This window comes from Hypanus sabinus, chromosome 17 (genome assembly GCF_030144855.1).
Source record: "Hypanus sabinus isolate sHypSab1 chromosome 17, sHypSab1.hap1, whole genome shotgun sequence".
Lineage (NCBI taxonomy): Eukaryota > Metazoa > Chordata > Chondrichthyes > Myliobatiformes > Dasyatidae > Hypanus > Hypanus sabinus.
The window spans coordinates 2,587,214-2,731,392 of NC_082722.1; the positions used below are offsets into that span (position 1 = coordinate 2,587,214).

At 50.7% G+C, this 144,179-nt stretch overlaps 2 protein-coding genes across 2 annotated transcripts in view; one reads left to right on the forward strand and one right to left on the reverse strand.

Moving 5' to 3' along the window:
- The first annotated feature begins 6,567 nt into the window (after window positions 1-6,567).
- Window positions 6,568-111,341, forward strand: slc38a8a (solute carrier family 38 member 8a). The gene is made up of 10 exons (XM_059993406.1): window positions 6,568-6,759; window positions 15,029-15,227; window positions 45,460-45,616; window positions 49,040-49,138; window positions 57,392-57,449; window positions 60,089-60,203; window positions 61,941-62,088; window positions 91,492-91,688; window positions 93,201-93,252; window positions 111,245-111,341. The coding sequence occupies exons 1-10, from the start codon at window positions 6,568-6,570 to the stop codon at window positions 111,339-111,341; spliced, it is 1,314 nt and encodes a 437-aa protein (XP_059849389.1).
- A 22,434-nt stretch (window positions 111,342-133,775) lies between these two features.
- Window positions 133,776-144,179, reverse strand: part of necab2 (N-terminal EF-hand calcium binding protein 2) — a 426,101-nt gene continuing 415,697 nt past the window's right edge. The window contains 1 exon segment of the mRNA XM_059992473.1: window positions 133,776-135,851. Coding sequence (XP_059848456.1) covers window positions 135,823-135,851 — 29 coding nt within the window. The 3' untranslated portion in view covers window positions 133,776-135,822.

Here is a 144,179-nt window from a genome sequence, read left to right on the forward strand (position 1 = left end):
ACAGGTCAAGTCTATCAGGTGGTCGAATCTGTCGCTGCGATCTACGTAGCACCGGCTGTGATTGCACAGACGCCGGCGGCATTGGTGATTGCACCGGAGACGGAGGTTGTGCTGGTTCCAGCTCATGCATGTGCGAGGCACCTGGTATATAAGTGTCGTGAGGAGTCCATGTAGGGCCTGGTGAGCGCGGTGTCACCTCGGGTACAGGGTTCATAGTTACCGGAGAGTGTTCAGGGTAGTGGTCTGCTGCACCTGCGGGTGCCAGGTCGCGGATGGAGACCGTGTCCTCCCGCCCATCAGGTAAGACCACGTAAGCATACTGGGGGTTCGCATGCAGAAGGTGAACCCTCTCCACCAGCGGGGAGTATTTATTGCTCCTCACATGTTTCCGGAGCAGCACTGGCCCCGGGGACATCAGCCAAACTGGTAGAGCGGTCCCAGTGACAGACTTCCTGGGAAAAGAGAATAGGAGTTCGTGAGGGGGGGGTGGGGCCACCATCTGACCACCTGGGCCCTCCAAGGGCTTGAGCTTGGCTCAATGATCCCCTCCCTGAGCAACCACTGCACCGGTTTACAGTCGGGGTCAGGTTGGCGAACAGCGGCGGGGGAGGGACCTCGAGAGTGGAGAGACTGCAAGTGGTGTTGGTAGCGCAGCTGTCGTGTTGGATGGGATGTGTGTGTCGCTGTGTGTGTGTGATCAGTAGTGATGAAGGCCCACAAAACTGAGGATTCCGGACAGTGAGTGGTGGGAGGGGCCCGTCGTATACCATAGTCACACTTTCGAGGTGGCTCTGGAAGTCCAGCCCCAATAGCACTGCTGCGCACAGATTAGGCATGACCAGCAGCTCAAAGTCCCGATATTCTGTGCCTTGCACCACCAATGTCGCTACACAACCCGCCCGGATGTCTGTGGACTGCGACCCAGAAACCAAATGGATCGTCTGACTTACTGGCCGTGTTGCGAGTCCGCAGCGTTGCACTGTGTCCGGGTGAATGAAACTCCCAGTGCTGCCCATGTCAAACAGGCATCTAGTCCTGTGCCCCTCCACCCGGATGTCCATCATGGACCTTGCAAGCTGGTGTGGGGCGCTTTGGTCGAGGGTTACAGTGGCCAGAATTGAATCGCCGTCGGGGTACCCGGTAAGCATCCGAGGGTCGGGGGTAGGGCGTGCTGACGACGACAAAGATGGCCGCTCACATCCGGGGTACCCAGTAAGCATCGGAGGGTCGGGGGCGGGGCGTGCTGACGTCGACAAAGATGGCCGCCCACATCCGGGGTATCCGGTCAGCATCCGAGGGTCGGGGGCGGGGCGTGCTGACGCTGACAAAGATGGCCGCCCACATCCGGGGTATCCGGTCAGCATCCGAGGGTCGGGGGCGGGGCGTGCTGACGTCGACAAAGATGGCCGCCCACATCCGGGCATGCAAGATGGCGGCCCCCACGTTTTATCCGCAGCGCTGCACTCCGCTCGCAGTTTAGACTTACAGACCTTGGCGAAATGGCCCTGCTTTCCGCAGCTGGAGCAGGTTGCTTCTCACGCTGGACAGCGTTTTCGAGAGTGTTTTTTATGGCCACAGAAATAACAAAGCACAGGCTTCTGACGGGCTGCCGCTGTGGTCGGGTTCAGGGAGCTCGTGGAATCGCGACTGGCAGCGGCGATTTCGCTCGCGGGAGCCGGTGGTGGGGTCTGAGGCGTCCACGGAACCGCGCGACTGGACAGCGTCGGCGTAGTGCAGCGCAGCTTCCAGAGCGTTGGCCGTCTCGATCGCCGAGCGTAAGGTAAAATCTGAGTGTTCCAGCAGTCGCTGGCGCACGTACACTGACCTCAGTCCTGTCACAAAGGCGTCTCGCACTAGCAGCTCCGCATGCTGTTCTGCCATGAGCGTCTTGCAATCACAAGCTCGGACGAGTGTCTGTAGTGCTCGGAGAAACTCGGCGCACGATTCTCCAGGCCGCTGTCGCCGGGTAGCTAAACGATGTCTTGCGTAGACGGTGTTCACCGGCCGCAGGTACTGTCTTTTGAGGGTGTCCAGTGCCCCTTCGTAGGTCGGCAGGTCCCGGATAATGGAATAAACTTTTGGGGTGACCCTCGAGAGGAGAATTCTGTACATAACGGCAGGGTCAGTCGCACGAAGCTCCGCCAAGTACGATTGGAAGCATGCAAGCCAGTGTTCAAAAGCGAGAGCTGCGTCAGGGTCTTGAGGGTCCAAATCCAACCTTTCCGGACGTAAAACGGTTTCCATGTTTTAAAACTTTCAGTCAATAAAATTGATGCACCATCAATAACTCACACTGAGACGTAGGCGAGATATCAGCTTTTATTGACTGGAAGAAGGAACCAGCAGTGAGTGACCATCATACTACATCCTGGAGATTGAGGCAGAGGATTAGACCTGAATCGCCTTTATACAGGGGCCTGTGGGAGGAGCCACAGGAGCAGTCAGAAGGGGGCGTGTCCAGACAGGCACATAGTTCACCACAATGATATAGTTGGGATCACAGAGACATGGCTCCAGGGTTACCAAGGATGGGAGCTCAACATCCAGGGATATTCAATATTCAGGAGGGATAGACAGGAAAGAAAAGGAGGTGGGGTAGCATTGCTGGTTAGGGAAGAGATTAGTGCAATAGAAAGGAAGGACATTAGCCTGGAGGATGTGGAATCGATATGGGTAGAGCTGCATAACACTAAAGGGCAGAAAATGCTGGTGGGAGTTGTGTACAGGCCACCTAACAGTAGTAGTGAGGTTGGGGATGGCATTAAACAAGAAATTAGAAATGTGTGCAATAAAGGAACAGTAGTTATAATGGGTGACTTCAATCTACATATAGATTGGGTGAACCAAATTGGTAAGGATGCTGAGGAAGAGGATTTCTTGGAATGTATGCGGGATGATTTTCTGAACCAACATGTTGAGGAACCAACTAGAGAGCAGGCCATTCTAGATTGGGTATTGAGCAATGAGGAAGGGTTAGTTAGCAATCTTGTCGTGCGAGGCCCCTTGGGTAAGAGTGACCATAATATGGTGGAATCCTTCATTAAGATGGACAGTGACATAGTTAATTCAGAAACAAAGGTTCTGAACTTAAAGAAGGGTAACTTTCTTTGAGTTGGTATTGGGGGTATGTTATTGATGTGGATAGAGAATTGGTTGGTAGACAGGAAGCAAAGAGTGGGAATAAATGGGACCTTTTCAGAATGGCAGGCAGTGACTAGTAGGGTACTGCAAGGCTTAGTGCTGGGACCCCAGTTGTTTACAATATATATTAATGATTTAGACGAGGGAATTAAATACAGCATCTCCAAGTTTGCGGATGACACGAAGCTGGGCAGCAGTGTTAGCTGTGAGGAGGATGCAGGGTGACTTGGATAGGTTAGGTGAGTGGGCAAATTCATGGCAGATGCAATTTAATGTGGATAAATGTGAGGTTATCCACTTTGGTTGCAAGAACAGGAAAACAGATTATTATCTGAACGGTGGCCGATTAGGAAAAGGGGAGATGCAACGAGACCTGGGTGTCATTGTACACCAGTCATTGAAGGTGGGCATGCAGGTACAGCAGGCGGTGAAAAAGGCAAATGGTATGTTGGCATTCATAGCACAAGGATTTGAGTACAGGAGCAGGGAGGTTCTACTGCAGTTGTACAAGGCCTTGGTGAGACCACAGCTGGAATACTGTGTGCAGTTTTGGTCCCCTAATCTGAGAAAAGACATTCTTGCCACAGAGGGAGTACAGAGAAGGTTCACCAGATTGATTCCTGGGATGGCAGGACTTTCATATGAAGAAAGACTGGATCGACTAGGCTTATACTAGCTGGAATTTAGAAGATTGAGGGGGGGATCTTATTGAAACGTATAAAATTCTAAAGGGATTGGACAGGCTAGATGCAGAAAGATTGTTCCCGATGTTGGGGTAAGTCCAGAATGAGGGGTCACAGTTTAAGGATAAAGGGGAAGCCTTTTAGGACTGAGATGAGGAAAACTTCTTCACACTGAGAGTGGTGAATCTGTGGAATTCTCTGCCACAGGAAACAGTTGAGGCCGGTTCATTGGCTATATTTAAGAGGAAGTTAGATATGGCTCTTGTGGCTAAAGGGATCAGGGGGTATGGAGAGAAAGCAGGTACAGGGTTCTGAGTTGGATGATCAGCCATGATCATACTGAATGGTGGTGCAGGCTCGAAGGGCAGAATGGCCTACTTCTGCACCTATTTTCTATGTTTCTATCTTTTATGGTCCGGTCCGGCGACCGCTTTCCGGGTCTTGATCTGGTCCGCAGACTCCAGACTCCGGGTCTTGTAGCCATCCCTCCTTTCGCCCTTGAGCCCAATTAGTCACACCTGTGGATCATCGTGGCTTGTTGGGGCTCAAGGAGGCGACCCTGATGCCCATCGGCTGGCGGTGTGTATAGGGGGCTCTGGGACTGAGTGGAGTTGGGGTCCCATTTTGTCCTGTTGCCCTATTTATCCTGTCCTTACCTGTTCATCATGTTTGCCCTGGGTTGGGGTACCCACTGTTAATCAACTAGTTCTGTGAGTCAGTCTCGGAGTCACCCTGGACTGAGATCCCTTCTTATCCTTTGCCTCTGTTGGGTAAGCAGGCCGGACTGATGTTGCCCGGTGGGGGACTCTGCCCTTTCCTACCCCTCGCTTCTGATAGGTTGTGCCCTGCAACCTGCCCAGACCCCTGTGTTCCTGCCTGGGAGGCTGGGCCCTGCCCAGGAGTTATGTGGCCTGCCCAGGGGGCTATCCTCCCAGCATTCCTTGTCCCATATACCCATCCTCTAGCCTAGCCCTAGCTATCTCTGAACCCCAGGATCACCTTGAATGCCACGTCCCTCAAGCATGCCATGGTCTCCCCATCTTGTTCTATCCTTTAGTTGTTCCTGTCCTGCCCCTCAGTACTTCAGTGCCTGTGTCCTGCCCTTGGGTCCAGCCTCCTGTCCCCTTGTGACACGATGTTTTCAGGCTGATTGAGAAATCTAGCACTATGCTGTCTCCAAGGGTGTTCAGTGAGTTTTTGATCAAATCATACAGCCTAGGGGACAAAAAACCCGGGGACAGTGTGATTGACCCCATTTCTAGACAATCCACCAGTTAAAGCAGAGAGGAATATTGAAATTGTCAAGGCCTGAACGAAAATAAGTGGCTGTTCAGCTGCTTCCAACAGCCCCTCACTCAATGTTGCCAGAGGTAATCTGTGTTTGACGTGTCCCCCCCCCCCCCCCCTCTCTCCTTCCTTCAGTCTCTCTGTCTCTGTCTCTCTCATCATGGGTCCTGGGAAGGTGTAAACGTGAACTTTGTGGGTCGGACTCTGTAGTTCACATTACGATGTGCTTTGGTTTCCAGTAGCTTCTTTTGCTATTTTGAGTGATTTTCATCGGCGCAGCCTACGCATAATGAATGACACGCTGCTAGACTGAACTGAAATGAATATGCCTGGACTCTTCTGATTTTGTGTTTTATATTCTGTGTTTTTCACATTTTATTTCTCTTTTTTGCCATTCATACAGTTTGTTTTTTACAGATATAGAGGGGATTGATGTTTTTCTTTCAGTGGTTTCCAGGTTCTTTGTTTCGTGGATGTCGGTGAGAGGACGAATCTCAGGATTGTTTACTGTAAACATACTGTGATAATACATGTACTTTGAATCTTGGATCTTTGAACCTTAAATGTACTTTGAATCTGTGAATCATGAATCGCAATAAGTTAGGGAGCAGGTTCCACAAGACGTGAAGATACTGTGTTTACCAGCACTTCTCTGTGATAAAAGGAACAGCCCATTGGAAAGAAGACCATCTTAACCACAAGTGATTTTGAATCCAGTGTGACTAAGATACATAATCCATGGGGAAAAGCGAAAGATTGTTTTCAATGAACACAATACTTCAGTTGATTGCCAAGCAGCTGGGAGCTGTCAGCCCTCTGCAGACTATAGTCAAAGAGCTATGTGCTCTGGACGGGAGTTGACAGAAGTGTAGGCCTCAATACCTCAGAGAGATGTCCTAATGAAGAGTGAGATTGAGCAATGAAATTCCATCAAACCCAAGTTCCCAGAGGCTGGAATTTCACAGATCAGTGCCTAATCTTTAATCCAGCAGTTTCTCTCACTGCGGAATTAATTGCACAATGCAACCTCAGAGAGAAAGCTGGACATAATTATCACACCATCACTTCATGTCCACAGTTGTAAATTTAAACTGACAGAATTGGGTATCAGTAATACTAACTAATTATCCCCATAAATCCGATTACATTTTCAGCTAGAGATCTGAGCAAATTTTCACAGGGATATAAGATGCTTTTGAAATTCTTCAGGTGAATGTGACACCTCCAGCCTGGGTCCCGTTGACATTATGGGACTTAACACAGATCACGCACCTCCTGTGACAAGCTCTGGATGGTGAGAACGAATGTGTGTAGGGGTTATTTGGCCAGGGACCCACCCATTCATAGAAAAAAGAGCTTTTTAACAGAGGAGGTCATCAAGAACTAGGCAGCCCAAAGTTTCATGACCATCCTGGAGAATGTCCAGGAATTCTGCAATATAGTGGTATCAGGACAAATGGGGGAGCTGGCCAGAGAGAGCATCAACCTGTTGAGCAAAGTGGACAGCCTGGACAGAAAGGATCTGCTCCTGTCCTCTCCTGGAGCAGTGTTCATCCTGTTAAAGTCAGCCTTGGGTGCTGGGCTCCTCAACTTCCCCTGGGCCTTCAGCAGAGCCGGGGGATTACACACTGCCCTTACTCTGGAAGTGGTAAGTCTCACCCCATATTCTGTTGGCATCCAACAAATTATTTTTTCTGTTTCTCTCAGAGGAAGTTCTCATTTGAGGATGTTATTGCTAGTTGCTGGAGAACTTTCTTTTGCAAAGCTTCCAGTGCGCCCATCCAGCTGTTGTTGAGAATTACAATGTGGATCGCACACTGGGCAAAACTTCCCTCTGTTCTCTCTCCAGATAGAGTAGCTGGGGGGCGGGGGGTCAATGAAAAATGGTACTGGAGCAGGGTGTCTTGTTGCAAGCTGTTCCCTGCAGATCCATTCATTACTCACTTTATAATTACTCTGCTCTTTTAAAGCTATATTCCCTGTCATAATCTCTATTCTGCATTGTTACTGCATTTCCTTATGCACTGCATAACGGTTCCATGTGTATGGATAGTAACATGCAAGACAATTTTTTCTCTGTATCACTGTGATTGACTGGTTGTCCATCATCTCTGGGTTTAAGATGGCAATAATGAAACTCAGCGAGTACTTATCAACAATAAACAAACTGAAGAAAACAACTAAATACATTATTAATGACACTTTTTCTGGTAAACATTCATTGCAAACAATAGCCTGGAACTTCCCTTTTGGAGTTGAGCTTTTGAACCACCTGTATGACCTGGCATCTCTGTCGTGTGAACTGAAGGCTTGAAGGTGTCGAGCTGTTACGACACTGCAGTCTGAATCGAGGCGGCGGGATTGGGCTGGAGGGTGGGGAATGAGTAATGTATGGTCGTTGCTAGTGCGGACTTGGAGGCAATTTGATGTGCTGAACCAAGGCGAGGCAGAACCTAGCCTGGACCCGAAAGTAAGGAACGAGGAAGGACCTGCGTTTTCATTGACTTAGGCACCAGGCAGAATTGACATGGGCCCTGGCCAAAGAGCATATCAAAGTGGCAGGGCCCGGGACCTGATATCTGGGTGATTTCGGCACTGGGCCAGATTGAAAAGGTCAGGGTGTCAGGGAATGAAGGTGAAGAATGAACCGGTTCAGTTCACTGCTCTTGACGTTTTACTCAGCTTTGCGACCTGCTCCTGAATCTGCTGCAGTGATTCCCGTGTGCCGACAGACTCACTTTCAGAAACTTCAGTTCTGAATTCTATCTGCTGGTTTTTCTCTCTGCACGTTGGGTGTTTGATGGCTGTCTTTAAGGATAGAACTCTCAAGGTTGTATAGAGTGTACATACTTCGATAATAAATGTACTTAGAAATGTACATTTTCTTCGGCAGTTTGAACAAGGCACGACTGCGCAAGCGCGTGAAGGTTGGTCTTTGAGACAGCGGGAGAGTTTAAAAAGCGAGCAGATTGAGAGGGGGAGGGTAATTTCTTCGGCAGTTTGAACGGAGCATGACTGCACAAGCACATAGAAGTTGGCCTGTGAGACAGCGGGAGAGTTTAAAAAGCGAGCAGATTAACAGAGCAGGCGACGGAGTAGGGGAGACAGAGTAGGAAGATTTTGGCTCGAGAGGCTTTGGCAAGCAGAGGCTGAGGACGAGCTTTCTCCCAGTGAGGTAAGGCTGGGTAAGTTCCTTCAATTAATTTAATTAACAGGAGTAGGTAATGGAGGCAGCCGTTTAGGCAGTCGGGTGCTCCGTTTGCAGTTTGTGGGAAGTCAGGGTGAGCACAATTGTCCCTGATGACTACACCTGTAAAAGGTGCGTCCAGCTGCAGCTCCTGACAAACTGAGTTAGGGAACTGGAGCTGGAGCTGGATGAACTTCAGATCATTCATGAGGCAGAGGCAGAAATAGACAGGAGTTTCAGGGAGATAGTCACCCCTAAAAGTCAGGAGGCAGGTAGCTGGGTGACTCAGGAGAGGAAAGGGGAATAGACAGGAAGAGCAGAGCACCCCTGTGGCCGTTCCCATCAACAATAAGTATACTGTTTTGGATACTGTTGGTGGGGATGACCTACCAGCGACAAGTTGCAGTGGTTGCGTCTCTGCCACCGAGACTGGACCCTCAGCTCAGAAGGGAAGGAGGGAAAAGAGGAGAGCAGTAGTGATAGGGGATTCGATAGCTAGGGGGACAGACAGGAGGTTCTGTGGAAGAGATCGAGAACCCTGAATGGTCTGTTGCCTCCCTGGTGCCAGAGTCTGTGATAACTCGGATCGAATTCTCAGTATTCTCAAGAGGGAGGGTGATCAGCCAGATGTTGTGGTCCATGTAGGGACCAATGATGTGGATAGGAAGAAGGAAGAGGTCCTGCAAAGAGAATTTAGGGAGTTAGGTGCAAAGTTGAAGGACAGGATCTCCAGGGTTACAATCTCAGGATTGCTACCCATGCCACATGCTAGTGAGGCTAGAAATAGGAAGATAATGCAGCTAAATATGTGGCTAATGAGATGGTGCAAGAGGGAGGGCTTCATGTTTCTGGACAATTGGGCCTTGTTGTAGGGAAGGTGGGACCTGTTCCGACGGGACGGGTTGCACCTGAACTGGAGGGGGACTAACATCCTTGCGGGAAGGTTTGCTAGTGCTGCTCTGGGGGGGGGGGGCGGGGGGTTGTTAAAAATTTGCATGAGGAGGGAAACCAGAGTGTTAGAGCAGATAGTGAGGTGGAGGAGGATAAAGGTCATGTGAGAGCTGCAAGTATAGTGCATGGAGTAAAGCCAGATCTAACATATAGAGAGGCTTTGAGGAAAGAGAAACAGAATAAAGGGTGTAAAGGTAGTAAGGTAGAAGGGCTAAAGTGTGTGTACTTCAATGCAAGAAGCATCAGGAACCAAGGTGATGAACTGAGAGCTTGGATACATACATGGAATTATGATGTAGTGGCCATTACAGAGACTGGGCAGGAATGGATTCTCAATATTCCTGGATTTCAGTTTTTTAAAAGGGATAGAGAGGGGGGAAAAGGGGAGGAGAGGTGAAATTACTGGTCAGGGATACTATTACAGCTACAGAAAGGGTGGGTAATGTAGCAGGATCCTCTTTTGAGTCAGTATGAACATAGAACATAGAATAGTACAGCACATTACAGGCCCTTCGGCCCACAATGTTGTGCTGACCCTCAAACTCTGCCTCCCATATAAGTTTGCAGATGACACAAAGGTTGGTGGTGTTGTAGATAGTGTAGAGGATTGTCGAAGATTGCAGAGAGACATTGATAGGATGCAGAAGTGGGCTGAGAAGTGGCAGATGGAGTTCAACCCGGAGAAGTGTGAGGTGGTACACTTTGGAAGGACAAACTCCAAGGCAGAGTACAAAGTAAATGGCAGGATGCCTGGAAGTGTGGAGGAGCAGAGGGATCTGGGGTACATGTCCACAGATCCCTGAAAGTTGCCTCACAGGTAGATAGGGTAGTTAAGAAAGCTTATGGGGTGTTAGCTTTCATAAGTCGAGGGATAGAGTTTAAGAGACGCGATGTAATGATGCAGCTCTATAAAACTCTGGTTAGGCCACTCTTGGAGTACTGTGTCCAGTTCTGGTCGCCTCACTATAGGAAGGATGTGGAAGCATTGGAAGGGGTACAGAGGAGATTTACTAGGATGCTGCCTTGTTTAGAGAGCATGGATTATGATCAGAGATTAAGGGAGCAAGGGCTTTACTCTTTGGAGAGAAGGAGGATGAGAGGAGACATGATAGAGGTGTACAAGATATTAAGAGGAATAGACAGAGTGGACAGCCAGTGCCTCTTCCCCAGGGCACCACTGCTCAGTACAAGAGGACATGGCTTTAAGGTAAGGGGAAGGAAGTTCAAGGGGGATATTCGAGGAAGGTTTTTCACTCAGAGCGTGGTTGGTGTGTGGAATGCACTGCCTGAGTCAGTGGTGGAGGCAGATACACTAGTGAAGTTTAAGAGACTACTAGACAGGAACATGGAGGAACTTAAGGTGGGGGGATATATGGGAGGCAGGGTTTAAGGGCCAGCACAACACTGTGGGCCGAAGGGCCTGTACTGTGCTGTACTATTCTATGAAATTTGAATTTTGAGCTCTTGGCCTCAGAAGTCCGGCTCCAGTGGTATATATAGTCACCACAACGGGGGTCTTCCTTGTGTGCAGTAATAATCGTGATTCCTCTGCCTCGTCACATCCTTCCCTTTGCACAAAGGGCTGCAGAACCACCTTCCTGGCCATGGAACCTCATCGCACAGTGCACCAGAGCTGACTCTGCATGCTCGGAGAGGCATGGCCCACCAATTGCCCTCACCTGGTTTAACCTGTCTGTTAGTATTTCAGTACATGTGACAATAATAAACTAAATCCAGTTTCTCTCAGAACAGGGATGGATGCGGAGTGAAGGCCTGTCAGCACTGTTCCAGCCAACACTCCCCGGCAGGATGGCTGTGATCAGCTAGGGGCTTGCTGCTGAAGGAGGGCTCGTAACAACAGTTAAGAAAAACATTGGCAAGCACTCATACCATCCACGGCTAAGAAGTTTGCAAAGCAAGTGCTGTAAATGTTAGTTATTTAGAGGGCTGGAGGACCTGTTTCTGGGCTGCATTTTTCTGAGTGAATGAGGAAGTGGAGGGATGAGATAGTAAATTTGCTGATAACACAAAGGTTGGGGGTGTTGTGGATAGTGTGGAGGGCTGTCAGAGGTTACAGCGGGACATTGATAGCATGCAAAACTGGGCTGAGAAGTGGCAGATGGAGTTCAACCCAGATAAGTGTGAAGTGTTTCAATTTGGTAGGTCAAATATGATGGCAGAATATAGTATAAATAGTAATCCACTTGGCAGTGTGGAGGATCTGAGGGATCCTGGGGTCTGAGTCCATAGGACACTCAAAGCAGCTACGCAGGTTGACACTGCGGTTAAGAAGGCGTATGGTTTATTGGCCTTTATTAATCATGGAATTGAATTTAGGAGCCGAGAGGTAATGCTGTAGCTATATAGGATCCTGGTCAGACCCCACTTGGAGTACTGTGCTCATTTCTGGTTGCCTCACTACAGGAAGGATGTGGAACTATAGAAAGGGTGCAGAGGAGATTTACAAGGATGTTGCCTGAATTGGGGAGCATGCCTTATGAGAATAGGTTGAGTGAACTAGTCCTTTCTCCTTGGACCGAAAGAGGATGACAGGTGACCTAATAGAGGTGTGTAAGATGATGGGAGGCATTGATCGTGTGGATAGTCAGAGGCTTCTTCCCAGGGCTGAGATGGTTGCCACAAGAGGACACAGGTTTAAGGTGCTGGGGAGTAGGTACAGAGGAGATGTCAGGGGTAAGTTTTTTACGCAGAGAGTGGTGAGCGCATGAAATGGGCTGCTGGCAACGGTGGTGGAGGCGGATATGATAGGGTCTTTTAAGAGACTTTTAGATAAGTTGATGGAGCTTAGAAAAATAGAGGGCTATGGGGAAGTCTAGTAATTTCTAAGGTAAGGACATGTTTGGCACAACTTTGTGGGCCGAAGGACCTGCATTGTGCTGTAGGTTTTCTATGATTAGATAATGTTCAGAAACCCTAACTGGTACAACATTGTGTGTACAGCACTAGCAGTATCCTGGCCACTGTTGTCTCATGAAGTTTGCCATGGTTTCCAGCAGGATTCTGGCCAGGTTGAACACTGGTCTTTCCTTAAAGGTAGTTTATTCACGTATCTACAAAGTTCTTGATTTGTATTAAATGTATTTATATTAAAATAGGAGCAGCCTCAATCTTGACCCTGTGGTCCCACTTCTCCCAAAGGCCTCTGGCATTCCCGAGGACACTGTTTGCTCCTGGTCCAGGGACAGTCAGGCGTGGACATAACACACAAAATTCTAGAGAAACTCAGCAGGTCAGGCAGCATGCACGTAAACGAATAAAGAGCTAACTTTTCAGGCTGAGACCCTTGACTCAAGACATCAACTGCTGACCTGCGGCCTTGCCTGCTGAGTTTGTGAAGCATTTTTATTTATGTCTATTTATATAGCACTACAGCATTGAGCCACTCCACCCCAGCTACCCTGACAAGCTGATTAAAACCTTTCCTAATCATGGAGGAATTCACAATAACCAATTCATCTAACCGTTACATCTTAGGACTGTAGGAGAAATGCGGAGGACCCAGAGAAAACTGACAGATTCCACGAGGAGGATGGACAGAGAATTCTGACAGAACGGCACCAGATTTGAATTCTGAACTCCGGAACATTCTGGCTGTAACACTGCGGTGCTAACTGCCACACAACTGTGTGTCTTACTCTGTATTTCCAGCGTCTGCAGAATCTCCTGTCCTTATCTTATTTGCAGAAGGGTGGCAGGCAGCCTTGCTGGCTGGAATCCCTGACCTAGCTAGACCTGTGAATGGCCCCCTTGGCCAGGCCCAGTAGTCTGACAAGTAGCTTCTCCTGCCCCTCCATACCAGGCACCCCACCATCAGAAGTGTAAATAGAATGGGAGGGGGAGCCTCTTCAAATACTCAAACACTCTGATGTAGGCGGTACGTGGACTTCTTCTGACATCCATTCTGCAAGTCCATGAACCACGAGCACAGCTGGAGGAGTTCGGGCATTGTGTGGCTGGGCAGTGGGGCATCAGATATGGCAGGTCGTGGCATGAGAGTGACCACACTCAGAACTCTCCCCCATGGCATACCTCGGCCCACGTGTGTGTGTGTGGTTGTGCGTGAGTGTGTGTGTGTGTGTGTGTGCGCGCGCGCATGTGTGATTGTGTGTGTGAGAGAGACTAAAGAAGATATGACTGAGAGGAATTTGAACAACGTGTGTCACAGATACAGGATTAACGTACAGAGCCACTGCTCCTGGTTCACAACACTGACCCGTCAGCAAGTGCAGGCTCCTGTCGTAGTGCGCCACTGCCCCCTGCTGTCCCGTGCTGCCCCTGCACTCTCCTCGGTGACCTCACTGAGTCCAGATGCCTGCCGGCAGTTTCCCAGACTCTTGAAAGTGGCCAAGACTGTAGTATCCTGGAATATCTCCAGGATACTTGATGTAGGACAATGGGAATACATTTTATTTTCCTGGGTGAACTATCTCCCAATCTCACCTATGTGGATCCACATCCTGTAACTCGTGTGCCACAGTTATGCTGATGCTGGCTTACTCCAGAAACATTAAACCTATCCCACCAGGGCCGTCACTGTAACACGATTCTGATATATTCTTCAAATTCCCTCATCAGCCCTAAAGACTATTGCCCCTAGCTTACAATTCCACCTCCTCATCCTTATCCCTTACCCCGACCTCTACTAACTGCCCCTGGTATCCTCCAAGGGTACCCCACCCCCTCTGTTTTACCTTGCCGTACCCCAAACCATCAAACCACATTTCCTAATCCCACCTCCTGAAAACTCTCAGTACACCTACCCAGTTCCTTGGCGTAATTCCCAAGAACCAGCAGAGGCGCAGCAGGTGAGTTGCCTCCTTCTGTGAAATATTGAGACATAACTCATTGCTCATCTGCTCTCTGCATCATTTACTTCAACTGTTGAAGCATGGCAGTGAACAACATGGCCAATGGTGATGTGCTGTAGACAGAAACAAAACCACTTCGTTTATTTCTTTCGAATGTGGTTCTACCACGAAGCTGCTTGCGATTAGATGGTGTGTTTTTGGGCCGATTGAGCAACTGGGCACTCGGCAGCCTCCGAGGGAGTTTGCTGAGTCTGGGAGCAGTGGTGACCTGGGGGCCTGAAGCCTGGACACAATGGTCGATTCCATTGCATCTCCCTGAACTGGATGAAGACGGGAGAGGAGTGTGGGCTGGTTTTTGGCGCTGTCTGCCTGTGTTTGGCTGGCCTTCCTCTCTCTCTGACTAGCTGCCGTTGGAGGCAAATGCAGGGGTTGTGTACCACGTCGCAGGGATTGACCAGTGAGGCTCCTGGCTGTGGAATCATTTTGGGGGATCATGTTGCATGTATTTCTGTACTCTAGTTGCTCAGTTTGATCAGGGCAATCGCTGTGAATTGAGACACCGCGGCAAAGACCGGCTCCGCGACCTGCTGTTGGTTAGCGGTGCAGAGTTGAACGGAACTAATGAAAGCTCTCGGACTCCTGGCTTGATGGTTGATATTGTTGGTGTTCACTCACTTTCTGCTGTTTGTGCTGTTTCCTATCTCCAGGGTTTGATGTTTTCTTTGAATGAGTTCCATGATGTATCTTTGTTTAATGGCTGCCTGTGGAAGGAGAAATCTCAGAACTGGATTCTGTATACATACTTTGAATCATCACCCACTATCCACCTAAAGCAACAATCCTTGCCACCCACTCTTGGTCTTACCGTCCCTGCACTGCTCCCACCCCCCGTTCAGCTCTTCCTGCTCCGCTGATCTGGCCGTATTAACCGTCATGGTTCTGTCCTGCAGGTGTCCCTTGTCTTTCTGATCAGTGGGATGGTGACCCTAGGCTACTGCTCTTCCATCAGCCAGTGCTCGACCTATCAGGGAGTGGTCAAGGCTATCTGTGGCCCCACCGTTGGGAGGCTCTGCGCAGTCTGCTTTCTCTTCAATGTCTTCATGATTTGCGTCGCGTTCCTCACTGTGGTGGAAGACCAGCTCAGTAAATGTAAGTGCAAGCTGGTAGTCTTGTCTTTCACTAACTGTGCCAATCAGTAATTGTGTTTGTCAGTTGCTGTATTAATCAGTCAGCATCCTGTCAGCAACACGAGCCGGGGTGGCTGGGGTCATGGATGATGCTGACTGCGGGAAGTGTGGACACAGTCCGTAGAGGGGAGGTTGGAATGACTCTTCTCCCTCTAACACATTCAGGCAGACCTCCAGGCTCAAGCATTTTCCTTCTCATTGTTATAAGTCAGCTGCAGAGTCCCCCAGTTTGATCAGATGAACTTGGAGCCACACACTCTCCCACGTTATGGCGCTGTTCCTTGCTCGCACTCTGTAACCATTAGCGCTCTGCGCGTGGGCTTCCTCCTGTTACTGAGGTGATTAAAAATAATCGATGTGGGTGCTGTGTTTTCCACTGCACCTTAGCCCATGTGATAAATTCATCAATGTACTCACCTCAGGCAGTCCCTGTAGATGACTCTGACAGTAACTTTCCAACAAACACCACCCTCCATCCATCCAATAATCCATTTGCCCCAAAATATCTGCACTCTTCGCAGGAGGGATTACGGCTCTCCTGCTGTCGTGTGTAAGCAAAGCGGCTCAGATTCCTCCCAGTGCCCCCTCTCATTCATTGCCCAACCCACTCCACCTGCCCATCGCCCACACACTCACCCCACCTCCTTCCTCTCCTCCCAGCCCTTTTTCACTTCCAGCTCTCACCTCCCAGCATCTGACATCATCCTCACATGGAGCCACCTCTCACCTGTCAGTTCTTTCTCCACCTCTTTACACTGGCTTTTACAATGGCCGTCTTCTCTTTATCTTCTAGTCCAAATGAAGGGCTTGGTCCAAAACATTGACTGTCCATTTCCTCCACTGATGCTGCCTGACCCACTGAGTTCTAGTATCTGTGCTCTTGTCTTTCGGAAGCGTTTTCTGAGTTCACCTTGTGCTCTCAGATCAGAGGATCCAGTTGCCACCAGCACCGCACTGTGCCACATGTCAGTGATAATAAACCCGATTCTGGCACCGGGCAGTTCCGGATGCAATATCATGACCAAGCCTCAGAGTGCCCATTACCCACCGTTCTTGACTTGCCTTTTACTGATACGTGACCCTCCACTGTCCTGGGATCATGAACGCTGTCCTCTCCAGAACATGAGAAAACAAATCCAACGCTCCACTCCACACTTCCAGTCTCCGTCAGAACAGTGTCGGAGGCCCTGTGCTCGCTGTTTAACTCTCGAACCATGGGTCCTACTGCAAGGTTGGTCATGCCGATACGTACATCCAGGACTGAATGGGTCATGCTAGGTGCCCCTTTGGGTGGAAAACGGGCGCCTGCTTGACCAGGGGCATACCCCACATCTGCTCCCATTGCTGAGTGGCAATGCTCAGTGCGCTGTGGATGTACCTTTGCTGTGAGAGTGAACAAGGTCACCAGACAGAGACTCAGCAAAATCACGCAGCAGGTGTCATTTTTCAGACACGCTTGGAAAAAGAGGCCTTCCTGACCCAATATTACATGACATTAGATTTAGAAACATAGAAAACAGGCCCTTCGGCCCACAAATCTGTGCCAAACATGTCCGTATCTCAGGACTACCTAGGCTTACCCATAGCTCTCTATTTTTCTAAGCTCCATGTAGCCATGCAGGAGTCCCTTAAAAGACCCTATCGTATCCTCCTCCAACACTGCCGCCGGCTGAAGATCAAAGGTGACAGCAGGACAATCGTGTAGTTACAACGTTCTGCAATGCTGCATTTGGATTACCTTGTGGTCGCTGATACGTGACACACTGAGTCGAGCAGGGTCTGGTTGAACTGTTTACTCGCTTAAGTGCCCGCTCCCAGCACCCCCGACTCTCTGCGGGGCGGAAGTGACGTCGGCTTCCGGGCCGACATCTGCCCTGCATTCAGAGCCCTCTCGGTTGCCGCTGACTGCAGACTCGCCTGCGACTGCTGCAGCTGGTTCGCTTTTTTAATTGTTTTTTTAATGCATTTTCTACAACACTACAGATAAGAAAAAACTCCAAACCAAAATAAAAAAATTAATACAGTGCGAAAATAAACATACAATAATAATATAATGCAAAAAAGATAATTGAGAAAGCACCCAAATTGAAGTCATGTTGGTTCGCTTGCCGCGTGGGCGAGCGGCCCCCGCAGAACCGGCACTAGGAGGTGCAGAGTCCACAGCCTGCACACTGTCAGTTCTTTTAGTGGCAGGCCTCGTCGTCATGGGGGTGGCATCGCAACCAGGCATTCAAGGTCTAGATGCGCCGGTTTGAGACGGTCAGTGGTAAAAGTCTCTTCACAAGTGCCGATGTCGGGAACGCAGGTCGTCCCATTATGATGCACCACCTTGTAGGGTCCTTCGTATGGTCGCTGCAGGGGTGGTCTGTGCGTGCCTAGGCGTACAAAAACATACTTGCTCTGTTGTAGGTCCTTGGGCACGAAAGAGGGTGTTGTTCCGTGATGGGACGTCGGGACTGGGGCAAGTGTTCCGAGCCGCTCCCGGAGTTTAGCTAGGACCGCCGAAGGTGTGTCCTCCTGGCCACGGGGTGCTGGCACAAACTATGAGTTGGGCACTGTAAACAAGTTTGGCCGATGATGCAGCCAGGTCCTCCTTGGGTGCCGTGCGGATGCCAAGCAGCACCCAGGGGACTTGGTCGATCCAGTCTGGCCCTCGGAGGTGTGCCATCAGGGCTGACCCCAAGTGCCTGTGGAAACGTTCCACCAGGCCGTTAAACTGCGGGTGGTAAGCAGTCGTTCGGTGAAGCTGGTTTCCGAGGAGTTGTGCCAGTGCAGACAAAAGAACTCCGCACCCCTGTCTGAAGTGACGTGGGCTGGAAGTCCGAACCGTGCTACCCACGTGGCGATCAGGGCTCTGGCACATGTCTCCGTGGCCGTGTCAGCGAGTGGGATAGCTTCCGGCCACCTCGTGAACCATGGTGAACAGGTATCTCGCTCCTCTCGAAACCGGCAGTGGGCCGACGATGTTCACGTGGACATGTCCGAACCTCCTATGTGTCGGTTGGAATGGTTGCAGTGGGCCCTTCACGTGCCTCTGGATTTCTGGAGGTTTGACAGTGTGTGCATGTCCTGGCCCAGTGCCCGACCTGCTTGCGCAGGCCGTGCCACACAAACCTGTCTGCGATCAGCCGGATGGTCGCCCGGATGGAAGGGTGGGCTAAACCGTGCAAGGCGTCAAAAACACGGCGCCTCCAAGCGGTCGGGACAATGGGCCGGGGTTGCCCAGTGGACACATCGCAAAGGAGCTCAGTATCTTTGGGCCCCATGGGTATGTCTTTGAGGCGGAGTCCTGAGACTGCGGTTCGGTACGCCGGCATCTCGCTGTCCAGTCGTTGTGCCTTAGCTAACGCTGCATAATCCACCCCCGGAGACAGAGAGTACAGTGATTGGATGGAGGTGCGTGACAGCACATTGGCTATCACACTGTTCTTCCCGGAGATGTGCTTGATCGTGGTGGTAAAGTCCGAGATGTACGACAGGCGGCATTACTGGCAGCCCGACCATGGGTCCGACACTTTGGTAAACGTGAAAGTGAGGGGCTTGTGGTCCATGAAGACCGTGAACTCCCTCCCTTCTAGGAAATACCTGAAGCGGCAGATGGCAAGGTACAGGGCCAGCAGCTCCCTGTCAAAAGCGCTGTACTTAAGTTCCGGGGGTCATAGGTGCCGACTGAAAAAGCGAGACTGGCCTTCGATGAGCTGCTCGAGCACACTGCCAACTGCCGTGTCGGAGGCATCCACAGTGAGGGCAGTGGGGATGTCGACCCGGGGGTGGATGAGGAGCGTGGCGTTTGCTAGTATGTTCTTGGCTTGTTCAAAAGCCGCCGTCGCCTCCTCTGTCCAGGTGACCTCTTTGACCTTGCCGGACATCAAGCCGAAAAGGGGCCGCATGATCCGGGCCGCTGAGGGCTGGAAACGGTGGTAAAAGTTAACCATCCCAACAAATTCCTGCAGGCTTTTAACAGTACTGGGACTGGCAAATTGGCGGATGGCTTCAACTTTTGCTGGCAGGGGTACAGCTCCTTGGCGGTTGATCTGGTGTCCCAAGAAATCGATGGCGAGTAGGCCGAACTGGCACTTGACAGGGTTGATTGCCTGACCATAGTCGCTTAGGAGGCGGCAGAGCAGGCGTAAATGTGCTAGATGTTCCTGGCTGGAGCGGCTGGCAATAAGTATGTCATCCAGGTAGATGAACAGAAAGTCCAAATCTCACCCTACTGCATCCATTAGGCGCTGGAACGTCTGCACTGCATTTTTGAGCCCGAACGGCGCCCTGAGGAACTTGAACAGGCCAAAGGGGATAATGAGGGCCGTCTTGGGTACATCGTCTGGGTGGACTGGGATCTGATGATGCCTCCGGACCAGGTCAATCTTCGAAAAGATGTGTGTCCCATGCAGGTTGGCCACAAAGTCCTAAATGTGTGGTACCGGATAGCGAGCAGACGTGGTGGCGTTGTTCGGCCTCCTATTGTTGCTGCACGGTCTCCACCCTCCCGCAGACTTAGGCACCATATGGAGTGGGGAGGCCCATGGGCTGTTGGAACGCCACACAATCCCCATCTCCTCCACCTTCTTGAATTCCTCTTTTGCGAGGCGGAGCTTGTTGGGCGGTAGCCTGCGGGCCCGGGCATGAAGGGGATGTCCCTGTGTGGGGATGTGGTGCATCACGCCGTGCTTGGGGTCTGTTGAGGAAAACTGCAGTGTGATGATAGATGGGAACTCCGATAACATTCTGGCGAACTGGTCGGAGTAAGTGACAGGATCCAGGTGTGGGGCCGGTAACCTGGCCTCACCGAGGGAGAAAGTCAGGAACGTCTTCACATCAACCAATCATCATCCCTTCAATTCCACGAGCAGGCAGTGCGCGCAGAGGAAGTCCGCACTCAGGAATGGCTGTGCTACTGCAGCCAGCGTAAATGTCCATGTAAAGCAGCTGGAACTGAACTGCAAGGGGATGGTTCTTGTGCCGTAGGTGTGGGTGGTGCTGCTGTTGGCTGCTGTAAGTTCCGGTCCTGTTCTTCTAGTTCATGGCTCGAGGGGAGGGGGGCGGGTAGGACACTGATTTCTGCCCCCGTGTCCACCAGGAATCTATGCCCGGAGTGCTTGTCCCAAACGTAGAGGAGACTATCACGATGACCAGCCGCTGTAGCCATCGGCAACGGCTGGTCCTGGCGTTTCCCTGGAACGTGCATGGCGGTCAGCAGCAGCAGGCCCCGGAACCCCATCTTTGATGATAAAAACACCAAGACTCAGAAGTGGTGCCGTCCCCTGGTGTGGGTGTTACGTGCGCCGCTGCTGGGGTGTGGGAGGGCTGGGCTTTCGGCCGTGCCTCAGCAGTAATTTCGTTGGTGGTTTCGCCATTTTGTTTGGCGCGCCAAAGCACGTCCGCGCGGGCAGCCACCCTGCGCAGGTCTCCGAAGTCTTCATCTGCTAGCAGGAGGCGGATATCTTCTGGCATTTGCTCCAAGAAGAACTGTTTGAAAAGGAGGCAAAGCTTATGGCCGTCTGCCAGTGCTGGCTTGTCACTCATCAGGGCTGATGGCGTGCAGTCGCCCAGGCTGTCCATATGCAGTAACCGCATATGTAACCGCGCAGTTCATGGCAGGAGAGGCCAAATGTGCAGATTAACAGGGCCTTGAGTGCCTCGTACCTGTCTGTTGCTGGGGACTGATGCAGAAAGTCGATAACACGGCCTGGTGTCTCTTGGTCGAGGGTGCCCACCACGTAGTAATACCTGGTGGTGTCTGAGACAATTTGCCTGACCTGGAACTGGGCCTCTGCTTGCTCAAACCAGACCAGGGGTTGAGTGGTCCAGAAGGTTGGCAGTTTAAGGGAAATTGCATTTTGCAGAGCCGAGCCGTTCATGCTGGGTCCAAATGCTGTTGGACCGTCGGGGTCACCAATGTGGTCACGCTGATACACAACGAGTGAAAGCATCACACTGAGTTGAGCAGGGTCTGGTTGAACAGTTTACTGAACTAGCATTCCCCACTCTCCGTGGGGCGGAAGTGACGTCGGCTTCCGGGCCGAGGTCTGCCCCGCACTCAGAGCCCTCTCGGTTGCCACTGGCTGCGGATTTGCCCACGACTGCTGGAGCCGGTTCGCTTGCCACGTGGGCGAGCCGCCACAACCTATAATTTTCAAACACTTCCAACACTCTGGACACCCAAAATGAATGTTAATCCCGATTGTCTCTCTCCTGTTGCATTCACGCATATGCAGACAACGTAGGTGATCACTCGCAGTCTGCAGCTCCTGGAAGACCATTGCTGAGCTGCATTGAATTTAAATTCAATCTGCAATCCACATTCCGGTATGAAGACTACTTGCTGCTGAAATTAAGATATATATACACCCCAACTCCAAAATATGCCCTAAGACTCTTGTTAGTGGTTCCCTGTTGGTCACATTCATATGATTCACTCTATATTCTGAAGACTAGTTGCTGCTGAAATTAATATTTGCTACATACCCCAACTCCACAATATACCCTAACAGCCCCTCCTCTTGGCCCTCCTGGACAAAAATAACTTTGTTCCAGGAAAGGCCGAGCGTTAAGGAGCATCTAATCAAATCAGACAGTACAAATGCCCTTTGTCCCAATTACCTGTATCTCTATATGCATCTACATCTACAGTATACTATCATCCCTAATGGCTACCCACTAGACTCTAAGTACAGATTGTTCCAGAAACTTGACCAACAGTCTTTAAAATGCAACTTTGTCGTTCATGTGCCCGTTGCCTCCTTCTCTGGTGCGATCGCAGTTGGATCACATTAGTTATCTTCACTCCTTCATTCTCTGCTGGGTGAACAGTGGCTTTCAGCTGTTACTGCCCGGTCAGAGACACCAGCAGAACAGGTTCACACCCCATGACTTGACAAAAAGTCTTCTCTCTCACACCCTCTCTCTGATGTACAGGAGAGGTTGGGCTAGGCTCCATTTGAGTGACTGCAAGCATCTCTCCCCAGCGGCACCCCATTCCGGACTGTCCAGTTGATCACTGGCCCAGGTATTGGAAGGGCCCAGCTCATTTGTATTAACTCCCATTCAGGCTGTGATGACTGCCTTCAGACACTGTTTAATCCTTATCTTTCTCAGTCTGCCATGCCATGGAAGATCCCTTCCCATCTATTTTCCCCAATATTTTTTCTATTCTGACCTATACCACTAATCATCTACCTTCAGCACCCAGCCTTCATTGCAGAGTACAGGTACGGTTCTACGATTCATTGCTGGTTGTCACAATGTTTCAGTGTTCTCTGCTGTTGCTTTTGCTTGAAATTACTTCCATCAGGGGTAGTCAGAACTGTTGCTGCAGGCTGATATTCAGCACCAAAGTTCTGTTACCGGGTATGCTTCATCTCTCACTCTGACTGTAGAGGTAACAAGAAGGTGTGTTGTAAAACTTAAACCTGAGTGCAGTGTTTTGCCATGACTGTACCCCAACACATGGATCATTCATTCAGAGCACCACCTGTGGTTCTATCCACCTGGGAGTGAAACCTGTCTTTTCAGCCAGCTCCCTCACCATGACTGGGTCACCTGGCTGAGAGAGGACTCTCTCCTCTCCCTCTGGCTCTCTCTGATCCACAATATGTTGCTGCTGCTTTCCTTGATCCCTTAAAGCGTCCCCATGATTACAGAGGACCTTCACACCTCCCTATAATCTTACTAACTTGGCATTTGTAGTTCCATCCTGTAAACGTGTCAGTTCTGTTGCTTCTTCTTCATCCATTGCCCTCCTCATACTGTCCACTCATTCTCCTAACCATCCCTTTTCTGGTGAGCCTTTACTTTAATCACTGCTGCTCCTCAACAGTGGCACAGCTTCTAACAGCTCCTGCCTCTGCTTAGCCGAAACTCTTGGACTTCCTGACGTGATTTCCACATATCGCACTGTCTCTCCTCCCTGATTGGGGCCGCTGTCTCTCTGGGATATGTTAGCTGCTCTGTGGGTCACAATAGTTCACTGTATCTAGGATTGGACTGTCATTGTGTCTATCCCTAGCACAGAACCTTCACTGTGTCTATCCCCAGGATAGTACCTTCACTGTGTCTATCCCCAGTACAGTATCTTCACTGCGTCTATCCCCAGTACAGAACCTTCACTGTGTCTATCCCCAGTACAGTATCTTCACTGCGTCTATCCCCAGTACAGAACCTTCACTGTGTCTATCCCCAGTACAGAACCTTCACTGTGTCTATCCCCAGTACAGAACCTTCACTGCGTCTATCCCCAGTACAGAACCTTCACTGTGTCTATCCCCAGTACAGTATCTTCACTGTGTCTATCCCCAGTACAGTATCTTCACTGTGTCTATCCCCAGTACAGAACCTTCACTGTGTCTATCCCCAGTACAGTATCTTCATTGTGTCTATCCCCAGTACAGTATCTTCACTGTGTCTATCCCCAGTACAGAACCTTCACTGTGTCTATCCCCAGTACAGTATCTTCACTGTGTCTATCCCCAGTACAGTATCTTCACTGTGTCTATCCCCAGTACAGAACCTTCACTGTGTCTATCCCCAGTACAGACCTTCACTGTGTCTATCCCCAGTACAGTATCTTCACTGCGTCTATCCCCAGTACAGTATCTTCACTGCGTCTATCCCCAGTACAGTATCTTCACTGCGTCTATCCCCAGTACAGTATCTTCACTGCGTCTATCCCCAGTACAGTATCTTCACTGTGTCTATCCCCAGTACAGTATCTTCACTGTGTCTATCCCCAGTACAGTATCTTCACTGCGTCTATCCCCAGTACAGAACCTTCACTGTGTCTATCCCCAGTACAGTATCTTCACTGTGTCTATCCCCAGTACAGTATCTTCACTGTGTCTATCCCCAGTACAGAACCTTCACTGTGTCTATCTTCAGTACAGAACCTTCATTGTGTCTATCCCCAGTACAGAACCTTCACTGTGTCTATCCATAGTACAGAACCTTCACTGTGTCTATCCCCAGTACAGAACCTTCACTGCGTCTATCCCCAGTACAGAACCTTCACTGTGTCTATCCCCAGTACAGAACCTTCACTGCGTCTATCCCCAGTACAGAACCTTCACAGCGTCTATCCCCAGTACAGTATCTTCATTGTGTCTATCCCCAGTACAGTATCTTCACTGCGTCTATCCCCAGTACAGTAACTTCACTGTGTCTATCCCCAGTACAGACCTTCACTGTGTCTATCCCCAGTACAGTATCTTCACTGCGTCTATCACCAGTACAGAACCTTCATTGTGTCTATCCCCAGTACAGACCTTCACTGTGTCTATCCCCAGTACAGTATCTTCACTGCGTCTATCCCCAGTACAGTATCTTCACTGTGTCTATCCCCAGTACAGTATCTTCACTGCGTCTATCCCCAGTACAGTATCTTCACTGTGTCTATCCCCAGTACAGAACCTTCACTGTGTCTATCCCCAGTACAGTATCTTCACTGCGTCTATCCCCAGTACAGAACCTTCACTGTGTCTATCCCCAGTCCAGAACCTTCACTGTGTCTGTCCCCAGTACAGAACCTTCATTGTGTCTATCCCCAGTACAGAACCTTCACTGTGTCTATCCCCAGTACAGAACCTTCACTGTGTCTATCCCCAGTACAGTATCTTCATTGTGTCTATCCCCAGTACAGTATCTTCACTGCGTCTATCCCCAGTACAGAACCTTCATTGTGTCTATCCCCAGTGCAGACCTTCACTGTGTCTATCCCCAGTACAGACCTTCACTGTGTCTATCCCCAGTACAGTATCTGCACTGCGTCTATCCCCAGTACAGTAACTTCACTGTGTCTATCCCCAGTACAGTATCTTCACTGTGTCTATCCCCAGTACAGTATCTTCACTGCGTCTATCCCCAGTACAGAACCTTCACTGTGTCTATCCCCAGTACAGTATCTTCACTGCGTCTATCCCCAGTACAGTATCTTCACTGTGTCTATCCCCAGTACAGAACCTTCACTGTGTCTATCCCCAGTACAGAACCTTCACTGCGTCTATCCCCAGTACAGAAACTTCACTGTGTCTATCCCCAGTACAGTATCTTCACTGCGTCTATCCCCAGTACAGAACCTTCACTGTGTCTATCCCCAGTACAGTATCTTCACTGTGTCTATCCCCAGTACAGTATCTTCACTGCGTCTATCCCCAGTACAGAACCTTCACTGTGTCTATCCCCAGTACAGTATCTTCACTGCGTCTATCCCCAGTACAGTATCTTCACTGTGTCTATCCCCAGTACAGAACCTTCACTGTGTCTATCCCCAGTACAGAACCTTCACTGTGTCTATCCCCAGTACAGAACCTTCACTGCGTCTATCCCCAGTACAGAAACTTCACTGTGTCTATCCCCAGTACAGTATCTTCACTGCGTCTATCCCCAGTACAGAACCTTCACTGTGTCTATCCCCAGTACAGTATCTTCACTGCGTCTATCCCCAGTACAGTATCTTCACTGTGTCTATCCCCAGTACAGTATCTTCACTGCGTCTATCCCCAGTACAGAACCTTCACTGCGTCTATCCCCAGTACAGAACCTTCACTGCGTCTATCCCCAGTACAGTATCTTCACTGCGTCTATCCCCAGTACAGTATCTTCACTGTGTCTGTCCCCAGTACAGTATCTTCACTGTGTCTATCCCCAGTACAGAACCTTCACTGCGTCGATCCCCAATACAGAACCTTCACTGCGTCTATCCCCAGTACAGTATCTTCACTGTGTCTATCCCCAGTACAGAACCTTCACTGCGTCTATCCCCAGTACAGAACCTTCACTGCGTCTATCCCCAGTACAGAAACTTCACTGTGTCTATCCCCAGTACAGTATCTTCACTGCGTCTATCCCCAGTACAGTATCTTCACTGCGTCTATCCCCAGTACAGTATCTTCACTGTGTCTATCCCCAGTACAGAACCTTCACTGTGTCTATCCCCAGTACAGTATCTTCACTGTGTCTATCCCCAGTACAGTATCTTCACTGCGTCTATCCCCAGTACAGAACCTTCACTGTGTCTATCCCCAGTACAGTATCTTCACTGCGTCTATCCCCAGTACAGTATCTTCACTGTGTCTATCCCCAGTACAGAACCTTCACTGTGTCTATCCCCAGTACAGAACCTTCACTGTGTCTATCCCCAGTACAGAACCTTCACTGCGTCTATCCCCAGTACAGAAACTTCACTGTGTCTATCCCCAGTACAGTATCTTCACTGCGTCTATCCCCAGTACAGAACCTTCACTGTGTCTATCCCCAGTACAGTATCTTCACTGCGTCTATCCCCAGTACAGTATCTTCACTGTGTCTATCCCCAGTACAGTATCTTCACTGCGTCTATCCCCAGTACAGAACCTTCACTGCATCTATCCCCAGTACAGAACCTTCACTGCGTCTATCCCCAGTACAGTATCTTCACTGCGTCTATCCCCAGTACAGTATCTTCACTGTGTCTGTCCCCAGTACAGTATCTTCACTGTGTCTATCCCCAGTACAGAACCTTCACTGCGTCGATCCCCAATACAGAACCTTCACTGCGTCTATCCCCAGTACAGTATCTTCACTGTGTCTATCCCCAGTACAGAACCTTCACTGCGTCTATCCCCAGTACAGAACCTTCACTGCGTCTATCCCCAGTACAGAAACTTCACTGTGTCTATCCCCAGTACAGTATCTTCACTGCGTCTATCCCCAGTACAGTATCTTCACTGCGTCTATCCCCAGTACAGTATCTTCACTGTGTCTATCCCCAGTACAGTATCTTCACTGTGTCTATACCCAGTACAGTATCTTCACTGCGTCTATCCCCAGTACAGAACCTTCACTGTGTCTGTCCCCAGTACAGTATCTTCACTGTGTCTATACCCAGTACAGTATCTTCACTGTGTCTATCCCCAGTACAGTATCTTCACCGCGTCTATCCCCAGTACAGAACCTTCACTGCGTCTATCCCCAGTACAGAACCTTCACTGCGTCTATCCCCAGTACAGAACCTTCACTGCGTCTATCCCCAGTACAGAACCTTCACTGCGTCTATCCCCAGTACAGTATCTTCACTGCGTCTATCCCCAGTACAGTATCTTCACTGTGTCTATCCCCAGTACAGTATCTTCACTGCATCTATCCCCAGTACAGAACCTTCACTGCGTCTATCCCCAGTACAGAACCTTCACTGTGTCTGTCCCCAGTACAGTATCTTCACTGTGTCTATGCCCAGTACAGTATCTTCACTGTGTCTATCCCCAGTACAGTATCTTCACTGTGTCTATCCCCAGTACAGAACCTTCACTGCGTCTATCCCCAGTACAGAACCTTCACTGCGTCTATCCCCAGTACAGAACCTTCACTGCGTCTATCCCCAGTACAGAACCTTCACTGCGTCTATCCCCAGTACAGAACCTTCACTGCGTCTATCCCCAGTACAGTATCTTCACTGCGTCTATCCCCAGTACAGTATCTTCACTGTGTCTGTCCCCAGTACAGTATCTTCACTGTGTCTATCCCCAGTACAGAACCTTCACTGCGTCTATCCCCAGTACAGTATCTTCACTGTGTCTATCCCCAGTACAGAACCTTCACTGCGTCTATCCCCAGTACAGAACCTTCACTGCGTCTATCCCCAGTACAGAACCTTCACTGCGTCTATCCCCAGTACAGAACCTTCACTGCGTCTATCCCCAGTACAGAACCTTCACTGTGTCTATCCCCAGTACAGTATCTTCACTGCGTCTATCCCCAGTACAGTATCTTCACTGTGTCTATCCCCAGTACAGAACCTTCACTGTGTCTATCCCCAGTACAGAACCTTCACTGTGTCTATCCCCAGTACAGAACCTTCACTGCGTCTATCCCCAGTACAGAAACTTCACTGTGTCTATCCCCAGTACAGTATCTTCACTGCGTCTATCCCCAGTACAGAACCTTCACTGTGTCTATCCCCAGTACAGTATCTTCACTGCGTCTATCCCCAGTACAGTATCTTCACTGTGTCTATCCCCAGTACAGTATCTTCACTGCGTCTATCCCCAGTACAGAACCTTCACTGCGTCTATCCCCAGTACAGAACCTTCACTGCGTCTATCCCCAGTACAGTATCTTCACTGCGTCTATCCCCAGTACAGTATCTTCACTGTGTCTGTCCCCAGTACAGTATCTTCACTGTGTCTATCCCCAGTACAGAACCTTCACTGCGTCGATCCCCAATACAGAACCTTCACTGCGTCTATCCCCAGTACAGAAACTTCACTGTGTCTATCCCCAGTACAGTATCTTCACTGCGTCTATCCCCAGTACAGTATCTTCACTGCGTCTATCCCCAGTACAGTATCTTCACTGTGTCTATCCCCAGTACAGTATCTTCACTGTGTCTATACCCAGTACAGTATCTTCACTGCGTCTATCCCCAGTACAGAACCTTCACTGTGTCTGTCCCCAGTACAGTATCTTCACTGTGTCTATACCCAGTACAGTATCTTCACTGTGTCTATCCCCAGTACAGTATCTTCACTGCGTCTATCCCCAGTACAGAACCTTCACTGCGTCTATCCCCAGTACAGAACCTTCACTGCGTCTATCCCCAGTACAGAACCTTCACTGCGTCTATCCCCAGTACAGAACCTTCACTGCGTCTATCCCCAGTACAGTATCTTCACTGCGTCTATCCCCAGTACAGTATCTTCACTGTGTCTATCCCCAGTACAGTATCTTCACTGCATCTATCCCCAGTACAGAACCTTCACTGCGTCTATCCCCAGTACAGAACCTTCACTGTGTCTGTCCCCAGTACAGTATCTTCACTGTGTCTATACCCAGTACAGTATCTTCACTGTGTCTATCCCCAGTACAGTATCTTCACTGTGTCTATCCCCAGTACAGAACCTTCACTGCGTCTATCCCCAGTACAGAACCTTCACTGCGTCTATCCCCAGTACAGAACCTTCACTGCGTCTATCCCCAGTACAGAACCTTCACTGCGTCTATCCCCAGTACAGAACCTTCACTGCGTCTATCCCCAGTACAGTATCTTCACTGCGTCTATCCCCAGTACAGAACCTTCACTGCGTCTATCCCCAGTACAGAACCTTCACTGCGTCTATCCCCAGTACAGAACCTTCACTGCGTCTATCCCCAGTACAGAACCTTCACTGCGTCTATCCCCAGTACAGTATCTTCACTGCGTCTATCCCCAGTACAGTATCTTCACTGCGTCTATCCCCAGTACAGAACCTTCACTGTGTCTATCCCCAGTACAGTATCTTCACTGCGTCTATCCCCAGTACAGTATCTTCACTGTGTCTATCCCCAGTACAGTATCTTCACTGCGTCTATCCCCAGTACAGAACCTTCACTGCGTCTATCCCCAGTACAGAACCTTCACTGCGTCTATCCCCAGTACAGTATCTTCACTGCGTCTATCCCCAGTACAGTATCTTCACTGTGTCTGTCCCCAGTACAGTATCTTCACTGTGTCTATCCCCAGTACAGAACCTTCACTGCGTCGATCCCCAATACAGAACCTTCACTGCGTCTATCCCCAGTACAGTATCTTCACTGTGTCTATCCCCAGTACAGAACCTTCACTGCGTCTATCCCCAGTACAGAACCTTCACTGCGTCTATCCCCAGTACAGAAACTTCACTGTGTCTATCCCCAGTACAGTATCTTCACTGCGTCTATCCCCAGTACAGTATCTTCACTGCGTCTATCCCCAGTACAGTATCTTCACTGTGTCTATCCCCAGTACAGTATCTTCACTGTGTCTATACCCAGTACAGTATCTTCACTGCGTCTATCCCCAGTACAGAACCTTCACTGTGTCTGTCCCCAGTACAGTATCTTCACTGTGTCTATACCCAGTACAGTATCTTCACTGTGTCTATCCCCAGTACAGTATCTTCACCGCGTCTATCCCCAGTACAGAACCTTCACTGCGTCTATCCCCAGTACAGAACCTTCACTGCGTCTATCCCCAGTACAGAACCTTCACTGCGTCTATCCCCAGTACAGAACCTTCACTGCGTCTATCCCCAGTACAGAACCTTCACTGCGTCTATCCCCAGTACAGTATCTTCACTGCGTCTATCCCCAGTACAGTATCTTCACTGTGTCTGTCCCCAGTACAGTATCTTCACTGTGTCTATCCCCAGTACAGAACCTTCACTGCGTCTATCCCCAGTACAGTATCTTCACTGTGTCTATCCCCAGTACAGAACCTTCACTGCGTCTATCCCCAGTACAGAACCTTCACTGCGTCTATCCCCAGTACAGAACCTTCACTGCGTCTATCCCCAGTACAGAACCTTCACTGCGTCTATCCCCAGTACAGAACCTTCACTGTGTCTATCCCCAGTACAGTATCTTCACTGCGTCTATCCCCAGTACAGTATCTTCACTGTGTCTATCCCCAGTACAGAACCTTCACTGTGTCTATCCCCAGTACAGAACCTTCACTGTGTCTATCCCCAGTACAGAACCTTCACTGCGTCTATCCCCAGTACAGAAACTTCACTGTGTCTATCCCCAGTACAGTATCTTCACTGCGTCTATCCCCAGTACAGAACCTTCACTGTGTCTATCCCCAGTACAGTATCTTCACTGCGTCTATCCCCAGTACAGTATCTTCACTGTGTCTATCCCCAGTACAGTATCTTCACTGCGTCTATCCCCAGTACAGAACCTTCACTGCGTCTATCCCCAGTACAGAACCTTCACTGCGTCTATCCCCAGTACAGTATCTTCACTGCGTCTATCCCCAGTACAGTATCTTCACTGTGTCTGTCCCCAGTACAGTATCTTCACTGTGTCTATCCCCAGTACAGAACCTTCACTGCGTCGATCCCCAATACAGAACCTTCACTGCGTCTATCCCCAGTACAGTATCTTCACTGTGTCTATCCCCAGTACAGAACCTTCACTGTGTCTATCCCCAGTACAGAACCTTCACTGCGTCTATCCCCAGTACAGAAACTTCACTGTGTCTATCCCCAGTACAGTATCTTCACTGCGTCTATCCCCAGTACAGTATCTTCACTGCGTCTATCCCCAGTACAGTATCTTCACTGTGTCTATCCCCAGTACAGTATCTTCACTGTGTCTATACCCAGTACAGTATCTTCACTGCGTCTATCCCCAGTACAGAACCTTCACTGTGTCTGTCCCCAGTACAGTATCTTCACTGTGTCTATACCCAGTACAGTATCTTCACTGTGTCTATCCCCAGTACAGTATCTTCACTGCGTCTATCCCCAGTACAGAACCTTCACTGCGTCTATCCCCAGTACAGAACCTTCACTGCGTCTATCCCCAGTACAGAACCTTCACTGCGTCTATCCCCAGTACAGAACCTTCACTGCGTCTATCCCCAGTACAGTATCTTCACTGCGTCTATCCCCAGTACAGTATCTTCACTGTGTCTATCCCCAGTACAGTATCTTCACTGCATCTATCCCCAGTACAGAACCTTCACTGCGTCTATCCCCAGTACAGAACCTTCACTGTGTCTGTCCCCAGTACAGTATCTTCACTGTGTCTATACCCAGTACAGTATCTTCACTGTGTCTATCCCCAGTACAGTATCTTCACTGTGTCTATCCCCAGTACAGAACCTTCACTGCGTCTATCCCCAGTACAGAACCTTCACTGCGTCTATCCCCAGTACAGAACCTTCACTGCGTCTATCCCCAGTACAGAACCTTCACTGCGTCTATCCCCAGTACAGAACCTTCACTGCGTCTATCCCCAGTACAGTATCTTCACTGCGTCTATCCCCAGTACAGTATCTTCACTGTGTCTGTCCCCAGTACAGTATCTTCACTGTGTCTATCCCCAGTACAGAACCTTCACTGCGTCTATCCCCAGTACAGTATCTTCACTGTGTCTATCCCCAGTACAGAACCTTCACTGCGTCTATCCCCAGTACAGAACCTTCACTGCGTCTATCCCCAGTACAGAACCTTCACTGCGTCTATCCCCAGTACAGAACCTTCACTGCGTCTATCCCCAGTACAGAACCTTCACTGCGTCTATCCCCAGTACAGAACCTTCACTGCGTCTATCCCCAGTACAGAACCTTCACTGCGTCTATCCCCAGTACAGTATCTTCACTGCGTCTATCCCCAGTACAGTATCTTCACTGTGTCTGTCCCCAGTACAGTATCTTCACTGTGTCTGTCCCCAGTACAGAACCTTCACTGCGTCTATCCCCAGTACAGTATCTTCACTGTGTCTATCCCCAGTACAGAACCTTCACTGTGTCTATCCCCAGTACAGAACCTTCACTGCGTCTATCCCCAGTACAGAACCTTCACTGCGTCTATCCCCAGTACAGTATCTTCACTGCGTCTATCCCCAGTACAGTATCTTCACTGTGTCTATCCCCAGTACAGTATCTTCACTGCGTCTATCCCCAGTACAGAACCTTCACTGCGTCTATCCCCAGTACAGAACCTTCACTGCGTCTATCCCCAGTACAGTATCTTCACTGCGTCTATCCCCAGTACAGTATCTTCACTGTGTCTGTCCCTAGTACAGTATCTTCACTGTGTCTATCCCCAGTACAGAACTTTCACTGCGTCGATCCCCAATACAGAACCTTCACTGCGTCTATCCCCAGTACAGTATCTTCACTGTGTCTATCCCCAGTACAGAACCTTCACTGTGTCTATCCCCAGTACAGTATCTTCACTGTGTCTATCCCCAGTACAGTATCTTCACTGTGTCTATCCCCAGTACAGAACCTTCACTGTGTCTATCCCCAGTACAGTATCTTCACTGTGTCTATCCCCAGTACAGTATCTTCACTGTGTCTATCCCCAGTACAGAACCTTCACTGTGTCTATCCCCAGTACAGTATCTTCACTGTGTCTATCCCCAGTACAGAACCTTCATTGTGTCTATCCCCAGTACAGAACCTTCACTGTGTCTATCCCCAGTACAGAACCTTCACTGCGTCTATCCCCAGTACAGAACCTTCACTGTGTCTATCCCCAGTACAGAACCTTCACTGTGTCTATCCCCAGTACAGTATCCTCACTGTGTCTATCCCCAGTACAGTATCTTCACTGCGTCTATCCCCAGTACAGAACCTTCACTGCGTCTATCCCCAGTACAGAACCTTCACTGTGTCTATCCCCAGTACAGAACCTTCACTGTGTCTATCCCCAGTACAGTATCCTCACTGTGTCTATCCCCAGTACAGTATCTTCACTGTGTCTATCCCCAGTACAGAACCTTCATTGTTTGCACATACCCAAAACTCTACAACTTTAACTCCCTCATTTTCAAGTACCTGGGGATGACTTCTTTCCACCCTCATTGTTTCACTTGCTGCATTGATAGTTCAGATCACCTCTCCAGACATCGGCAAGAGTAGATCAGTGATTACTACTGATGATCGCGTGTTCACTGGCTTGTGACGTTGAGTAAACCTCTTGTGTACATCTGTGGATGGTCACCACTGGCAATAGAGGTTTTCATCAGGCACTTGCCTGACCTCACCAGCTGTGTAATCTGGTCAGCAGTCCAATTGGATTCGAGCTGCTTTATTGAGCGATTCCCACTTGCTGCTTTCTTTTCTGGACACTGCCTCCAACCATGTCCCGAGAAGCCACAGCTGTAACAAACATCTCCATATAACAATCACAGCACGGAAACAGGCCATCTCAGTCCTTCTAGTCCGTGCTGAAGGTTTACTCACCTAGTCTCACTGACCTGCACTCAGCCCATAACCCTCTCTTCCTTTCCTGTCCATATACCTATCCAATTTTACTTTAAATGACAATACTGAACCTGCCTCTACCACTTCTACTGGAAGCTCATTCCACACAGGTACCACTCTCTGAGTAAAGTATTTCCCCCTCATGTTACCCTTTAACTTTTGCCCCCTAACTCTCAGCTTTTGCTTGAATCTCCCCTACTCTCAAAGGAAAAAGCCTATCCACATCAACTCTATCTATACCCCTCATAATTTTAAATACCTCTATAGGTCCCCCCTTAACCTTCTATGCTCCAAAGACTAAAGACCTAACTTGTTCAACCTTTCCCTGTAACTTAGGTGCTGAAACCCAAGTAACATTCTAGTGAATCTTCCTTGTACTCTCTCTATTTTGTTGACATCTTTCCTATAGTTCGGTGACCAGAACTGCACACAATACTCCAAATTCAGCCTTACCAATGCCTTGTACAATTTTAACATTACATCCCAATGCTTTGATCTATAAAGGCCAACGTACCAAAAGCTTTCTTCACCATCCTATCCACATGAGATTCCACCTTCAGGGAACTATGCACCATTATTCCTAGATCACTCTGTTCTACTGCATTCTTCAATGCCCTACCATTTACTGTGTATGTCCTATTTGGATTATTCCTACCAAAATGTAGCACCTCAAACTTATCAGCATTAAACTCCATCTGCCATCACTCAGCCCACACTTCTAACTGGCCTAAATCTCTCTGCAAACTTTGAAAACCTGCTTCATTATCCACAACGCCACCTACCTTAGTATCATCTGCATACTTACTAATCCAATTTACCACCCCATCATCCAGATCATTAACGTATACGACAAACAACATTGGACCCAATACAGATCCCTGAGGCACACCACTAGTCACCGGCCTCCAACCTGACAAACAGTTATCCACCACTACTCTCTGGCATCTCCCATCCAGCCACTGTTGAATCTATTTTACTACTTCAATTTTAAAACCTAACGATTGAACCTTCCTAACTAACCTTCTGTGCAGAACCTTGTCAAAGGCCTTACTGAAGTCCATATAGACAACATCCACTGCTTTACCCTCATCAACTTTCCTTGTAACCTCTTGAAAAAATTCAATAAGATTTGTCAAACATGACCTTCCATGCACAAATCCATGTTGACTGTTCCTAATCAGACCCTGTCTATCCAGATAATTATATATACCGTCTCCAAGAATACGTTACATTAATTTACCCACCACTGATGTCTAACTTACAGGCTAATTGCTAGGTTTACTCTTAGAACCCTGTTTAAACAATGGAACCACAGGAGCAATACACCAATCCTCCGGCACCATCCCTGTTTCTAATGACATTTGAAATATTTCTGTCAGAGCCCCTGCTGTTTCTACACTAACCTCCCTCAAGGTCCTAGGGAATATCCTGTCAGGATCCGGAGATTTATCCACTTCTATATTCCTTAAAAGTGACAGAACTTCCTCTTCTTTAATCATCATAGTTTCCATAACTACCCTACTTGTTTCCCTTACCTTACATAATTCAATATCCTTCTCCTTAATGAATAACAAAGAAAAGAAATTGTTCAAAATCTCTCCCATCTCTTTCAGCTCCACACATAGCTGTCTACTCTGATTCTCTAAGGGACCAATTTTATCCCTCACTATCCTTTTGCTATTAATATAACTGTAGAGACCCTTTGGATTTATTTTCACCTTACTTGCCAAAGCAACCTCATATCTTCTTTTAGCTTTTCTAATTTCTTTCTTAAGATTCTTCTTACATTCTTTATATTCCTCGAGCACCTCATTTACTCCATGCTGCCTATATTTATTGTAGATATATCTTTTTTTCTAAAACAAATTTCCAATATCCCTTGAAAACCATTGCTCTCTCAAACTTTTAACCTTTCCTTTCAACCTAACAGAAATATAAAGATTCTGTACCCTCAAAATTTCACTTTTAATGATCTCCATTTCTCTATTACATCCTTCCCATAAAACAAATTGTCCCATCCACTCCTTCTAAGTCCTTTTGCATCTCCTCAAAGTTAGCCTTTCTCCAATCAAAAATCTCAACCCTGGGTTCAGTCCTATCCTTCTCCATAATTATATTGAAACTAATGGCATTGTGATCACTGGACCCAAAGTGCTCCCCAACACATACCTCCGTCACCTGACCTATCTCATTCCCTAACAGAAGATCCAACACTATCCCTTCTCTAGTTGGTACCTCTATATATTGCTGCAAAAAACTATCCTGCACACATTTTACAAACTCCAAACCATCCATCCCTTTTACAGTATGGGCTTCCCAGTCTATGTGTGGAAACTTAAAATCTCCCACAATCACAACCTTGTGCTTACTACAAATATCTGCTATCTCCTTGCAAATTTGCTCCTCCAATTCTCACTGCCCATTAGGTGTTCCATAATACACCCCTATAAGTGTTAATACACCTTTCCCATTTCTCAATTCCACCTAAATAGCCTCCCTAGACAAGCCCTCTAATCTATCCTGCTAGACCACCGCTGTAATATTTTCTCTGACAAGCAATGTAACACCTCCCCCTCTTGTCCCTCCGATTCTATCATATCTGAAGCAATGAAATCCAGGAATATTTAGTTGCCAATCACACCCCCTCCTGCAACCATTTTTCACTAATAGCTACAACATCATATTTCCAGGTATCAATCCATGCTCTAAGCTCATCCACCTTTCTTACAATGCTCCTAGCATTAAAATAAATGCATTTAAGAAATTCTCCACCTCTTCCTCGCTGTTTATCTCTAACAGTACAAAAAACTTTACTGTCTTCTTTTTCTTCCTTCTCCCATACATCTGTTCCTACACTCTGGTTCCCCTTCCCCCTTTTATCTAGTTTAAATCCACTGGAGCCTCTCTAGCAAACCTACCTGCAAGAATATTTGTCCCCCTCCAGTTCAGATGTAAACCGTCCCACCGGAAGAGGTCCCACATTCTCTGGAAATCTGCCCAATTATCTATAAATCTGAAGCCCTCCCTCCTGCACCATGTCTTCAGCCACATGTTGATCTGCACTATCTCACTATTTCTAAACCCACCTGCACGTGGCACTGGTAGCAATCCTGAGATTGCTATCCTGGAGGTCCTGTCCTTTAACTTGGCACGTAGCTCCCTAAACTCATATTTCAGGACCTCCTCACTCTTCCCACCCACGTCATTGGTCCCTACATGGACCACGACATCCGGCTGCTCACCCTCCCTCAAGAGAATACTGAGAACTCGATCCAAGATATAGTGGACCCTGGCACCAGAGAGGCAACAGACCATCCGGGATTTTCGATCTCTGGCACAGAATCTCCTACCTGTCCCCCTAACTATCAAATCCCCTATCACTACTGCTCTCTTCTTTTCCCTCCTTCCCTTCTAAGCTGAGGGTCCAGTCTTGGTGCCAGAGACACAACCACTGCAACTTGTCCCTGGTAGGTCGTCCCCACCAATAGAATCCAAAACGGTATACTTATTGTTGATGGGAACGGCCACAGGGATACTCTGCTCTTCCTGTCTATTCCCCTTCCCTCTCCTGACAGCCACCCAACTACCTGTCTCCTGTCTCCTAGGGGTGACTATCTCCCTGAAACTTCTGTCTATTTCTGCCTCTGCCTCCTGAATGATCCAAAGTTCATCCAGCTCCAGCTCCAGTTCCCTAACTCGGTTTGTCAGGAGCTGCAGCTGGATGCACCTTTTACAGGTGTAGTCATCAGGGACAACAGTGCTCGCCCTGACTTCCCACATACTGCAAACGGAGCACTCAACTGCCCTAACTGCTGCCTGCATTACCTACTCCTAATCTAATTAAATTAATTAAAGGAGCTTACCCGGCCTTACCTCACCTGGAGTGAAGCTCGTAGTCAGCCTCTGCTTGCTATTTAAATTCTCCCGCTGCCTCACTTTCATGCACTTGCGCAGTTGTGCCCCGTTCAAACCTCACCTCCGCCTGTTCTTTCTGAAGCCTGATTGAGCCAAAGCCGTCCCACTCTGTCTCAGTCCACTCCAACAATGGCCACCACGATGATGGCCTCTGTATATGGCGGCCTTTCTTTTTAAACCTTTGGTGCGCTACGTCACGAGCCTGCGCAGTCTAGTCTCTTTGCCCAGAACAGTTTAAAAAAAAACAGCTTCTCTCCAAGCTTCTTTTACCTCTTCCCTCTTCGCCTCTTGCTCCGATCTCCTTTACCCACCTATGTTTACTCCAACAGTTCCTTGCTATATGCCCTGGCTACTGGCACACAAAGCAAGTTTTCTGTGATGTCATGGCAACTACATTCACTGCAGCCACTTTACGACTTCTCTTCCCCCTCCTTTGGGTTATCTCACTCACTCATGATATTATCACAGAGTAGGTTGATCCCACCATAATCTCCAAATCTAAAACTCTCTGGTGGGCTGTCAGGGGTAAGGTTTTTTTTTACGCAGAGTGGTGAGTGCCTGGAATGGGCTGCCGGTGATGACAGTGGAGGCAGATACGATAGGGTCTTTTAAGACACACCTGTATAGGTACATGGAGTTTAGAAAAATAGAGGGCTATAGGTAACCCTAGGTAATTTCTACGGTAAGGACACGTTCAGCACAGCTTTGTAGGCCAAAGGGCCTGCATTGTGCTGCAGGTTTTCTAAGTTTCAATGTTTCTATTCCCGGTAGTTGCCCATTTACCATCCGGCACCCCCTTGGCCATACTGCCCCATATATTCCTTGGACACCGCTTTTACCAGCACATGGATATCTTTGGAGTGCACCTGATGAATTTCAATCATTTTCTCCAGCTTGCACCAGAATTCTACATTCCTGCAGGTGACATTAAGTGACAACATTTTCTGCTTCTCCCCAGGGATAAAAGGCTTATGAATGGTTGTAATCAGGGTCAAGAGCTTGCTCGGTTCATTAGGGTTCCTGACCTGACATTTTCTGACCTCAATGGGTGCATGCCTAACATACGTATCTGGGCAGAACCTCTCCCTCAAATATCTCCACACTAAATTCCCGATTATGCAAAATATAAATGATAAATAGAAAATAAACAGTACATACAAAGAACAACAAAGTATGTACCCTGCAATCTGCCACCTATGTGCATCTGAACTCATAATGCCTCTTGTATTCCATTGCATTTAAAACTGTTACACCAAGGTTATAGACTTATTCTTAAAACACAAAAGCACACTCACTAACAGGTTTACTACTATATTTTCCCACATCCTACTGGGGTCCTGGGTAGTCAGTAGCAGCCTTTCACCAAATTGACACAGAATTGTTGATATTTTACATAGACACACATGCACGCGCACACGCCACACTACTTTTATAACCACGAGTTCAGCTCTTTGCCACATTTGTGGTATTTCATGGTTCCATGGTCACTGAACCAAACAGATCTGAATGTGAGTGTTAATTTTAAAAATGCTCAGCACTTAGGCTGCTGAGATCACTGACCACCTGATGGGTTAGGAACATATCCCGGACAAGCCCCCAAACGCTGTGACTGTGAACAAAGTTACCAGAGAGACACTGAAGCGCAGAAGTTTTTATCGAACAAAATCAAGCATCAGGCATCATATTCATGACACTCTTGGAAGAAGAGGCCTGCCTGACCCAATATTACATAACTTTAGATATGCTAAAGGTCAAAGGTAACAGCAGGACAATCCTATAGTTACAATGTTCTGCAATGCTTCATTTGAATTACCTATAATTTTCAAACACTTCCAACATTCTGGACACCCAAAAGGAATGTTAATCCCGATTGTCTCTCTCCTGTTGCATTCACGCATATGCAGACAACGCAGGTGATCACTCGCAGTCTGCAGCTCCTGGAAGACCATTGCTGAGCTGCATTGAATTTAAATTCAATCTGCAATCCACATTCCGGTATGAAGACTACTTGCCACTGAAATTAATATTTATGTATATCCCAACTCCAAAATATGCCCTAACACTCTTGTTAGTTCCTTGTTAGTGACATTCATATATTGTTACAGATATTCACTCTCAAAAATATTATTGATTAGGCTCTGTGAACAGGAAATTGCCTTTATTAGTTCAGTTTAAAACAAATCATACAAAACTAAATCTCAGTGCTCTTACCCACTAAGTTTCTCTGTGCTTCCTGAACAGTGAAGGAATAATAAGGGTACTACATGGGAATAGGAATTCACGGCAGCTAAGTGCTCCTCTTGATCCCAGTCTAAGATTGGTGGTGACTCTTTGCATGCAGCTCTGATGGGAATCATCAAATATTCCTGTTTAGATCCACTACAGCTGAAATCCACAGTCACAGCCATGTGTACTTCAGTAAGCAATATTATTTTAAGATGCTTGAAAGATACATCAATACTCAAATCTAGTGATATCAATGGATCCCAGACTGCAGAATCAGGTCATTTCCTCTTTAAGAAAATGGAAGCAGGGAAGCCAGATTGTGCTACATGCTTGAAACACAGACCCCCACTCTCTACTATTCAATTGCAAATGCACCACCTCTGGAAAATAAAACTGAAGATCTTAGGGCAGGATTGCTGCACCAGAGGAATAGCAAGTATTGTTGTACACTTTGCTTTATGGAAACGTGGCTTTCCCACACCATTCCAGATGCAGCACTGCATCACAATGGCTTCACCATTCTCCACAAAGACGAGCCAGCTGAGTCTTGTAAAGGTAGAGGATGTGCATCATGGTACACAGATGAAGCAGTTCTGTCTCAGTCCTGTTCACTCAACCTGGAACGTCTAGCAATCAAGGACCATCCATTTTATCTGCAGAGGAAGATTTCCACCAACATCCTACTGGGAGTGTACATTCCATCTCAGACCAACATCAGGCAGGCTTTGGAGGAGCTGAGCACTGTGATTAGTAGTCATGGAACAGCACTCTGGGATGCTTTCCCTTTCATTGTGGGAGATTTTAACCAGGGCAGCCTGAAGAAATGTCTGAACAACTACCATCAACATATCACCCGTGAAACCAGAGGAGCCAACACCCCTGACCACCATCAAGAGTGCTCACTGTGCCAGCCCACACCCACACTTTGGAAAGTTTGATCACCTGGCAGTACTCGTAATCCTGCTGCAGGCAGAGACTGAAAACAGCAGCACTAATGGTGGTAGTCAGGGGAGACACAGCAGCTCGTGCAGGACTACTTTGAGGCAGTGGACTGCACAATATTCCGGGACTCATTTTTGAATCTGAATGAATAGGCCACAGCTATCACCTACTTCATCAAGAACTGTATGGATGAGTGTTCACCCAAACCTGAATGAATCTGGAGATTCATAGTCTGCGGAGGGCTAGATTGACAAACTTCAACATCGGTGATCCAGAACTGTTCAAAGACCAGGAACAACCTATGGAAGGCTATTTTAAGATGAAAAAAACAATGCCAATTAGAGATGAATTAGATGCATATCAGCTCTCACAACGTGAAACATACCACTGATGGTGTATCTGGTAGGGCATTGACAATCTGTGCCAACTTGCCAACTAATTGGTGAAGGCTTTCAAGGACATCTTCAACCAGTCAGAGTTATCCACCCACTTCAAATAGGTGGTCATCATACCAATGCCCATGAAAAGCAGGGTGAGCTGTCTCAACAACTCTCACCTAATAGCACTCTCATCTACTGTAATGAAGCACTTTGAGAGGATAGTCATGACCAAAGTCAACTCCTGCCTAAGCAAGAACCTGGACCTGCTACAATTTGCCTATCCCCACAATAGGTCTACAGCTGATGCAATCTCACTGGCTCTCCACTCACCTGGACAATAGCAATACCTAGGTCAGTCTGCTGCTTATCGAATGCATCTCAGTGTTCAACACAATCATACCCTCAGTTCTAATCAACAAGCTCCAAAACCGCTGTACTTCCCTCTTTGACTTCAGCACCAGGAGACCACAGTCAGTGTGGATCAGAAGTAACAACTCCTCCTCGCTGACAATCCACATTGGTGCATATCAAGGATATGTGCTTAGTCCACTGCTCTATTCTCTCTACATCCACCACAGAGTGGCTAGGCACTGCTCAAATCTCATCTATAAATTTGATGATGGCACAACTATTGTCAGCAGAATTTCAAATAGTGATGAGGAAGGGTACAGAAGCAAGATGGTTCAGCTGGTTGAATGGTGTTGCTATAACAATGTTACACTCAACTTCAGTAAGGCCAAGGAATTGATTCTGGACTTCAGGAAGGGGAAATCAAGGGTAATTACACCAGTCCTGAGGATCAGCAGTGTGAAAAGGTGAGGAGTTTCAAATTCTTAGGTGTCAATATGCCTGAAGATATATCCTGGGTCAGGTATTGATGCAATTATAAAGGTGGGGCTACAGTGGCCATATTTCATTAAGAGTTTGAGGAGATAGTATGTCACCAAAGATGTTTGCAAACTTCTACAGGTGTATTGTGGGTAGCATTCTAACTGGTTTCATCATCATTTGGTATGGAGGGGCCACTGCACAGGACTGGGAAAATAGGCAGAAAGTTGTAAACTCAGCCATGATGTGCATCATGTGCAAAAGCATCCTCAGATTTGAGTGCTCCTTCAAAAAGTGGCATCCATCACAGCCAGAGTGGGCCCTCTTCTCATCAATGAGGACACACACTCAATGTTGTAGGAACAGATTCTTCCCCTTTGCCACCAGATTTCTGAATGGACAATGGAACAACCCATGAACACATATATTATTATGCTTTTGCAATGTACTGCTATGACAAAACAACAAATTTCATGGCATGTGCCAGTGATAGGAAACCTGATCCTGCACGCTGTTAGTTTCCACATTTTGGAAGTGGTGTCATTCCCTTCAAGGATGGTTGGCCTCCCGAATTTTTACTGCTTCTTCACCACAAGTTCTCCATTGTTATCTTCTTTCTTACTAGGTATTGAGGTCATTGGTTCAGACTCATCTGACTAGCCTGTGTCAAGGACTACATCTGCAGCTTGTTATCACCCAAACTGGACCCTCTGCAATTCACCTACCGACACAACCGATCAACAGATGATGCAATAGCCCCTGCTCTACACACCATCCTTACACATCTGGAGGAGGATACTTATGTGAGAATGCTGTTCTTGGACTACAGTTCAGCATTCAACACCATAGTTCCATCCAGGCTCGACAAGAAGCTCAGAGATGTTGGCCTTGACCCTGCCTTGTGCAGCTGAATCCTGGACTTACTGTCAGATTGCCAGCAGGTTGTAAGAGTGGGCTCCCTCACCTCCAACCCTCTGACTCTCAATACAGGAGCCCCTCAGGGCTGTGTACTGTCCCCTCCTTTACTCCCTGTATACACGACCATACACAGCTCCGATATGCTAATTAAATTTGCCGATGACACTACATTGATTGGCCTTATCTCAAACAATAATGAGGTGGCCTACAGGGAAGAAGTCATCTGTCTGACACAGTGGTGTCAAGAAAACAACCTCTCCCTCAATGTCGCAAAAACAAAGGAGCTGGTTGTGGATTACAGGAGAATGGAGATGGGCTAACCCCATTGACATCAATGGATCTGGGATTGAGAGGGTAAATAGCTTCAAGTTCCTCGCCATCCACATCACCAAGGACCTCACATGGTCTGTACACACCAGCTATGTGGTGAAGAAGGCACAACAGTGCCTCTTTCATCTCAGAGGCTTGAGGAAATTTGATGTGGGCCCCAAATCCTAAGAACTTTCTACAGGGACACAATTGAGAGCATCCTGACTGGCTGTATCACTGCCTGGTATGGGAACTGTACCTCCCTTAATCGCAGGACTCTGCAGAGAGTGGTGCTGACAGCCCAGCACATCTGCACTAGTGAACTTCCCATGATTCAGGACAGGTGGGCCCGTAGGATCACGGGGACCAACCATCTCAACCACACTCCATTCCAGCTGTTACCATCTGGGCAACGGTACTGAGCACAAAAGTCAGGACCAACAGGCCCCGGGACAGCTTCTTCCATCAGGCCATCAGTGTTGAACTCACACTGATTTGAGTGTACTCTATATTACATTGACTGTTTGATTTATTATAAATTACTGTGATTGCACATTTAGATGGAGAGATAACGTAAAGATTTTTACTCCTTATATATGTGAAGGATGTAAGAAATAAAGTCAAGGCTGCAGCTTTATGATTCTTCCCACAGACCGACCTCAGGTCGCTTTCTTTCAGCTTCCTGAGACAAGTGTGTTCTACCTGGTCAGCCACACACTGGGCTCTGGCTGTCTCAGATCATGGGCTGTTCTTTCCATAAACCTGTCATTTCTACCAAACCACAATCAGCTGGGTTGCAGTGCTATAACACCCTGGTTAGTTCACACAGGCAACATTGTGTTTAGTTCTGACTGCCTCATTTGAGGAAGTATCTGGAATATTTAGAGAGCGTGCAGGAGAGATTTACCAGGGAATTGCCTGAATTGGAGAGCATGACAAATAAAGACAGGTCGAGCAAGCATGAGCTTCTCTCTGGAGCAAGGGAGGATGGGAGGTGACTAGACAGATGTGTACAAGATGCTAAGAGGTATAGATCAAGTAGATAGCCAAAGACTTTTTTTCCAGGTCAGAAATGGCTAATTCGTGGGAGTATAATTTTAAAGTAAACACAGGAGATTCTGCAGATTATGGAAATCTAGACACACAAATGCTGGAGAAACTCAACAGGTCAGGCAGCATTTATGAAGAGGAATAGAGTCGATGTTTTGGGCTGATACCCTTCAGTCCCAATGAAGTATCTCAGCATAATCTAACCTGCTGAGTTCCTCTAGCATTTTGTTTGTGATAACTTTAAGGTGATTGATAAAAATTTAGGGGGGATGTCAAAGGGAACTTTTTTTTTTACACACAGAATAGTGAGTATTACACCCTGTGGTGGTGGAGACAGATACATTCTGGGCATTTAAGAAACTCTTGGGTAGGAACACCGTTGATAGCAAAATGGTGGGCTATGTAAGAGGAAAGGGTTAGATTGATCTTAAAGTTGGTTAAACAATCAGCAAAACATTGAGGGACAAAGATCGTGTACTGTGTTGTAATGTTATCTGTTCAATTAAATGACTCCTCATTTGGAAATTATCTCTGGTTTTGCAGATGACCAGCTGGGATCTCACTGTGTACACTATTGATTGCTCTGGTCAAAACCATTCCTGAGCAAGAACTGTTTGAAGAACAGTCTCACAAAATGGCAGCCTCCACTTCTTCAACCACACAACAATATTTATTTTGCCTGCTTCCACGGTCCACGGCTCATTGTACTTAGATACTTATCACATTTAACTCCTTTCTAGCCAGCGTGATGAATGGCCAGTGGCCTGTGTGCTGTGCTCTGTGATTGGTGTCCTGTGACCAATACCATGACTGGCTTCCTGTGATTGACATCAAATGGATAGTTGCTTAGCGAGTTGTGCGCTGCGATGCTCACTGTGAGAAGGATGGTACCATTTGACCTGTTCTTTGTGTTATAGTGTGTGACTCGGTGGCCAGCAATGCCACCTCGCCAGGCGATGAGGGATCAGCACAATTATGGTACGTGAACCATCGTCTGGGGCTGACTGCCATCTGCCTGTTCATCATCCTTCCCCTGTCTGTTCCCGAGGAGCTTGCCTTCCAGAAGTACATCAGGTACAGACACCTGGCAACACACTTAGAGGGGCAGACAGTGTCCTGACTGAGGCTGTGTCCTGGGTGTAGGTCACTGAGCCAAAGGTTGTGGACTGGTACATGTAACCCAGACAGTACCACTCAATGCCAAGGCAGAGAGTCACCCTTGAGCATTCAATAACTGCTGTCATTACTTCACATTAAACATTAACATTCATTAACCTTCTTGCACAAAGAATCTTACTTATAAGACTATTGAATGAGCCCCAGTGCAATAAGATGGTTTTTTAACCTCATGATCTGCATTGTTATGATATTGTACCCTATTGTCTTCCTGCACTGCACTTTCTCTGCAGCTGTTACTTTTTATTCCGCATTCTGTTATTGTTTTACCTCAATACATTATGTAATGAATTGATCCATACAATCAGTATGCAAGAGAAGCTTTTTATTGTATCTCAGTACATCAGTACCAATTCCAATTCCATTTCCAATCAGCTGCTCAGTCTACCTGTGCACACATTCCCTCCCAACTTGACATCACCAACTAACTTGGATTTAATACGCTTGGTCCCCACTTTGAGCTCCATAACCTTGATCCTAATCAACAGATCCTGGACTCAGATCTTTGCAATAATCTACAAGATGCAGGCTGGTTTTATTTTTGCTCAGGCTCTCTGCTTTGCTCAGTAACAATATCGGTTCTGGCCAATACATAATAGTCAGTCCAATTTGTCATGAGGTCATCAATCCAGACAAAAGGGAATCAGCAGGCAGCCAGCAATGGAGTTCAATCATTGCAGGTTTTAATGAACTTTTGATATTTGTGATGCAGAGGTTATTACACAAAGTCATATGGGATTAAATACCCATGGGGGACAGAGGGATGTGATGGCTCTAGGGAAGTTGCACATGAGATTCTCCAAGATGCTGCCTAGGATGGAATATTTCAGTAAAGAGGAGGGAATGAGAAAGTGAGTCCAATCTCCCTAGAGTGGGGAGGTTAGGAGGGGAACCCATGTCACAGAAAATTCTGGGTCAGCCCTGCAGAGATCTCCCCTCCTCCCCCCACCTTCCTGGAGCAGAAAGTTTACATCAGTCCCAAAGTGTATTTTTGGTTTCCATTATCAGATTCATACACTCTCTCCTCTCTCTTACCTCCTTCCCATTGTTGGCTTTATTTGCATTGCATTTTACTTTCTGTAATAGCTTAGTCAGAGGGTTGTACAGCACAGAGACTGACACATTCCCATCTAAACCATTCCTACAATAACCCCATTATCAGCTACATAAATTATACTCTAATACCATTCCCATCTAAACCAATCCCACAATAACCCCATTCCCATCTAAACCAACCCTACAATAGCCCCATTCCCATCTAAACCATCCCTACAATAACCCCACTTCCATCTAAACCATCCCTACCACAACCCTATCCTGATTTAAACTAATCCTACAATAACCCCACTTCCATCTATTCCAACCCTACCACAACCCTATCCTGATTTAAACTAATCCCACAATAACCCCATTCCCATCTAAACCATTCCTACAATAACCCTATTATCAGCTACATAAATTATACTCTAATACCATTCCCATCTAAACCAATCCCACAATAACCCCATTCCCATCTAAACCAACCCTACAATAGCCCCATTCCCATCTAAACCTTCCCTACAATAACCCCACTTCCATCTAAACCATCCCTACCACAACCCTATCCTGATTTAAACTAATCCTACAATAACCCCATTCCCATCTAAACCAACCCTACAATAACCCCACTTCCATCTAAACCATCCTTACCACAACCCTATCCTGATTTAAACTAATCCTACAATAACCCCATTCCCATCTAAACCAACCCTACAATAACCCCACTTCCGTCTAAACCATCCCTACCACAACCCTATCCTGATTTAAACTAATCCTACAATAACCCCACTTCCATCTAAACCAGTCCCACAATAACCCCATTCCCATCTAAACCAACCCTACCACAACCCCATCCTGATTTAAACTAATCCCACAATAACCCCATTCCCATCTAAACCAGCTATAGAGTAATCCCATCCCAATGGGGGGCAACCTGCGTTGTCCAATTAACTTACCCAACAGAATGTCCTTTTTAATGTAATGACTGTTTCCTATACTTACACTTGAGTTACTTAGACTGATATTTGAATAGGCAAGGTGTGGGAGTTATGGTCCTAATGTGGGTAAATCAGGAAAGGTCAGTACAGTTATGGTGGGCAGTTACCATGGAATGTAATTCTGGGCTGAACAGCCTTCCTGTATCTAGTCTGTCAAGTCTGGCTAGAAATCTATGTGACCCCCACTCGTTCTGCTGATCTCCCTCAACCAAACCATTGCCTTATGTTGAGAATAGTGACACCCATTTAGTCGCTATCAGTTACCCAGTAAATGACCCCTTCATCCAAATTCTAGATCCTGCCTACTTAAGTTGCACACCAGAATGTTATTCCCCTTGCCTTAGGATTTGCTTTTGTGTACTGACTAGTTTTGTGTATTTTTATCAGAAGCCTTTTAAAAATGGGAATACACGACATTCACTGCTCTCCATAATTAATTGTACATCTTCAACATCACAGCTGCGATTTTTCAGCATAATTTCCCTTCAACAAACTCACACTGACTTTCTCCAATCACATTAATATTTTGGGGTAATCAAGGACCAGAGAGCACAGCCTCAGAATAGAAGGACATCCCTTTAGAACAGAGATGACAGGGAATTTCCTCAGTCAGAGGGCATTGAATCTACAGAATTCATTGCGACAGATGGCTGTGGAAGTAACGACACAGTGGGTATTTAAAGTGGGGGTTGATCGGTTCTTGATTAGTAAAAGCAGAGAAGCCATGGAGATCAGGAAGATTCAATGAGCCAAATTGCCTAACTCTGCTCCTACGTCCGATGCTTTCCCAGTGTTATGTTAACATTCCTTTGTAATAGTCAGAGAGTTACAGCGTCGCAGGAACAGTCCCTTCATCGCAACTCATCCATGCTGGCCTTTTTAAAACTCTGCCATTCTATTTGTGCATCCTCCGCAGCTTGCCAAATCACTGTGACTGTATCTCACTTCACCACCACCTCTAGCAGCAAGTTCGTGATACCAAACACTCACATTTATGCCATAATCACAGAGTCAGAGAACTGAAATAGACCCTTTGGCCCATCTAGTCCATGCTAAACTATTAATCTGCCTAGTCCCAGTGACCTATATCGAGACCATAAGCCTACTGCAGAATGCAGGGCTATGTATCTGTGTTTGAGACTGTAAGCCAATGGGGTGAGTGTGCGTGTCTGTAGGTTTGGTGTGAGTGTGTATATGTGTGTGTGTGAAGTGTTTGTGTACGTGTGGTGGTTGGCAGCCTCAGAATGGAGGGAGGCGTGCCTCACCTGTCCTTTCACTCTCTCAGCATACTGGGGACCTGTGCTGCCACTTACTTAACAGTCGTGATCATCATCAAATTCTACATGGAGGGTCCAGATGCCATCTCAGAACATCCTGAAACCAGGTGAGTCAGGACCACAGTACAGGCGGTGAGGAGGTAAGGGCAGGGAAGGGGATAAAGCTCAGTGTCATAAGGGGGACGTTTGGAATGGACCCAAATGCAGGACGCAATACTACACTGAAGTACTAGGAACAGGACAAGACAAAACTAAAGGACAGGACAGGTCGCAGACTAGGCTAGGGAAGCAGGACCGGGACGAGGGACTGGGAACAAGGAGCCTGGGCGTGGACTCCGAGCCCGAGTCTGGATAATGACCCAGAACCTGGGTCTTGACTCAGGCTCTGACCCCAAACCAGGTGAAGACTTGACGAGGCCTGGGTTCTTGGAGTTTGAGGCTGGGGTCTTGAGGTTCGAGGCTGGGGTCTTGGGGCTTGCATAACTGGAGGCTGGAGCTTGGAGGCAGACTAGGAACTGTACATTAACATAAAGCCGGGACTTATCCTTCAACAAGCTGGGACTCCTCTTTAATAAGACACTAACATGAGACTGGGTAGTATATAGACATAGAGCCGGGACTTATCCTTCAACAAGCTGGGACTCCTCTTTAATAAGACACTAACATGAGACTGGGTAGTATATAGACATAGAGCCGGGACTTATCCTTCAACAAGCTGGGACTCCTCTTTAATAAGACACTAACATGAGACTGGGTAGTATATAGACATAGAGCCGGGACTTATCCTTCAACAAGCTGGGACTCCTCTTTAATAAGACACTAACAAGAGACTGGGTAGTATATAGACATAGAGCTGGGACTTATCCTTCAACAAGCTGGGACTCTGCTCCTGCCCGCAAATTGTCGGAGGCATTACAAATTACTCCAGAAAAGATAACACACTTCCTCTGGCATCTAGCTCAATCATTCCCAGTGTAGTGTGTGGTTTAGATAGCCACTTTATTCCTGGGCTGGGCAGGGAGAAATAAATTAAAGAGATTTTCTTGAGTCTCCATTGTCCTAAAGGAGAGGACGTTGCTCCAAGATTATAAGCAGTCATAAAAAAATTGAGGGGTGTAGGAACCTCTGAAATCCTCCATGCTGTGTAGTAGTGGAGGATTCAGCACTAGAGGGGCCTAAAGAGAAGGCAGGTATATTTTTGGAATTGGGAGTCACGGGGAAGTGGGACAGTTAGAATCTGATGCTGATGTCGATCTGCCATGATCACAGTGAATGGTGGGGTAGGTGAGGGGGTGAGTCACCTAATTCAGGGGTCAGCAACCTTTACCACTGAAAGAGCCACTTGGACCCGTTTCCCACAGAAAAGAAAACACTGGGAGCCGCAAAACCCATTTGACATTTAAAATGAAATAACACTGCATACAACATTTTGTTTTGCCTTTATGCTATGTATAAACAAACTATAATGTGTTGCATTTATGAAATTGATGAACTCCTGCAGAGAAAACGAAATTACATTTCTGCATGCAACAAAAACATTTTGAACTCCGAAAAAAAGACGTTGGGTTGAAGGTTACTTTTAAGTAAAATACTCAATGTCTATTTGAGTTCTTCTTGTATTTATGAAAAACGCTGAACTTAAATTTTCTGCCAGCCGCAAACCAAAAATAACGTCAGCCAGCTGTCAACCTGAAAAATAAAAGGACTATTTCACTGAACAATGAAAAAATATGAATATTCCTAAAATAATAGGCAATTAAAATATGTATCATACTTGGTTAATGGGATTTCTGCTCCTGGACCTCAGTGCACAGCATCTGCACATCAGGGCTGTATGACGTCACCTTCATCTTTACACAGGATCGCAAGCCGTCATCTGTGAGGCGTGCGCGATGTTTGTTTTTAATAAAGTTCATGTTGGAGAACAGCTGCTCACATACATATGTGGATCCAAAGATCAACAGGACTCCAAGCGCATACTTTTCAATGTTTACATAAATGTCGGGGATAGCATTCCATGTTTCGAACATAAGTTTGTCCGCTTTTGGGAGGTTTTCAATATCACTCCATTTGTGATTCTGAGCAAGAACGGCCTTCTGACGGGCAACATCTTCAAGGTCTGCTGTCAAGCGTCTAAACTTGGACACCCATATGTCTTTGTCGGCTATGTCGGCCAGTTCCATCTCAAGATCAGGTTGACTCACACCTGCCAATGCAGTCGTATTCAGTAGGGATGGATAGATGCTTAGGGGAGTGACCGGGAAGGATAATGTGTTTTTTCCTCTCTGAACTCACAGAAGCGTTTCCCAAACGAAGTTTGCATTGCGATGATTGCAGAATGTAAATACTCCGAACTTATCATGTCGTGACCTTGTTTGAACTCTCTCAAATTGGGGAAGTGAGACAAAGTGCCTTTCTGTCAATTTCTGGCAAGCACTGTCAACTTGCGCTCAAATGCCAAAACATCCTCCAACATGTGTAGGGCTGTACGTCCTTTCCCTTGAAGAGCTGTGTTCAGCGTGTTCAGGTGCGCTGTCATGTCTACCATGAAGTGTAGCTTTTCCAGCCCTTTGCTGCCCAGGAAAGTTTTCACTTCTTCCAGACACGCGACAAAGCGTTTCAGCACCTCCCCTCTGGACAGCCACCGGACTTTGTTGTGCAGCAGGAGATCAGAATATGCGCTTTCCAGCTCGTCCAGTAACAAACAGAATTGACGGTGATTTAAACTTTTTGCCATTATTTTATTGACAATCTGATTGACAACATCCATTACTTCTGTGCATTCCGGAGGAAATGTTTGAGCGCACAGTGCCTCTTGGTGCAAGATGCAGTGAAAAATCAGCAGCTTTCTGTCCAGCGACTTCTGCAGTAAAGCCACAAATCCCTTGTGCGTTCCCGTCATATTCGGTGCCCCATCAGTAGCTACTGACACCAGGTGGGTAGTCTTTATTCCTTTGGCTCTTAAACAATTCAAGTCAGCCTCACAGATGTCCTCCCCCCGTGTTTGGTCTTTTAGAGGTATCAACTCAATCAGTTCTTCCTGTGGCCCGGCAGAGTTTACATACCGGCAGAACAACGCTATTTGTTCAATATCACCTTTGTCTTTAGTCTCGTCACAGGCAATCGAGTAGGCCACAGCTGAATTGATGTCTTTAATTTGCTGTCTTGTGATGTCTTCTGCCATTTTTATGGTTCTGTCTTTGACAGTCTTTGCAGAGAGGGGCATATCCCTGATTTTCTGCAAAATTTCACTCTTGTTTTTAAAGTCCGTGAATAGATGTTCTGAAATCTTAATGAAAGATTCTTTTATATATTAACCATCTGTAAACTGCTTCCCATGCCTGACTATTTCCTGAGCGGCAATATAACTAGCGTATGTTGTTGGTTTTCTGGACTTCATCCATTGCTTGAAATGATTTTTGCTCAGATCAACCTTCCGCATCAGTTCCGAAATGGCTTTTTTTCTCTCATCTCCATCCAGATATTTTTGAGCAAAGGCTGCGTGTTTATTCTAGAAATGCCTTGCAACATTTGACTTTTTGTTGTTTGCTAGTTTCTCATTGCATATTAAGCATACCGGTAAACCAGTCTCGTCAACAGTGAAAGCAAATGAATCTGTCCACGTATCATTAAACGTTCTGTTTTCTTCAGTCACTTTTCTTTTTTTAGAATTCTCCATAGTTGGCCTACCTTGGATCGAAAAATTAAAGAAATCGCGCACTGACGGGTGTCAGGTATTGGCAGTGGTGACGTATATTAATAGCGATAAAAACACGTTGTAGCGGTGTGCTCACGCAGTCAGTAAACTGCAGTCGAATAACTTTATTCGAACTAAACAGCCTTGCTTTTAAGCCTCCCTCAACCTGGCCCCCATGGGCGCGGATGCTGCAAAAGTCCAATTATTTCCCAAAGCAACAGGGAGCTGCAGCACAGAGGTAAAAGAGCCGCATGTGGCTCCGGAGCTGCGGGTTGCCGACCCCCGACCTAATTCTACTCTGTGTTTGTGATCTCCATTATCTGCGTGTACTCTATCTCCCTCCCTTGCACCGGTTATTATTAGCATCCAGCTCTAACAAAACCTGACTAATTATCTTCCACTGCCTGTTCACATCAGACAGTCTCACAGCTGTATAGCCCAGAAACAGGGCCCTTGCTCCACTGAGCAAATTCCAAACTGTTCGCTCAACCACACTTGCATGTATTTAAGGTTCATCTTGCAGACATCACATTCAAAGTTGTCCTCAGGATGCTTATTTGGATCCCCAGTGGCCGAGGTTAGCCATATCTGAATATGCACTGCAGAACTGGATAACATACATGTGGTTCAGAAATGCAACCAGCTAACTTGCACATGGATGGGGTATTTGCCAGTTGCCTTTTTGTTCATAAAGAGCACAGAATTCCCCTGCCATAAGTTAGATAAGAAGACCATAAGATACAGGAGCAGAATGAGGCCATTTGGCCCATTGAGTCTGCACCACCCTTTCATCATGGCTGATCCAAATTTCTTCTCAACCCCAATTTCCTGACTTCTCCCTGTACTCTTTCTTGCCCTGACCAGTCAAGAAACTAACTTCTACCTTAAATATATATAAACACTTGGCCTCCACAGTTGCCTGTAGCAAAGAATTCCACAGATTCACCACTCTCTGGCTAAAGAAATTCCTCCTCACCTCCGTTCTAAAAGGATGCTACTCTATTCTACGGCTGTGTCCTCCGTTCTCAGACTCTCCCACCATTGGAATCATTCACATCCAAGTCCACTCTATCAAAGTCTTTCACCATTCGATGAGGTCACCCCTCATTCTTCTGAATTCCAGTGAATACAGGCCAGAGGCCAACACTCTTCATAAGACAAGGCATTCAATCCTGGAATCATTATCGTGAACCTCCTTTGAACCCTCTCCAGTTTCAGCTTACCCTTTCTAAGATAAGGGTTTCAAAACTGTTCACAATACTCCAAGTGAGGCCTCAGCAGTGCTTTATAAAGTCTCAACATTACATCCATGCTTTTATATTCTAGTCCTCTTGAAATAAATGTCAACATTGCATTGGTGTTCCTCACCGCAGACTCAACCTGCAGATTAACCTTTAGGGAATCCTGCACAAGGTCTCCTAAGACCCTTTGCACCTCAGTTTTTTAAAAATATTTTCTCTCCATTTAGAAAATAGTCACACCTTTCACTTCTTCTAACAAAGTGCATGACCATACACTTTACCAACACTGTATTCCATCTGTCATTTCTTTGCCCATTCTCCTAATTTCTCGAAGTCCTTCTGTAGCCTCTCTATTTCTTCAAAACTACCTGCCTCTCCACCTATCTTCGTATTGTATGCAAAAGGCCATCAATCCCAACATCCAAATGATTGACATATAACATAAAAAGAATTGGTCCCAGCACAGACCACAGTGGAACACCACTAGTCACTGGCAGCCAACCAGAAAAGGCTCTCCTTATTCCCACTCTTTATCTCCTGCCAATCAGCCACTGTGTTACCCATGCTAGAATATTTTCTGTAATATCATGAGCCCGCGGCTTGTTAAGCAGTGTCATGTTTGACACCTTGTCAAAGGCCTTCTGAAAATCCAGAAACACAACATCCACCAAGTCTCCTTTGTCTATCCTGCTTGTTATTTCTTCCAAGAATTCCAACAGATTTGTCAGGCAATATTTTTCCTTGAGGAAATCATGCAGACCACAGCCTACTTTATCATGTGTCTCCATGTACCTTGAAACCTCATCCTTAATAATAGACACCAACATCTTTCCAACCACTGAGGCCAGACTAACTGGCCTGTAGTTTTCTTTTGTCTTCCTCTCTCCCTTCTGGAATGACATTTGCAATTTTCAGGTCTTCTAGAACCATTGCAGAATCTAGTGATTCTTGAAGGATCATTACTAATAGCTCCCTGATCTCTTCAGCTACCTCTTTTAGAACCCCGTGGTGTAGACCATGGTCCACATGACATTTCTACCTTCAGAGCTTTCAGTTTCTCAAGAACCTTCTCTCTAGTTAACGTAACGTCCACTCTTCATGCCCCCTGACACCTGGAAAATCCACCATTCTGCTAGTGTCTTCCACAGTGAAGACGGATGCAAAACACTTATTCAGTTTGATCGTCATTTTCTTGTCCCCATTACTATCTCTTCAGCATCATTTTCCAATAGTCTGATATCCATTCTTGCCTCTCTTTTACACTTTATGTGTCTGAAGAAGCTTTTTGTATCCTCTTTAATATTATTGACTAGCTACCTTTCATAGTTCATCTTTACCTTCTTAATGACTTTTTATTTGCCTTCTATTGCTTTTTAAAAGTTTTCCAATCTTCTAACTTCCCACTGATTTTTGCTCCATTATATGCCCTTTCTTTGTACATATCCTGTGCCTTCCGAAATGCTTGCTGGGGCCAAGCTGCTCTGCCGTCATCCTTGCCAGTGTTCTTTTCCATTCAGCTCTGACCAACTCCTCTCTCACGCCTCTGTAATTCCTTCTACTCCAATGTATCAGTGATACATTTGAATTTAGCTTCTCCTTCTCAAATGTCAGGGTGAATTTGATCATATATGATCACTTGTCTCTCAAGGATTCTTTTACTTTAAGATCTTGATTCAATTCTGGATCATTGCACACCACCCAGATGAGAATAACTAATCCCCTAGTGGGCTCGACCACGAAATGCTCTAAAAAAACTATCTCATAGACACTCCAGGATTTCCCCCTCCTGGAATCCAGCACCAACCTGATTTTCCCAATCTAACTGCATATTTAAGATTGTAATATTGCCCTTTTGGAACACATTTTCTATCTCCTACTGTAACTTGAGAACACATCCTTACTACAGTTTAGGGATCTGCATATAACTACAATCAGGGACTTTTTAACCTTACATTTCCTTAGCTCTATTGACAGTGATTCAAAACCTTACAACCCTATGTCACCATTTTCTAATGACTTGATTTCATTTTTTTACCAGAGCAACACTGCCCCCTCTGCCTTCCTGCCTGTCCTTTCTAAACAATGTGTATCCTTGGGCATTAAGCTCCCAGCTATAATCTTCTTTCAGCCATGATTCAGTGATGCCTACAATAATGTACTTGCCGATCTGTAACTGTGCTGCAAATTCATCAACCTTATTGCATATACTGGACCTCCAGACCATTCCCCGAACTAGCAAATCCCCTGTTACCACAGTATACCTCCTCTCCCCCTTTCCCTTGTGAGTCACAGATGCAGGCTCAGTGCCAGAGACATGACCTCTGCAACTTTCCTCTGTTAGGTCATCCCCCGACAGTATCCAAAGTGATATACCTGTTGTTGAGGGGGATGCCCACAGGGGTACTCTGCACTGGCTCCTTAACCCCTTTCCTCTTCCTGACTGTCACCCGGTCTCCCATATCCTGCACTGTGGGTGTAACTACCTCTCTATGTAGAAACATAGAAAACCTACAGCACAATACAGGCCCCTTTGGCTCACAATGCTGTGTCGAACATGGACTTACTTTAGAAATTACCTTGGGTTACCCATAGTCCTCTATTTTTCTAAGCTCCATGTACCTATCCAGGAGTCTTTTAAAAGACCCTATCGTATCCGACTCCACCACCGTTGCCATCAGCCCATTCCACGCACTCACCACTCTCTGCATAAAAAACTTACCCCTGACACCTCCTCTGTACCTACTCCCAAGCACCTTAAAACTGTGCCCTCTCATGCTAGCCATTCCAGCCCTGGGAAAAGCCTCTGACTATCCACATGATTAATGCCTCTCATCATCTTATACACCTCTATCAGGTCACCTCTCATCCTCCGTCGCTCCAAGGAGAAAAGGCTGAGTTCACTCAACCTATTCTCATAAGGCATGCTCCCCAATCCAGGCAACATCCTTGTAAATCTCCTCTGCACCTTTTCTATGGTTCCCACATCCTTCCTGTAGTGAGGTGACAAGAACTGAGTACAGTACTCCAAGTGGGGTCTGACCATGGTCCTATATAGCTACAACATTACCTCTCGGCTCCTAAACTCAGTCCCATGGTTGATGTCGGCCAATGCACTGTATGCCTTCTTCATCACTGAGTCAATTTTAAGCTGATTGGAGGAAAGTCTGTGGTGGGGTGGGGAAATCAGAGGCAAGTCTTTCCATGGAGAGTGGTGGAGCTGTGGAATGTCCTGCCAGTGGAGATGATAGGAATGGATACATTAGCGAAGCCCCAAATCCACATCCTCGGGATACCACGTCACTGTTTGGAGTGGCTGTGGCCCACTGGTCAGTCTCGCTCCAGGGAACTGCCAGTATGATCGTGCTCCTGTTAGGCCCTGCCTACTTCCCTGGTCTAAGCACCTCACTCTCTATCTTCCACAGCGTCACCCCTTGGACGGCAATGTTTACTGTAGTTCCAACCATCTGCTTTGGATTCCAGGTAAGAGGGATGAGTGGAGGAGGCAGGGACAATTATAATATTCAAAGGACACCTGGACAGGTGCCTGGATGGGAAAAGTTGAGAGCAATATAGGTGGGTGGGACTAACTCAGGTAGACACCACAGCTGGCATGAATAAGTTGGGCCAAATGGCCTGTTTCTCTGCAGTATGTCTCCGAATCCACTCGTTTGTGCCTATCATGTTCTGGGGTCTGCCAGAGTCTCACCCTTCTCAACTGGATAAGTAGGCTCACCAAGTTTCTCCAGTGTCCCATTACTGGTACCAATCTCCCTGCCAACCAGCGCGGCCGCCATCTTGCCCCATGAAACCATCTGGTGACATCCCAGCAGTTTACAGATCTCAAAGGTTTCAAAGGTACATTTAACATCAGAGCAATGCTTTTTCTTCACAACAATCCATGAAAACAGAGGAGTGCCCCAAAGACTGAATGACAGTTAAATGTTAGAACCCCAAAGCCCCCCCCCCACTGCACGGAAGCAGCTGTAAAGCAACAATTCCCCTCCCCACCAGCAAAAAAAACCCACCATCGAGCACTCAAGCATGCAGCAAAGCATCAGCAAAGACACAGACTTGCAGGACCCCAAAGAGTACTCGTTCACCTGGTATTCGACATACCACAGGCCCTCTCCCTCCCTACTAAGGGAGAAAGAGGTGTTTCTGTTTCTCAGCATGAGGGGAGACACAACTCTCGGATTTATGATGTTAAAAGTCTGCTGCATCGCTTTTTCCGAGCTCTGTGCCCAAAGACCTGGGGTCTCTGGGCAGTAGGGCTGCTTTGAACTTCTGATCTCCTGTCTCCCACGGCAGAGGCACTGACCTTCAGTCAGCACCGCAAGATCCCGGAACTCTGAAGGTGAGTTAATCTCCTAGGCTGCATACTGAATAACGGCCAGTCATGAAACCCCGAGAGTGGGTCACTGTTTATATACCCGTTTCCTGCTTTTTTTTTACTTGGCAGTCTCTCCATGTGCTGGGCTCTGATTTTCACTCACCAGTCCTCATTGCACTTACTTTAGTTTGATTGTCTCTCTACACTTCAATAAGCCGATAGCCGTGTCAAAATACCTCGTCACCACTGTTATGTATCTTCAGACCAGGAAACTAACTCAAAGGAAGACATGGGAGTCCAAGATGTTAGACACTTGTCTAAATTAAATTCCACTTTTCACTTCTAATCCCATTCACCCTGCTGATAAAAATCACACTGTACATGGGCACATAAATGGCCATTTTGACAGATGCTCCCAATGGGCGTACAATTCAGATGCTAAGTTCAACATTACCCAGGTTAGACAGCATGGGTTTGGGGAACCAGTCATTCACCCTCTGTGGACAGTAAAAATCCCACACAACATGCTACAGAAATACAAGTTCCTTCTCAGATACCAAACTCAATCCCTCAGCAGGCAGGCAAGTCTCATTACCTGGGGCAGAGGAAGGGGGAGTTTGGTGCAAGTTTCAAGGTACAGGCTGTTGGAAGAATTTGTGTGTTACATCTGTGGCCTGAATCTGACTTTCTCATGTGAATTGGCTGCTCACTTCATTACGGCTGAGATCAGACAACACACTGGGAAAGTCTCTGTCACAGAGCAGGTGGAGACAGCGGTTCCTTTGGACCTGTGATCGTGTACAGGAGGGTGCATCTTGAGTTCAAGGTACCCCACGAAAAATATCAACTAATTTCCAGCAACTTATAGCATTTCTGACGTATATCTGCATTTGGTTTCCACGACTTCATCCATAACCCATATATCGTTAGAGTATTTGGATTTGTTTCACTTGTGCAGGGTTGCCCTAACTGCCTGATCTATCAGCCAGTTTTCCTCACATGCCTGCTGAGTGTCCCTGAGACAGCCCGTCAGTGTAGGAGAACCATTTTCTAGAGCCTTGTCCAGCATTCTCCCTGCATCTGCTCTAATTCATGGTCACGTCCATCTGCTTTGCCACCAGTCAGCTCTCCTGCACTGCACTGCATACATTCCCAATCTCTGTTTCTTTATCTCAGCTCCAACTAACCATGCCTTGGAATCTAAACACTTCCCTGAACAAAACAGTAACGTGATCTTTAAACTCCCTCCACTATTGACCTATTTCCCATCATCCCTTCCCAGCTGTTTGACCTTCAGTAGAACATGAGAGCATCATACAGGCGCTTCAGCCCATGAGGTTATGCTGGCCTTTTAACCTATTCTACGATCAATAAAACTCTTCCCTCTTCCATCGCCCTCCATTTTCCTATCATCAATGCCTATATAGGAGTTTTTTTAAAGTCCCTAAGGCATTTGCCTTTACCCCTGCTAGAGTGTTCCTTGTACTCACCTTTCTCTGACTAAATAATTTACCTACAACAACCTGATTATAAGTTCTTCCAATCACTTGAAATTATACCATTTATAGTATTAGATTTGTGAAAAAGGCTTTGGTCTTTGCCTCATCATCTTGTATCCCTCTATCAAGCCACCTCTTGTCCTCTGCTCTAGAGTGAAAAGCCCTTGCTGATTCAACCTTTCCTGATGTTGTGTCATCATGTCATCTATCATCAAGCAAGTAACGAACTTTCCCAGCTTTCTTTTAACCCTTGAGGTTCATCTATAACGATCTCTCTGTTTCTGTTTCAGTGCCATGAGGCCAGTGTGGCTGTCTACAGCAACATGCGGAACAAGTCGCTCTCACACTGGGTCCTCATCTCCATCCTTTCCATGCTTGTTTGTCTTCTCATTTACTCCATCACAGGTAAGGCTCCAGGGACCCACATCTTCTCACAACCTACAGGCTCCATTGTGCCCCATCTTCTTTGATAGATGTGCCACACAGACTGACAGAAACTTGCCCGTGTCATCCACCGTGGTCACAGAATTAAACTGCAGAGTCCACAATACTGCCCACTCACCTCCTGATTTCGCATGTTCAAGAGAATCAGATCCTGAGTTAGTTACTATAACAAAACTTCACCCATCTTGCTAGTTATTACATCAAATCTCCATTCATCTCACCAGTAATTACAACAAAACTCCATTCATCCTGCTGGTTATCACAACAAAACTCCATTCATCCTGCTGGTTATCACAACAAAACTCCATTCATCCAGCTAGTTATCACAACAAAACTCCATTCATCCTGCTGGTTATCACAACAAAACTCCATTCATCCTGCTGGTTATTACAACAAAACTCCATTCATCCTGCTGGTTATCACAACAAAACTCCATTCATCCAGCTAGTTATCACAACAAAACTCCATTCATCCTGCTGGTTATCACAACAAAACTCCATTCATCTAGCTAGTTATCACAACAAAACTCCATTCATCCTGCTGGTTATCACAACAAAACTCCATTCATCCAGCTAGTTATCACAACAAAACTCCATTCATCCAGCTAATTATCACAACAAAACTCCATTGATCCTGCTGGTTATCACAACAAAACTCCATTCATCCAGCTAGTTATTACAATAAAAACTCCATTTTCTATTTTTATTTCATTCTTTGTTATTCAGTGTGGAATAGGCCACCCCAGCCTTTAGAGCCATGCTGTCCAGTGGTCTCCCGATTTAATGCTCGTCCAATTACAGCACAATTTACGATGACCAATTAACCTACCAATTGCACATCCTTGGACTGAGTGGTAACCAGAACGACCCGGAGGATGCCCGCACTGTTAAGGAGAGAACGTACAATCTCTTTACATGCAGTGACGGGATTTGAACCAGGGTTGTCTGTACTGTAAAGTGTTATGCTAACCACTACATGACAGTGCTATCTCCTTAGGGAGTGGTCCCATCAGTCCATTAACCCCTCCTCACTTTCCTGTTGTCCTGCCACATATTCCTGGGATTAACATGTCTGATGATCTGCCCTGAGACATGCACGTAGATCCAGTCACGAAGAAGGCACGTCAGATCTTTACTGGTTAAGGGGTTGCCCTTTCATTGAGCACGCTTACAAAGTTTTATAGTTGCACTGTTGAAAGTATTCTGACTCCTTGCACCTAACTGGCATGGCAATTAAAATATGAGAAAGTGTCGAGAGTAGTGGAATTTGTCCAATACATCCTCCTCACCAGTGCTACTATCTACAAGGCACCGTCTCAAAGAGGCAGCACCCATCATCAGAGGTCCCCACGATCTGCTCCAAGCCATCTTCTCACAGCTACCATTGGGTAGGAGATACAGAATCCTAAAGTTTCAAGCCATTAGGCCTCTTCAAGCATTCACTTCTTGTACCAGCCTGCACAAACCAAAATATCACCCACCATACCAACACTGTGGTCAGGTGAACTGTTACAGTACAACAGGCTTCGACCTCCGGTCACAGGGAGAACATGCAAAGCCCACGAAGGCAGCACCTGACATTAAGGTTGTACCCAGGCCTGTGGTGTGATGAGACAGTGGCCCTACCCATTGCTACAGTGAGCTGCTATTCTGAGAGTCGACATCTCCGCAACCTTGTAATGGTCGTGGTCTGTTTCAGGGATGTATGGATACTGGATGTTTGGCACAGACGTGGCAGCAGATATCTTGATGTCGTACCCAGATGATGATGTTCCTGTTATCGTCGGGAGGGTGCTCTTTGCAGTCTCTATTATCACCATCTACCCTATAGCACTGCACCTGGGGAGGTAGGTGAAGTTCCTCAAAACTCTTATCATTCAGACGTCTGATGGAGGGTTTCAGCAGGGGCAGTGATCACTGATCACAATGCAAGAGTGAGCAGTGACAACCTTCTGGCTATACCCTCGCCAGAACTGCCCCCCCATTACATCTCACCCCCTTCCCCGTTACAATAGATTATGAAGGGAACTGAAGCTGCACAAGGAGAGGTTTGATGGGTAGCTGTCAGCATCCAGCCCCATCTCTCTCTGATTATAGAGTGAGCACAATGCTTGCACGTGATCCTCAAAGTGAGACAGGTAGCATTGTTATGATTTGAGGGTTTGCTGTCATGTTGTAGCTCAGAGGAAAGTCAGCTAGGGTATTTCGACTAGACAAGATTTTCTGACTGGGTTTGTTACCTAAAGAGTTGCTCTTCTGGGAATGAGCAAAACTTAAAGTTGTATAAATCGCTGGTCAGGCCGCACTGTCCCACTCCCACTGTCCATACACACACCTGCCGAGCTCCTGCACAGTGTCCGGCTCCCACTGTCCATACACACTCCTGCCGAGCTCCTGCACTGTGTCCCGCTCCCACTATCCATACACACTCCTGCCGAGCTCCTGCACTGTATCCCGCTCCCACTGTCAGTACACACTCCTGCCGAGCTCCTGCACTGTGTCCCGCTCCCACTGTCCATACACACTCCTGCACTGTGTCCCGCTCCCACTGTCCATACACACTCCTGCCGAGCTCCTGCACTGTGTCCCGCTCCCACTGTCCATACACACTCCTGCCGAGCTCCTGCACTGTGTCCCTCTCCCACTGTCCATACACACTCCCGCACTGTGTCCCACTCCCACTGTCCATACACACTCCTGCACTGTGTCCCTCTCCCACTATCCATACACACTCCTGCACTGTGTCCCGCTCCCACTGTCCATACACACTCCTGCCGAGCTCCTGCACTGTGTCCCGCTCCCACTGTCCATACACACTCCTGCCGAGCTCCTGCACTGTGTCCCGCTCCCACTATCCATACACACTCCTGCACTGTGTCCCGCTCCCACTGTCCATACACACTCCTGCCGAGCTCCTGCACTGTGTCCCGCTCCCACTGTCCATACACACTCCTGCAGAGCTCCTGCACTGTGTCCCGCTCCCACTGTCCATACACACTCCTGCCGAGCTCCTGCACTGTGTCCCGCTCCCACTATCCATACACACTCCTGCAGAGCTCCTGCACCGTGTCCCTCTCCCACTATCCATACACACTCCTGCCGAGCTCCTGCACTGTGTCCCGCTCCCACTGTCCATACACACTCCTGCCGAGCTCCTGCACTGTGTCCCGCTCCCACTGTCCATACACACCCCTGCACTGTGTCCCGCTCCCACTGTCCATACACACTCCTGCCGAGCTCCGGCACTGTGTCCCGCTCCGACTGTCCATACACACACCTGCCGAGCTCCTGCACTGTGTCCCGCTCCGACTGTCCATACACACTCCTGCCGAGCTCCTGCCCTGTGTCCGGCTCCCACTGTCCATACACACTCCTGCCGAGCTCCTGCACTGTGTCCCGCTCCCACTGTCCATACACACTCCTGCACTGTGTCCCGCTCCCACTGTCCATACACACTCCTGCCGAGCTCCTGCACTGTGTCCCGCTCCCACTGTCCATACACACTCCTGCCGAGCTCCCGCGCTGTGTCCCGCTCCCACTGTCCATACACACTCCTGCCGAGCTCCTGCACTGTGTCCCTCTCCCACTGTCCATACACACTCCTGCCGAGCTCCTGCACTGTGTCCCGCTCCCACTGTCCATACACACTCCTGCCGAGCTCCCGCACTGTGTCCCGCTCCCACTGTCCATACACACTCCTGCACTGTGTCCCGCTCCCACTGTCCTATACACACTCCTGCCGAGCTCCGGCACTGTGTCCCGCTCCCACTGTCCATACACACTCCTGCCGAGCTCCCGCACTGTGTCCCGCTCCCACTATCCATACACACTCCTGCCGAGCTCCTGCACTGTGTCCCGCTCCCACTATCCATACACACTCCTGCCGAGCTCCTGCACTGTGTCCCGCTCCCACTGTCCATACACACTCCTGCCGAGCTCCTGCACTGTGTCCCTCTCCCACTGTCCATACACACTCCTGCACTGTGTCCCGCTCCCACTGTCCATACACACACCTGCCGAGCTCCTGCACTGTGTCCCGCTCCCACTATCCATACACACTCCTGCACTGTCCCGCTCCCACTGTCCATACACACTCCTGCCGAGCTCCTGCACTGTGTCCCGCTCCCACTGTCCATACACACACCTGCCGAGCTCCTGCACTGTGTCCCACTCCCACTGTCCATACACACAACTGCCGAGCTCCTGCACTGTGTCCCGCTCCCACTGTCCATACACACACCTGCCGAGCTCCTGCACTGTGTCCCACTCCCACTGTCCATACACACTCCTGCACTGTGTCCCACTCCCACTGTCCATACACACTCCTGCCGAGCTCCTGCACTGTGTCCCGCTCCCACTGTCCATACACACTCCTGCCGAGCTCCTACACTGTGTCCCGCTCCCACTATCCATACACACTCCTGCCGAGCTCCCGCACTGTGTCCCGCTCCCACTATCCATACACACTCCTGCACTGTGTCCCGCTCCCACTGTCCATACACACTCCTGCTGAGCTCCTGCACAGTGTCCCGCTCCCACTATCCATACACACTCCTGCCGAGCTCCTGCACTGTGTCCCTCTCCCACTGTCCATACACACTCCCGCACTGTGTCCCACTCCAACTGTCCATACACACTCCTGCACTGTGTCCCGCTCCCACTATCCATACACACTTCTGCCGAGCTCCTGCACTGTGTCCCGCTCCCACTATCCATACACACTCCTGCCGAGCTCCTGCACTGTGTCCCGCTCCCACTGTCCATACACACTCCTGCCGAGCTCCTGTACTGTGCCCCTCTCCCACTATCCATACACACTCCTGCCGAGCTCCTGCACTGTGTCCCGCTCCCACTATCCATACACACTCCTGCACTGTGTCCCTCTCCCACTATCCATACACACTCCTGCCGAGCTCCTGCACTGTGTCCCGCTCCCACTATCCATACACACTCCTGCCGAGCTCCTGCACTGTGTCCATCTCCCACTATCCATACACACTCCTGCCGAGCTCCTGCACTGTGTCCATCTCCCACTATCCATACACACTCCTGCCGAGCTCCCGCACTGTGTCCCGCTCCCACTATCCAAACACACTCCTGCCGAGCTCCTGCATGGTGTCCCACTCCCACTATCCATACACACACCTGCCGAGCTCCTGTACTGTGTCCCGCTCCCACTATCCATACACACTCCTGCCGAGCTCCTGCACTGTGTCCCGCTCCCACTGTCCATACACACTCCGGCACTGTGTCTCGCTCCCACTGTCCATACACACTCCTGCACTGTGTCCCACTCCCACTGTCCATACACACTCCTGCACTGTGTCCCGCTCCCACTGTCCATACACACTCCTGCCGAGCTCCTGCACTGTGTCCCGCTCCCACTGTCCATACACACTCCTGCCGAGCTCCTGCACTGTGTCCCTCTCCCACTATCCATACACACTCCTGCACTGTGTCCCACTCCCACTGTCCATACACACTCCTGCCGAGCTCCCGCACTGTGTCCCGCTCCCAGTGTCCATACACACTCCTGCCGAGCTCCCGCACTGTGTCCCGCTCCCACTATCCATACACACTGCTGCCGAGCTCCCGCACTGTGTCCCTCTCCCACTGTCCATACACACTCCTGCCGAGCTCCCGCACTGTGTCCCGCTCCCAGTGTCCATACACACTCCTGCCGAGCTCCCGCACTGTGTCCCGCTCCCACTGTCCATACACACTGCTGCACTGTGTCCCACTCCCACTGTCCATACACACTCCCGCACTGTGTCCCACTCCCACTGTCCATACACACTCCTGCACTGTGTCCCTCTCCCACTATCCATACACACTCCTGCCGAGCTCCTGCACTGTGTCCCTCTCCCACTATCCATACACACTTCTGCCGAGCTCCTGCACTGTGTCCCGCTCCCACTATCCATACACACTCCTGCCGAGCTCCTGCACTGTGCCCCGCTCCCACTGTCCATACACACACCTGCCGAGCTCCTGCACTGTGTCCCACTCCCACTGTCCATACACACACCTGCCGAGCTCCTGCACTGTGTCCCACTCCCACTGTCCATACACACTCCGCAACTGTGTCCCGCTCCCACTGTCCATACACACTCCTGCCGAGCTCCTGCACTGTGTCCAGCTCCCACTATCCATACACACTCCTGCACTGTGTCCCTCTCCCACTGTCCATACACACTCCTGCCGAGCTCCCGCACTATCCCGCTCCCACTATCCATACACACTCCTGCACTGTGTCCCGCTCCCACTGTCCATACACACTCCTGCTGAGCTCCTGCACTGTGTCCCGCTCCCACTATCCATACACACTCCTGCCGAGCTCCTGCACTGTGCCCCTCTCCCACTCTCCATACACACTCCTGCCGAGCTCCGGCACTGTGTCCCGCTCCCACTGTCCATACACACTCCTGCACTGTGTCCCGCTCCCACTATCCATACACACTCCTGCCGAGCTCCCACACTGTGTCTCGCTCCCACTATCCATACACACTCCTGCCGAGCTCCTGCACTGTCCCTCTCCCACTGTCCATACACACTCCTGCTGAGCTCCTGCACTGTGTCCCGCTCCCACTATCCATACACACTCCTGCCGAGCTCCCACACTGTGTCTCGCTCCCACTATCCATACACACTCCTGCCGAGCTCCTGCACTGTCCCTCTCCCACTGTCCATACACACTCCTGCTGAGCTCCTGCACTGTGTCCCGCTCCCACTATCCATACACACTCCTGCCGAGCTCCTGCACTGTGTCCCGCTCCCACTATCCATACACACTCCTGCCGAGCTCCCGCACTGTGTCCCGCTCCCACTGTCCATACACACTCCTGCCGAGCTCCCGCACTGTGTCCCACTCCCACTATCCATACACACTCCTGCCGAGCTCCTGCACTGTGTCCCTCTCCCACTGTCCATACACACTCCCGCACTGTGTCCCGATCCCACTGTCCATACACACCCCTGCACTGTGTCCCGCTCCCACTATCCATACACACTCCTGCCGAGCTCCTGCACTGTGTCCCGCTCCCACTATCCATACACACTCCTGCAGAGCTCCCGCACTGTGTCCCTCTCCCACTATCCATACACACTCCTGCACTGTGTCCCGCTCCCACTATCCATACACACTCCTGCACTGTGTCCCGCTCCCACTATCCATACACACTCCTGCCGAGCTCCTGCACTGTGTCCCTCTCCCACTGTCCATACACACTCCCGCACTGTGTCCCACTCCCACTGTCCATACACACTCCTGCACTGTGTCCCTCTCCCACTATCCATACACACTCCTGCACTGTGTCCCGCTCCCACTGTCCATACACACTCCTGCCGAGCTCCTGCACTGTGTCCCGCTCCCACTGTCCATACACACTCCTGCCGAGCTCCTGCACTGTGTCCCGCTCCCACTATCCATACACACTCCTGCACTGTGTCCCGCTCCCACTGTCCATACACACTCCTGCCGAGCTCCTGCACTGTGTCCCGCTCCCACTGTCCATACACACTCCTGCAGAGCTCCTGCACTGTGTCCCGCTCCCACTGTCCATACACACTCCTGCCGAGCTCCTGCACTGTGTCCCGCTCCCACTATCCATACACACTCCTGCAGAGCTCCTGCACCGTGTCCCTCTCCCACTATCCATACACACTCCTGCCGAGCTCCTGCACTGTGTCCCGCTCCCACTGTCCATACACACTCCTGCCGAGCTCCTGCACTGTGTCCCGCTCCCACTGTCCATACACACCCCTGCACTGTGTCCCGCTCCCACTGTCCATACACACTCCTGCCGAGCTCCGGCACTGTGTCCCGCTCCGACTGTCCATACACACACCTGCCGAGCTCCTGCACTGTGTCCCGCTCCGACTGTCCATACACACTCCTGCCGAGCTCCTGCCCTGTGTCCGGCTCCCACTGTCCATACACACTCCTGCCGAGCTCCTGCACTGTGTCCCGCTCCCACTGTCCATACACACTCCTGCACTGTGTCCCGCTCCCACTGTCCATACACACTCCTGCCGAGCTCCTGCACTGTGTCCCGCTCCCACTGTCCATACACACTCCTGCCGAGCTCCCGCGCTGTGTCCCGCTCCCACTGTCCATACACACTCCTGCCGAGCTCCTGCACTGTGTCCCTCTCCCACTGTCCATACACACTCCTGCCGAGCTCCTGCACTGTGTCCCGCTCCCACTGTCCATACACACTCCTGCCGAGCTCCCGCACTGTGTCCCGCTCCCACTGTCCATACACACTCCTGCACTGTGTCCCGCTCCCACTGTCCTATACACACTCCTGCCGAGCTCCGGCACTGTGTCCCGCTCCCACTGTCCATACACACTCCTGCCGAGCTCCCGCACTGTGTCCCGCTCCCACTATCCATACACACTCCTGCCGAGCTCCTGCACTGTGTCCCGCTCCCACTATCCATACACACTCCTGCCGAGCTCCTGCACTGTGTCCCGCTCCCACTGTCCATACACACTCCTGCCGAGCTCCTGCACTGTGTCCCTCTCCCACTGTCCATACACACTCCTGCACTGTGTCCCGCTCCCACTGTCCATACACACACCTGCCGAGCTCCTGCACTGTGTCCCGCTCCCACTATACATACACACTCCTGCACTGTCCCGCTCCCACTGTCCATACACACTCCTGCCGAGCTCCTGCACTGTGTCCCGCTCCCACTGTCCATACACACACCTGCCGAGCTCCTGCACTGTGTCCCACTCCCACTGTCCATACACACAACTGCCGAGCTCCTGCACTGTGTCCCGCTCCCACTGTCCATACACACACCTGCCGAGCTCCTGCACTGTGTCCCACTCCCACTGTCCATACACACTCCTGCACTGTGTCCCACTCCCACTGTCCATACACACTCCTGCCGAGCTCCTGCACTGTGTCCCGCTCCCACTGTCCATACACACTCCTGCCGAGCTCCTACACTGTGTCCCGCTCCCACTATCCATACACACTCCTGCCGAGCTCCCGCACTGTGTCCCGCTCCCACTATCCATACACACTCCTGCACTGTGTCCCGCTCCCACTGTCCATACACACTCCTGCTGAGCTCCTGCACAGTGTCCCGCTCCCACTATCCATACACACTCCTGCCGAGCTCCTGCACTGTGTCCCTCTCCCACTGTCCATACACACTCCCGCACTGTGTCCCACTCCAACTGTCCATACACACTCCTGCACTGTGTCCCGCTCCCACTATCCATACACACTTCTGCCGAGCTCCTGCACTGTGTCCCGCTCCCACTATCCATACACACTCCTGCCGAGCTCCTGCACTGTGTCCCGCTCCCACTGTCCATACACACTCCTGCCGAGCTCCTGTACTGTGCCCCTCTCCCACTATCCATACACACTCCTGCCGAGCTCCTGCACTGTGTCCCGCTCCCACTATCCATACACACTCCTGCACTGTGTCCCTCTCCCACTATCCATACACACTCCTGCCGAGCTCCTGCACTGTGTCCCGCTCCCACTATCCATACACACTCCTGCCGAGCTCCTGCACTGTGTCCATCTCCCACTATCCATACACACTCCTGCCGAGCTCCTGCACTGTGTCCATCTCCCACTATCCATACACACTCCTGCCGAGCTCCCGCACTGTGTCCCGCTCCCACTATCCAAACACACTCCTGCCGAGCTCCTGCATGGTGTCCCACTCCCACTATCCATACACACACCTGCCGAGCTCCTGTACTGTGTCCCGCTCCCACTATCCATACACACTCCTGCCGAGCTCCTGCACTGTGTCCCGCTCCCACTGTCCATACACACTCCGGCACTGTGTCTCGCTCCCACTGTCCATACACACTCCTGCACTGTGTCCCACTCCCACTGTCCATACACACTCCTGCACTGTGTCCCGCTCCCACTGTCCATACACACTCCTGCCGAGCTCCTGCACTGTGTCCCGCTCCCACTGTCCATACACACTCCTGCCGAGCTCCTGCACTGTGTCCCTCTCCCACTATCCATACACACTCCTGCACTGTGTCCCACTCCCACTGTCCATACACACTCCTGCCGAGCTCCCGCACTGTGTCCCGCTCCCAGTGTCCATACACACTCCTGCCGAGCTCCCGCACTGTGTCCCGCTCCCACTATCCATACACACTGCTGCCGAGCTCCCGCACTGTGTCCCGCTCCCACTGTCCATACACACTGCTGCACTGTGTCCCACTCCCACTGTCCATACACACTCCCGCACTGTGTCCCACTCCCACTGTCCATACACACTCCTGCACTGTGTCCCTCTCCCACTATCCATACACACTCCTGCCGAGCTCCTGCACTGTGTCCCTCTCCCACTATCCATACACACTTCTGCCGAGCTCCTGCACTGTGTCCCGCTCCCACTATCCATACACACTCCTGCCGAGCTCCTGCACTGTGCCCCGCTCCCACTGTCCATACACACACCTGCCGAGCTCCTGCACTGTGTCCCACTCCCACTGTCCATACACACACCTGCCGAGCTCCTGCACTGTGTCCCACTCCCACTGTCCATACACACTCCGCAACTGTGTCCCGCTCCCACTGTCCATACACACTCCTGCCGAGCTCCTGCACTGTGTCCAGCTCCCACTATCCATACACACTCCTGCACTGTGTCCCTCTCCCACTGTCCATACACACTCCTGCCGAGCTCCCGCACTATCCCGCTCCCACTATCCATACACACTCCTGCACTGTGTCCCGCTCCCACTGTCCATACACACTCCTGCTGAGCTCCTGCACTGTGTCCCGCTCCCACTATCCATACACACTCCTGCCGAGCTCCTGCACTGTGCCCCTCTCCCACTCTCCATACACACTCCTGCCGAGCTCCGGCACTGTGTCCCGCTCCCACTGTCCATACACACTCCTGCACTGTGTCCCGCTCCCACTATCCATACACACTCCTGCCGAGCTCCCACACTGTGTCTCGCTCCCACTATCCATACACACTCCTGCCGAGCTCCTGCACTGTCCCTCTCCCACTGTCCATACACACTCCTGCTGAGCTCCTGCACTGTGTCCCGCTCCCACTATCCATACACACTCCTGCCGAGCTCCCACACTGTGTCTCGCTCCCACTATCCATACACACTCCTGCCGAGCTCCTGCACTGTCCCTCTCCCACTGTCCATACACACTCCTGCTGAGCTCCTGCACTGTGTCCCGCTCCCACTATCCATACACACTCCTGCCGAGCTCCTGCACTGTGTCCCGCTCCCACTATCCATACACACTCCTGCCGAGCTCCCGCACTGTGTCCCGCTCCCACTGTCCATACACACTCCTGCCGAGCTCCCGCACTGTGTCCCACTCCCACTATCCATACACACTCCTGCCGAGCTCCTGCACTGTGTCCCTCTCCCACTGTCCATACACACTCCCGCACTGTGTCCCGATCCCACTGTCCATACACACCCCTGCACTGTGTCCCGCTCCCACTATCCATACACACTCCTGCCGAGCTCCTGCACTGTGTCCCGCTCCCACTATCCATACACACTCCTGCAGAGCTCCCGCACTGTGTCCCTCTCCCACTATCCATACACACTCCTGCACTGTGTCCCGCTCCCACTATCCATACACACTCCTGCACTGTGTCCCGCTCCCACTATCCATACACACTCCTGCCGAGCTCCTACACTGTGTCCCGCTCCCACTATCCATACACACTCCTGCCGAGCTCCTGCACTGTGTCCCGCTCCCACTATCCATACACACTCCTGCCGAGCTCCTGCACTGAGTCCCGCTCCCACTGTCCATACACACTCCTGCCGAGCTCCTGCACTGTGTCCCGCTCCCACTATCCATACACACTCCTGCCGAGCTCCCGCACTGTGTCCCGCTCCCACTATCCATACACACTCCTGCCGAGCTCCCGCACTGTGTCCCGCTCCCACTATCCATACACACTCCTGCACTGAGTCCCGCTCCCACTGTCCATACACACTCCGGCACTGTGTCCCGCTCCCACTGTCCATACACACTCCTGCACTGAGTCCCGCTCCCACTGTCCATACACACTCCGGCACTGTGTCCCGCTCCCACTATCCATACACACTCCTGCCGAGCTCCCGCACTGTGTCCCGCTCCCACTATCCATACACACTCCTGCCGAGCTCCTGCACTGTGTCCCGCTCCCACTCTCCATACACACACCTGCCGAGCTCCCGCACTGTGTCCCGCTCCCACTGTCCTATACACACTCCTGCCGAGCTCCGGCACTGTGTCCCGCTCCCACTGTCCATACACACTCCTGCCGAGTTCCGGCACTGTGTCCCGCTCCCACTGTCCATACACACTCCTGCCGAGCTCCTGCACTGTGTCCCGCTCCCACTATCCATACACACTCCTGCCGAGCTCCTGCACTGTGTCCCGCTCCCACTGTCCACACACACACCTGCCGAGCTCCTGCACTGTGTCCCACTCCCACTATCCATACACACTCCTGCACTGTGTCCCGCTCCCACTGTCCATACACACTCCTGCCGAGCTCCTGCACTGTGTCCCGCTCCCACTATCCATACACACTCCTGCCGAGCTCCTGCACTGTGTCCCGCTCCCACTGTCCATACACACACCTGCCGAGCTCCTGCACTGTGTCCCACTCCCACTGTCCATACACACACCTGCCGAGCTCCTGCACTGTGTCCCACTCCCACTGTCCATACACACACCTGCCGAGCTCCTGCACTGTGTCCCACTCCCACTGTCCATACACACTCCTGCACTGTGTCCCGCTCCCACTGTCCATACACACTCCTGCACTGTGTCCCGCTCCCACTGTCCATACTCACACCTGCCGAGCTCCTGCACTGTGTCCCACTCCCACTGTCCATACACACTCCTGCACTGTGTCCCACTCCCACTGTCCATACACACTCCTGCACTGTGTCCCGCTCCCACTGTCCATACACACTCCTGCCGAGCTCCTGCACTGTGTCCCTCTCCCACTGTCCATACACACTCCTGCACTGTGTCCCGCTCCCACTATCCATACACACTCCTGCCGAGCTCCTGCACTGTGTTCCGCTCCCACTATCCATACACACTCCTGCACTGTGTCCCGCTCCCACTGTCCATACACACTCCTGCTGAGCTCCTGCACTGTGTCCCTCTCCCACTATCCATACACACTCCTGCCGAGCTCCTGCACTGTGTCCCTCTCCCACTATCCATACACACTCCTGCCGAGCTCCTGCACTGTGTCCCGCTCCCACTATCCATACACACTCCTGCCGAGCTCCTGCACTGTGTCCCTCTCCCACTATCCATACACACTCCTGCCGAGCTCCTGCACTGTGTCCCGCTCCCACTATCCATACACACTCCTGCCGAGCTCCCACACTGTGTCCCGCTCCCACTGTCCATACACACTCCTGCACTGTGTCCCGCTCCCACTGTCCATACACACTCCTGCACTGTGTCCCGCTCCCACTGTCCATACACACTCCTGCCGAGCTCCCGCACTGTGTCCCGCTCCCACTATCCATACACACTCCTGCACTGTGTCCCGCTCCCACTGTCCATACACACTCCTGCTGAGCTCCTGCACAGTGTCCCGCTCCCACTATCCATACACACTCCTGCCGAGCTCCTGCACTGTGTCCCTCTCCCACTATCCATACACACTCCTGCCGAGCTCCTGCACTGTGTCCCTCTCCCACTATCCATACACACTCCTGCCGAGCTCCTGCACTGTGTCCCGCTCCCACTGTCCATACACACTCCTGCAGAGCTCCCGTACTGTGTCCCACTCCCACTATCCATACACACTCCTGCAGAGCTCCCGCACTGTGTCCCGCTCCCACTATCCATACACACTCCTGCCGAGCTCCCGCACTGTGTCCCGCTCCCACTGTCCATACACACTCCTGCCGAGCTCCCGCACTGTGTCCAGCTCCCACTATCCATACACACTCCTGCAGAGCTCCCGCACTGTGTCCCACTCCCACTATCTGTACACACTCCTGCCGAGCTCCTGCACTGTGTCCCTCTCCCACTGTCCATACACACTCCTGCCGAGCTCCTGCACTGTGTCCCGCTCCCACTGTCCATACACACTCCTGCCGATCTCCCGCACTGTGTCCCGCTCCCACTATCCATACACACTCCTGCACAGTGTCCCGCTCCCACTGTCCATACACACTCCTGCCGAGCTCCCGCACTGTGTTCCGCTCCCACTATCCATACACACTCCCGCACTGTGTCCCGCTCCCACTATCCATACACACTCCTGCCGAGCTCCTGCACTGTGTCCCGCTCCCACTATCCATACACACTCCTGCCGAGCTCCTGCACTGTGTCCCGCTCCCACTGTCCATACACACTCCTGCCGAGCTCCCGCACTGTGTCCCGCTCCCACTATCTATACACACTCCTGCACTGTGTCCCGCTCCCACTGTCCATACACACTCCTGCACTGTGTCCCGCTCCCACTGTCCATACACACTCCTGCCGAGCTCCTGCACTGTGTCCCGCTCCCACTATCCATACACACTCCTGCCGAGCTCCTGCACTGTGTCCCGCTCCCACTATCCATACACACTCCTGCCGAGCTCCTGCACTGTGTCCCGCTCCCACTATCCATACACACTCCTGCCGAGCTCCTGCACTGTGTCCCGCTCCCACTATCCATACACACTCCTGCCGAGCTCCTGCACTGTGTCCCGCTCCCACTGTCCATACACACTCCTGCCGAGCTCCCGCACTGTGTCCCGCTCCCACTGTCCATACACACTCCTGCACTGTGTCCCGCTCCCACTGTCCATACACACTCCTGCACTGTGTCCCGCTCCCACTGTCCATACACACTCCTGCCGAGCTCCTGCACTGTGTCCCGCTCCCACTGTCCATACACACTCCTGCTGAGCTCCTGCACAGTGTCCCGCTCCCACTATCCATACACACTCCTGCCGAGCTCCTGCACTGTGTCCCGCTCCCACTATCCATACACACTCCTGCCGAGCTCCCGCACTGTGTCCCTCTCCCACTGTCCATACACACTCCTGCCGAGCTCCTGTACTGTGTCCCGCTCCCACTATCCATACACACTCCTGCCGAGCTCCCGCACTGTGTCCCTCTCCCACTGTCCATACACACTCCTGCCGAGCTCCCGCACTGTGTCCCTCTCCCACTATCCATACACACTCCTGCCGAGCTCCCGCACTGTGTCCCTCTCCCACTATCCATACACACTCCTGCCGAGCTCCTGCACTGTCCCTCTCCCACTATCCATACACACTTCTGCCGAGCTCCTGCACTGTGTCCCGCTCCGACTGTCCATACACACTCCTGCCGAGCTCCTGCACTGTGTCCCTCTCCCACTGTCCATACACACTCCCGCACTGTGTCCCGCTCCCACTGTCCATACACACTCCTGACGAGCTCCTGCACTGTGTCCCTCTCCCACTATCCATACACACTCCTGCCGAGCTCCTGCACTGTGTCCCGCTCCCACTATCCATACACACTCCTGCCGAGCTCCCGCACTGTGTCCCGCTCCCACTATCCATACACACTCCTGCACTGTGTCCCGCTCCCACTGTCCATACACACTCCTGCTGAGCTCCCGTACTGTGTCCCTCTCCCACTGTCCATACACACTCCTGCCGAGCTCCGGCACTGTGTCCCGCTCCCACTGTCCATACACACTCCTGCCGAGCTCCTGCACTGTGTCCCGCTCCCACTATCCATACACACTCCTGCCGAGCTCCTGCACTGTGTCCCGCTCCCACTGTCCATACACACTCCTGCACTGTGTCCCGCTCCCACTGTCCACACACACACCTGCCGAGCTCCTGCACTGTGTCCCACTCCCACTATCCATACACACTCCTGCACTGTGTCCCGCTCCCACTGTCCATACACACTCCTGCCGAGCTCCTGCACTGTGTCCCGCTCCCACTATCCATACAAACTCCTGCCGAGCTCCTGCACTGTGTCCCGCTCCGACTGTCCATACACACTCCTGCCGAGCTCCTGCACTGTGTCCCGCTCCCACTGTCCACACACACACCTGCCGAGCTCCTGCACTGTGTCCCACTCCCACTATCCATACACACTCCTGCACTGTGTCCCGCTCCCACTGTCCATACACACTCCTGCCGAGCTCCTGCACTGTGTCCCGCTCCCACTATCCATACACACTCCTGCCGAGCTCCTGCACTGTGTCCCGCTCCCACTATCCATACACACACCTGCCGAGCTCCTGCACTGTGTCCCACTCCCACTGTCCATACACACACCTGCCGAGCTCCTGCACTGTGTCCCACTCCCACTGTCCATACACACTCCTGCACTGTGTCCCGCTCCCACTGTCCATACACACTCCGGCACTGTGTCCCGCTCCCACTGTCCATACACACTCCGGCACTGTGTCCCGCTCCCACTGTCCATACTCACACCTGCCGAGCTCCTGCACTGTGTCCCACTCCCACTGTCCATACACACTCCTGCCGAGCTCCGGCACTGTGTCCCGCTCCCACTGTCCATACACACTCCTGCACTGTGTCCCGCTCCCACTGTCCACACACACACCTGCCGAGCTCCTGCACTGTGTCCCACTCCCACTATCCATACACACTCCTGCACTGTGTCCCGCTCCCACTGTCCATACACACTCCTGCCGAGCTCCTGCACTGTGTCCCGCTCCCACTATCCATACACACTCCTGCCGAGCTCCTGCACTGTGTCCCGCTCCCACTGTCCATACACACTCCTGCACTGTGTCCCGCTCCCACTGTCCATACACACACCTGCCGAGCTCCTGCACTGTGTCCCACTCCCACTGTCCATACACACACCTGCCGAGCTCCTGCACTGTGTCCCGCTCCCACTGTCCATACTCACACCTGCCGAGCTCCTGCACTGTGTCCCACTCCCACTGTCCATACACACTCCTGCACTGTGTCCCACTCCCACTGTCCATACACACTCCTGCACTGTGTCCCGCTCCCACTGTCCATACACACTCCTGCCGAGCTCCTGCAATGTGTCCCTCTCCCACTGTCCATACACACTCCTGCACTGTGTCCCGCTCCCACTATCCATACACACTCCTGCCGAGCTCCTGCACTGTGTCCCGCTCCCACTATCCATACACACTCCTGCACTGTGTCCCGCTCCCACTGTCCATACACACTCCTGCCGAGCTCCTGCACTGTGTCCCGCTCCCACTATCCATACACACTCCTGCCGAGCTCCTGCACTGTGTCCCTCTCCCACTATCCATACACACTCCTGCCGAGCTCCTGCACTGTGTCCCGCTCCCACTATCCATACACACTCCTGCCGAGCTCCCACACTGTGTCCCGCTCCCACTGTCCATACACACTCCTGCACTGTGTCCCGCTCCCACTGTCCATACACACTCCTGCACTGTGTCCCGCTCCCACTGTCCATACACACTCCTGCCGAGCTCCTGCACTGTGTCCCTCTCCCACTATCCATACACACTCCTGCCGAGCTCCTGCACTGTGTCCCGCTCCCACTATCCATACACACTCCTGCCGAGCTCCTGCACTGTGTCCCTCTCCCACTATCCATACACACTCCTGCCGAGCTCCTGCACTGTGTCCCGCTCCCACTATCCATACACACTCCTGCCGAGCTCCCACACTGTGTCCCGCTCCCACTGTCCATACACACTCCTGCACTGTGTCCCGCTCCCACTGTCCATACACACTCCTGCACTGTGTCCCGCTCCCACTGTCCATACACACTCCTGCCGAGCTCCCGCACTGTGTCCCGCTCCCACTATCCATACACACTCCTGCACTGTGTCCCGCTCCCACTGTCCATACACACTCCTGCTGAGCTCCTGCACAGTGTCCCGCTCCCACTATCCATACACACTCCTGCCGAGCTCCTGCACTGTGTCCCTCTCCCACTATCCATACACACTCCTGCCGAGCTCCTGCACTGTGTCCCTCTCCCACTATCCATACACACTCCTGCCGAGCTCCTGCACTGTGTCCCGCTCCCACTGTCCATACACACTCCTGCAGAGCTCCCGTACTGTGTCCCACTCCCACTATCCATACACACTCCTGCAGAGCTCCCGCACTGTGTCCCGCTCCCACTATCCATACACACTCCTGCCGAGCTCCCGCACTGTGTCCCGCTCCCACTGTCCATACACACTCCTGCCGAGCTCCCGCACTGTGTCCAGCTCCCACTATCCATACACACTCCTGCAGAGCTCCCGCACTGTGTCCCACTCCCACTATCTGTACACACTCCTGCCGAGCTCCTGCACTGTGTCCCTCTCCCACTGTCCATACACACTCCTGCCGAGCTCCTGCACTGTGTCCCGCTCCCACTGTCCATACACACTCCTGCCGATCTCCCGCACTGTGTCCCGCTCCCACTATCCATACACACTCCTGCACAGTGTCCCGCTCCCACTGTCCATACACACTCCTGCCGAGCTCCCGCACTGTGTCCCGCTCCCACTATCCATACACACTCCCGCACTGTGTCCCGCTCACACTATCCATACACACTCCTGCCGAGCTCCTGCACTGTGTCCCGCTCCCACTATCCATACACACTCCTGCCGAGCTCCTGCACTGTGTCCCGCTCCCACTGTCCATACACACTCCTGCCGAGCTCCCGCACTGTGTCCCGCTCCCACTATCTATACACACTCCTGCACTGTGTCCCGCTCCCACTGTCCATACACACTCCTGCACTGTGTCCCGCTCCCACTGTCCATACACACTCCTGCCGAGCTCCTGCACTGTGTCCCGCTCCCACTATCCATACACACTCCTGCCGAGCTCCTGCACTGTGTCCCGCTCCCACTGTCCATACACACTCCTGCCGAGCTCCCGCACTGTGTCCCGCTCCCACTGTCCATACACACTCCTGCACTGTGTCCCGCTCCCACTGTCCATACACACTCCTGCACTGTGTCCCGCTCCCACTGTCCATACACACTCCTGCCGAGCTCCTGCACTGTGTCCCGCTCCCACTGTCCATACACACTCCTGCTGAGCTCCTGCACAGTGTCCCGCTCCCACTATCCATACACACTCCTGCCGAGCTCCTGCACTGTGTCCCGCTCCCACTATCCATACACACTCCTGCCGAGCTCCCGCACTGTGTCCCTCTCCCACTGTCCATACACACTCCTGCCGAGCTCCTGTACTGTGTCCCGCTCCCACTATCCATACACACTCCTGCCGAGCTCCCGCACTGTGTCCCTCTCCCACTGTCCATACACACTCCTGCCGAGCTCCCGCACTGTGTCCCTCTCCCACTATCCATACACACTCCTGCCGAGCTCCCGCACTGTGTCCCTCTCCCACTATCCATACACACTCCTGCCGAGCTCCTGCACTGTCCCTCTCCCACTATCCATACACACTTCTGCCGAGCTCCTGCACTGTGTCCCGCTCCGACTGTCCATACACACTCCTGCCGAGCTCCTGCACTGTGTCCCTCTCCCACTGTCCATACACACTCCCGCACTGTGTCCCGCTCCCACTGTCCATACACACTCCTGACGAGCTCCTGCACTGTGTCCCTCTCCCACTATCCATACACACTCCTGCCGAGCTCCTGCACTGTGTCCCGCTCCCACTATCCATACACACTCCTGCCGAGCTCCCGCACTGTGTCCCGCTCCCACTATCCATACACACTCCTGCACTGTGTCCCGCTCCCACTGTCCATACACACTCCTGCTGAGCTCCCGTACTGTGTCCCTCTCCCACTGTCCATACACACTCCTGCCGAGCTCCGGCACTGTGTCCCGCTCCCACTGTCCATACACACTCCTGCCGAGCTCCTGCACTGTGTCCCGCTCCCACTATCCATACACACTCCTGCCGAGCTCCTGCACTGTGTCCCGCTCCCACTGTCCATACACACTCCTGCACTGTGTCCCGCTCCCACTGTCCACACACACACCTGCCGAGCTCCTGCACTGTGTCCCACTCCCACTATCCATACACACTCCTGCACTGTGTCCCGCTCCCACTGTCCATACACACTCCTGCCGAGCTCCTGCACTGTGTCCCGCTCCCACTATCCATACAAACTCCTGCCGAGCTCCTGCACTGTGTCCCGCTCCGACTGTCCATACACACTCCTGCCGAGCTCCTGCACTGTGTCCCGCTCCCACTGTCCACACACACACCTGCCGAGCTCCTGCACTGTGTCCCACTCCCACTATCCATACACACTCCTGCACTGTGTCCCGCTCCCACTGTCCATACACACTCCTGCCGAGCTCCTGCACTGTGTCCCGCTCCCACTATCCATACACACTCCTGCCGAGCTCCTGCACTGTGTCCCGCTCCCACTATCCATACACACACCTGCCGAGCTCCTGCACTGTGTCCCACTCCCACTGTCCATACACACACCTGCCGAGCTCCTGCACTGTGTCCCACTCCCACTGTCCATACACACTCCTGCACTGTGTCCCGCTCCCACTGTCCATACACACTCCGGCACTGTGTCCCGCTCCCACTGTCCATACACACTCCGGCACTGTGTCCCGCTCCCACTGTCCATACTCACACCTGCCGAGCTCCTGCACTGTGTCCCACTCCCACTGTCCATACACACTCCTGCCGAGCTCCGGCACTGTGTCCCGCTCCCACTGTCCATACACACTCCTGCACTGTGTCCCGCTCCCACTGTCCACACACACACCTGCCGAGCTCCTGCACTGTGTCCCACTCCCACTATCCATACACACTCCTGCACTGTGTCCCGCTCCCACTGTCCATACACACTCCTGCCGAGCTCCTGCACTGTGTCCCGCTCCCACTATCCATACACACTCCTACCGAGCTCCTGCACTGTGTCCCACTCCCACTGTCCATACACACTCCTGCACTGTGTCCCGCTCCCACTGTCCATACACACTCCTGCCGAGCTCCTGCAATGTGTCCCTCTCCCACTGTCCATACACACTCCTGCACTGTGTCCCGCTCCCACTATCCATACACACTCCTGCCGAGCTCCTGCACTGTGTCCCGCTCCCACTATCCATACACACTCCTGCACTGTGTCCCGCTCCCACTGTCCATACACACTCCTGCCGAGCTCCTGCACTGTGTCCCGCTCCCACTATCCATACACACTCCTGCCGAGCTCCTGCACTGTGTCCCTCTCCCACTATCCATACACACTCCTGCCGAGCTCCTGCACTGTGTCCCGCTCCCACTATCCATACACACTCCTGCCGAGCTCCCACACTGTGTCCCGCTCCCACTGTCCATACACACTCCTGCACTGTGTCCCGCTCCCACTGTCCATACACACTCCTGCACTGTGTCCCGCTCCCACTGTCCATACACACTCCTGCCGAGCTCCTGCACTGTGTCCCTCTCCCACTATCCATACACACTCCTGCCGAGCTCCTGCACTGTGTCCCGCTCCCACTATCCATACACACTCCTGCCGAGCTCCTGCACTGTGTCCCGCTCCCACTGTCCATACACACTCCTGCCGAGCTCCCGCACTGTGTCCCGCTCCCACTATCCATACACACTCCTGCCGAGCTCCTGCACTGTGTCCCTCTCCCACTATCCATACACACTCCTGCCGAGCTCCTGCACTGTGTCCCTCTCCCACTATCCATTCACACTCCTGCCGAGCTCCTGCACTGTGTCCCGCTCCCACTGTCCATACACACTCCTGCAGAGCTCCCGTACTGTGTCCCACTCCCACTATCCATACACACTCCTGCAGAGCTCCCGCACTGTGTCCCGCTCCCACTATCCATACACACTCCTGCCGAGCTCCCGCACTGTGTCCCGCTCCCACTGTCCATACACACTCCTGCCGAGCTCCCGCACTGTGTCCAGCTCCCACTATCCATACACACTCCTGCAGAGCTCCCGCACTGTGTCCCACTCCCACTATCTGTACACACTCCTGCCGAGCTCCTGCACTGTGTCCCTCTCCCACTGTCCATACACACTCCTGCCCAGCTCCTGCACTGTGTCCCGCTCCCACTGTCCATACACACTCCTGCCGATCTCCCGCACTGTGTCCCGCTCCCACTATCCATACACACTCCTGCACAGTGTCCCGCTCCCACTGTCCATACACACTCCTGCCGAGCTCCCGCACTGTGTCCCGCTCCCACTATCCATACACACTCCCGCACTGTGTCCCGCTCCCACTATCCATACACACTCCTGCCGAGCTCCTGCACTGTGTCCCTCTCCCACTATCCATACACACTCCTGCCGAGCTCCTGCACTGTGTCCCGCTCCCACTATCCATACACACTCCTGCCGAGCTCCTGCACTGTGTCCCGCTCCCACTGTCCATACACACTCCTGCCGAGCTCCCGCACTGTGTCCCGCTCCCACTATCTATACACACTCCTGCACTGTGTCCCGCTCCCACTGTCCATACACACTCCTGCACTGTGTCCCGCTCCCACTGTCCATACACACTCCTGCACTGTGTCCCGCTCCCACTGTCCATACACACTCCTGCCGAGCTCCTGCACTGTGTCCCGCTCCCACTATCCATACACACTCCTGCCGAGCTCCTGCACTGTGTCCCGCTCCCACTGTCCATACACACTCCTGCCGAGCTCCTGCACTGTGTCCCGCTCCCACTATCCATACACACTCCTGCACTGTGTCCCGCTCCCACTGTCCATACACACTCCTGCACTGTGTCCCGCTCCCACTGTCCATACACACTCCTGCCGAGCTCCTGCACTGTGTCCCGCTCCCACTGTCCATACACACTCCTGCTGAGCTCCTGCACAGTGTCCCGCTCCCACTATCCATACACACTCCTGCCGAGCTCCTGCACTGTGTACCTCTCCCACTATCCATACACACTCCTGCCGAGCTCCTGCACTGTCCCTCTCCCACTATCCATACACACTTCTGCCGAGCTCCTGCACTGTGTCCCGCTCCGACTGTCCATACACACTCCTGCCGAGCTCCTGCACTGTGTCCCTCTCCCACTGTCCATACACACTCCCGCACTGTGTCCCACTCCCACTGTCCATACACACTCCTGCACTGTGTCCCTCTCCCACTATCCATACACACTTCTGCCGAGCTCCTGCACTGTGTCCCGCTCCCACTGTCCATACACACTCCTGACGAGCTCCTGCACTGTGTCCCTCTCCCACTATCCATACACACTCCTGCCGAGCTCCTGCACTGTGTCCCGCTCCCACTATCCATACACACTCCTGCCGAGCTCCTGCACTGTGTCCCGCTCCCACTGTCCATACACACTCCTGCCGAGCTCCCGCACTGTGTCCCGCTCCCACTATCCATACACACTCCTGCACTGTGTCCCGCTCACACTGTCCATACACACTCCTGCTGAGCTCCCGTACTGTGTCCCGCTCCCACTATCCATACACACTCCTGCCGAGCTCCGGCACTGTGTCCCGCTCCCACTGTCCATACACACTCCTGCCGAGCTCCTGCACTGTGTCCCGCTCCCACTATCCATACACACTCCTGCCGAGCTCCTGCACTGTGTCCCGCTCCCACTGTCCATACACACTCCTGCACTGTGTCCCGCTCCCACTGTCCACACACACACCTGCCGAGCTCCTGCACTGTGTCCCACTCCCACTGTCCATACACACTCCTGCCGAGCTCCTGCACTGTGTCCCGCTCCCACTATCCATACACACTCCTGCACTGTGTCCCGCTCCCACTGTCCATACACACTCCTGCCGAGCTCCTGCACTGTGTCCCGCTCCCACTATCCATACAAACTCCTGCCGAGCTCCTCCACTGTGTCCCGCTCCCACTGTCCATACGCACACCTGCCGAGCTCCTGCACTGTGTCCCACTCCCACTGTCCATACACACACCTGCCGAGCTCCTGCACTGTGTCCCACTCCCACTGTCCATACACACTCCTGCACTGTGTCCCACTCCCACTGTCCATACACACTCCTGCACTGTGTCCCGCTCCCACTGTCCATACACACTCCTGCCGAGCTCCTGCACTGTGTCCCTCTCCCACTGTCCATACACACTCCTGCACTGTGTCCCGCTCCCACTATCCATACACACTCCTGCCGAGCTCCTGCACTGTGTCCCGCTCCCACTATCCATACACACTCCTGCCGAGCTCCTGCACTGTGTCCCTCTCCCACTATCCATACACACTCCTGCCGAGCTCCTGCACTGTGTCCCTCTCCCACTATCCATACACACTCCTGCCGAGCTCCTGCACTGTGTCCCGCTCCCACTATCCATACACACTCCTGCCGAGCTCCCACACTGTGTCCCGCTCCCACTGTCCATACACACTCCTGCACTGTGTCCCGCTCCCACTGTCCATACACACTCCTGCACTGTGTCCCGCTCCCACTGTCCATACACACTCCTGCCGAGCTCCTGCACTGTGTCCCTCTCCCACTATCCATACACACTCCTGCCGAGCTCCTGCACTGTGTCCCGCTCCCACTGTCCATACACACTCCTGCCGAGCTCCTGCACTGTGTCCCTCTCCCACTATCCATACACACTCCTGCCGAGCTCCTGCACTGTGTCCCGCTCCCACTATCCATACACACTCCTGCACTGTGTCACGCTCCCACTGTCCATACACACTCCTGCTGAGCTCCTGCACAGTATCCCGCTCCCACTATCCGTACACACTCCTGCTGAGCTCCTGCACTGTGTCCCGCTCCCACTATCCATACACACTCCTGCCGAGCTCCCGCACTGTGTCCCACTCCCACTGTCCATACACACTCCTGCACTGTGTCCCTCTCCCACTATCCATACACACTCCTGCCGAGCTCCTGCACTGTGTCCCTCTCCCACTATCCATACACACTCCTGCCGAGCTCCTGCACTGTGTCCCGCTCCCACTATCCATACACACTCCTGCCGAGCTCCCGCACTGTGTCCCACTCCCACTGTCCATACACACTCCTGCACTGTGTCCCTCTCCCACTATCCATACACACTCCTGCCGAGCTCCTGCACTGTGTCCCTCTCCCACTATCCATACACACTCCTGCCGAGCTCCTGCACTGTGTCCCTCTCCCACTATCCATACACACTTCTGCCGAGCTCCTGCACTGTGTCCCGCTCCCACTGTCCATACACACTCCTGCCGAGCTCCCGCACTGTGTCCAGCTCCCACTATCCATACACACTCCTGCAGAGCTCCCGCACTGTGTCCCACTCCCACTATCCGTACACACTCCTGCCGAGCTCCTGCACTGTGTCCCTCTCCCACTGTCCATACACACTCCCGCACTGTGTCCCACTCCCACTGTCCATACACACTCCTGCCGAGCTCCCGCACTGTGTCCCTCTCCCACTGTCCATACACACTCTTGCACTGTGTCCCACTCCCACTGTCCATACACACTCCTGCCGAGCTCCTGCACTGTGTCCCGCTCCCACTATCCATACACACTCCTGCCGAGCTCCCGCACTGTGTCCCACTCCCACTATCCATACACACTCCTGCCGAGCTCCTGCACTGTGTCCCTCTCCCACTGTCCATACACACTCCCGCACTGTGTCCCACTCCCACTGTCCATACACACTCCTGCACTGTGTCCCTCTCCCACTATCCATACACACTCCTGCCGAGCTCCTGCACTGTGTCCCGCTCCCACTATCCATACACACTCCTGCAGAGCTCCCGCACTGTGTCCCACTCCCACTGTCCATACACACTCCTGCCGAGCTCCCGCACTGTGTCCCTCTCCCACTGTCCATACACACTCCTGCCGAGCTCCTGCACTGTGTCCCTCTCCCACTATCCATACACACTCCTGCCGAGCTCCTGCACTGTGTCCCGCTCCCACTGTCCATACACACTCCTGCAGAGCTCCCGCACTGTGTCCCACTCCCACTGTCCATACACACTCCTGCCGAGCTCCCGCACTGTGTCCCTCTCCCACTGTCCATACACACTCCTGCCGAGCTCCTGCACTGTGTCCCGCTCCCACTATCCATACACACTCCTGCCGAGCTCCTGCACTGTGTCCCGCTCCCACTGTCCATACACACTCCTGCAGAGCTCCCGCACTGTGTCCCACTCCCACTGTCCATACACACTCCTGCAGAGCTCCCGCACTGTGTCCCACTCCCACTGTCCATACACACTCCTGCAGAGCTCCCGCACTGTGTCCCACTCCCACTATCCATACACACTCCTGCAGAGCTCCTGCACTGTGTCCCACTCCCACTATCCATACACACTCCTGCAGAGCTCCTGCACTGTGTCCCTCTCCCACTGTCCATACACACTCCTGCCGAGCTCCTGCACTGTGTCCCGCTCCCACTGTCCATACACACTCCTGCCGAGCTCCCGCACTGTGTCCCGCTCCCACTATCCATACACACTCCTGCCGAGCTCCTGCACTGTGTCCCTCTCCCACTGTCCATACACACTCCTGCACTGTGTCCCGCTCCCACTGTCCATACACACTCCTGCTGAGCTCCTGCACAGTGTCCCGCTCCCACTATCCATACACACTCCTGCCGAGCTCCTGCACTGTGTCCCGCTCCCACTGTCCATACACACACCTGCCGAGCTCCCGCACTGTGTCCCGCTCCCACTGTCCATACACACTCCTGCACTGTGTCCCGCTCCCACTATCCATACACACTCCTGCACTGTGTCCCGCTCCCACTATCCATACACACTCCTGCCGAGCTCCTGCACTGTGTCCCACTCCCACTGTCCATACACACTCCTGCCGAGCTCCCGCACTGTGTCTCGCTCCCACTATCCATACACACTCCTGCACTGTGTCCCACTCCCACTGTCCATACACACTCCTGCCGAGCTCCTGCACTGTGTCCCGCTCCCACTATCCATACACACTCCTGCCGAGCTCCTGCACTGTGTCCCACTCCCACTGTCCATACACACTCCTGCACTGTGTCCCGCTCCCACTATCCATACACACTCCTGCCGAGCTCCTGCACTGTGTCCCTCTCCCACTGTCCATACACACTCCTGCCGAGCTCCTGCAATGTGTCCCACTCCCACTGTCCATACACACTCCCGCACTGTGTCCCGCTCCCACTATCCATACACCCACCTGCCGAGCTCCTGCAATGTGTCCCACTCCCACTGTCCATACACACTCCCGCACTGTGTCCCGCTCCCACTGTCCATACACACTCCTGCCGAGCTCCTGCACTGTGTCCCTCTCCCACTGTCCATACACACTCCTGCAGAGCTCCTGCACTGTGTCCCGCTCCCACTATCCATACACACTCCTGCCGAGCTCCTGCACTGTGTCCCGCTCCCACTATCCATACACACTCCTGCCGAGCTCCTGCACTGTGTCCCGCTCCCACTGTCCATACACACTCCTGCACTGTGTCCCGCTCCCACTGTCCATACACACTCCTGCTGAGCTCCTGCACAGTGTCCCGCTCCCACTATCCATACACACTCCTGCCGAGCTCCTGCACTGTGTCCCACTCCCACTATCCATACACACTCCTGCCGAGCTCCTGCACTGTGTCCCTCTCCCACTATCCATACACACTCCTGCCGAGCTCCTGCACTGTGTCCCTCTCCCACTATCCATACACACTCCTGCCGAGCTCCTGCACTTTGTCCCTCTCCCACTATCCATACACACTCCTGCCGAGCTCCTGCACTGTGTCCCGCTCCCACTGTCCATACACACTCCTGCAGAGCTCCCGCACTGTGTCCCACTCCCACTATCCATACACACTCCTGCCGAGCTCCCGCACTGTGTCCCGCTCCCACTATCCATACACACTCCTGCCGAGCTCCCGCACTGTGTCCCGCTCCCACTGTCCATACACACTCCTGCCGAGCTCCCGCACTGTGTCCAGCTCCCACTATCCATACACACTCCTGCAGAGCTCCCGCACTGTGTCCCGCTCCCACTATCCATACACACTCCTGCCGAGCTCCCGCACTGTGTCCCGCTCCCACTGTCCATACACACTCCTGCCGAGCTCCCGCACTGTGTCCAGCTCCCACTATCCATACACACTCCTGCAGAGCTCCCGCACTGTGTCCCACTCCCACTATCCGTACACACTCCTGCCGAGCTCCTGCACTGTGTCCCTCTCCCACTGTCCATACACACTCCTGCCGAGCTCCTGCACTGTGTCCCGCTCCCACTATCCATACACACTCCTGCAGAGCTCCCGCACTGTGTCCCACTCCCACTGTCCATACACACTCCTGCAGAGCTCCCGCACTGTGTCCCTCTCCCACTGTCCATACACACTCCTGCACTGTGTCCCACTCCCACTGTCCATACACACTCCTGCCGAGCTCCTGCACTGTGTCCCACTCCCACTGTCCATACACACTCCTGCCGAGCTCCCGCACTGTGTCCCTCTCCCACTGTCCATACACACTCCTGCACTGTGTCCCACTCCCACTATCCATACACACTCCTGCCGAGCTCCCGCGCTGTGTCCCGCTCCCACTGTCCATACACACTCCTGCCGAGCTCCTGCACTGTGTCCCGCTCCCACTGTCCATACACACTCCGACACTGTGTCCCGCTCCCACTATCCATACACACTCCTGCCGAGCTCCTGCACTGTGTCCCGCTCCCACTATCCATACACACTCCTGCCGAGCTCCTGCACTGTGTCCCGCTCCCACTGTCCATACACACTCCTGCCGAGCTCCTGCACTGTGTCCCGCTCCCACTGTCCATACACACTCCTGCCGAGCTCCTGCACTGTGTCCCGCTCCCACTGTCCATACACACTCCTGCCGAGCTCCCGCAGTGTGTCCCTCTCCCACTGTCCATACACACTGCTGCACTGTGTCCCGCTCCCACTGTCCATACACACTCCTGCACTGTGTCCCTCTCCCACTATCCATACGCACTCCTGCACTGTGTCCCGCTCCCACTGTCCATACACACTCCTGCCGAGCTCCTGTACTGTGTCCCGCTCCCACTATCCATACACACTCCTGCACTGTGTCCCGCTCCCACTATCCATACACACTCCTGCCGAGCTCCTGCACTGTGTCCCGCTCCCACTATCCATACACACTCCTGCACTGTATCCCGCTCCCACTATCCATACACACTCCTGCACTGTGTCCCGCTCCCACTGTCCATACACACTCCTGCAGTGCTCCTGCACTGTGTCCCGCTCCCACTATCCATACACACTCCTGCACTGTGTCCTGCTCCCACTATCCATACACACTCCTGCACTGTGTCCCGCTCCCACTGTCCATACACTCTCCTGCCGAGCTCCTGTACTGTGTCCCACTCCCACTATCCATACACACTCCTGCACTGTGTCCCGCTCCCACTATCCATACACACTCCTGCACTGTGTCCCGCTCCCACTATCCATACACACTCCTGCCGAGCTCCTGTACTGTGTCCCGCTCCCACTATCCATACACACTCCTGCACTGTGTCCCGCTCCCACTATCCATACACACTCCTGCCGAGCTCCTGTACTGTGTCCCGCTCCCACTATCCATACACACTCCTGCAGAGCTCCCGCACTGTGCCCCGCTCCCACTGTCCATACACACTCCTGCAGAGCTCCCGCACTGTGTCCCTCTCCCACTGTCCATACACACTCCTGCACTGTGTCCCACTCCCACTGTCCATACACACTCCTGCCGAGCTCCTGCACTGTGTCCCACTCCCACTGTCCATACACACTCCTGCCGAGCTCCCGCACTGTGTCCCTCTCCCACTGTCCATACACACTCCTGCACTGTGTCCCACTCCCACTGTCCATACACACTCCTGCCGAGCTCCTGCACTGTGTCCCGCTCCCACTGTCCATACACACTCCGACACTGTGTCCCGCTCCCACTATCCATACACACTCCTGCCGAGCTCCTGCACTGTGTCCCGCTCCCACTGTCCATACACACTCCTGCAGAGCTCCTGCACTGTGTCCCGCTCCCACTGTCCATACACACTCCTGCAGAGCTCCTGCACTGTATCCCGCTCCCACTGTCCATACACACTCCTGCCGAGCTCCCGCAGTGTGTCCCTCTCCCACTGTCCATACACACTGCTGCACTGTGTCCCGCTCCCACTGTCCATACACACTCCTGCACTGTGTCCCTCTCCCACTATCCATACGCACTCCTGCACTGTGTCCCGCTCCCACTGTCCATACACACTCCTGCCGAGCTCCTGTACTGTGTCCCGCTCCCACTATCCATACACACTCCTGCACTGTGTCCCGCTCCCACTATCCATACACACTCCTGCCGAGCTCCTGCACTGTGTCCCGCTCCCACTATCCATACACACTCCTGCACTGTATCCCGCTCCCACTATCCATACACACTCCTGCACTGTGTCCCGCTCCCACTGTCCATACACACTCCTGCAGTGCTCCTGCACTGTGTCCCGCTCCCACTATCCATACACACTCCTGCACTGTGTCCTGCTCCCACTATCCATACACACTCCTGCACTGTGTCCCGCTCCCACTGTCCATACACACTCCTGCCGAGCTCCTGTACTGTGTCCCGCTCCCACTGTCCATACACACTCCTGCACTGTGTCCCGCTCCCACTATCCATACACACTCCTGCACTGTGTCCCGCTCCCACTATCCATACACACTCCTGCCGAGCTCCTGTACTGTGTCCCGCTCCCACTATCCATACACACTCCTGCACTGTGTCCCGCTCCCACTGTCCATACACACTCCTGCACTGTGTCCCGCTCACACTATCCATACACACTCCTGCCGAGCTCCTGCACTGTGTTCCGCTCCCACTGTCCATACACACTCCTGCACTGTGTCCCTCTCCCACTGTCCATACAGACTCCTGCCGAGCTCCTGCACTGTGTCCCACTCCCACTGTCCATACACACTCCTGCCGAGCTCCTGCACTGTGTCCCACTCCCACTGTCCATACACACTCCTGCCGAGCTCCTGCACTGTGTCCCTCTCCCACTATCCATACACACTCCTGCCGAGCTCCTGCACGGTGTCCCGCTCCCACTGTCCATACACACTCCTGCACTGTGTCCCGCTCCCACTGTCCATACACACTCCTGCACTGTGTCCCTCTCCCACTGTCCATACAGACTCCTGCCGAGCTCCTGCACTGTGTCCCGCTCCCACTGTCCATACACACTCCTGCACTGTGTCCCTCTCCCACTATCCATACACACTCCTGCACTGTGTCCCGCTCCCACTATCCATACACACTCCTGCCGAGCTCCTGCAGCCGGTGGCCATGGAGGCAAGACTGACTTGTTTGCTGCCGCCTCTCACCCAGGTCTGTGGTTCAGGAGCTGTGTGTGACCTTCTGGAGTAGCCCTGCAGTGCTGACAGCTTGCAGAAGGAGACAGAGGGTACTGCTGACCAGCGGCTGGGTCCTGTTGAGCTTGGGGACCTCCCTCTTTGTTCCAGACATCTCCAGGATCATCAGCCTCATCGGGGGATTTAGTGCCTTCTTCATCTTCCTCTTCCCAGGTAGGGCCGTCGCACAGCTCCATCCAGAAGGGCGAGGATGAAAACCTCTCATTACCCCCACCCTGAGTTTCCTTAATCCACCCCCGTGGAATATTCTCTCTCAGCAACAACCCCCTCCAGCCGCTTCTCCACACCTTCCAACCATCACCTTATGCTGAACATCGGAAATGGGAGCAGGAGAGGGCCTCTGTCCTGCGGGCTCAGCTCTACCTACCAGCCTTTTCACCATAACATTTAATTCTTCTGTAAATTATAAACCTAATGAACTATCCCTTAAATATATTTCATGAGGTAGTCTGCACTGCTTCTCTGGGTAAACAAATCTACCTATTCCCTGCTCTCTGGGTAAACAAATCTACCAATTCCCTGCTCTCTGGGTAAACAAATCTACCAATTCCCTGCTCTCTGGGTAAACAAATCTACCAATTCCCTGCTCTCTGGGTAAACAAATCTACCGATTCCCTGCTCTCTGGGTAAACAAATCTACCGATTCCCTGCTCTCTGGGTAAACAAATCTACCGATTCCCTGCTCTCTGGGTAAACAAATCTACCGATTCCCTGCTCTCTGGGGAGAGCAGTTTCTCCTTAGTTCCAAATGAAATCTATTTCCCTGAATCCGGAGACACATGATAGTGCAATCCTTACAAACCTCTGTATCTGCTGCTCATCTCTCAGGGCCCTTCTCTCCACGTTCTCTGCTGGGCTGGGTCGGGGTGAACAGACTGCAGACTCCAAAGTGCTGTTACCATGACTCCCCCCCCAAACCGTTACGCTGCTGTGACACCCCCAGAAGTTATGTTGCCACGACCCTTCCTGTTCCGTTATGTCATTGTGGCTCCCCCCCCCCCCACACCGTTATGGTACCATGATCCCACAAACCATTATGTTACCGTCATCTCCAAAACCGTAATGTTACTGTGACCCCGCCAACCATAAAGTTACCGTCACTCCCTAAATTGCTGTCACCATCTATCCCCAGACCATTATGCTACCATGACCCCCCCAAACCATTATGTTGCCATGAACCCCAGACAGTTTTGTCTATCTCCTAACCCTTACACTATCTTGCAGCAGACAAAGGAGGAGATTCAACAATGTCTTCATCTTCATCCCCTTCCTTTCTTCCTCCTCCTCTTTCCCCCTTCTCCATCACTCCCTTTCCTCCACATCAACCATCTTCACCCTCCCCTTTATGTCCCTCCTCTACCAAACTTCTTGCTCCTCCCTCTCCTCCTCTTTCACCCTTCCACTGTCCCTTCCTTCCACCTCCCTTGCCCCAATTCCTTCTCCCTCCTCTTCTTCCTCCTTCAACTTGTCTTCTCACTACTCTTCTTTGCGTCTCCCACACTCCTTCCTCATTGTCCACTCCTCCCTTCCCTCTGCCACACCTCCCCGCTACGTCCTGATCCTTCGGCAGTGTTACCTTGCTGCCTTCGGGTCCCTGCGCGCCCTCCGGGACAGGCCCTCAGCTGTGTCAGTGGAAGCCACTGCTGACGTGTCTTCTTCCCACAGGCCTGTGTCTGCTCAGTGTGGTACAGAGGGAAGGTGTCGCTTGCAGAGCAAGGTAAGAGGGAACACGGCTGTTTCTCATTGGTGGCAGGGTCAGCTGCAGTGCAGATGCGTACCTGGACACCGGTGGGGTTAGCAGCTAACGCCCCGCGACGCAGAAACCCACATTCAGCCTCAGCACAAGCCCGCTGCTTGGGATAGGTGTAGACCATCACTCTGCAAATCTCGGATTAGGCTGCATTTTGAGAACCGTGTGCAGTTCTAGTTACTGCAGTGCTGGCTTCGGAGATGATACAGAAGCGATGTAGCAGAATGCTGCCTGGATCGGAGAGTGGGAGCTACAAGGAGAGGCTGCACAAGCCTGGATTGTTTTCTCTGGCATACCGGGGGTCGAGGAATGATCTGATAGGGGTTTATAAAATAAAGGGACGCATTGATAAACTTTCTTTCCCAGGATAGAAATGTCAAATACAAGAGGCCATCGCTTTAAAGTGAAAGGGAAGAGTTTAAAAGAGATGAGTGGGGTAAGATTTTTACTCAGACAGCAGTGGTTGCAATTTGACCAGAACTCTCCCCCCAGCTTCTCCATGCCCCAGGGCCAGCGGGGAAATAGTGGCGCTCCGCTTGGGAGATCACCACATGGTGGGGTCATTCCCACGGCTGTGTCAATGGTGATCCTATGCAGAAATGTTCCCAGGACTTGGGGGTCTGCGCTTTAGGGAGTGGCTTGTCATTACTGCTTTATTCATTGGAATCTGGGAGACCGAGGGTTGAACTGATAGCAGTGTGGAAAGTTACAGAGGGCTAGAGACAAAGTTGATGCAGTCGTTTTCCCAGGGAAAGTGAATCAAAATCCGAAGAGTATATTTGAAAGGGAAGCCTCTTCACGCAGAGGGTGGAGGGTATGTGGAACCAGTGTCCATATGAAGTGCCTGAGGCAGGTACAATAATGACATTTATACAGGTATGCACACAGAAGTGGTTTTACATGGACTAAATGCAGGCAAATGGGACTAGCTTTCTGGCATCTTCTTCCTTCCTTTCCAGTCATGAAGAAGGGTCTTGACCCATGATGTCATTTCTGTAGATGCTGCCTGACCTGCTGAGTTCCTGCAGCAGTTTGTATGTGCTGCTCTGGATTTCTGCTGTTTGTGATTAGCTACCGTGCATGATTGGGCCAAGGAGCCTGTTCACCTGCTATGACTCTCCCCACACACAGGAGAAGACAATTCAAGACCAATTCTCTGCTACCTTGTGCCTTCAGCTTTGCCTCAGTCTACCTGTGACAGGCACCCTACCACATCACAGTAACAAAGCTGCCCTAATGCTTCTGGTCTGGGCTCATCATCCAGCTTCACTGCTGCTCTTATGTCTGTAACCATCATCATGGTGAGGGGAACGAGCCCACCCCCCAGCCCCCACACCACAGCGTTCAGTGGCTCCTAATCCACACACCGTCCCAGCATGCTTCCCAAAATGTTGAGGTTCCTGAGTCGCAGACCCCTCTCTCACACAGCAGAAAACTAAACCAGCAGACAGAGTCACTTTATTTGTAAGGCAGCATTTCCCATCGGGATTTCTCTGCAGAGGCAGGGGTCTCTGTGAAACCCACGGTGAAAGAACCGTGACAATATGGTACAGTCTGTAAAGCCTGACAGCTACCTAAACCACAAACATGACATCTAAGATTCATACAGGGACTGCTTTAGTGCAACTGCCTAGCAGTTAAACTTCCTCCTTCTTGTGTCTGCGACACCAACTTGGCATTGTAGTTATTCAGAGCAATCGCCGAAGAAAGTCCTGAAACTGGCCAAAGAGAGATTTGAAATCGTGGTCGTAGAACCCATTTACTTATATCCCTCTAAACCTTTCCGACACGTACCCATCCTATTGGTTACTTCCTGTCTGACGTCGCGTTCCATACACCCACTAGTCTGTGTGTGAAAACGCTCGCCCAGAACCGTGCTCTGTCAATGTTCAGGATGCACTGTCAGTAATCTGTGGCTCAGTTCTTGAAGACACACACCCCAGGGAAACGTGACACAAGAAAGCAGACACTCTGGCTGAAGGGGAGGGGCAGATGCAGTGCATGGAAACCCTGGTTACTGGGAGACTGGCAGGAGGGAGGCCCTGTGTGCTGATGCCACCCATGAGAAGAGCCTAGAGGGACTGTCAAACGGGACCCAAGGCCCTGTAAAGCCTAATCCTATTTGCCTGTGTTTGGACTGTATCTGTCCATTCTTTTCATATCCACATGCACATCCCAATGTTTGCTAAACATTGTATTGGTACCCACCTCCGCCATCGCTATGTGAAATTCGCACCATTTCCCGATCATCCTCTATGTGGAAAACATACCCTTTAGATCTCTGGCCTTCTCAACTTTTCTGATTGACTAATTTTTCCAAGTTGTGACTGTTCTTCCATCCACCACCTTCTCCAGAAGAAGATTCCCGCTCATTCCTCCTTTTAACCATTGTCACTGTAAACTTGAGCCTTCTAGTTTTAGACACCTCTGCATTTCTTACTCTTATTCCAGCTTTTCATAACAATTTTTCTCTGCATAAAAAATATTATACCTACATTAGCATGATCAGTAAATTGTTTCCTTTTAAATGATGCCACAAAACATCATTCCTTTCCTTTTAAATCCAGGAATCTTGTCACTTGAAATCAGACCTTTTTCTCATTGCAGGGACTTGTTCAACTGGCTCATGTGATGAAAAATGTCTGCTAAGTAGGATAGTTTCTGCAGCCATTCTTCATCTTCAAAGTACTTATCAAAATCAAAATCTGGCCTACCATTTTCTCCTGCAATTCTGCAATTACTCCTGCAATTCACCATTCAGCACAAACCCCCTGTTGGGAACACTGTCAGGAACGGGGCCGGATGGACCCGAACGAAGGACACGGACACTGCAATTACTCCCGTGATTCACCGTTCAGCACAAACACCCTGTTGGGAACACTGTCAGGAACGGGGCCGGATTGACACAAACACAGGACACGGACACTGCAATTACTCCCGAGGTTCACCGTTCAGCACAAACACTCTGTTGGGATCTCTGTCAGGAACGGGGCCGGATGGACCCAAACACAGGACACGGACACTGCAATTACTCCTGAGATTCACCGTTCAGCACAAACACCCTGTTGGGAACTCTGTCAGGAACGGGGCCGGATGGACCCAAACACAGGACACGGGCACTGCAATTACTCCCGTGATTCACCGTTCAGCACAAACACCCTGTTGGGATCTCTGTCAGGAACGGGGCCGGATGGACACAAACACAGGACACGGACACTGCAATTACTCCCGTGATTCACCGTTCAGCACAAACACCCCGTTGGGAACACTGTCAGGAACGGGGCCGGATGGACCCAAACACAGGACACGGACACTGCAATTACTCCCGTGATTCACCGTTCAGCACAAACACCCTGTTGGGAACACTGTCAGGAACGGGGCCGGATGGACCCAAACGCAGGACACGGACACTGCAATTACTCCCGTGATTCACCGTTCAGCACAAACACCCTGTTGGGAACTCTGTCAGGAACGGGGCCGGATGGACCCAAACACAGGACACGGGCACTGCAATTACTCCTGTGATTCACCGTTCAGCACAAACACCCTGTTGGGAACACTGTCAGGAACGGGGCCGGATGGACCCAAACACAGGACCAGACACTGCAATTACTCCCGTGATTCACCGTTCAGCACAAACACCCTGTTGGGAACTCTGTCAGGAACGGGGCCGGATGGACACGAACACAGGACACGGACACTGCAATTACTCCCGTGATTCACCGTTCAGCACAAACACCCTGTGGGGAACTCTGTCAGGAACGAGGCCGGATGGACACGAACGCAGGACACGGACACTGCAATTACTCCCGTGATTCACCGTTCAGTACAAACACCCTGTTGGGAACTCTGTCAGGAATGGGGCCGGATGGACCCAAACACAGGACACGGACACTGCAATTACTCCCGTGATTCACCGTTCAGCACAAACACCCTGTTGGGAACACTGTCAGGAACGGGGCCGGATGGACCCAAACGCAGGACACGGACACTGCAATTACTCCCGTGATTCACCGTTCAGCACAAACACTCTGTTGGGAACACTGTCAGGAACGGGCCGGATGGACCCAAACACAGGACACGGACACTGCAATTACTCCTGTGATTCACCGTTCAGCACAAACACCCTGTTGGGAACTCTGTCAGGAACGGGGCCGGATGGACCCAAACACAGGACACGGGCACTGCAATTACTCCCGAGGTTCACCGTTCAGCACAAACACTCTGTTGGGAACTCTGTCAGGAACGGGGCCGGATGGACCCAAACACAGGACACGGACACTGCAATTACTCGTGTGATTCACCGTTCAGCACAAACACCCTGTTGGGAACTCTGTCAGGAACGGGGCCGGATGGACCCAAACGCAGGACACGGACACTGCAATTACTCCTGTGATTCACCGTTCAGCACAAACACCCTGTTGGGAACTCTGTCAGGAACGGGGCCGGATGGACCCAAACACAGGACACGGACACTGCAATTACTCCCGTGATTCACCGTTCAGCACAAACACCCTGTTGGGAACTCTGTCAGGAACGGGGCCGGATGGACCCAAACACAGGACGCAGACACTGCAATTACTCCTGTGATTCACCGTTCAGCACAAACACCCTGTTGGGAACACTGTCAGGAAAGGGGCCGGATGGACCCAAACACAGGACCAGACACTGCAATTACTCCTGTGATTCACCGTTCAGCACAAACACCCCGTTGGGAACTCTGTCAGGAACGGGGCCGGATGGACCCAAACACAGGACACGGACACTGCAATTACTCCTGTGATTCACCGTTCAGTACAAACACCCTGTTGGGAACTCTGTCAGGCACGGGGCCGGATGGACCCAAACACAGGACACGGACACTGCAATTACTCCCGTGATTCACCGTTCAGCACAAACACCCTGTTGGGAACTCTGTCAGGAACGGGGCCGGATGGACACGAACACAGGACACGGACACTGCAATTACTCCCGTGATTCACCGTTCAGCACAAACACCCTGTGGGGAACTCTGTCAGGAACGGGGCCGGATGGACACGAACGCAGGACACGGACACTGCAATTACACCCGTGATTCACCGTTCAGTACAAACACCCTGTTGGGAACTCTGTCAGGAACGGGGCCGGATGGACCCAAACACAGGACATGGACACTGCAATTACTCCCGTGATTCACCGTTCAGTACAAACACCCTGTTGGGAACTCTGTCAGGAACGGGGCCGGATGGACCCAAACACAGGACCAGACACTGCAATTACTCCCGTGATTCACCGTTCAGTACAAACCCCCTGTTGGGATCTCTGTCAGGAACGGGGCCGGATGGACCCAAACGCAGGACACGGGCACTGCAATTACTCCTGCAATTCACCGTTCAGCACAAACACCCTGTGGGGAACTCTGTCAGGAACGGGGCCGGATGGACCCGAACGCAGGACACGGGCACTGCAATTACTCCTGCAATTCACCGTTCAGCACAAACACCCTGTGGGGAACTCTGTCAGGAACGGAGCCGGATGGACCCGAACGCAGGACACGGACACTGCAATTACTCCCGTGATTCACCGTTCAGCACAAACACCCTGTTGGGAACTCTGTCAGGAACGGGGCCGGATGGACACAAACGCAGGACACGGTCACTGCAATTACTCCCGTGATTCACCGTTCAGTACAAACACCCTGTGGGGATCTCTGTCAGGAACGGGGCCGGATGGACACAAACACAGGACACGGACACTGCAATTACTCCCGTGATTCACCGTTCAGCACAAACACCCTGTTGGGAACTCTGTCAGGAACGGGGCCGGATGGACCCGAACGCAGGACACAGACACTGCAATTACTCCCGTGATTCACCGTTCAGTACAAACACCCTGTTGGGAACTCTGTCAGGAACGGGGCCGGATGGACCCAAACGCAGGACACGGACACTGCAATTACTCCCGTGATTCACAGTTCAGCACAAACACCCTGTTGGGAACTCTGTCAGGAACGGGGCCGGATGGACCCAAACGCAGGACGCAGACACTGCAATTACTCCCGTGATTCACCGTTCAGCACAAACACCCTGTTGGGAACTCTGTCAGGAACGGGTCCGGATGGACCCAAACACAGGACACGGACACTGCAATTACTCCCGTGATTCACCGTTCAGCACAAACACCCTGTTGGGAACTCTGTCAGGAACGGGGCCGGATGGACCCAAACACAGGACACGGACACTGCAATTACTCCTGTGATTCACCGTTCAGCACAAACACCCTGTTGGGAACTCTGTCAGGAACGGGGCCGGATGGACCCAAACACAGGACACGGACACTGCAATTACTCCCGTGATTCACCGTTCAGCACAAACACCCTGTTGGGAACTCTGTCAGGAACGGGGCCGGATGGACCCAAACGCAGGACACGGACACTGCAATTACTCCCGTGATTCACCGTTCAGTACAAACACCCTGTGGAGATCTCTGTCAGGAACGGGGCCGGATGGACACAAACACAGGACACGGACACTGCAATTACTCCCGTGATTCACCGTTCAGCACAAACACCCTGTTGGGAACTCTGTCAGGAACGGGGCCGGATGGACCCGAACGCAGGACACAGACACTGCAATTACTCCTGTGATTCACCGTTCAGTACAAACACCCTGTTGGGAACTCTGTCAGGAACGGGGCCGGATGGACCCAAACACAGGACACGGACACTGCAATTACTCCCGTGATTCACAGTTCAGCACAAACACCCTGTTGGGAACTCTGTCAGGAACGGGGCCGGATGGACCCAAACGCAGGACGCAGACACTGCAATTACTCCCGTGATTCACCGTTCAGCACAAACACCCTGTTGGGAACTCTGTCAGGAACGGGTCCGGATGGACCCAAACACAGGACACGGACACTGCAATTACTCCCGTGATTCACCGTTCAGCACAAACACCCTGTTGGGAACTCTGTCAGGAACGGGGCCGGATGGACCCAAACACAGGACACGGACACTGCAATTACTCCTGTGATTCACCGTTCAGCACAAACACCCTGTTGGGAACTCTGTCAGGAACGGGGCCGGATGGACCCAAACACAGGACACGGACACTGCAATTACTCCCGTGATTCACCGTTCAGCACAAACACCCTGTTGGGAACTCTGTCAGGAACGGGGCCGGATGGACCCAAACGCAGGACACGGACACTGCAATTACTCCCGTGATTCACCGTTCAGCACAAACACCCTGTTGGGAACTCTGTCAGGAACGGGGCCGGATGGACCCAAACGCAGGACACGGACACTGCAATTACTCCCGTGATTCACCGTTCAGCACAAACACCCTGTTGGGAACTCTGTCAGGAACGGGGCCGGATGGACCCGAACGCAGGACACGGACACTGCAATTACTCCCGTGATTCACCGTTCAGCACAAACACCCTGTTGGGATCTCTGTCAGGAACAGGGCCGGATGGATCCAAACGCAGGACACGGACACTGCAATTACTCCCGTGATTCACCGTTCAGTACAAACACCCTGTTGGGAACTCTGTCAGGAATGGGGCCGGATGGACCCAAACACAGGACACGGACACTGCAATTACTCCCGTGATTCACCGTTCAGCACAAACACCCTGTGGGGAACTCTGTCAGGAACGGGGCCGGATGGACCCAAACGCAGGACACTGGCACTGCAATTACTCCCGTGATTCACCGTTCAGCACAAACACCCCGTTGGGAACTCTGTCAGGAACGGGGCCGGATGGACACGAACGCAGGACACGGACACTGCAATTACTCCCGTGATTCACCGTTCAGTACAAACACCCTGTTGGGAACTCTGTCAGGAACGGGGCCGGATGGACCCAAACGCAGGACACGGGCACTGCAATTACTCCTGCAATTCACCGTTCAGCACAAACACCCTGTTGGGAACTCTGTCAGGAACGGGGCCGGATGGACCCAAACGCAGGACACGGACACTGCAATTACTCCCGTGATTCACCGTTCAGCACAAACACCCTGTTGGGAACTCTGTCAGGAACGGGGCCGGATGGACCCGAACGCAGGACACGGACACTGCAATTACACCCGTGATTCACCGTTCAGTACAAACACCCTGTTGGGATCTCTGTCAGGAACGGGGCCGGATGGACCCAAACACAGGACACGGACACTGCAATTACTCCCGTGATTCACCGTTCAGCACAAACACCCTGTTGGGAACTCTGTCAGGAACGGGGCCGGATGGACCCGAACGCAGGACACGGACACTGCAATTACTCCTGTGATTCACCGTTCAGCACAAACACCCTGTTGGGATCTCTGTCAGGAACGGGGCCGGATGGACCCAAACACAGGACACGGACACTGCAATTACTCCCGTGATTCACCGTTCAGCACAAACACCCTGTTGGGAACTCTGTCAGGAACGGGGCCGGATGGACCCAAACGCAGGACACGGACACTGCAATTACTCCTGTGATTCACCGTTCAGCACAAACACCCTGTTGGGAACTCTGTCAGGAACGGGGCCGGATGGACACAAACACAGGACACGGACACTGCAATTACTCCCGTGATTCACCGTTCAGCACAAACACCCTGTTGGGAACTCTGTCAGGAACGGGGCCGGATGGACCCAGACGCAGGACACGGACACTGCAATTACTCCCGTGATTCACCGTTCAGCACAAAGACCCTGTTGGGAACTCTGTCAGGAACGGGGCCGGATGGACCCAAACACAGGACACGGACACTGCAATTACTCCCGTGATTCACCGTTCAGCACAAACACCCTGTTGGGATCTCTGTCAGGAACGGGGCCGGATGGACACAAACACAGGACACGGACACTGCAATTACTCCCGTGATTCACCGTTCAGCACAAACACCCTGTTGGGAACTCTGTCAGGAACGGGGCCGGATGGACCCAAACACAGGACCAGACACTGCAATTACTCCTGTGATTCACCGTTCAGTACAAACACCCTGTTGGGAACTCTGTCAGGAACGGGGCCGGATGGACCCGAACGCAGGACGCAGACACTGCAATTACTCCTGTGATTCACCGTTCAGTACAAACACCCTGTTGGGAACTCTGTCAGGAACGGGGCCGGATGGACCCGAACGCAGGACGCAGACACTGCAATTACTCCTGTGATTCACCGTTGAGCACAAACACCCTGTTGGGAACTCGTCCTCTGAGCCACTGGATTTCTGTTTGTAGCAGGAGATAGGTGTGCTCTTTGTCCAGGTTTTCACACTGTTTTTTCAACATTGTCGAGTGAACTGGTCTTTGTTTAAAAAGTTACCGTTTTGTGGCATCATTCAGAACTCTTTTTCTTTTTAGCTCCAAGAGTTTTTGACATCAGCAGCTCTCTGTGAGGAAAGCAGTGTGTTGTGAGCAACGTCGGGTCTTTTACAAGAGAAGTGAAACCTCTCACGGAGCCCACCTTTGATGGGGCACAACAGAAAAAGTTTTCTTGAATTTCACCAACATTTACAAATCTTACAAATGCTACAATATGACATTTATTATCAAAAATCTGTTGACGCATCAACCTGGACAAGGCCATAAGGCAGTAAGCAATAGGAGCAGAATTAGACCATCTAGCCCATCAAGTCTGCTCCGCCATTCAATCATGGCTGATCCTTTCTTTTTCTCCTCCTCAACCACATTTCATGGCTTTCAACCTGTAATCTTTGATGCCATGTCCAATCAAGAACCTATCAATCTCTGCCTTTAATACACCCAATGACCTGGCTTCCACAGCTGCACATAGCAACAAATTCCAAAAAATCACCACCCTCTGGCTAAAGAAATTCCTCCGCATCTCTGTTTCGAAAGGGTGCCCCTCTATCCTGAGGCTGTGCCCTCTTGTCCCAGATTCTCCCACCATGGGAAACATCCTTTCCACATCTACTCTGACTCGGCCTTTCAACATTGGAAAGGTTTCAATGAGATCCCCCCTCATCCTTCTGAATTCCAGTGAGTACAGACCCAGAGCCACCAAATGTTCCTCGTATGATAATCCTTTCATTACTGGAATCATCCTTGTGAACCTCCTCTGGACCCTCTCCAATGCCAACATATCTCTTCTAAGATGAGGAGCCCAAAGTGATTCACGATACTCAAGGTGAGGCCTCACCAGTACCTTATAAAGCCTCAGCATCACATCGTTGCTCTTGGATTCTAGACCTCTTGAAATGAATGCTAACATGGCATTTGCCTTCCTCACCACCGACTCAACCTGCAAGTTAACCTTTAGGGTGTTCTGCACCAGGACTCCCAAGTCTTTTTGCACCTCAGATTCCTGGATTTTCTCCCCATTTAGAAAATAGTCCGCTCATTTATTTCTATTACAAAAGTGCAAGATCATGTATTTTCCAACATTATAATTCATTTGCCACTTTCTTGCCCATTATCCTAATCTGTCTAAATCCTTCTGTATCCTACCTGTTTCCTCAACATTACCTGCCTCTCCACCAATCTTTGCATCATCTACAAACTTGGCAACAAAGCCATCCATTCCATCATCTAAATCATTGATATTCAGCATAAAAAGAAGTGATCCCAACCCCACCCCTGTGGAACTCCACTAGTCACCGGCAGCCAACCAGACAAGGATTCTTTTGTTCCTACTCACTGCCTCCTACTGCTCCAACCATGTTAGTAACTTTACTATAATACCACGGGCCCTTAACTTGGTAAGCAGCCCCATGTGTGGCACCTTGTTAAAGGCCTTCGGAAAGTCCAAATATACAGCATCCACCGCATCCCTTACGTAGATAGAGAAGCTGCTGTTTTTCAGTTTATCATCTTCACCATCTCGTAACATCAATATGTCAATGTATCATACAGTTCGAAAGTGAAACCTTCTCAATTTCTCGTACTGCATCTTGTCTGAGCATTTTACCCACTATAATTTTACATGCCAACATTATTAGCTTCTCACCAACTACGTGACTTTTCCTTTACTGGGTAATAATTTCTGCTGAGTCGCAGCATATAAAAATTCCTTCTTTAGAATGAACATTTTCTACTACAATGGTAGAGTTAGTTTACTCCTATAAGTCAGTTGGTAGCACATAAGGGGAAGTTGGGGGTAATTCAGGAGGCTGATATCACAACCCAAGTTGGGGGAGTCCGTTCAATGCTCAGATAATGCATTACATGCTTCTCATCAGCCTCCCGTCCTCCTCTCCATGTAATACAACACACACCATCCGCCTATCGTCCTCCCTCAGTGCATTACAGTTATCACCACCAGCCTACTGTCCCTTCTCAATGCAATGCATCATTCACCAATTATCACCCTACCATCCTCCCCTCCGTGTAATACAACACTCACCAATTATCGGGCTATCATCCTCCCCTTCTTGCAATATAACACTCACCGATTATCAACCTACCGTCCTCCCCTCCGTGCAATACAACACTCACCGATTATCAGCCTACCATCATCCCCTCCGTGTAATACAACACTCACTATCAGCCTACTGTCCTCCCCTCCGTGAAATACAACACTCACCAATTATCGGGCTATCATCCTCCCCTTCTTGCAATATAACACTCACCGATTATCAACCTACCGTCCTCCCCTCCGTGCAATACAACACTCACCGATTATCAGCCTACCATCATCCCCTCCGTGTAATACAACACTCACTATCAGCCTACTGTCCTCCCCTCCGTGTAATACAACACTCACCAATTATCGGGCTATCATCCTCCCCTCCATGTAATATAACACTCACCGATTATCAGGCTACCATCCTCCCCTCCGTGTAATACAACACTCACTATCAGCCTACCGTCCTCCCCTCCATGTAACACAACACTCACTATCAGCCTATCGTCCTCCCCTCTGTGTAATACAACACTCACTATCAGCCTACCGTCCTCCCCTCCGTGTAACACAACACTCACTATCAGCCTATCGTCCTCCCCTCTGTGTAATACAACACTCACTATCAGCCTACCGTCCTCCCCTCTGTGTAATACAACACTCACTATCAGCCTACCGTCCTCCCCTCCGTGTAATACAACACTCACTATCAGCCTACTGTCCTCCCCTCTGTGTAATACAGCACTCACAAGTTATCTGCAGCATCTCCCATCTCGCATTAAAAACTGAGAATGCACTCAACCAAATAAGCAAGAGTCCTGTCATGCATTTGCCAAACTGGTCTGAGAGAGCTCTAACGAGATCGTACAGAGGGGATGTCAGGGGTAAGCTCTTTATACAGACAGTGGTGAGTGTGTGGAATGGGCTGCCGGCGATGGTGGTGGAGGCAGATACTAGGAGTCTCTTTTAAGAGACCCCTAGATAGGTACACGGAGCTGAGAAAACTGGAGGGCAATGGGGAACCCTATTTAATTTCTAAGGTAGGGACGAGTCCAACACAGCTTTGTGGGCTGAAGGGCCTGTATTGTGCTGTAGGTTTTCTGTTTCTATTGCTAATGGGTCTGCTCAGTCACTGCCCACCCTTGCTAGTGCTAGCACTGTGTGTCACTCGTAGTTCAAAAACTATGCTTATATTTTAAATGGTGGAACCCCAGTTGAGAAACTCCGTCCTAACTTTTCAACACGCAACTTCATGTACTGTAGTTCTATCAGGCCCCTCCTCAAACCTCCCCACTCCCGGGAAGTACACCTGACTTCTTCTCCGTAGGCTGCCTCATTATTATTTGAGATTAAGCTAGTATTCTCCAGTGTTGGGGAACTAGTCCTGCGTCCTTTACAGTGCATCATGTCCTTCCTGTAGTGTGGAACTGAGGTAATATCCCAGCCATGGCAGAACCAATGCTTTTGATCAAGACCTTTCTACACAAAGCGTTGGCCGTCCATTTCCTTCTCTAGATGCTGCCTGATCCACTCAGTTCTTCTAGTTCCTGTGTGTTACTTGGCCCTGCCTTCATTACTTTCCTGTTGAAACAGAGTTTGCTGCAAATTATTACAGATTTTGCTGAGATCATTGTGTGCAGATTTAGTCTCTATATTGACTTACTTTTCCCAGAGCGCTATAGTGTAGGTACACTCTGGGTCCGCTTTATCAGGTACAGTAGTGGAATCTGCAATGGTCTTCTGTTGCTGTAGCCCATACACTTCAAAGTTTGAGGTGTCGTGTGTTCAAAGATGTTCGTCTGCACAGCACTGTTGTAACGCATGGTTATTTGAGTTACCTGTCTGGCCATTCTCTTTGGACCTTTCTCACTAACTAGACATTTTTGCCCACAGAGCTACCACTCACTGGATGTTTTCCTTTTGTTTTTCACGACATTTTCTGTAAACTTGAGGGACTGTTGTGCCGGGGAATTCCAGATCAACAGTCCCTGAGACACTCAAACAACCCTGTCTGGCACCAGCAAAGTAACTTAGATCATATTTCTTCCCCATTCTTATGTTTGGTTTGAACAACAACTGAACCTCTTGGCCACGTCTGCATAGTTTTATGCATTGAGCTGCTGACACATGATTGGCTGATGAGGTACAGAGTACAGCACTGTCATATCAGTGACCGGGTGAACAGCAAGGACCAATAGAGGGTTAAACAATGCTTTTCAGGAAAGTAGACAAGGTAACGCGGAGTGTACAGGAACAGCAGGTTTGGACATACCTGAGATACTGTCATGTTCCAGGAAGGTGACTGAACACCTGAAGCAAAAAATGAAATATGAATAAAATGCAGACATCGGCCAAAACTCCAAGAAAAACAAGTCCAACCAGAACTATGTGTATGGAGGCTGTTGGTCATGGTCCAGTTTGATGGGACAAGGCAGAACAAAAGTTTGGCATGGACTCTCTGCTGTGACTCCATGACTTATATCACGTGCCCTGGCTCGTGCAGGGACGACTAACGTGTGTTGTATTTGTTGTCTTATTTATTTGTGGTGCTACCTTCAAGGATGCTTTTGCCTGTCCTGTACAGCAAGCTGCATCTGCTCCGCATAATTTCCCCGGGAAAAAGTTTCCACCCCTCTCCCCTGTCTCATCATTTTATAATGTGGTGTCATAGAGCTCATGTGGTACTTCAGCCCATCAACTCTGTGCTTGCGGCAAAACACCTTCTCTCTGTCACCCCATCTCCAAACGTATGTTCGTCACTGCTTAAAGTGGCCTCGCCCAACCAGACGGTGATAGAAGCAGTCAGTATGTTCTTCACACTGCATAAAGTCATTGAAAAGTACAGCACAGAGACAGGTAGTTTGGCCCATCTACTCCATGCCAATCCACTTAAACTACTTATTCCCATTGACCTGCACGGGGACCATAGCCCTCCATACCCCTACCATACCTCTACCATAGCCCTCCATACCCCTACCATACCTCTACCATAGCCCTCCATACCCCTACCATAGCCCTCCATACCCCTACCATACCCCTATCATACCTCTACCATAGCCCTCCATACCCCTACCATACCTCTACCATAGCCCTCCATATCCCTACCATACCCCTACCATACCTCTACCATAGCCCTCCATACCCCTACCATAGCCCTCCATACCCCTACCATACATCTACCATAGCCCTCCATACCCCTACCATACCAGTACCATAGCCCTCCATACCCCTACCATACCTCTACCATAGCCCTCCATACCCCTACCATACCTCTACCATAGCCCTCCATACCCCTACCGTAGCCCTCCATACCCCTACCATACCCCTACCATAGCCCTCCATACCCCTACCATACCTCTACCATAGCCCTCCATACCCCTACCATACATCTACCATAGCCCTCCATACCTCTACCATACCTCTACCATAGCCCTCCATACCCCTACCATAGCCCTCCATACCCCTACCATACATCTACCATAGCCCTCCATACCTCTACCATACCTCTACCATAGCCCTCCATACCCCTACCATACATCTACCATACCTCTACCATAGCCCTCCATACCCCTACCATACATCTACCATAGCCCTCCATACCTCTACCATACCTCTACCATACCTCTATCATAGCCCTCCATACCCCTACCATAGCCCTCCATACCCCTACCATAGCCCTCCATACCCCTACCATACCTCTATCATAGCCCTCCATACCCCTACCATAGCCCTCCATACCCCTATCATACCCCTACCATAGCCCTCCATATCCCATCATACCCCTACCATACAAATATTTAAACTTATGTTAAGCGATGAAATCAAGCTTGCATGTACCACTTGTGCTGCCAGCTCGTTCCACATTCTCATGACTCTCTGAGTGAAGTTTCCCCTCATGTTCACTTTAACTTTTTACATTTCACCCTTAACCCATGACCTCACATTGTAGTCCCACCAACCACAGTGGAAAAAACCTGCTTGCATTTACCTTATTTATACCCCTCGTAACTTTGTATACCTCTATCAAATCTCCTCTCAACCTTCTACTTTCCAAGGAACAAAGTCCTAACCTATTCAATCTTTCCTTATATCTCAGGTCTTCCATACCCAGCAGCATCCTTGTAAATTTTCTCTACACTCATTCAGCCTTATTTACATCTTTCCTGTAGGTAGGTGACCAAAACTGCGCACAATACTCTAAATTAAGCTTCACCACTGTCTTATAAAACTTCAGCTTTCTTTATAACCCTGTCTACCTGTGACACCACTCTCAGTGCATGATGGACATGTTCCCAGTTCACTGTTTGACCCCACTCTCAGTGCATGATGGACATGTTCCCAGATCACTGTTTGACCCCACTTCTCAGTGCATGATGGACATGTTCCCAGTTCACTGTTTGACCCCACTCTCAGTGCATGATGGACATGTTCCCAGTTCACTGTTTGACCCCACTTCTCAGTGCCCTACTATTCACTGTGTAAGACCCAACCAAAGTGCAACACCCACACTTGTCACCCTGCTGCCATTTTCCCAGCTGGTCTAAGATTGACCGCAAGCTCTGAGGGTCTTCCTCGCTGTCCAGTCTTGGTGTCATCCACAAATCAGCTGATCCTGTTAACTACATTATCATCCAGATCATTGATGTAGATGATAAGCAGCAACTGACCCAGCACCAGTCGCTGTGGCACTTCAGTAGTCACAGGCCTCCAGACAGAGAGGCAACCTTCCATGAGCAGCCTCGGGCTTCTCCCAGAAAGCCAGTGCTTAATCCAACTACCTCATCTTGAATGCTCAGCAGCTGAACTTCCTTGAGCAAGCTCCCATGCGGGACCTCATTGTGAGCATGGTGACATACCAATTCTCCTCAAACTCCTAAAAAAATACGAGGGGTGATTGATAAGTTTGTGGCCTAAGGTAGAAGAAGATGAGTTATTAACTTCAAACTTTCTGCATAATCACTCAAAGAGTTGAACAGCACGTGCATGTAATGAGAGCTGTATAACTCATCTCCTTCTACCTTGGGCCACAAACTTATTAAATCACCCCTCGTATAACTACTGTTGTGCCTTCTTGTATCGATATGTTGGGCCCAGGATAGATCCTCAGAGATGTTGACACCCAGGAACTTGAAACTGCTCATCCTTTCTACTTATGATCTCTCAATGAGGACTGTTACACTTTCCCTGGAATTCCCCTTCCTGAAGTCCACAATCACACACACAATCATCTCCTTGGTCTTACTGACGTTGAGTGCAAGGCTGTTGCTGACCAGCTGATCTGTCTGGTTGCTGTACGCCTCCTCGCCACCATCTAAAATTCACCATTATTTTCCATCTGGGCCATTTCTAAGTTTATACATCCATGTGACCAAAGAACAGAACGTATGAAATTGGAGCGGAAGTGGATGATTCTGCCATGGTCAATGAGACCATGGCTGTCTGGCATTGCTTTGCATCTGCTACTGGTGAACTTTTCACCCCACCCAATTTATTCCCTCTGCTTTAAAAGTATTCAAAGACTTTTGCTCCAGTATGCTATGAGGAATAGACACCCCCAAGGGTTAATATCACCAGGGAAGGGATGCATTCTCAAATATCCATCTGTACCATGATTTTTCACACTGCAAAGCCACGTTGTCCATGCATATGACTAGACAATGTGAGTTCAAAACACAATGTTTTAAGTTGTGAGAGTGATTTTCATTCTGTATCTCAGGTTTTTTTGGTAGCGATTTGTGAATTTCTTCACAAATAATTTCCATTACCCAAACTGCTCTAACACAGGGGGTTGCCTGTACATCCATGACTCATCGTTAGCCACAGGACAGACTGCTTCTTCATAGAATATTGTCTCCACTCAGCCCCTCAAAAACACCATCCCAACTTATCCAATCTTACCCACAGCAATAAGTTTCCATTCCTGGCAGTACCCCCGTTTTACCTTCACCGCAAACTGTCCCATGCAGTCACACCTTTCTTGTAAGATGAACCTTTGCAAGGAGCCCGAACTACAGCCCCTCTCTTTGTATTCTGTGGTTTGGCTAATGTGGACCATTTTAGTCACATCATTGACTTGATGAAAGATCCGTGGATCAGTCTATGATCACTCTGCCTTTCTTTACTTCACAATACACTATATTGTGTCATTTACCACAGATTACTTGCTACATTGCACTCCCCTTCACAGCATTAAAGTTGAGAGTTACGTTAATAAGGGGAGAGCAATGGTGTTACCTGATTATCGCATACTACATGATCTGATGTGGGATGGAGCTCCTGTGTGATCTGACTCACTTTTATAACATTGACAAGAATCCTTGGAAGGGTGCCATTGCACAGCAAGACAGCCTGGTGCTCGAGAGGTCACATCTGTGATTCAAGCCCCCCATAGGTGCCATATTCTTTCCACTGAGATATAGTACAGAGCATCTCCTGCCCTCTCATAAGGACTCTATGGCCCCATTGAGTAGTGAGTCGCCTACTGTTCACCACTCAGCCGGATCAGTGACCCAGCCTGCACTCCTCGCACACTGCCAGTTTGTGAGTGGGTGGCACAGTTTCCCCACCAGCTGATGGGCTGGCATAGTGCCGTGTCCTGTTAACTTAGCTTCTGTCCCATCCTTAGGTGGGGCTGGACTCTGTGGGCGGTGGTGACAATCCTGTGTGGAGTCTTCATCTTTGGACAGAGCTTGGCAACTGCAGTCTTGGAGCAACTGGGATAAACCGCAGCTGTACTGCACTCAGTGTGTGTACAGTACACGCCGAAGCTGAAACATGGACACCGTTTTCCATAAAACACAGTTCATCTCTGCACTCGTGTCCGTGTATTCATTTATAAGTCCTGTCTCTTCTGAATGTTCCATTCTTCAGCAAAGCGAATTAAAGCACAGGAGTTAATAGAACAGAGGATAGTTCAGCACAGAACCTATTCTAAGATCAATCTAATCCTTCCCTGCTACATAGCTCTCCATTTTCTATCAAAAAGCTTCTTAAATTGCTCCCAATATATCTGCCTCAACCAGCACCCCATCCAAACTTGTCTTAAACATTGAAATTGAGCTTGCGTGGACCACTTGGTATACACTGTCACGACCCTCTGAGTGAAGAAGGACCCTCATTTTTCCCCCTCAAACTTCTCCCCTTTCCCCCTTAAACCATGACCTCTAATTGTAGTGCCACCCAACCTCAGTGGAAAAAGCCTGCTTGCATTTACCCTATCTATACCCCTGATAAGTTTGTATCTATCGAATACTCTCTTAATCTTCTACATTCCAAGGTGTAAAATCCTAACCTATTCAATCTTTCCTTATAACTCAGCTCCTCCAGACTGGCCAGCATCCTTGTAAATTATCTCTGTTTTCTTTCAACCTTGTTCACATCTTTCCTGCAGGTAGGTGACCAAAACTACACACAATACTCCAAATTAGGCCTCACCAATGTCGACTGCAACTTCAACATAACATCCCACCTCCTGTACTCTGATTTATGAAGGCCATTGTGCTAAAAGCTTTCAAAGAACAGAGAAACCCTACAGCACAATACAGGCCCTTCGGCCCACAATGCTGTGCCAAACATGTATTTACTTTAGAAATGACTTAGGGTTACCCATAGCCCTCTATTTTTCTAAGCTCCACATACCTATCAAGGAGCCTGTTAAAAGTCCCTATTGTATCCGCCTCCACCACTGTCACCGGCAACCCAACCCATCCACTAATCACTCGCTGCATAAAAAACTTGCCCCTCACATCTCCTCTGTACCTAAGAACAAGCACCTTAAAACAGTGCCCTCTCGTGTTAGCCATTTCAGCCCTAGGAAAAGGCATCAATAACTAACACCCCTCATCATCTTATAGACCTCTATCAGGTCACCTCTTGTACTCCACCGCTCCAAGGAGAAAAGGCCGAGTTCACTCAACCTGTTCTCATAAGGAAAGCTCCCCGATCCAGGCAACATCCTTGTAAATCTCCTCCACACTCTTTCTATAGTATCCACATCGTTTCCTTATGATCCCTTTGTACTACCACACTCCTCAGATCCCTTTGTACTACCACACTATCATCCGAGTCATTGATATAGAAGACAAAGGACCCAGGACTCCACTAGTCACAGGCCTTCACTGAGTGAGGCTGCCCTCTACTACCACTGCCTGGCTTCAAAACCAAAGTCTAATCCAATTTACCACCTCATCTTGAACGCTGGGGCCAAATCCCGTGTGGGGCCTTGTCAAATGCCTTGGTCAAGTCCAGATAGACAACATCCACCGCCTTGCTTTCATCTACATTCCTGGTAAATTGCTCAAAAACTCTAATCGATTGGTTGGACATGACCATGAAGCCATGCTGACTATCCTTATTCAGTGCATGTCAGTTCAAATATTTATAAACCCAGTCACTTAGAATACCTTCCAATAACTCTTCCACTACTGATGTCAGGCTCACCGGCCTACAGTTTCATGCTTTGTTTGTGAACAGAGGAAGAACTTCGGCTCTCCTCCAGTCCTCTGGTACCTCCTTGTCACTGAGGATGATTTAAATCTCTCTGATAGGGCTGGTAATTTCTACACTTGCCCATAGGGTCTCAGGGAACACCTTATCAGCCCCTGGGGATTTATCCACCCAGATTTGCCTTAGGGCAGCAAATAGCTGCTCCTCAATAATCTGTATAGGGTCCATGAAATTGATGCCATTTACCTCACCTCTATATACACTGTGTACTTGTCTTCTGTGAAAATATGGATTCCAAAAAAAATTTAGGACCATAAGGCCATAAGACATAGGAGCAGAATTAGGCCATTTGGCCCATCGAGTCAACTCTGCCATTCAATCTTGGCTGATCCTTTTTTCCCCTCCTCAATCCCACTCCCCAGCATTCTCCCTTTAACCTTTGATGCCATGGCCAATCAAGACTCTATCAATCTCTGCCTTAAGTACACCCAATGACCTGGCCTCCATAACAAAATCACCACCCTCTGGCAAAAGAACTTTCCCTGCTTCTCCGTTTTAAATGGATGCCCCTCTATTCTGAGGCTGTGCCCTCTTGTACTGGGCTCTCCCAACAAGGGTACCATCCTTTCCACACCTACTTTGACTAGGCCTTTCAATTTTCAAAAGGTTTCAATGAGATCACCCCTCATCCTTCTAAATTCCACTAAGTACAGACACAAAGCTATCAAAAGTTCCTCATATGATAACCCTTTCATTCCCGGAATCATCCTTGTGAGCCTCCTCTGGACCCTCTCCAATGTCACCACATCCTTTCTCAGATGAGGAGCCCAAAACTGTTCACAATACTCAAGGTGAGGCCTCACCAGTACCTTATAAAGCCTCAGCATCACATCCTGCTGTTATATTCTAGATATATTCTATCTAGAAGTTAAAAAGCAGGACCTCAAGGGTGGTAATCTTGGGATTGCTGCCTGTACCACGGGACAGAAAGGGTAGGAACAGGAGGTTATGGCATTTGAATGTGTGGATGAAGTGTTGATGCAGTGGGCAGGGGTTCGGATTTCTGGATCATTGGGATCTCACCTGGGGAAGGTCTGACCTGGACAAAGAGGATGGGCTGCACCTGAACTGGAAAGGACCAATATCCTGGCGAACAAGTTTGATAGAGCTGTTGGGGAGGGTTTAAACTAGTCCGCCTGTGGGGTGGGAATCAGAATGTGATTAGGGTAGAAGGACAAGGGCATGATGCTATGTGTGCTGAGGAAGGACAGGCAGGGGACAAGACATAAATGTAGCCAGTTAGAGGGGTTGAAATGTGTCTATTTCAACGTTACGAGTATTAGGAATAAAGGGGTTGAACTTAGAGCATGGATCAGTATGTGGAACTACGATGTTATGGCTGTTACTGAAACTTGGCTGGAGGAAGGACAGGATTGGTTGATGTAGGTACTGGGGTTTAGGTGTTTTAAAAGGAATAGGATGGGGGGAGGGAGGAGTGGCATTACTGGTCAGGGGTAGTATCACAGCTATAGAAAGGGAGGACGCTGCAGAAGGAGTGTCCACAGAGTCGATGTGGGTGGAAGTCAGAAATAGGAGGGATCAATTACTGTGCTCGGAGTAGTCTATAGGAACCCAAATAGCCCTCGGGACACTGAGGAGCAGATAAGCAGACAGATTTTAGAATGGTGCAGGAAATACAGGGTTGTAGTTGTGGGTGATTTCAACTTCCCTCATATTGACTGGCACCTCCTGAGTGCAAGGAGATAGATGGGGCTGAATTTGTCAGGTGTTTTCAAGAAGGATTCCTGACACAGTATGTGGACCGGCTGATGAGAGGAGAGGCCATATTGGATCTAGTTCTGGGTAATGAACCTGGTCAGGTGACAGACCTCTTGGTGGGGGAGCATTTTGGTTACAACTCCCTTAGCTTCAGCATAGCAATGGAAAAGGATAAAAACAGACAAAATGGGAAAGAGTTTAACTGGGGAAGGGCTAACTATGAAAGGGATGAAGCAGGAACTAGCGAGAGTAAATTGGAAACAGATGTTCAAAGGGGAAAGCACAGAAGTAATGTGGGAGAAGTTCAGGGACCACTTGAGCTGGGTTCAGGATCAGTTTTTCCCACTGAGACAACGAGAAAATGGTAGGAAAAGGCAACCATGGCTGACAAAACATGTGAGGCAACTCGTCAAGAGGAAGAAGGAAGGATATGTTAGATGTAAGAAGCAGGAAGCAGGAGGGGCTCATGAGAAATACAGGGTAGCCAGGAAGGAGCTTAAGAAAGGACTTAGGAGAGCTCAAAGGGGGCATGAGAAGGCCTTGGCATGTAGGATTAAGGAGAACCCCAAGGCGTTCTATGCGTATGTGAAGAACAGAAGGATGACAAGAATGAAGGTGGGGCCGCTGAAGGATAAAGAAGGCAAATTATTGCAACAGACCAGGGAGAGGACAAGGTGAGGGCCAGAGGTCCCCGTACCGGGCCGCGGTGGTCACAGTCTGGAGTGAGCGAGGAGTGCAACAGGGCACGTGCCCTTGCCCACGCCCCCCCGTAGGTCGGTAGAATCTATCGGCCGACAAAAGTTTGGCTGGAGGGATGACTTTCAGTAGATCACAGTGAGGGAGCTGCTCTGCTATTTACGAAACCCTGAGCAAGAATTAGCTTGTCTGTGAGTATTTTAGCACCAGGTTCCCCATGAACGTTTGGTGTCCTAAAGGCAGTGTTTAGAGGCGGAGCACATCTGTCCGTGCTCCAGGCCAGTAGCAACGGCACTTCCCACCGGCTGCACGAGGCGGCCGGTTACCCGAGGCCAACCAGTGATCCCCGGCACGAGGGTATCACTGCGTTTAGATGACTGATGACCTCGCATGAGTAATGACTTCGCCTGCGTAATGACCTCACGTGCATTCGAGTTCAACAGTGGGCGTGACAGGGAATCAGGAAAGGTGCAGCTGACTCATATTGTTCAAAATGCCAAATCATATCATTGCCTCGTGGCCCGATAGCACATGCATTGCGGCCCGGTGGTTGGGGACCACTGTGCTGGACAATGTGGAGATTAAGGAAGAAGTAGTGTTGGATCTTCTTAAAAACATCAAGATTGACAAGGTGAGGCCCCGTAGCTCAAGAATTAGAGCATTGGTCTTGTAAACCACAAGTTTGTGAGTTCAACTCCAACTGGAGCCCTAACATTTTTTCAGACGTGATAGAGGCAGAGGGATGAAGGGTGGGGAGGTGGCTTTGCTAGTCAGGAAAAATATTACAGCAGTGCTTCGGCAGGACAGATTAGAGGGCTAGTCTACTGAGGCCATATGGGTGGAGCTGAGAAACAGGAAAGGTATGACCACATTAATGGGGTTGCATTATAGACCACCCAATAGTCAGCGAGAATTGGAGGAGGAAATCTGCAGAGAGATAACAGACAACTGCAGGAGACAGAAAGTTGTGATTGTAGGGGATTTTAATTTTCCACCCATTGATTGGGACTCCCATACTGTTAAAGGTCAACATGGGTTAGAGTTTGTGAAATGTGTTCAGGAAAGTTTTCTAAATCAATATATAGATGTACCAACTAGGGAGGATGCAATATTAGATCTCCTATTAGGAAATGAGTTAGGGCAGGTGACAGAAGTGTGTGTAGGGGAACACTTTGGTTCCAGTGATCATAACATCATTAATTTCAACTTGATCATGGATAAAGATAGATCTGGTCCTCGGGTTGAAGTTCTAAACTGGAAAAAGGCCAAATTTGAAGAAATGAGAAAGGATCTAAAAAGCGTAGATTGGGACAGGTTGTTCTCTGGCAAGGATGTGATTGGTAAGTGGGAGGTAAGCGAATAAAAATAAGGAACCTTGGTTCTCAAGGGATATTGGAACTCTGATAAAGAAGAAGAGAGAGATGTATAACATGTATAGGAAGCAGGGAGGAAATAAGGTGCTTGAGGAGTATAAAAAGAGTAAGAAAATACTTAAGAAAGAAATCAGGAGGGCTAAAAGAAGACATAAGGTTGCTTTGGCAACCAGGGTGAAGGATAATCCTGAGGGCTTCTCCAGGTATGTTAAGAGCAAAAGGACAGTAAGGGATAAAATTGATCCTCTTGAAGATCAGATTGGTCGGCTATGTATGGAACCAAAAGAAATGGGAGAGATATTAAATGGGTTTTTTGCATCTGTATTTACTAAGGAAACTGGCATGGAGTCTATGGAAACAAGGCAAACAAGTAGGGAGGTCATGGAACTTATACAGATTAAAGAGGTGGAGGTGCTTGCTGTCTTGAGGCAAATCAGAGTAGATAAATCCCCAGGACCTGACAGGGTATTCCCTCGGACGTTGAAGGAGACTAGTGTTGAAATTGCAGGGGCCCTGGCAGAAATATTTAAAAAGTCGATATCCACGGGTCAGGTGCCGGAGGACTGGAGGATAGCTCATGTTGTTCCGTTGTTTAAAAAAGGCTCAAAGAGTAAGCCGGGAAATTATAGGCCGATAAGTTTGACATCGGTAGTAGGTAAATTATTGGAAGGAATACTAAGAGATAGGATCTACAAGTACTTAGATAGACAGGGACTTATTAGAAAAAGTCAGCATGGCTTTGTGCGTGGTAGGTCATGTTTAACCAATCTGTTAGAGTTTTTCGAGGAGGTTACAAGAAAGTGGATGAAGGGAAGGCAGTGGATGTTGTCTACATGGACTTCAGTAAGGCCTTTGACAAGGTCCCGCATGGGAGGTTATTTAGGAAGGTTCAGTCACTAGGTATACATGGTGAGGTAGTAAATTGGATTAGACATTGGCTTAATGGGAGAAGCCAGAGAGTGGTAATGGAGGATTGCTTCTCTGAGTGGAGGCCTGTGACTAGTGGTGTGCCACAGGGATCAGTGCTGGGTCCATTGTTATTTGTCATCTATATCAATGATCTGGATGATAATGTGGCAAATTGGATCAGCAAATTTGCTGATGATACAAAGATTGGAGGTGTAGTGGACAGTGAAGAAGGTTTTCAAAGCTTGCAGAGGGATTTGGACCAGTTGGAGGAATGGGCAGAAAAATGGCAGATGGAGTTTAATGCGGACAAGTGAGGTATTGCACTTTGAAAGGACAAGCCAAGGTAGAATATACAAGGTAAATGGTAGGACACTGAGGAGTGCAGAAGAACAGAGGGATCTGGGAGTACAGATGCATAATTCCCTAAAAGTGGCGTCATAGTAGATAGGGTTGTAAAGAGAGCTTTTGATACTGTGCTGTCTTTACGACAGTTATTTAGTTTATAATATTTTCGCTTAGTAATTCATTCAATAGTATTTTCTAGTTAGAATTAGAAGTGTTTAAAGTGTATTCATTGCATGTAAAATATATCGGCATGCGATGACGTCACATCCGGTTTCGCCGCGTCTTGTGGGAAAACACCGGTTTGAAATTAGCGCGAGGGTGGGGGCTTTCCACGAGGCTCACCTGAGCACAAGCAGTTTTGCAGGCATGAGAAATCACAGTGAGAGCAACGCTGTAAGTTAATAGATAATCGATATATTGAACTAAGATATTAATGCTGATCCTGTTAGAGGTAACGACGGTAGATAATGTTTATGCTTTCGTTAGTTAAAGAGTCGCGGATAGTTTGCATGGAAGTGTATTTAAAGTAGTCAATGGAGCAGGTAAACTCTCCCTGTATACTGCACCTTAGTGTAATGTAGTTATAGTCACCTTTGCAAGTATTTACACTTGAAATGTGATATTAAGGAAGGAACAAATACTGTATCAATCTTGTATTGTTTTATCAACAGTTTTCACCATATGTTAATGTGAAGAGTGAACAGTAAATGGTTAATCTTACTGCGATCTGGTTCTTATTAACTGTGGTTTATCCGGACGTTAAATTCGGCGTTTCGTTACACCCGAAGGAGAACGTTACAGTGAAAAAGCGGCATTATCAGGTGTTCCAAGTGCTGCAATGTCAGCTCGATCCGGGATCAAATCGATGGCGCCCAGCGACAAGGGCAGTAGAACGACATCAAGTAAGTCCACACAGGCAAGAGCCAAGGCAGAAGCCGCCAAGGTGCGACTGCATTACGCCAAACAAGAGGCAGTTTTGAAAATGAAACTGGCCACCAAAGAAGCCGAAAGGGCCGCCAGACAAAGAGAAGAGGCTGCCAGAGAAGCCGAAATCCAGAAAGAAAGGGCCGCCAAAGAAGCCGAAAGGGCCGCCAGACAAAGAGAAGAGGCTGCCAGAGAAGCCGAAATCCAGAAAGAAAGGGCCGCCAGAGAAGCCGAAGAGGCCGAAACCCAGTTGGAAATGACAAAAATATCGACAGAGTTGCATGTGCTGCAGCTAGAAGGAGAAGGAGAAGCTGCCAGGGTGGAAGCAAAGTACATAGAACAAGCTGAAGGGTCGCGTGATCTGACCGAAGTAAGATCTACTTTAGAAAGGACCAGACTGGAACGCACAAGCGACTATGTACAATATCAAATAGACAGGCAGGCTCGTCTCCCCTCTCCATACGTATTCGATAACTTCCCCAGCTACGAGGAACCTCAGAGAGTCACGATTGCATCACATCCATACGAGGAAGGAAATTTACCCTCACGGCTCCGTGATGAAGTCAAGAATGAAAGAACCGACAACGCTCCTTCACCCCCACAACAGGACGGCGGGGAGGGAGAGGTTCACTCCAGGACAACAATTGTCAGCTCGAACTGTACAGAAGTTTGCAGTCAAACTCAGTCAAGCCGTTCTTGTTCCGAGATCTGCCTCACTGAGGTGTACCCTAAAGAAGCACAACAAGACATTACCAAGCGTAAAGTAACCGACGAGACGCTAGGTCAGTCAGTTTTCGTTCAAACCGAGCACGGAAACAAACTTGCACAATCAGCTCAAGATACCATTTCTTTAAAACCCAAAGACACCAAGGTCTTCAGAGATGAAGCAAATAATGGGGTTGCCCCATTGCCAATCAGAGAACCACGCCAGCGCTCACCAGATAACAAAGAGCAGGCAGTCAAACGGTTCACGTCCTTACGGAAAACCTGGAAAAGGAAACCTGAGATACAGCAACGCACCCGATTGGCCCACGAGGTACTGTGCACCCTAATGGCAGAGGTCACAGCCATTATAAACGCACAATCATTCCTACCTGTGTCTTCTGACCCAGAAAACCCCTTTATACTTTCGCCATCAACGCTCCTTACGCAGAAGGCAGGAGCACCTCCGCCACCAGGAGACTTTTCAGACAAGGATTTGTACACAAAGCAATGGAGACAAGTCCAGGCTCTGGCAAATCAGTTCTGGTCCCGCTGGAGACAGGAATATCTACCCTCGTTGCAACAGAGACGAAAGTGGACAGAACCCCGCAGGAATCTTCAAGTTGGAGACTTAGTCCTGCTCAGGGACAAGCAAGCCACCCGCAACAGCTGGCCAACGGCCAGAATCACTGTTACATTCCCTAGCGGGGATGGACATGTCAGGAAGATCGAATTGAAGACTACCGACCAAGGCGATGTGAAAATTTACCAAGGGCCAGTTACAGAAGTTATTCTACTTCTACCCAATGACTGATTAAGAGACTAAGTTTTGTACTCTGCTCATTGTGACCTTACGAAGGTCAAGCGGGGAGTGTGCTGTCTTTACGACAGTTATTTAGTTTATAATATTTTCGCTTAGTAATTCATTCAATAGTATTTTCTAGTTAGAATTAGAAGTGTTTAAAGTGTATTCATTGCATGTAAAATATATCGGCATGCGATGACGTCACATCCGGTTTCGCCGCGTCTTGTGGGAAAACACCGGTTTGAAATTAGCGCGAGGGTGGGGGCTTTCCACGAGGCTCACCTGAGCACAAGCAGTTTTGCAGGCATGAGAAATCACAGTGAGAGCAACGCTGTAAGTTAATAGATAATCGATATATTGAACTAAGATATTAATGCTGATCCTGTTAGAGGTAACGACGGTAGATAATGTTTATGCTTTCGTTAGTTAAAGAGTCGCGGATAGTTTGCATGGAAGTGTATTTAAAGTAGTCAATGGAGCAGGTAAACTCTCCCTGTATACTGCACCTTAGTGTAATGTAGTTATAGTCACCTTTGCAAGTATTTACACTTGAAATGTGATATTAAGGAAGGAACAAATACTGTATCAATCTTGTATTGTTTTATCAACAGTTTTCACCATATGTTAATGTGAAGAGTGAACAGTAAATGGTTAATCTTACTGCGATCTGGTTCTTATTAACTGTGGTTTATCCGGACGTTAAATTCGGCGTTTCGTTACACCCGAAGGAGAACGTTACAGATACATTGGCCTTTATAAATCAAAATATCGAGTATAAGAGTTGGAATGTAATGGTGAGGTTGTATAAGACATCGGTGAGACCGAATTTAGAGTATTGTGTGCAGTTTTGGTCACCTAATTACAGGAAGGATCTTAATAAGGTTGAAAAAGTGCAGAGAAGATTTACAAAGATGTTGCCGGGGTTTGAGAAACTGAGTTACAGTGAAAGGGTGAATAGGTTAGGACTTTATTCCCTGGAGCGTAGGAGAATGAGGGGAGATTTGAAAGAGGTGTATAAAATTATGATCGGTATAGATAGAGTGAATGCAAGCAGACTTTTTCAACTGAGGCCAGGGGAGAAAAAAACCAGATGTTATGGCTTAAGGGTGAAGGGGGGAGAGTTTAAAAGGAACATTGGGGGGGCTTCTTCACGCAGAGAGTGTTGGGAGTGTGGAATGAGCTGCCAGATGAAATGGTGAATGCGGGCTCACTTTTGACATTTAAGAAAAATTTGGACAGGTACATGGATGAGAGGGATTTGGAGGGATATGGCCCAGGTGCAGGTCAATGGGACTAAGCAGAAAAATGGTTCGACACAGCCAAGAAGAGCCAAAAGTCTTGTTTCTGTGCTGTAATGTTCTATGGTTCTATGGATAAGTTGCCAGGGCCTGACGTGTTATACCCCAGGTTGCTGTGGGAAGTGAGAGAAGAGATCGCTGGAGCAGCAGCTATGATCTTTGAATCCTCTTTGGCTGCAGGGGAGGTGCCAGAGGATTGGAGAATGGCGAATGTAGTTCCGTTGTTTGAAAAAGGTAATCGGGAGAATCCTGGGAACTATAGACCAGTCAGTCTTACGTCGGTGGTCTGCAAACTATTGGAGAAGATTCGTAAGGATAGGATCTACGAGCATTTGGAGAAGTACAGTCTACTCAAGGATAGTCAACATGGCTCTGTGAAGAGAAGGTCATTCCTCATGAGCCTAATTGAGTTTTTTGAAGAAGTAACAAAAGAAATTGATGAGGGTAGGGCGGTAGATGTGGTCTACATGGATTTTAGCAAGGCATTTGACAAGGTCCCAGTGGTAAACCATGTACATAGGTTTAACTGGGTTATCTGTCTGGACGTGCCTGGACAGGCCCCTCTGCTGACTGTTCCTGTGGCTCCTCCCACAGACCCCTGGGTAAAGGTGATTGTGTCACTGCTCTTCCCACAGTCCAGGGCGGTCATCCGGCATGGACTGCTCCGTTTTACTGCTAATAAAAGCCTGTCAGTATTTACTCTACTTCCAGTCTTTTGGAGTTATTGATAGTGCATCAGTCCTCCACGAGAAACTCATCCAGAAAGTCATGAGACATGGGATCAGTGGAACCTTGGCTGTTTGGATAAAAAATTGGCTTAAAGAATGAAAGCAGAGGATAGCAGTGGAAGGAGAGTATTCTGCCTGGAGGTCGGTGACTAGTGGAGTGCCACAGGGATCTGTCCTGGGACCCCTGCTATTTGTGATTTTTATTAATGACCTGGATGAAGAGGTAGAAGGATGGGTAAGTTTGTGGATGACAGGAAGATTGGAGGAGTTGTGGATGGAGCTGCAGGTTGTCGAAGATTACAAGAGGATATAGACAGGAGCAGAGTTGGGCAGAAAAGTGGCAGATGGAGTTCAATCTGGATAATTGTGAGGTGGTGCATTTTGGAAGGACAGACCAGACAAAGCTTCGGTTACGGATTTATCCGTGTGGATGTTGCCTTAAGTGTTACTCCATTAGCACCTCATTTGCTCCTACCTACCTTCAGACAAACTCCTCACTTACCATTGGCTCAGCATCAGCAATGGTAAGTTGCTAGCACCCAAGAGGAGCAAATACTGGTCTGCCAACTTTGGATTGGGTACTGATGCCAAACCCTCACACTGTCCCCCTCCTACCACATGAGGTTGGGGAAAGCAATCTTCCTCCACCAGCTGGCAGAGAATGCAAAAGATGTTTTATTTTGAAAGAAGCTTACATTATTATAGCATCTTCTCCTGCACTCCGCACAGTTACTGACAACCTACCACCACTACAATTACTTCTGTGATGAAGAGAAATTTGTACACAGCATGATCTGATTTTTAAAGCAGAGACAATAGATAGGGCCATCTGAATATATGGTAGTAGGGTATATTTTCCAAGAGGTTGTATGGGATTCACCTGCTTTCCTTTGAGGAGCAACGGATCAAATTTGAACAAGTCCACAGGTCCTGGTGGTGTAAAAGTTCCACAGCAGATGCCATCTCATTGATTCTTCACCCAACCCTGGAACTTCTGGTCAGCAAAGCTGCATACATCAGGATGCACTCAGCATTCCATACTATCAGCCCCTCAAAACTAATCAATATCTCCTTGTGCAATTAGATCCTGGATTTCCTCACTTGCAGACTCTAATCACTTCAGATTGGCAGCATCTCCTTCACGATCCCCATCAGCACAGGCAGTCTGCTTAGTCCCCTCCGATTCCAATTGGAATCCCCCCTTATTGGAGTCCAGCTCCAATTCCACATTCAACTTTGCCAACAGCACCACTGTTGTTGGTGGTGATGAATCAGCATATAGGAGATGATTGAAAACCTGGCTGAGTGGTACCACAACAACAACCTCTCACTGAATGACAGCAAGACCAGGGAGCTGGCTATTGACTTCAGGAGGAGGAAACCAGAGGTCTATGAGCCAGTCCTCATTGGGGGAATCAGAGGTGGAGAGCGCCAGCAATTTTAAATTCCTTGGTGTTATTACTTTGGAGGACCAGTCCCGAACCCAGCACACAATTGCAATTATGAAGAAAGCACAGCAGTGGTCTATTTCTTTAAGAGTTTGCAGAACATAGGCATACCACCTGAACCATTGACAAACTTCCATGGATGTGTGGTAGGGAGTGTATTGACTGACTGCATCATGGCCTGGTGTGGAAATCTCAATGCCCTTCAATCCGACAAAAGGTCATGGATATGCTGAAGTCCATCATGGGTAATTGAGCACATCTTACGAAGAGTTTCCACAGGAAAGCAGTATCCATTATCAGGGACCCCAACCACCCAGGACATGCTCTCTTCTCACTACTGCCATCAAGAAGAAGGTACAAGAGCATCCAGAGCAGTTACTAACCCTGAACCATCAGGCTCTTGAACCAAAGGGAATAACTTCACTCAACCGCAATTGCCCGATCATTGAGATGTTCCCACAACCAATGGACTCTTCTACAAGGAGTCTTTATCTCATGTCCTCATTATTTATATTTTTGTTATGATTTCTTTCTTTTTGTATTTGCACAGTTTGTTTTCTTTAGCACAACAGTTGAAAATCTAAGTTGGTGCAGTCTTTCATCAATTCTGTTATGGTTATTACTCTATTCTGGATTTATTAAGTATGCCTGTGAGAAAGTAAATCCAGGGGTTGTATAATATGACACATCATAAATAAATTTACTTTGAACTTTGAATTAGTTACTGGCTTCATCTGATTCCCATGGACATGTAAGCAGGGCCTGGCTGATGTCTCCTTTGAAAGGCTGAACTTAGTCACTAATGTCAACCCAGCTTATACACAGCACAATAACATCCACAGCTTCCTGAGTTGAATCAAGTCAGAATCAGAATCAAATTTATTATCCCTGACTTAAATGATGTGAATGTTAAGGTTTCGCAGTAGCAGTACAGTGGAGAGACAAACCAAAAGGAATAACAAAGTACTGTTCTTAAGTTCATGGACCACTTAGAAATCTGATAGTGGAGGGGAAAAAACTGTTTCTGGCTAGCTGAGTGTGTGTCTTCAGGTTCCTGTACCTCCTCCATGGTAATAGTGTCTATGTAGATTAACAGAAATCTGTAAACTCGTACTTCACTGAGACATAAGGAGAACATCAGGGCCTCTGTCACCACACTGTTTGGAAGTCTGAACAAAGGTATTCCATTTTTATACAGAACTGACCGGCAGTTACAGATGTTGATCATTTCGTAAACTGTGTAGTTTGAATTCCTCACTTGCAAGATCAATCGCCATTGACAATGCAGATGTTAAAGGTCAATAAAAACTACAAGCTAGCCACTGATGATAATTTTTGAGTTAGTCCTTCAGTTAGTGTGTGTTCCTTGAATCACGTATTTCATTTCCATAAGCAAAATGATGCCACCTGCTATGCAAAGGGAAGCTCTGTCCCTCAGAGGCTGTCTGCACCCTGCTCTGCTGCAACTTCCACACACCAACCCTCCAGGACCAGCTCAGAATGTGTGAAACTCTACACCTGCCCTTACACTTCCTCCCTCACCACCATTCAGGGCCCCAGACAGTCCTTCCAGGTGAGGCGACACTTCACCTGTGAGTCGGCTGGTGTGGTATACTGCGTCCGGTGCTCCCGGTGCAGCATTCTATATATTGGTGAGACCGTTTCACTGAACACCTACGCTCTGTCTGCCAGAGAAAGCAGGAACTCCCAGTGGCCACACATTTTAATTCCACGTCCCATTCCCATTCTGATATGTCTATCCATGGCCTCCTCTATTGTCAAGATGAAGCCACACTTAGGTTTGTTACACGGGGTCGACGGAGGAGAACCCAAGTGCAGGACACTGGCATGTCGACTCAGTTGGGGAGGCTGATGTAGACCTGAACGTAGAGCAGGAAACCAGAGAGATCTTGACAAGGAGACGGGATTCACAGGGACGCTCTAGAAACTAGAGCGGAACTTAGAACTAACGGTTCTAATCGGAACAGGGAACGAAGTATCACACGAGAATTGACCAATGAACCGGCAACCTGTGATAGAGTCAGCCTCGTATTTATTTCCCAGTCTCTGATGAAAGCCAGGTGTACGATTATTGGGTAACTAGCAGCAGTTGACTGAAATTGGGGCATGATCAGGGAGAAAGAAGTGTTAAAAGGGGAACGGCCAACCGGAACCATGACAAGGTTGGGGGAACAACACCTTATATACCGGCTGGGTAGCCTCCAACCTGATGGCATGAACATTGACTTCTCTAACTTCTGTTAATGCCCCTCCTCCCCTTCTTACCCCATCCCTGACATATTTAGTTGTTTGGTTGTTTTCTCTCTCTCTGCCCATCACTCTGCCTGATCTCTATCTCCCTCTGGTGCTCCCCTCCCCCTTTCTTTCTCCCTAGGCCTCCCGTCCCATGATCCTGTCCCTTCTCAAGCTCTGTGTCCCTTTTGCCAATCACCTTTCCAGCTCTTAGCTTCATCCCACCCCCTCCGGTCTTCTCCTATCATTTCGCATTTCCCCCTTCCCCCACTACTTTCAAATCTCTTCCTATCTTTCCTTTCGGTTAGTCCTGATGAAGGGTTTCGGGCCGAAACGTCGACAGTGCTTCTCCCTATAGATGCCGCCTGGCCTGCTGTGTTCCACCAGCATTTTGAGTGAAACTCTGAGACAGTTTCATCAGCGGCAGTTGGTTGTTGATCGTGATAGAGGCACCAGGGTTGTGTAGGTCAGTGCTTGGCTGAGCCATCTCAGGCAAGAGGTTAAAATGAATGTCACAAATTACAGCCACGAATAAAGAGTGAAGCCAGCTAAAGGGTCCGCATGGCAATGATGGGTTGCTGTGAACTTCCTTCACATTTGCTGTAACTTCATCAGCTACTACTGGATATGCTCAGTTAAATTAATGATATTCTCAGACGCATCAAGAACGTACGTGCAGCGCTCCTAAGGCACAGCGAGACCTAGTCTAATTATTTACAGTTGCACTGGCTACAAGTTTGCAAGCTTTTGTTATGGCAAAATAATTCAACCTCTCCAGTGAAATAGGAGGAAGGTAGCTATGCTGCCTCAGCAGTTTTGAGATGTCCACATCACATATCGACTAAAATTTTTCCCAGTATCAGATCGGGAGGAAAAGCCAAAGGAAAACGAAATATGGGCTTCAGTCAGGCGACTATTTACAATGGGCAAATTTCAAACTCAAACATGTTCTTCAGTACAGTTCGGGAAAGGATCATTTAAAATGAACTGTATTGGAGGTCATGTCAGCAGGGGGTGGGTGGTCGTATGAGCAGCTGGTACATCACAAGCCCTGGGTATGTGACCACTGACACCAGGCAGACAAGCTCTGAAGACTTTTGATATTGGCTGGGGTCACAGGTCCTGTAAAGACACTGCCCCGGAAGAAGGCAATGGTAAACCACCTCTGTAGAAAAATTTGACAAGAACAACCATGGTCATAAGCCGTGATTGTCTGTATCATACGGCATGACATGTATTTCCCAATTTCCCTCGGGATCAACGAAGCATGTCTGTCTGTTAACAATGATGATCGAACAAACACAGAACACCCTACTGCCTTCTCATGGTTTAATTTCTCAGACTACAGGTATGCAGGCAATTACTTAGCCCTTTTTCTACCCATTTCTCAAAATACTTAACACATTCTGGATCATAATGTACAAACATACACACTACCAAAGTCTTACAGGGCCGGGACAGGGAACTCTCATACTAACGTTCACCCACGCACGATCAAGCCAGTCACCCATACTTAGGAATTCCTGTTTTGTACAGCACATGTTGTGCTCCCATGTGATCTGACCTGGTCTGAGATTCTCTCTTTGTTTCCTGTTCCCACGAGATCCAATCAGATCCAGGGCAACAGATTGTTCTCTTTTAATGTTCTACCCTGCTTCCTGTACTCCCACTGGAGGGAAATCTCCTTTTCCTACATCCGTGGGATACTACACAGTCCAGGGAAATCTCCTTTTCCTACATCCGTGGGATACTACACAGTCCAGGGAAATCTCCCTTTCCTACATCCGTGGGATACTAAACAGTCCAGGGAAATCTCCTTTTCCTACATCCGTGGGATACTACACAGTCCAGGGAAATCTCCTTTTACTTCATCCATGGGATACTACACAGTCCAGGGAAATCTCCTTTTCCTACATCCGTGGGATACTACACAGTCCAGGGAAATCTCCTTTTCCTACATCCATGGGATACTACACAGACCAGGGAAATCTCCTTTTCCTACATCCGTGGGATACTACACAGTCCAGGGAAATCTCCTTTTACTTCACCCATGGGATACTACACAGTCCAGGGAAATCTCCTTTTCCTACATCCGTGGGATACTACACAGTCCAGGGAAATCTCCTTTTCCTACATCCATGGGATACTACACAGACCAGGGAAATCTCCTTTTCCTACATCCGTGGGATACTACACAGTCCAGGGAAATCTCCTTTTACTTCACCCATGGGATACTACACAGTCCAGGGAAATCTCCTTTAACTTCACCCATGGGATACTACACAGTCCAGGGAAATCTCCTTTTACTTCACCCATGGGATACTACACAGTCCAGGGAAATCTCATTTTACTTCACCCATGGGATACTACACAGTCCAGGGAAATCTCCTTTTACTTCACCCATGGGATTCTACACAGTCCAGGGAAATCTCCTTTTACTTCACCCATGGGATACTACACAGTCCAGGGAAATCTCCTTTAACTTCACCCCTGGGATACTACACAGTCCAGGGAAATCTCCTTTTCCTACATCCGTGGGATACTACACAGTCCAGGGAAATCTCCCTTTCCTACATCCGTGGGATACTACACAGTCCAGGGAAATCTCCTTTTACTTCACCCATGGGATACTACACAGTCCAGGGAAATCTCCTTTTCCTACATCCGTGGGATATTACACAGTCCAGGGAAATCTCCTTTTACTTCACCTGTGGGTTGCACCCAGTCCAGGAAGTCTCCCAGTCTGGGCGTTATATACTGACCTCCAGACAGTAGCCAGGACATGGTCTACAAATGACAAAAGCAGATAGAAAATGAGTGTCAAAAGGGCAACATTACAGCAGTTATGGATTTTAGGGGGATTTTAATATGCAAGTAGATTGGGAAAATCAGGTTGGTGCTGATTTTGGATCCCAAGAAAAAGAATTTGTAGATTGCCTACGAGATTGCTTTAATAGTCCACTAGAGGATCAACTATTCTTGATTTGGTCTTGTGTAATCCACTAACTGTGATCAGGGAGCTTAAGATTAAGGAACTCTTAGGAGGCAGCAATCATAATACCATAGGAGAGGGAGAATGTCACATGTAACAGTATTAAGGTGGAGTAAAGGGAATTGCAGAGGCATGAGAGTGAAGCTGGTCAAAGTTGATAGGAAGGGGACAACAGAGATTCTGGTAACAATTCAGAAGGTTCAGAAGGGATTACACCCCAAAGAAGAAGTGCTCTAAAGGCAGGATGATGCAACCATGGTTGACAAAGGAAGGCAAATCCAACATGAAATCAAAAGAGAAGTCATATAATAAAGCAAGATTAGTGAATTGGGAAGCTTATAAAACCCAACAGAAGGCAGCTAAGAAACACATAAGGAGGGAAAAGAAAGCATGGCAAGCTGGCTAATAATATAAATGAGAATACCAAAAGTTTTTTTCAGATATATAAAGAGATAAAGAGAGGCAAGGGTAGATATCGGATACTAACAAATGATGCTGAGGAAGTAGTAATGGGGAACATGGAAATGGCAGGCAAACTGAAAGAGTATTTTGCATCATTCATCACTGTGGAGTACACTAGCAGTGTGCTGGAAGTTCAAGATTGGCCAAAGGCAGAAGAGAGTGTAGTTCCTGTTACAAGGGAGAAGGTACTTAAGAAACTGGAAGTTCAGAAGCTAGATAAGTTACCTGGAATAGATGGATTACACTCCAAGGTTCTGAAAGAGAAAGCTGAAGAGATTGTGGAGGCACTAGTAACCATGTTTCAAAAATCAATAGATTACAGCATGGTTCCAGAGGACTGGAAGGCTGCAGAAGGAATTAGACAGATTAATAGAGTGGTCAAAGAAGTGACAGATGGAATACAGTGTCAGGTCATGCACTTTGGTAGGAGGGGAAAAAGTGTAGACTATTTTCTAAGTGGGGAGAAAATGCAAAAATCCAAGGTACGAAGGGACATGGGAGTCCTTATGCAGGATTTCCTTGCAGGTTAAGTCGGTGGCAAGGAAAGCAAATGAAATGTTAGCATTCTTTTTAAGAGGACTAGAATATACAAGCAAGGATGCGATGCTGATGCTTCACAAAGGCTTCATTTGGAGTATGGTTAGCAGTTCTGGGCTCCTTATCTAAGAAAGGATGAGCTGTCATCGGAGAGGGTTCAAATGAAGTTCACAAAAATTATTCCAGAATGAAAAGTTTATCACAAGAGGAGTGTTTGAAAGCTTTGGACTGAAGACTGAGGGAAGATCTGTTGAAACCTATCGAGTGCTGAAAGGCCTTGATAGAATGCTGTGGAGAGGATGTTTCCTAAGATGGGGGAGTCTAGGACCAGAGGGCACAGATAGAGTGGATGTGGAGAGGATGTTTCCTGTAGTGGGGGAGTCTAGGACCAGAGGGCACAGATAGAGTGGATGTGGAGAGGATGTTTCCTAAGATGGGGGAGTCTAGGACCAGAGGGCACAGCCTCATAATAGATGGACATCCATTCAGAACAGAGATGAGGCGGAATTTCTTTGGCCAGAGGGTGATGAATTTGTGGAATTTGTTGCCACAGGTAGCTGTGCAGGCCAGGTGGACAAGGTGACAGTTGATAGCTTCTTGAATCTGGGAAGAAGGTAAGAGGATGGGTTTGAGAGGGAAATGGATCTACCAAGGGCAGAGAAGACTCATTGAGTTGATTGGTCTAATTTTGCTTCTATGTTTTATGACCTCATGGTATTCAACCCTGTCTGGGTTAACATCCTGTCCCCTTACACCTGTGGGAAGCTATCTGGTCCAGGGCAGCCTCTTTTTAATGGGCTCCTCCGGGATCCAATCTAGTCCATAGGAACTTCTTTTCTAAGATGCAGTTTTCCGATATTGGCAATTATGGGTGTTGGTGTACCTTGACTACTCCACACAAGAGGAAATTTGTATTTCAACAGCAGACTGAGTACTTCACTCAAATATGAGCTGCCTAGGATTTAGGATTGATCAGTTACCAGGACTGCATTCCTTTCTCCCATATAATTAACTCAAGGGTTAGCCTTCTCAATGGAACCTCCAAGTAACTGTCATCACTGATTAACCAGACCCTGAAAACTTGCTCTCAATCCTCAATCATAACGTATTTGACTTCTGCAGAAGGAGAACAGCAGGGCCCCTGTCACCACTCTGTTCTGAAGGCTGGAGAAATGGAATTTCTACACAGAATCGACTTGCAGTAGTAGATATTGACCATCTGGTACACTGTGTTTGTTTAACTTCCTACTTGCAAGATCAATTGTCATTCACAATGTAGGTGTTCAAAGTCAATAGAAATTACAAGCTAACAACTGATGATACTTTGAAGTTAGTAATTGTCTCTTGGTGTATCTCTTATCTGGCCTCCATAAGCAGAATGTCTCTGGCCCCCCTGTTGTGCAACGTCTGCACCCGATCCACAATCTTCCCTCACTGCAACTTCCACAGTGGAAAACAAAAAGGTGGCATGATCTGGATGGACAATGAACAGGCTGGGAGAATTAACCGGGTTTAACATTAACTTTATTTCGATAATGCCATGTACGTAATTAATTAGAACGTCCAACAGCAGCACAGAGGATCCCCGGCACCCACCAGCGCTCATGGTGAAAATCAGAGTATGCTTCTTGCTCCATATCTGAACTGTTGTGAGTTATCATTGTTCCCGTGTGACTAATGGGAAACTGCAGCAGCTTTGTGTGAGCTGTCAAACTAAATGATGCACAAACTCAGCTAAATCAACACTTAAAGCAAAAGGGCAAGTTGTCTGACAGCCCCTAGTCATTAACCCTGGAGTGGGGTGGGCCTCTGCCCTGCCCTGTGAAGAATGGGCTCTACCCCGAGCAGCAGCTCAGTACAACAGAAAGAGTGGTCGGTTTCGCAGGAACCAGCTGTCACATCATCGCAAGGGAGTCTGCCTGAGTGAGGGTCGCTGTCTGTCATACGCGGCTGTCCCCCTCTCTGCATATTGTTGGGGTTCTGTCTCTGCAGGCGTCTGATTCTGTAGATGCTTTTGTCTGTGGTAGTGGGTCACAGTGTCTGTGGCTATCCGGGTGTGGTGTCTGTCTGAGTCTCTGGTGTCTGTCTGAGTCTGTGGTGTCTGAGTCTGTGGTGTCTGTCTGAGTCTGTGGTGTCTGTCTGAGTCAGTGGGTGTCTGTCTGAGTCTGTGGTGTCTGCCTGAGTCTGTGGTGTCTGCCTGAGTCTGTGGTGACTGAGTCTGTGGTGACTGTCTGAGTCAGTGGTGTCTGAGTCTGTGGTGTCTGTCTGAGTCTGTGGGTGTCTGAGTCTGTGGTGTCTGTCAGAGTTGGTGGGTGTCTGAGTCTGTGGTGTCTGTCAGAGTTGGTGGGTGTCTGAGTCTGTGTCTGTCTGAGTCTGTGGATGTTTGATATGCGGGTGTCTGAGTCTGTGTGTGTCTGAGTCTGTGAGTGATTGTGTCTGTGGGTGACTGTGTCTGTGGGTCATTGTGTCTGAGGGTGATTGAGTCTGTGAGTCATTCTGTCTGTGGGTCATTGTGTCTGTGGATGATGTGTCTGTGGGTCATTGTGTCTGTGAGTCATTGTGTCTGTGGGTCATTGAGTCTGTGGGTGATTGTGTCTGTGAGTCATTGAGTCTGTGGGTGATTGTGTCTGTGAATCATTGTGTCTGTGGGTCATTGAGTCTGTGGGTGATTGTGTCTGTGGGTCATTGTGTCTGTGGGTCATTGAGTCTGTGGGTCATTGTGTCTGTGGGTCATTGTGTCTGTGGGTCATTGAGTCTGTGGGTGATTGTGTCTGTGAGTCATTGAGTCTGTGGGTCGTTGTGTCTGTGGGTCATTGAGTCTGTGGGTGATTGTGTCTCTGGGTGATTGAGTCTGTGGGTCATTGTGTCTGTGGGTCATTGTGTCTGTGGGTGATTGTGTCTGTGGGTGATTGAGTCTGTGGGTCATTGAGTCTGTGGGTCATTGTGTCTGTGGGTCATTGAGTCTGTGGGTCATTGTGTCTGTGGGTCATTGTGTCTGTGGGTGATTGAGTCTGTGGGTCATTGTGTCTGTGGGTCATTGTGTCTGTGGGTGATTGAGTCTGTGGGTCATTGTGTCTGTGGTTCATTGAGTCTCTGGATGATTGTGTCTGTGGGTGATTGAGTCTGTGGGTCATTGTGTCTGTGGATGATGGTGTCTGTGGGTCATTGTGTCTGTGGGTGATTGTGTCTGTAGGTGATTGTGTCTGTGAGTGATTGTGTCTGTGGGTGATGGTGTCTGTGGGTCATTGTGTCTGTTGGTCATTGTGTCTCTGGATGATTGTGTCTATAGGTGATTGTGACTGTGGGTGATGGTGTCTGTGGGTCATTGTGTCTGTGGGTGATCGTGTCTGTGGGTCATTGTGTCTGTGGGTCATTGAGTCTGCGAGTCATTCTGTCTGTGGGTCATTGTGTCTGTGAGTGATTGTGTCTGTGGGTCATTGTGTCTGTGAGTGATTGTGTCTGTGAGTCATTGTGTCTGTGGGTCATTGTGTCTGCGGGTGATTGAGTCTGTGGGTCATTGTGTCTGTGGGTCATTGTGTCTGTGGGTGATTGAGTCTGTGGGTCATTGTGTCTGTGGGTCATTGTGTCCGTGGGTCTTTGTGACTGTGGGTGATTGTGTCTGTGGGTCCATTGTGTCTGTGAGTCATTGTGTCTGTGGGTGATTGTGTCTGTGGGTGATTGTGTTTGTGAGTGATTGTGTCTGTGGGTCATTTTGTCTGTGAGTCATTGTGTCTGTGGGTCATTGTGTCTTTGGGTCATTGAGTCTGTGAGTGATTGTGTCTGTGAGTGATTGTGTCTGTTGGTCATTGCGTCTGTGGGTGATTGAGTCTGTGAGTCATTCTGTCTGTGGGTCATTGTGTCTGTGAGTGATTGTGTCTGTGTGTCATTGTGTCTGTGGGTCATTGTGTCTGTGGGTCATTGTGTCTGTGGGTGATTGTGTCTGTGAGTGATTGTGTCTATGGGTGATTGTGTCTGTGGGTCATTGTGTCTGTGGGTCATTGTTTCTGTGGGTGATTGTGTCTGTGGGTGATTGTGTCTGTGAGTGATGGTGTCTGTGGGTCATTGTGTCTGTGGGTGATTGTGTCTGTGGGTCATTGTGTCTGTGGGTCTTTGGGTCTGTGGGTCATTGTGTCTGTGGATGTGTGTCTGTTGGTGATTGTGTCTGTGGATGATTGTGTCTGTGAGTGATTGTGTCTGTGGATGATGGTGTCTGTGGGTCATTGGGTCTCTGGCTATCTTTTTGAGACTGTGACTGTGAATCAGCTTCTATTGGTGTGTATTTATCGGTGTCTGTCTGATTGCCTTTAATGCCCAACATCTCCTGGGTTTCTATTGTCCAAATGATCTGCGAGAGCCTTTGAGAGAAGGGAGGAGGAAGAGAGAGCTAAAGAAATAGAGCAGGGGTTATAGGACGAACAGGGGGCAATGGAAAATGGCAGGAGCATAGGGGCACTGGAGATCAGAGTGAGGTTTGAGGCAATGCTGTGGAGAAGAGGTACAGGAGGGACAGAGAAGAGGATTTGGGAAATGGACGAAACCGCTGAGAGATGGGAAGGGAGTCAGTGATGAGAGAAAGCTGAAGGAGAGTGGAGTCTGTCAGAGAACCTGAGCCATCAAGCTCCATTCCATGACTATGGACACAAGTACTGAACCAGCTGGGACGTGGCTTCAGCTGTAACCGTACCGATCCTTCCAACCAAACTCTTCGCGAACACGACCGAGGCTCCCTCCAACAACAGTGGCAGATCACCCCACATGGAAGACGACCAGGGCAGACCGAGCCAACTCTGAACCTGTTCACAACGAGGTCGGACAGGGACAGCTACGTCAAATCACAGGACCAGGGCAGACCGAGCCAACTCTGAACCTGTTCACAACGAGGTCGGACAGGGACAGCTACGTCAAATCACAGGACCAGGGCAGACCGAGCCAACTCTGAACCTGTTCACAACGAGGTCGGACAGGGACAGCTACGTCAAATCACAGGACCAGGGCAGACCAAGCCAACTCTGAACCTGTTCACAACGAGGTCGGACAGGGACAGCTACGTCAAATCACAGGACCAGGGCAGACCGAGCCAACTCTGAACCTTTTCACAACGAGGTCAGACAGGGACAGCTACGTCAAATCACAGGACCAGGGCAGACCGAGCCAACTCTGAACCTGTTCACAACGAGGTCGGACAGGGACAGCTACGTCAAATCACAGGACCAGGGCAGACCGAAGTGTCTGCCTGGGAATGGATCTGGACCGATAGAGCAGGTCACCCAGATCTCCCCTAACTGAGCTCCTGCCACTTGTATAGGGTCTGTTAGACATGCTCAGCTCGGGTATACCAATTGTCTTTAATAAATAACGTGCGCAAAATTATCAACAAATATTCCTGGAAGTAATGCATTACAAAATAGACCAAGCTCTCAGCCTCTTGTGGGAGCTGCCATTTCAGAAACGCCGGTGTGGGTTCGGTCATCGGCACTCCGAGCCCTCCACGTCCCCGACGTTGCCAGTTACTTTCCATCCAGAGTACACCACGCAGCTTAAAGCAGAGAGAGAGACAGAAGACATAACCATCAGCGAGGCCCGTATAATACACGGGACACAGCCCTTCCATTCTCAAACATCTTTCTCCATTCTTCTCCACTTGCACCAACTGCACGCCCCTGCCCTCTACGACCTTCAGTCTAGATCCTGTCCACCTCCCATTCCCATTCCCCATCCCCCACCCAGTCTAATCCCCTCTCCACACCCCCCACCCAGTCTAATCCCCTCTCCCCATCCCCCACCGTCTAATCCCCTCTCCACACCCCCCATCCAGTCTAATCCCCTCTCCCCATCCCCCACCCAGTCTAATCCCCTCTCCCCATCCCCCACCCAGTCTAATCCCCTCTCCACACCCCCCACCCAGTCTAATCCCCTCTCCCCATCCCCCACCGTCTAATCCCCTCTCCAAACCCCCCACCCAGTCTAATCCCCTCTCCCCATCCCCCACCCAGTCTAATCCCCTCTCCCCATCCCCCACCCAGTCTAATCCCCTCTCCGCAACCTCCACCCAGACTAATCCCCTCTCCCCATCCCCCACCGTCTAATCCCCTCTCCCCATCCCCCACCCAGTCTAATCCCCTCTCCACACCCCCACCCAGTCTAATCCCCTCTCCCCATCCCCCACCCAGTCTAATCCCCTCTCCCCATCCCCCACCCAGTCTAATCCCCTCTCCCGATCCGCCGCTGTTTAATCCCCTCTCCGCATCCCCCACCCAGTCATCTCCACTCCCCATCCCCCACCCAGTCTAATCCCCTCTCCCCATCCCCCACCCAGACTGATCCCCTCTCCCCATCCCCCACCGTCTAATCCCCTCTCCGCATCCCCCACCCAGTCATCTCCTCTCCCCATCCCCCACCGTCTAATCCCCTCTCCGCATCCCCCACCCAGTCATCTCCTCTCCCCATCCCCCACCCAGTCTGATCCCCTCTTCCCATCCGCCACCCAGTCTAATCCCCTCTCCGCACCCCCCACCGTCTAATCCCCTCTCCGCATCCCCCACCCAGTCATCTCCTCTCCCCATCCCCCACCCAGTCTAATCCTCTCTCCCCATCCCCCACCGAGACTGATCCCCTCTCCCCATCCCCCACCGTCTAATCCCCTCTCCGCATCCCCCACCCAGACTAATCCCCTCTCCCCATCCCCCACCGTCTAATCCTCTCTCCCCATCCCCCACCCAGACTAATCCCCTCTCCCCATCCCCCACCGTCTAATCCCCTCTCCCCATCCCCCACCCAGACTAATCCCCTCTCCCCATCCCCCACCTGGTCTAATTCCATTCTCCCCATCCCCCACCCAGACTAATCCCACTCTCCCCATCCCCCACCCAGACTAATTGCCTCTCCCCATCCGCCACCCAGTCTAATCCCCTCTGCCCATCCCCCACAGTCTAATCCCTCTCCCCATCCCCCACCCAGACTAATCCCGCTCTCCCCATCCCCCACCCAGTCTGATCCCCTCTCCCCATCCCCCACCGTCTAATCCCCTCTCCGCATCCCCCACCCAGTCATCTCCTCTCCCCATCCCCCACCGTCTAATCCCCTCTCCGCATCCCCCACCCAGTCATCTCCTCTCCCCATCCCCCACCGTCTAATCCCCTCTCCCCATCCCCCACCGTCTAATCCCCTCTCCAAACCCCCCACCCAGTCTAATCCCCTCTCCCCATCCCCCACCCAGTCTAATCCCCTCTCCCCATCCCCCACCCAGTCTAATCCCCTCTCCGCACCCCCCACCCAGTCTAATCCCCTCTCCCCATCCCCCCGTCTAATCCCACTCTCCCCATCCCCCACCCAGTCTAATCCCCTCTCCCCATCCCCCACCCAGTCATCTCCTCTCCCCATCCCCCACCCAGTCTAATCCCCTCTCCCCATCCCCCACCGTCTAATCCCCTCTCCACACCCCCCACCCAGTCTAATCCCCTCTCCCCATCCCCCACCCAGTCTAATCCCCTCTCCCCATCCCCCACCCAGTCTAATCCCCTCTCCGCAACCTCCACCCAGACTAATCCCCTCTCCCCATCCCCCACCGTCTAATCCCCTCTCCACACCCCCCACCCAGTCTAATCCCCTCTCCCCATCCCCCACCCAGTCTAATCCCCTCTCCCCATCCCCCACCCAGTCTAATCCCCTCTCCACACCCCCCACCCAGTCTAATCCCCTCTCCCCATCCCCCACCCAGTCTAATCCCCTTTCCCATCCCCCACCCAGTCTAATCCCCTCTCCCCATCCCCCACCCAGTCTAATCCCCTCTCCCCATCCCCCACCCAGTCTAATCCCCTTTCCCATCCCCCACCCAGTCTAATCCCCTCTCCCCATCCCCCACCCAGTCTAATCCCCTCTCCCCATCCCCCACCCAGTCTAATCCCCTCTCCCCATCCCCCACCCAGTCTAATCCCCTCTCCACACCCCCACCCAGTCTAATCCCCTCTCCCCATGCCCCACCCAGTCTAATCCCCTCTCCCCATCCCCCACCCAGTCTAATCCCCTCTCCCGATCCGCCGCTGTTTAATCCCCTCTCCGCATCCCCCACCCAGTCATCTCCTCTCCCCATCCCCCACCCAGTCTAATCCCCTCTCCCCATCCCCCACCCAGACTGATCCCCTCTCCCCATCCCCCACCGTCTAATCCCCTCTCCGCATCCCCCACCCAGACTAATCCCCTCTCCCCATCCCCCACCGTCTAATCCTCTCTCCCCATCCCCCACCCAGACTAATCCCCTCTCCCCATCCCCCACCGTCTAATCCCCTCTCCCCATCCCCCACCCAGACTAATCCCCTCTCCCCATCCCCCACCTGGTCTAATTCCATTCTCCCCATCCCCCACCCAGACTAATCCCACTCTCCCCATCCCCCACCCAGTCTGATCCCCTCTCCCCATCCCCCACCGTCTAATCCCCTCTCCCCATCCCCCACCCAGACTAATCCCCTCTCCCCATCCCCCACCTGGTCTAATTCCATTCTCCCCATCCCCCACCCAGACTAATCCCCCTCTCCCCATCCCCCACCCAGACAAATCCCCTCTCCCCATCCCCCACCCAGTCTAATCCCCTCTCCGCACCCCCCACCCAGTCTAATCCCCTCTCCCCATCCCCCCGTCTAATCCCACTCTCCCCATCCCCCACCCAGTCTAATCCCCTCTCCCCATCCCCCACCCAGTCATCTCCTCTCCCCATCCCCCACCCAGTCTAACCCCCTCTCCCCATCCCCCAGCCAGACTAATCTCACTCTCCCCATCCCCCACTGAGACTAATCCCCTCTCCCCATCCCCCATCGTCTAATCCCATCTCCCCATCCCCCACCCAGACTAATCCGCTCTCCCCATCCCCCACCCAGACAAATCCCCTCTCCCCATCCCCCACCCAGTCTAACCCCCTCTCCCCATCCGCCACCCAGTCTAATCCCCTCTCCCCATCCGCCACCCAGTCTAATCCCCTCTGCCCATCCCCCACAAAGTCTAATCCCTCTCCCCATCCCCCACCCAGACTAATCCTGCTCTCCCCATCCCCCACCCAGTCTGATCCCCTCTCCCCATCCCCCACCGTCTAATCCCCTCTCCCCATCCCCCACCCAGACTAATCCCCTCTCCCCATCCCCCACCTGGTCTAATTCCATTCTCCCCATCCACCACCCAGACTAATCCCCCTCTCCCCATCCCCCACCCAGACAAATCCCCTCTCCCCATCCCCCACCCAGTCTAATCCCCTCTCCGCACCCCCCACCCAGTCTAATCCCCTCTCCCCATCCCCCCGTCTAATCCCACTCTCCCCATCCCCCACCCAGTCTAATCCCCTCTCCCCATCCCCCACCCAGTCATCTCCTCTCCCCATCCCCCACCCAGTCTAACCCCCTCTCCCCATCCCCCAGCCAGACTAATCCCACTCTCCCCATCCCCCACTGACTAATCCCCTCTCCCCATCCCCCATCGTCTAATCCCATCTCCCCATCCCCCACCCAGACTAATCCCCTCTCCCCATCCCCCACCCAGACAAATCCCCTCTCCCCATCCCCCACCCAGTCTAACCCCCTCTCCCCATCCGCCACCCAGTCTAATCCTCTCTCCCCATCCGCCACCCAGACTAATCCCCTCTGCCCATCCCCCACCCAGTCTAATCCCTCTCCCCATCCCCCACCCAGACTAATCCTCTCTCCCCATCCCCCACCCAGACTAATCCCCTCTCCCCATCCCCCACCCTGTCTAACCCCCTCTCCCCATCCGCCACCCAGTCTAATCCCCTCTCCCCATCCGCCACCCAGTCTGATCCCCTATGCCCATCCCCCACCCAGTCTAATCCCTCTCCCCATCCCCCACCCAGTCTAACCCCCTCTCCCCATCCGCCACCCAGACTGATCCCCTCTGCCCATCCCCCACCCAGTCTAATCCCTCTCCCCGTCCCCCACCCAGTCTAATCCCCTCTCCCCATCCGCCACCCAGTCTAATCCCCTCCACACCCCCCACCCAGTCTAATCCCCTCTCCCCATCCCCCACCCAGTCTAATCCCACTCTCCCGATCCGCCACCCAGTCTGATCCCCTCTCCCCATCCCCCACCCAGTCTAATCCCCTCTCACCATCCGCCACCCAGTCTGATCCCCTCTCCCCATCCCCCACCGTCTAATCCCCTCTCTCCATCCCCCACCCAGTCTAATCCCCTCTCCCCATTCCCCACCTGGTCTAATTCCATTCTCCCCATCCCCCACCCAGACTAATCCCACTCTCCCCATCCCCCACCCAGACTAATTGCCTCTCCCCATCCCCCACCCAGAGTAATCCCCTCTCCCCATCCCCCACCGCCTAATCCCACTCTCCCCATTCCCCACCCAGTCTAATACCCTCTCCACATCCCCCACCCAGTCATCTCCTCTCCCCATCCCCCACCCAGTCTAACCCCCTCTCCCCATCCCCCAGCCAGTCTAATCCCACTCTCCCCATCCCCCACCCCGTCTAACCCTCTCCCCATCCCCCACCCAGTCTAATCTCCCCATCCCTCACCCAGTCTAATCCCACTCTCCCCATCCCCCAGTCTAATCTCCTCTCCCCATCCCCCACCCAGTCTAATCTCCCCATCCCTCACCCAGTCTAATCCCACTCTCCCCATCCCCCAGTCTAATCCCACTCTCCCCATCCCCCACCCCGTCTAACCCTCTCCCCATCCCCCACCCAGTCTAATCTCCCCATCCCTCACCCAGTCTAATCCCACTCTCCCCATCCCCCAGTCTAATCTCCTCTCCCCATCCCCCACCCAGTCTAATCTCCCCATCCCTCACCCAGTCTAATCCCACTCTCCCCATCCCCCAGTCTAATCTCCTCTCCCCATCCCCCACCCAGTCTAACCCCCTCTCCCCATCCCCCACCCAGTCTAATCCCCTCTCCCCATCCCCTACCCAGTCTAATCTCCCCATCCCCCACCCAGTCTAACCCCCTCCCCATCCCCCACCGTCTAATCCCCTCTCCCCATCCCCCACCCAGTCTAGCCCCCGCTCCCCATCCCCCACCCAGTCTAATCCCTTCTCCGCACCCCCCACCCAGTCTAACCCCCTCTCCCCATCCCCCACCCAGTCTAATCCCACTCTCCCCATCCCCCACCCCGTCTAACCCTCTCTCCCCATCCCCCACCCAGTCTAATCCCACTCTCCCCATCCCCGTCTAATCTCCTCTCCCCATCCCCCACCCAGTCTAACCCCCTCTCCCCATCCCCCACCCAGTCTAATCCCTTCTCCGCACCCCCCACCCAGTCTAATCCCCTCTCCCCATCCCCCACCCTGTCTAACCCCCTCTCCCCATCCGCCACCCAGTCTAATCCCCTCTCCCCATCCGCCACCCAGTCTGATCCCCTATGCCCATCCCCCACCCAGTCTAATCCCTCTCCCCATCCCCCACCCAGTCTAACCCCCTCTCCCCATCCGCCACCCAGACTGATCCCCTCTGCCCATCCCCCACCCAGTCTAATCCCTCTCCCCGTCCCCCACCCAGTCTAATCCCCTCTCCCCATCCGCCACCCAGTCTAATCCCCTCCACACCCCCCACCCAGTCTAATCCCCTCTCCCCATCCCCCACCCAGTCTAATCCCACTCTCCCGATCCGCCACCCAGTCTGATCCCCTCTCCCCATCCCCCACCCAGTCTAATCCCCTCTCACCATCCGCCACCCAGTCTGATCCCCTCTCCCCATCCCCCACCGTCTAATCCCCTCTCCCCATCCCCCACCCAGTCTAATCCCCTCTCCCCATTCCCCACCTGGTCTAATTCCATTCTCCCCATCCCCCACCCAGACTAATCCCACTCTCCCCATCCCCCACCCAGACTAATTGCCTCTCCCCATCCCCCACCCAGACTAATCCCCTCTCCCCATCCCCCACCGCCTAATCCCACTCTCCCCATTCCCCACCCAGTCTAATACCCTCTCCACATCCCCCACCCAGTCATCTCCTCTCCCCATCCCCCACCCAGTCTAACCCCCTCTCCCCATCCCCCAGCCAGTCTAATCCCACTCTCCCCATCCCCCACCCCGTCTAACCCTCTCCCCATCCCCCACCCAGTCTAATCTCCCCATCCCTCACCCAGTCTAATCCCACTCTCCCCATCCCCCAGTCTAATCTCCTCTCCCCATCCCCCACCCAGTCTAATCTCCCCATCCCTCACCCAGTCTAATCCCACTCTCCCCATCCCCCAGTCTAATCCCACTCTCCCCATCCCCCACCCCGTCTAACCCTCTCCCCATCCCTCACCCAGTCTAATCCCACTCTCCCCATCCCCCAGTCTAATCTCCTCTCCCCATCCCCCACCCAGTCTAATCTCCCCATCCCTCACCCAGTCTAATCCCACTCTCCCCATCCCCCAGTCTAATCTCCTCTCCCCATCCCCCACCCAGTCTAACCCCCTCTCCCCATCCCCCACCCAGTCTAATCCCCTCTCCCCATCCCCTACCCAGTCTAATCTCCCCATCCCCCACCCAGTCTAACCCCCTCCCCATCCCCCACCGTCTAATCCCCTCTCCCCATCCCCCACCCAGTCTAGCCCCCGCTCCCCATCCCCCACCCAGTCTAATCCCTTCTCCGCACCCCCCACCCAGTCTAACCCCCTCTCCCCATCCCCCACCCAGTCTAATCCCACTCTCCCCATCCCCCACCCCGTCTAACCCTCTCTCCCCATCCCCCACCCAGTCTAATCCCACTCTCCCCATCCCCGTCTAATCTCCTCTCCCCATCCCCCACCCAGTCTAACCCCCTCTCCCCATCCCCCACCCAGTCTAATCCCTTCTCCGCACCCCCCACCCAGTCTAACCCCCTCTCCCCATCCCCCACCCAGTCTAATCCCACTCTCCCCATCCCCCACCCCGTCTAACCCTCTCTCCCCATCCCCCACCCAGTCTAATCCCACTCTCCCCATCCCCGTCTAATCTCCTCTCCCCATCCCCCACCCAGTCTAACCCCCTCTCCGCATCCCCCACCCAGTCTAATCCCCTCTCCCCATCCCCTACCCAGTCTAATCTCCCCATCCCCTACCCAGACTAATCCCACTCTCCCCATCCCCCACCCAGACTAATTGCCTCTCCCCATCCCCCACCCAGACTAATCCCCTCTCCCCATCCCCCACCGCCTAATCCCACTCTCCCCATTCCCCACCCAGTCTAATCCCCTCTCCACATCCCCCACCCAGTCATCTCCTCTCCCCATCCCCCACCCAGTCTAACCCCCTCTCCCCATCCCCCAGCCAGTCTAATCCCACTCTCCCCATCCCCCACCCCGTCTAACCCTCTCCCCATCCCCCACCCAGTCTAATCTCCCCATCCCTCACCCAGTCTAATCCCACTCTCCCCATCCCCCAGTCTAATCTCCTCTCCCCATCCCCCACCCAGTCTAATCTCCCCATCCCTCACCCAGTCTAATCCCACTCTCCCCATCCCCCAGTCTAATCCCACTCTCCCCATCCCCCACCCCGTCTAACCCTCTCCCCATCCCCCACCCAGTCTAATCTCCCCATCCCTCACCCAGTCTAATCCCACTCTCCCCATCCCCCAGTCTAATCTCCTCTCCCCATCCCCCACCCAGTCTAATCTCCCCATCCCTCACCCAGTCTAATCCCACTCTCCCCATCCCCCAGTCTAATCCCACTCTCCCCATCCCCCACCCCGTCTAACCCTCTCCCCATCCCCCACCCAGTCTAATCTCCCCATCCCTCACCCAGTCTAATCCCACTCTCCCCATCCCCCAGTCTAATCTCCTCTCCCCATCCCCCACCCAGTCTAATCTCCCCATCCCTCACCCAGTCTAATCCCACTCTCCCCATCCCCCAGTCTAATCTCCTCTCCCCATCCCCCACCCAGTCTAAC

Bases quoted from the DNA above. Each gene is read 5' to 3' on its own strand.
- slc38a8a (XM_059993406.1), top strand. From the start codon at position 6,568: ATGGGGGAGCTGGCCAGAGAGAGCATCAACCTGTTGAGCAAAGTGGAC. The intron at 57,450-60,088 runs GTAAGAGGGATG...TTTCTGTTTCAG, and splicing joins CCATCTGCTTTGGATTCCAG to TGCCATGAGGCCAGTGTGGC. The intron at 91,689-93,200 runs GTAGGGCCGTCG...TTCTTCCCACAG, and splicing joins CTTCATCTTCCTCTTCCCAG to GCCTGTGTCTGCTCAGTGTG.